Source organism: Atractosteus spatula, chromosome 5 (assembly GCF_055471065.1).
Source record: "Atractosteus spatula isolate fAtrSpa1 chromosome 5, fAtrSpa1.hap1, whole genome shotgun sequence".
Lineage (NCBI taxonomy): Eukaryota > Metazoa > Chordata > Actinopteri > Semionotiformes > Lepisosteidae > Atractosteus > Atractosteus spatula.
Genome location: NC_142710.1, coordinates 124,137 through 245,000, shown reverse-complemented (window position 1 = coordinate 245,000; position 120,864 = coordinate 124,137). Strand labels below are relative to the sequence as shown.

General features: G+C 51.7%; 5 protein-coding genes across 8 annotated transcripts in view; all 5 read right to left on the bottom strand.

Annotated features, from left to right (window-relative positions):
• The window catches only part of prmt5 (protein arginine methyltransferase 5), a 15,822-nt gene extending 14,719 nt beyond the window's left edge, over positions 1–1,103 (bottom strand). The window contains exon 1 of one of the 2 annotated variants that reach the window (XM_088916075.1): positions 910–1,103. In XM_088916075.1, coding sequence (XP_088772201.1) covers positions 910–1,007 — 98 coding nt within the window. In that variant the 5' untranslated portion in view covers positions 1,008–1,103. The remainder of the gene's footprint in view (positions 1–909) is intronic. The other variant, XM_088916074.1, reaches the window with a different exon arrangement.
• A 9,133-nt stretch (positions 1,104–10,236) lies between these two features.
• LOC148833216 (cadherin-24-like) lies at positions 10,237–54,319 on the bottom strand. The gene is made up of 15 exons (XM_088916064.1): positions 53,533–54,319; positions 52,978–53,232; positions 52,568–52,863; positions 46,875–47,169; positions 41,007–41,126; positions 39,089–39,256; positions 30,547–30,728; positions 25,002–25,258; positions 22,708–22,844; positions 22,189–22,310; positions 20,076–20,193; positions 18,031–18,312; positions 15,952–16,081; positions 13,948–14,191; positions 10,237–12,373 (listed from the first exon to the last, which is right to left on the bottom strand). The coding sequence occupies exons 1-15, from the start codon at positions 54,305–54,307 to the stop codon at positions 11,549–11,551; spliced, it is 4,206 nt and encodes a 1,401-aa protein (XP_088772190.1). The 5' UTR covers positions 54,308–54,319; the 3' UTR covers positions 10,237–11,548.
• Positions 54,320–85,327: 31,008 nt separating this feature from the next.
• psmb5 (proteasome 20S subunit beta 5) lies at positions 85,328–93,620 on the bottom strand. 3 transcript variants are annotated; one of them, XR_016091054.1, is made up of 4 exons: positions 93,313–93,620; positions 90,686–90,992; positions 86,498–86,930; positions 85,328–86,438 (listed from the first exon to the last, which is right to left on the bottom strand). XR_016091054.1 is itself a non-coding variant. In XM_088916061.1 (4 exons), exons 1-3 carry the CDS (start codon positions 93,535–93,537, stop codon positions 86,644–86,646), a joined length of 819 nt encoding a protein of 272 aa, XP_088772187.1. In that variant the 5' UTR covers positions 93,538–93,620; the 3' UTR covers positions 85,328–85,391; positions 86,628–86,643. The 3 variants fall into 3 exon arrangements, 2 of the variants coding, with proteins under 2 accessions (XP_088772187.1, XP_088772186.1); XM_088916061.1 differs by having other exon boundaries at positions 85,328–85,391; positions 86,628–86,930; XM_088916060.1 differs by having other exon boundaries at positions 85,328–86,930.
• Positions 93,621–100,226: 6,606 nt separating this feature from the next.
• Positions 100,227–101,798, bottom strand: LOC148833214 (proteasome subunit beta type-11-like). The gene is made up of 2 exons (XM_088917832.1): positions 101,237–101,798; positions 100,227–100,639 (listed from the first exon to the last, which is right to left on the bottom strand). Exons 1-2 carry the CDS (start codon positions 101,796–101,798, stop codon positions 100,227–100,229), a joined length of 975 nt encoding a protein of 324 aa, XP_088773958.1.
• A 3,937-nt stretch (positions 101,799–105,735) lies between these two features.
• Positions 105,736–113,379, bottom strand: LOC148833213 (magnesium-dependent phosphatase 1-like). The gene is made up of 6 exons (XM_088916869.1): positions 113,200–113,379; positions 111,976–112,036; positions 111,630–111,737; positions 110,920–111,027; positions 110,290–110,375; positions 105,736–106,293 (listed from the first exon to the last, which is right to left on the bottom strand). The coding sequence occupies exons 1-6, from the start codon at positions 113,231–113,233 to the stop codon at positions 106,205–106,207; spliced, it is 486 nt and encodes a 161-aa protein (XP_088772995.1). The 5' UTR covers positions 113,234–113,379; the 3' UTR covers positions 105,736–106,204.
• Between the last annotated feature and the right edge of the window lie 7,485 nt (positions 113,380–120,864).

Genomic DNA, 120,864 nt, shown 5'->3' with positions numbered 1-120,864 from the left:
CTCCAGTACATTAACACTGCACTGAGAGAGAGGGGTTCATACAGACACACTGACTGGACACTCCAGTACATTAACACTGCACTGAGAGAGAGGGGTTCATACAGACACACTGACTGACTGGACACTCCAGTACATTAACACTGCACTGAGAGAGTACCGATGGCCTGTTTCACCTGCTCTGTCAAATGAACCCAACTTGATGTGAGAGTAGGGGTGTAACCCCGGTGTCCTGGCCAAATTTCCCCCTGTCCTTTACCAATCATGGCCTCCTAATAACCCCCCTCTCTGAACTGGCCTCATCACTCTGCTCTCCTCCCCACTGGTGTGTGTGAGCGGACTGGAGCATCATCCAGGTGGGGCTGCACACTGGTGGTGGTGGAGGGGATCCCCATTACCTCTAAAGAGCTTTGAGTGGAGTGTCCAGAAAAGCGCTATAGAAGTGTGAGCAAGTATTATAATTATTATTATGATGAACTTCGCGCGGCGGGTGACGTCACCGTCCTCTGACGTCACACCGACAGCGGTTGGAAAACTCTCACGAAGCAACTGCGTCTTCTCTGCTCTATGTCCACAGTGCCGGCCGGGCCGGGCTCATGCCGTCTCCCCTGTGAAACGTCTCCGGCAGCACTGACGGCACTTAGAAGAAAAGAAACGACGAACGTGCTTCCCCGCGTCACACCGGCAGCCGGTATTTACAGGCTGCGAACTAAAGTCGGTCATTTTATCGAGCTGGAAGAGCCGGGGCTCGGAGCTCGTCCGGCTGGATCGGAAGGTTCTGGACATGCGAACCCCGACACAGCGGCCCGGCTCTCACGTGCTGCTGCAGCACCCCACAACCGGCCGCCCCGCCGCCCCCCCCCATCCCCCTCCTCAAGAAAGAAACCAACAGCGACCACGGCTGCTCATTACCCGAGTCTAGCGACCGCCGCTAGCGTGTCTGCCACTTCGGGGACGGAGTTAAGATCCCGGCCGCTGGAGACCCGACTCGCCGAACTCACGGACGCCATCTTTACCCCCTGTCTGGCCGACAGACGCCGAGACCCACAAGCCCGGCGGAGCGGCGGAAGACAGGGCTCACTTCGGAAACGGGCGCCATCTTGGCTCCGGCGCCGACGTCGAATCGCCGCAGAAAAGAACCGCGCTCTGATCCAAAATGGCGGCACACCGGGATCAGTTTCTCGTCCCTCTTTCCCGGTCTCTTAGCAACCGCGTCAGGCGCGGGCACGCACGAGTGAGCGAGGGGCCAATCATTTGCAGGGCTGGCTTAGAGTGACAGTTGACTCAGCCAGTGGGAGAGAAGCTAGGGGGGGGGGCATGCGATGAAGGGTGGATCCATACAGCCAATCAGCGAACGGCAGGGGAGGGGTAATGTGGGTCGTGGGTTTCAGCGAGACGGGAATTCCGAGATTTCGTAGCGAGACTCGTCCCGCGTGCTCGGCCGAGGCAAGGCCAATTAAGCAATTACTGGAGGCAGGCGCATCGTGCAATCAAATGTAGCAGTCCTTTGGTCCCTTTGTAATTCAGTGAGAGGTTATCTGTGCTGTTAACTGTCGCTTTAGCTGGTAATTAATATTTGAGCAAAGTGCATGAGTGTGTTACACTATGGACAGGGACAGTGTTCTTATTTCAGATTCTTCACCTTCTCCCGACAGGAGCTCGCTGAATTCAGTCGCCTGATGAACTCTCGCTCAACGGGGGATTAATTGCTCAGTCCCACCACTGTCTAGCCATCGGTCACAAAAGCTGGTTTTGTTCAAATGACGCCCCCAAAATGTTAAGTGCTGTGCGGATTGGGGGATTCCCCCTAGAACCCGGGTCGCGTGAGTAGCGAGGAGCTGGTTTCGCAAGCTGCGGTGCTTCAGCGGGACCGCCAGGGGGCGGCATGACAGCCCTGGAACCGGGAGACGCCATCTCCGGAAGAACACGGCGCGACGTGGAGGAGGCTTCAGTTCCACAGCGATCTCTCTGTCCTCGGTGCTCCGTGGAAAGGCGGGCAGGAAAGAAGGACGAAGGACACAGTCCCACACACCTGAAGGACAATTAACCAGTTATTAAGCAATTACCCCAGGCAGTATGTCTTCAGACTCTGGGAGTCGTGTCTCTCTCTCCTCTCAGTTCAGTTCAAGGTGCTTTATTAGCATGACCGATGGGTACAATCAGTGTCGCCAAAGCAAATAAAATAATAAAATTAACATGGAACAAAACAAAAACTAAAAGTAATATAAAATCTACAGACATGTTACAACAAAGAAATATCATAAAATATTGACATATTCTGTAGGCGGCTGGAGCATTATTGGGAGACAGGAGCTCACACACTGTATTATTATTATTATTGGGAGACAGACTCACTGTTCCTCAGGCTGTGACAGGAGATCACATACTGGGCTGCCAGTTCCACTGAGTTCCCTCCTCCCTCTCCCAGTAGGATTGGGACCCGTTGTGATTCTGGCAGGTGTGGGAACTCTGGGACTAGATTTCTGAGTTTAGGGAAGAATGTTTCTCTAATCCCAGAGTATCTGTCACAGTGCAGTAGGAAGTGCACCTCTGTCTCTATTTCTCCCAGCTGGCAGTGGGAGCACAGCCTGTCCTCTCTGGGCAGCCAGGTCTGTCTGTGTCCAGTGTCTGTGTCCAGGCTGTGGTCACTGAGCCTGTCCTCTCTGGGCAGCCAGGTCTGCCTGTGTCCAGTCTCTGTGTCCAGGCTGTGGTCACTGAGCCTGTCCTCTCTGGGCAGCCAGGTCTGTCTGTGTCCAGTGTCTGTGTCCAGGCTGTGGTCACTGAGCCTGTCCTCTCTGGGCAGCCAGCTCTGCCTGTGTCGCCCAGTTTCTATGGCCAGGCTGTGGTCACTGAGCCTGTACTTCGTCAGGGTCTGTTTCTGTTTGCTGTTATTTATCTTGGTTCTGTAGCGTTCCAGTTTATGTTGTGTGTGTGTGTGTGTGTCTCAGTGTGTGAGGTAGTGTTGTGTGTGTGTCCCAGTGTGTGAGATATTGCTGTGTGATCTGTGCTGTGCTGTGCTTGATTCTAGCAGTGCTGTCCTGAGGCTGGCTGGTGTCGGTGTGGCTCAGGTCAGTGAGCCTCAGGACCAGCTGGCTCAGGGGGCTCTGTTTTGGGCTCAGCTCTTGGCTCAGCAGGGCTTTGTGGTGGTAGGAGTTTTGGTCGCTGTTTTTTAGGTGTAGCCAATACTTTAATATTCTTTTCTGTATGTTTATCAGTAGTGGGTACTGGCCTAATTCGGCCCTGCACCCGTTGTTAGGTGTCTTTCTCTGCACACGGAGGATGTTTCTACAGATCTCCATGTGCAGAGTTTCTGTGGGGTGTTTGTCCCATTGAGTGTACTCCTGGTCTGTGAGGGGACCCCACACTTCACTGCCGTACAGGGCAATGGGTTGGATTACACTTTGAAATATTTGGAGCCAGATTCTTGTTGGTGGGTTGATGTTGAAGAGCCTCCTTCTTATTGTGTAGAAAGCCCTGAGTGCCTTCTCCCTCAGTGCCTTCACTGCCAGGTCAACACTCCCAGAAGAGCTGATGGTGAGACCGAGATGTGTGTAGCTGGATGTGTGCTCCAATGTGTTGTTGTTCAGTGTGAATTTGTACCTGTTTCCCTGAGGTCTGGCTTTCTTCTGGAAAACCATAACTCTGGTCTGGTCCAGATGGGCTGGCGGTGCCCAGGTGTGACAGTACTGCTGCAGTAGAGCCGGGTTCTGCTGCAGCCCCTGTTCTGGGTCCAGATGGGCTGGCGGTGCCCAGGTGTGACAGTACTGCTCCAGCAGGGCCAGGTTCTGCTGCAGCCCCTGTTCTCTCTCTCTCTCTCTCTCTCTCTCTCTCTCTCTCTCTCTCTCTCTCTCTCTCTCTCTCTCTCTCTCTCTCTCTCTCTCTCTCTCTCTCTCTCTCTCTCTCTCTCTCAGTGCAGTGTTAATGTACTGGAGTGTCCAGTCAGTCAGTGTGTCTGTATGAACCCCTCTCTCTCAGTGCAGTGTTAATGTACTGGAGTGTCCAGTCAGTCAGTGTGTCTGTATGAACCCCTCTCTCTCAGTGCAGTGTTAATGTACTGGAGTGTCCAGTCAGTGTGTCTGTATGAACCCCTCTCTCTCAGTGCAGTGTTAATGTACTGGAGTGTCCAGTCAGTGTGTCTGTATGAACCCCTCTCTCTCAGTGCAGTGTTAATGTACTGGAGTGTCCAGTCAGTCAGTGTGTCTGTATGAACCCCTCTCTCTCAGTGCAGTGTTAATGTACTGGAGTGTCCAGTCAGTCAGTGTGTCTGTATTAACCCCTCTCTCTCAGTGCAGTGTTAATGTACTGGAGTGTCCAGTCAGTCAGTGTGTCTGTATGAACCCCTCTCTCTCAGTGCAGTGTTAATGTACTGGAGTGTCCAGTCAGTCAGTGTGTCTGTATGAACCCCTCTCTCTCAGTGCAGTGTTAATGTACTGGAGTGTCCAGTCAGTCAGTGTGTCTGTATTAACCCCTCTCTCTCAGTGCAGTGTTAATGTACTGGAGTGTCCAGTCAGTGTGTCTGTATGAACCCCTCTCTCTCAGTGCAGTGTTAATGTACTGGAGTGTCCAGTCAGTCAGTGTGTCTGTATGAACCCCTCTCTCTCAGTGCAGTGTTAATGTACTGGAGTGTCCAGTCAGTCAGTGTGTCTGTATGAACCCCTCTCTCTCAGTGCAGTGTTAATGTACTGGAGTGTCCAGTCAGTCAAATTGTGAGAGTTCTCAGTATAACATTTGTTAATCAAGATCAATAATTTCTCACAATAAAATCAGCCTAAGTCTTTATTTAATGAAGAAGAACTCATAGTCACACAGTTGGGGATCTGATGTATAGTACATACAGACATTTCACATATTGAATTACTCTTTAAATCATTTTATTCAATTTTACGAAAAATAAAATACAGGTTGTGAGTTTTTTTTCATTTGTGATGTTATGACTGAGGATTCATAATGCCAATGAATTTGTACCAACAATTCATATGACTTCAGACTATTGTTGTTACACAGTACAGCGACTGTAGTCCAGTCCAGTGATGTGAAACTAGTGTTGTTACACAGTACAGCGACTGTAGTCCAGTCCAGCGATGTGAAACTGGTGTTGTTACACAGTACAGCGACTGTAGTCCAGTCCAGCGATGTGAAACTGGTGTTGTTACACAGTACAGCGACTGTAGTCCGGTCCAGCGATGTGAAACTGGTGTTGTTACACAGTACAGCGACTGTAGTCCGGTCCAGCGATGTGAAACTGGTGTTGTTACACAGTACAGCGACTGTAGTCCGGTCCAGCGATGTGAAACTGGTGTTGTTACACAGTACAGCGACTGTAGTCCGGTCCAGCGATGTGAAACTGGTGTTGTTACACAGTACAGCGACTGTAGTCCGGTCCAGCGATGTGAACCTGGTGTTGTTACACAGTACAGTGACTGTAGTACAGTCCAGCGATGTGAACCTGGTGTTGTTACACAGTACAGTGACTGTAGTACAGTCCAGCGATGTGAAACTGGTGTTGTTACACAGTACAGCGACTGTAGTACAGTCCAGCGATGTGAAACTGGTGTTGTTACACAGTACAGCGACTGTAGTCCACTCCAGCGATGTGAAACTGGTGTTGTTACACAGTACAGCGACTGTAGTACAGTCCAGCGATGTGAAACTGGTGTTGTTACACAGTACAGCGACTGTAGTACAGTCCAGCGATGTGAAACTGGTGTTGTTACACAGTACAGCGACTGTAGTACAGTCCAGCGATGTGAAACTGGTGTTGTTACACAGTACAGTGACTGTAGTCCAGTCCAGCGATGTGAAACTGGTGTTGTTACACAGTACAGTGACTGTAGTACAGTCCAGCGATGTGAAACTGGTGTTACACAGTACAGTGACTGTAGTACAGTCCAGCGATGTGAAACTGGTGTTACACAGTACAGTGACTGTAGTACAGTCCAGCGATGTGAAACTGGTGTTACACAGTACAGTGACTGTAGTCCAGTCCAGCGATGTGAACCTGGTGTTGTTACACAGTACAGCGACTGTAGTCCAGTCCAGCGATGTGAAACTGGTGTTGTTACACAGTACAGCGACTGTAGTCCAGTCCAGCGATGTGAAACTGGTGTTGTTACACAGTACAGCGACTGTAGTCCGGTCCAGTGATGTGAAACTGGTGTTGTTACACAGTACAGCGACTGTAGTCCGGTCCAGTGATGTGAAACTGGTGTTGTTACACAGTACAGCGACTGTAGTCCGGTCCAGTGATGTGAAACTGGTGTTGTTACACAGTACAGCGACTGTAGTACAGTCCAGTGATGTGAAACTGGTGTTGTTACACAGTACAGCGACTGTAGTACAGTCCAGTGATGTGAAACTGGTGTTGTTACACAGTACAGCGACTGTAGTCCGGTCCAGTGATGTGAAACTGGTGTTGTTACACAGTACAGCGACTGTAGTACAGTCCAGTGATGTGAAACTGGTGTTGTTACACAGTACAGCGACTGTAGTCCGGTCCAGTGATGTGAAACTGGTGTTGTTACACAGTACAGCGACTGTAATACAGTCCAGTGATGTGAAACTGGTGTTGTTACACACTACAGTCACTGCAGCCCTCTCCAGTGATCTTAAAATGGTGACGTTAACATGTAACAGTAACATTAATACTGAGTTAATATGTTGTTCAAATATACAGTATTCCAGTTTAGTGTTCTGTGGTGATATAAATTAGTGAAAACTGTCCTGATGTTACAGTGATTTTAATAATACTTAATAATATTCACAAAAAATTAAATCATACAATTTCTATGTAAATATCTTATTATTTCAATTACTATCAGTGAAATTTTTACAACATACCTATAACAACTTTTCTTCAAAAGGAAGGAAATTCAAAAACATAATTCCTGAAATGCAGTTACTACAAACTATGATTTTTGAATTTTACCTAACTGAGCAGGTCTTGTTCAATACTGACACTGTGAGTATACAGCTGTAATCTAGTCTCACACTGACACTGTGAGTATACAGCTGTAATCTAGAGTCTCACACTGACACTGTGAGTATACAGCTGTAGTCTAGTGTCTCACACTGACACTGTGTGTATACAGCTGTAATCTAGTGTCTCACACTGACACTGTGAGTATACAGCTGTAATCTAGAGTCTTACACTGACACTGTGTGTATACAGCTGTAATCTAGAGTCTCACACTGACACTGTGAGTATACAGCTGTAGTCTAGTGTCTCACACTGACACTGTGAGTATACAGCTGTAATCTAGTGTCTCACACTGACACTGTGAGTATACAGCTGTAGTCTAGTGTCTCACACTGACACTGTGAGTATACAGCTGTAATCTAGTGTCTCACACTGACACTGTGAGTATACAGCTGTAGTCTAGTGTCTCACACTGACACTGTGAGTATACAGCTGTAATCTAGAGTCTCACATTGACACTGTGTGTATACAGCTGTAGTCTAGTGTCTCACACTGACACTGTGTGTATACAGCTGTAATCTAGAGTCTCACACTGACACTGTGAGTATACAGCTGTAATCTAGTGTCTCACACTGACACTGTGAGTATACAGCTGTAGTCTAGTGTCTCACACTGACACTGTGAGTATACAGCTGTAATCTAGTCTCACACTGACACTGTGAGTATACAGCTGTAATCTAGAGTCTCACACTGACACTGTGAGTATACAGCTGTAGTCTAGTGTCTCACACTGACACTGTGAGTATACAGCTGTAATCTAGTCTCACACTGACACTGTGAGTATACAGCTGTAATCTAGAGTCTCACACTGACACTGTGTGTATACAGCTGTAATCTAGTGTCTCACACTGACACTGTGTGTATACAGCTGTAATCTAGAGTCTCACACTGACACTGTGTGTATACAGCTGTAGTCTAGTGTCTCACACTGACACTGTGAGTATACAGCTGTAGTCTAGTGTCTCACACTGACACTGTGAGTATACAGCTGTAATTTAGTGTCTCACACTGACACTGTGTGTATACAGCTGTAATCTTGAGTCTCACACTGACACTGTGAGTATACAGCTGTAGTCTAGTGTCTCACACTGACACTGTGTGTATACAGCTGTAATCTTGAGTCTCACACTGACACTGTGAGAATACAGCTGTAGTCTAGTGTCTCACACTGACACTGTGAGTATACAGCTGTAATCTAGAGTCTCACACTGACACTGTGTGTATACAGCTGTAATCTAGTGTCTCACACTGACACTGTGTGTATACAGCTGTAATCTAATGTCTCACACTGACACTGTGAGTATACAGCTGTAATCTAGTGTCTCACACTGACACTGTGTGTATACAGCTGTAGTCTAGTGTCTCACACTGACACTGTGAGTATACAGCTGTAATCCAGTGTCTCACACTGACACTGTGAGTATACAGCTGTAATCTAGTGTCTCACACTGACACTGTGTGTATACAGCTGTAGTCTAGTGTCTCACACTGACACTGTGTGTATACAGCTGTAGTCTAGTGTCTCACACTGACACTGTGTGTATACAGCTGTAATCTAGTGTCTCACACTGACACTGTGTGTATACAGCTGTAATCTAGTCTCACATTGACACTGTGTGTATACAGCTGTAGTCTAGTGTCTCACACTGACACTGTGTGTATACAGCTGTAATCTAGTGTCTCACACTGACACTGTGTGTATACAGCTGTAATCTAGTGTCTCACACTGACACTGTGAGTATACAGCTGTAATCTAGAGTCTCACACTGACACTGTGTGTATACAGCTGTAATCTAGTGTCTCGCACTGACACTGTGTGTATACAGCTGTAATCTAGTGTCTCACACTGACACTGTGTGTATACAGCTGTAATCTAGTGTCTCACACTGACACTGTGAGTATACAGCTGTAATCTAGTGTCTCACACTGACACGGTGAGTATACAGCTGTAATCTAGTGTCTCACACTGACACTGTGTGTATACAGCTGTAATCTAGTGTCTCACACTGACACTGTGAGTATACAGCTGTAGTCTAGTGTCTCACACTGACACTGTGTGTATACAGCTGTAATCTAGTGTCTCACACTGACACTGTGAGTATACAGCTGTAATCTAGTGTCTCACACTGACACTGTGAGTATACAGCTGTAATCTAGTGTCTCACACTGACACTGTGTGTATACAGCTGTAATCTAGTGTCTCACACTGACACTGTGAGTATACAGCTGTAATCTAGAGTCTCACACTGACACTGTGTGTATACAGCTGTAATTTAGTGTCTCACACTGACACTGTGTGTATACAGCTGTAATCTAGTGTCTCACACTGACACTGTGTGTATACAGCTGTAATCTAGTGTCTCACACTGACACTGTGAGTATACAGCTGTAATCTAGTGTCTCACACTGACACTGTGAGTATACAGCTGTAATCTAGAGTCTCACACCGACACTGTGAGTATACAGCTGTAATCTAGTGTCTCACACTGACACTGTGTGTATACAGCTGTAATCTAGTGTCTCACACTGACACTGTGAGTATACAGCTGTAATCTAGTGTCTCACACTGACACTGTGAGTATACAGCTGTAATCTAGTGTCTCACACTGACACTGTGTGTATACAGCTGTAATCTAGTGTCTCACACTGACACTGTGTGTATACAGCTGTAATCTAGTGTCTCACACTGACACTGTGTGTATACAGCTGTAGTCTAGTGTCTCACACTGACACTGTGTGTATACAGCTGTAATCTAGAGTCTCACACTGACACTGTGAGTATACAGCTGTAGTCTAATGTCTCACACTGACACTGTGTGTATACAGCTGTAGTCTAGAGTCTCACACTGACACTGTGAGTATACAGCTGTAGTCTAATGTCTCACACTGACACTGTGAGTATACAGCTGTAATCTAGTGTCTCACACTGACACTGTGAGTATACAGCTGTAATCTAGAGTCTCACACTGACACTTTAGACAGCTTTAATCTAGTGTCTGTATCTATGAAAATAGCTTGATTATTATCAAATCAATAATTTATTTTTCTTCTGAACATCTGTGCAATCTAAGTTCGTTTTCAGGAATTCGTTTTTGTAACTTTCACTTAGCTTGATTATTATCAAATCAATAATTTATTTTTCTTCTGAACATCTGTGCAATCTAAGTTCGTTTTCAGGAATTCGTTTTTGTAACTTTCACTTAGATTGAAATACATTGTTAAAACTTCTGTTACAACTCAAAGCACTACTGTTACTCTATGCGTCTCCTGTCCTGTTGTGTGTGTGTATTACTGAGGGCTTCTCAGTGATCTCCTCTCTCTCACTGTGTCTCCTGTCCTGTTGTGTGTGTTTATTACTGAGGGCTTCTCTGTGATCTCCTCTCTCTCTCACTGTGTCTCCTGTCCTGTTGTGTGTGTGTATTACTGAGGGCTTCTCTGTGATCTCCTCTCTCTCTCACTGCGTCTCCTGTCCTGTTGTGTGTGTGTATTACTGAGTGCTTCTCTGTGATCTCCTCTCTCTCACTGGGTCTCCTGTCCTGTTGTGTGTGTGTATTACTGAGGGCTTCTCTGTGATCTCCTCTCTCTCACTGTGTCTCCTGTCCTGTTGTGTGTGCTTATCACTCTGGGATTCTCTGTGATCTCCTCTCATTCACTGTGTCTCCTGTCCTGTTGTGTGTGTTTATTACTGAGGGATTCTCTGTGATCTCCTCTCTCTCACTGTGTCTCCTGTCCTGTTGTGTGTGCTTATCACTCAGGGATTCTCTGTGATCTCCTCTCATTCACTGTGTCTCCTGTCCTGTTGTGTGTGTTTATTACTGAGGGCTTCTCTGTGATCTCCTCTCTCTCACTGTGTCTCCTGTCCTGTTGTGTGTTTATTACTGAGGGCTTCTCTGTGATCTCCTCTCTCTCGCTGTGTCTCCTGTCCTGTTGTGTGTGTTTATTACTGAGGGATTCTCTGTGATCTCCTCTCTCTCTCACTGTGTCTCCTGTCCTGTTGTGTGTGTATTACTGAGGGCTTCTCTGTGATCTCCTCTCTCTCACTGTGTCTCCTGTCCTGGTTGAACGGCGGTGTGTCAGGGTGTCACAGTGGTGCTGTGAGTCTCACAGTGTGATGTGTGAGCACAGTTATTCAAGCTCTGTATCTGTCAGGAGTCTGAACAGGCTCCATGTCGCCTCTGTGATCAGAACAGCTTCGCTCCACTTATTGCTTTAGGTGAAATCTCTCCTTCTCACCCATCGTCTCTGCCTCCTTTCTCTGCTGCCTCCTTTCTCTTGCTCTCCACCTCCTCTTTTCCTTGGTGTCTCCTCTGTTTCTTCTCCTGTCTATCCCCCCTCCTCTCCTCTGTGGTGTGTCCTATCCTTCTCCTTGGTGTCTCCTTTATTTCTATCTCTCTCTTTCCCTCCTTTCCTCTTTGGTGTCTCTTCTCCCTCTCCTCCTCTTTCTCCCCCTCCTCTCCTCCATGGTGTCTCCTCTCCCTCTCTTCCTCTGTGTCTCCTTTCCCTGTCCTCCTCTGTGTCTTCTCTCCCTCCTCCTCTTCGCCACTTTGTCTCCTCTCCCACTCCTTGGTCTCCCGTTTATATCTGCCTCTCTCTCTCTTCCTCCTCTCCTCTTTGGTGTCTCCTCTCCCTGTCCTCCTCACTCTCCCCCTCCTCAACTCCTCGGTGTCTCCTTTCCCTCTCCTCCTCTCTCTCCCCGTCCTCCTCTCCTGCTCGTTGTCCCCTCCCCCCCTCCTCCTCTTCTCCTCTGTGTTTCCTCTCTCTCTCCTCCTCTCCCTCCCCCTCCTTTCTTCCTCGGTGTCTCCTCTCCCTCTCCTCCTCTCTCCCCCCCTCCTCTCCTCCTTGGTGTCTCCTCTCCTCCTCTCCTTGTTGTCTCCTCTCCCTCTCCCTGTCCTCCTCTCCTGCTTGGTGTCTCCTCTCCCTCTCCGCCTCTTCTGATTGGTGTCTCCTCTCCCTCTCCTCCTCTCCTGATTGGTGTCTCCTCTCCCTCTCCCTCTCCTCCTCTCCTGCTCGGTGTCTCCTCTCCCTCCCCCTGTCCTCCTCTCCTGCTCGGTGTCTCCTCTCCCTCTCCTCCTCTCTCCTGGCTTCCTGGCCGGCCAGTAGCAGCTCGGACAGCCCCAGCAGCTGCCCCCACTCCGGCCCCCCCCCCTCCCTCTCGGCCTCGCTGCCCAGCGAGCTCAGGGACCCTGCGCGCGAGCCCCGCCCCTCGAACCCGTAGATCTGCACCGAGTCGTAGGGCGGCAGCGAGGGGTCGTGGCTCAGCTGGTCCAGGCGGAGCCGCAGGAACTCGCCCACCCGCAGCGACAGGCCGGGGGTCCCGGCCAGCGCAGCCCACCGCGGCGCCCCCCCGAGCTCCGGCCGGCGGGGGCTGGGTCCAGAGCCGGGCTGGGAGTGAGTCCGGGGCTGAGGAGAGAGAGAGAGGAATTGTGGATCATCCCTCTCTCTCATACACACACACACACACAGGGGCTGGGTCCAGAGCCGGGCTGGGAGTGAGTCCGGGGCTGAGGAGAGAGAGAGGGGAAGTGTGGATCATCCCTCTCTCACACACACACACACACAGGGGCTGGGTCCAGAGCCGGGCTGGGAGTGAGTCCGGGGCTGAGGAGAGAGAGAGAGGAAGTGTGGATCATCCCTCTCACACACACACACACACACAGGGGCTGGGTCCAGAGCCGGGCTGGGAGTGAGTCCGGGGCTGAGGAGAGAGAGAGAGGAAGTGTGGATCATCCCTCTCTCACACACACACACACAGGGGCTGGGTCCAGAGCCGGGCTGGGAGTGAGTCCGGGGCTGAGGAGAGAGAGAGAGGAAGTGTGGATCATCCCTCTCACACACACACACACAGGGGCTGGGTCCAGAGCCGGGCTGGGAGTGAGCCCGGGGCTGAGGAGAGAGAGAGAGGAAGTGTGGATCATCCCTCTCTCACACACACACACAGGGGCTGGGTCCAGAGCCGGGCTGGGAGTGAGTCCGGGGCTGAGGAGAGAGAGAGGAAGTGTGGATCATCCCTCTCTCACACACACACACACATCACACTCTCACACACACAACAGCCCATCACATTCTCATGCATACAGACTCTCTCACACACACACACATACACACACATACACTCACACACACACACAGACACACCCATCACACTCTCACACACACACGGTCTCACACCAAACCATCACAATCTCACACACTCTCACACACACACTAAACCATCACAATCTCAAATACACTCACACGCACCACACACACTCTAACACTCTCTCTCACACACACACACACACACACACACCACACCATCACAATCTCACACACACACCAAACCATCACAATCTCACACACTCTCACACACACACTAAACCATCACAATCTCAAATACACTCACACACACCACACACACTCTAACACTCTCACACACACACACACACACACACACCACACCATCACAATCTCACACACACACTAACACTCTCACACACACACACCAAACCATCACAATCTCACACACACTCACACTCTCACACATATACACACACAGACACACCCATCAGAATCTCACACACTCACACATATACACACACAGACACACCCATCACAATCTCACACACACACACTCTCACACATATACACACACAGACACACCCATCACAATTTCACACACACACACACACACACACACACACTCTAAGACTCTCACACACACACCAGCCCATCACACTCTTACACTTTCACACAAACACACTCTCACTCTCACTCACTCACTCATCACACACACACACACACACACACACACACACACACACAGGGAGAACATGCAGACTCCACACAGACAGCACTCCAGGAACAGAACCCTGGGCTCCACCCCGTTAGCAGTAATTAGCAATTAGCAGCCAGTCGGGCCAGCTGTGCTGAAGAGCCGCCTCTCGTCTGTGACCCGTCTTGTGTCTCACCAGGTCTGAGGAGTCCGTCTCCCTTACCCAGTCCTGGTTCTGACCCGGCTGGCAGACCCGGCTGTCTCTGCTGGTGCGGGCGCTGCAGGCCAGCTCGGTGCAGCCCGGCCCCAGCTGGAACGGGCCACGGGCCTGTCGGGCCGGTCGGGCCTGTCGGGCCGCAGGGAGGGTGTGGCTGCTGTAGGGCAGGCGGCCTGGCTCTGGGTTCTGGGCTTCTCCGGACCGGGACCACGGCCGGCCCGCCAGGTAGCGGCTGTCCAGCGTGCGGAACCTGGAGGACAGGACAAGACAGGGGACCAGGTGACCACACACCCCCGACTGGACAAGGACAGTGACCACACACACACACACCCGACTGGACAAGGACAGTGACCACACACACACCCCCCTGACTGGACAAGGACAGTGACCACACACACACACCCCCGACTGGACAAGGACAGTGACCACACACACACCCCTGACTGGACAAGGACAGTGACCACACACACACACACACCCCCGACTGGACAAGGACAGTGACCACACACACACCCCCGACTGGACAAGGACAGTGACCACACACACACCCCTGACTGGACAAGGACAGTGACCCCACACACACACCCCTGACTGGACAAGGACAGTGACCACACACACACCCCTGACTGGACAAGGACAGTGACCACACACACACACCCCTGACTGGACAAGGACAGTGACCACACACACACACACCCCCGACTGGACAAGGACAGTGACCACACACACACACACCCCTGACTGGACAAGGACAGTGACCACACACACACCCCTGACTGGACAAGGACAGTGACCACACACACACACACCCCCGACTGGACAAGGACAGTGACCACACACACACACACCCCTGACTGGACAAGGACAGTGACCACACACACACCCCTGACTGGACAAGGACAGTGACCACACACACACACACCCCCGACTGGACAAGGACAGTGACCACACACACACCCCTGACTGGACAAGGACAGTGACCACACACATACACCCGACTGGACAAGGACAGTGACCACACACACACCCTGACTGGACAAGGACAGTGACCACACACACACACACACCCCCGACTGGACAAGGACAGTGACCACACACACACACCCCTGACTGGACAAGGACAGTGACCACACACACACCCCCCTGACTGGACCAGGACAGTGACCACACACACACACACACCCCCGACTGGACAAGGACAGTGACCACACACACACACCCCTGACTGGACAAGGACAGTGACCCCACACACACACCCCTGACTGGACAAGGACAGTGACCACACACACACACCCCTGACTGGACCAGGACAGTGACCACACACACACACACCCCTGACTGGACAAGAACAGTGACCACACACACACACCCTGACTGGACCAGGACAGTGACCACACACACACACACACCCCCGACTGGACAAGGACAGTGACCACACACACACACCCCTGACTGGACAAGGACAGTGACCACACACACACACCCTGACTGGACCAGGACAGTGACCACACACACACACACACCCCCGACTGGACAAGGACAGTGACCACACACACACACACACCCCTGACTGGACAAGGACAGTGACCACACACACACACACCCCTGACTGGACAAGGACAGTGACCACACACACACACACTCCTGACTGGACAAGGCCCTGGCCACCCCAGTGACCCCAATGACTGTGGAGACTGCAGTGACCCCGTGACCCCAGTGACCCCAGTGACTCCAGTGACCACAGAGCCTCCAATGACCCTGGAGACCCCAGTGACTCCAGTGATCCTGGTGACCCTGGCCATCCCAGTGACCCTGGAGACCCCAGTAACCCCAGTACACCCAGTGACCCCAGTGACTCCAGAGACCCTGGAGACCCCAGTGATTCCATTAACCCCGGTGACCCCAGTGACCCCAGTGACCCTGGAGACCCCAGTGACCCCAGTGACCCCTTTGACCCCTGTGACCCCAGCGACCCGTCCCTCTGGCTGATGCCGCGGCTGGGGTCCTCACCAGCCCAGCGCGGGCGCGGGGGCGGGGCGCGGCGCGTGCTGGATGATGTTCTCTCTCACATCCTCCTCGTCCAGTGGGGACAGAGAGTCCCTCTTCTGTCTGCGCAGAGAGACAGAGAGGGCAGAGACCGCTGGGGGAGAGAGAGGGGAGAGAGGGGAGAGAGAGGGGGGAGAGGAGAGAGAGAGGGGGGAGAGAGGAGAGAGGGGAGAGAGGAGAGAGAGAGAGGGGGGAGAGGAGAGAGAGGAGAGAGAGAGGGGGGAGAGAGGAGAGAGGGGAGAGAGGAGAGAGAGAGGGGGGATAGGGGAGAGAGAGAGGGGGGAGAGAGGAGAGAGGGGAGAGAGGAGAGAGAGAGAGGGGGGAGAGAGAGAGAGGGGAGAGAGAGGGGGGATAGGGGAGAGAGAGGGGGGAGAGAGGAGAGAGAGAGGGGGGAGAGGAGAGAGGAGAGAGAGAGGGGGGAGAGAGGAGAGAGAGAGGGGGGAGAGAGGAGAGAGAGAGAGGAGAGAGGAGAGAGAGAGGGGGGAGAGGAGAGAGGGGAGAGAGAAGGGAGAGAGGAGAGAGAGAGGAGAGATAGGGGAGAGAGAGGAGAGAGCGGAGAGAGAGTGAGGGGAGAGAGAGAGGGGAGAGGGGAGAGAGAGAGGAGAGAGAGGGGAGAGAGAGAGGGAAGAGAGAGAGGGGAGAGGGGAGAGAGAGAGGAGAGAGAGAGAGGGGAGAGAGAGAGGGGAGAGGGGAGAGAGAGAGGGGAGAGAGGGGAGAGAGAGGAGAGAGAGAGGGGAGAGAGAGGGGAGAGAGGAGATGAAAGGGAGAGAGGAGAGAGAGAGAGGAGAGAGAGAGGGGAGAGAGAGAGGAGAGATAGGGGAGAGAGAGAGGGGAGAGAGAAGGTAGAGAGGAGAGAGAGGAGAGAGAGAGGAGAGCGGAGAGAGAGTGAGGGGAGAGAGAGAGGAGAGAGAGTGAGGGGAGAGAGAGGGGGGAGAGGGGAGAGAGACAGGAGAGAGAGAGAGGGGAGAAGGGGGAGAGGAGAAAGGGGAGAGAGGAGAGAGGGAGGAGATAAAAGGGAGAGAGGAGAGAGAGAAAGTGAACTGATTAAGATCGAGACCTGGATCTTGTCTTTGTACTGTATCTGTGAATCAGCATCTGTCTGCCAGAAGCAGCTGGATCTGACGAGTCCTGATCAGGTGGAACCTGTGCCTTCTGCAGTGCTTGATGGCAGCTAATCAATATTCGTACGCATAACTTACTGCAAGCACTCCTACCTCCCACCCTAACCTGGGGGGCTGTTCTTTCTACTGCAGATCAGTATCTGTGTCAGTCTGCGGCTTGAGATCAGTATCTACAACGTTCTGCTCTACTTGGGATCTTCATTCCCACAGCTCAGTTAGGAAGCTGGACAGATTTCACCACAGCGTTCCTGTCAGACCAGCAGGAGGAACAGTGGACAGCACTGGGGCACTGGGGTGCTGCCTGTGTGTGGTTTCCTCCCATAGTCCAAACACATACTGGGAGGATAATTGGTTCATGGGGAAAATTGGCCCTGGTGTGAGTGTGTGTCTGATAGACTGGTGTCCTGTCCAGGCTGAACCCTGTCTCTGTCTCTGTCTCTGTCTCTGGTGTGTGTGTGTGTGTGTGTGTGCGTGTGTGGTAGTGTGGCAATAGTGCAGTAGTAGTGCAGTAGCAGCAGTGCGGTAGCAGTGCAGTAGTAGCAGTGCAGTAGTAGTGTGGCAGTAGTAGCAGTGCGGCAGTAGTGCAGTAGTAGCAGTACGGTAGTAGTGTGGCAATAGTGCAGTAGTAGTGTGGCAGTAGTAGCAGTGCGGCAGTAGTGCAGTAGTAGCAGTGCAGTAGTAGTGTGGCAGTAGTAGCAGTGCGGCAGTAGTAGCAGTGCAGTAGTAGTGTGGCAATAGTGCAGTAGTAGTGTGGCAGTAGTAGCAGTGCGGCAGTAGTGCAGTAGTAGCAGTGCAGTAGTAGTGTGGCAATAGTGCAGTAGTAGTGTGGCAGTAGTAGCAGTGCGGCAGTAGTGCAGTAGTAGCAGTGCAGTAGCAGTGCAGGAGCACACGGCTCCTGTCTGCGGCAGCCCTCCTTGCTCACCCAGGAGCGTGGCAATGCAGGCCAGGATGGCCAGCAGGGCGGCGGTGCTGAGCCCCGTGGCGGGCGCGGAGGAGGGCAGGGGCAGGCAGGCCCTGTGTCCCCCCGGCTGCAAGGCCGCGCCGGCACCCCCCCGCAGGCAGGGGCACACGGACACGGTCACCGTCCCCGTGCTGGACAGCCCCGGGTACAGGCCGTCCCGCAGGACCACGGGCACCCGCAGGGACAGCCGGGCAGAGGTGGCGCGAGGTAGAGAGGAGCGCAGCACCAGGCTGGCTGTGGACCCTGAGAGAGAGGAGAGAGAGAGGGGAGAGAGAGAGGCGAGAGAGAGGGGACAGAGAGGGGAGAGAGAGAGGAGAGGGGAGAGGGGAGAGAGAGGGGAGAGAGAGGGGAGAGAGAGGGGAGAGAGGGGAGAGAGGAGAGAGAGGAGAGAGAGAGGGAGAGAGAGAGGGAGAGAGAGAGGGAGAGAGGGGAGAGAGAGGAGAGAGAGGAGAGAGAGGAGAGAGAGGGGAGAGAGGGGAGAGAGAGAGGGGAGAGAGGAGAGAGGGGAGAGAGGGGAGAGAGAGGGGAGAGGGGAGAGAGAGAGGGGAGAGAGGGGAGAGAGGGGAGAGAGGAGAGAGAGGAGAGAGGGGAGAGAGAAGGGGAGAGGAGAGAGGGGAGAGAGGGGGGAGAGAGGGGGGAGAGAGGGGAGAAAGAGGAGAGAGAGAGGAGAGAGAGAGGGGGGAGAGAGGGGGGAGAGAGGGGAGAGATAGGGGAGAGAGAGAGGGGAGAGAGGGGGGAGAGAGAGGAGAGAGAGAGGAGAGAGAGGAGAGAGAGAGAGGAGAGAGAGAGAGGAGAGAGAGGGGGGAGAGAGGGGGGAGAGAGGGGAGGGAGAGAGGGGAGAGAGAGGAGAGAGAGAGGGGAGAGAGGGGAGGGAGAGAGGGGAGAGAGAGGAGAGAGAGAGGAGAGAGAGAGGAGAGAGAGAGGGGGAGAGAGAGGGGAGAGAGAAGGGGAGAGGAGAGAGGGGAGAGGGGAGAGAGAAGGGGAGAGGAGAGAGGGGAGAGAGAGGAGAGGAGAGAGAGAGGGGAGAGAGAGGAGAGAGGGGAGAGGAGAGAGAGAGGGGAGAGATAGGGGAGAGAGAGGAGAGAGAGAGGGGAGAGAGAAGGGGAGAGGAGAGAGAGGGGGGAGAGAGGAGAGAAGACAATAGCATTAATGCACTGGAGCAGCGGCTCTTACCCTGGGGTGTGAGACAAGGCTGATTTTATAGAAGCTAAATCTTCAGAAACACTCATCAAGCTGAGACATGTCAGCTTGACTATTCTGTTCATCAACACTTGGTATTTCAAGGTAAACATAGAAAACTGTGTGTGTTTCCATGTATTATCAATTGCACCACGAAATGAACTTCCCTCTCACCTGTAGTCAGGACAGGTCTCAGGTCTGAACAGCTGACCCACCGCGCTGGTCAGGGGTGCGAGGGCAGGTTTGGGGTTTGGGGTTTGGGGGACTGGAGGGGTGCTGTCTGAGTCAGGGGTAACACTGTGCTGGTCAGGGGTGCGAGGGCAGGTTTGGGGTTTGGGGTTTGGGGGACTGGAGGGGTGCTGTCTGAGTCAGGGGTAACACTGTGCTGGTCAGGGGTGCGAGGGCAGGTTTGGGGTTTGGGGTTTGGGGGACTGGAGGGGTGCTGTCTGAGTCAGGGGTAACACTGTGCTGGTCAGGGGTGCGAGGGCAGGTTTGGGGTTTGGGGTTTGGGGGACTGGAGGGGTGCTGTCTGAGTCAGGGGTAACACTGTGCTGGTCAGGGGTGCGAGGGCAGGTTTGGGGTTTAGGGGATCGGAGGGGTGCTGTCTGAGTCAGGGGTAACACTGTGCTGTGCTAGAGCGATGCTGACTGGCAGTCCTGCCTCAGGGACAGTACAGCAGTGACACAGCCCCAAGCACTAACACTGCAGGTGGCTGAATCACACTTCACACTTCTGCGCAGTGGGTAAGAACAGCAGATACAGGAGCAGCGACGGCGGTACCACTAGTGCAACCAGTACGGACAACAGTGAGAAACACGGGCACAAACCTCGGATGTCTTTCACAGTGAAGTTGAGCGCTGTGCTGGCCTCCGGAGCAATGCTGAAGTGAACCTGTGTCTCATTCCCTCCGCTGTCTCGGTCAATGGCTCTCAGCACCTGGACCACCTGAGACACAGCGAGATTAATACAGATATTCATGATATTCTTAATATAGAACCTGGAGAAACCCCTCACACAGAGGGATTAATACAGACACTAATATAGACCCTAGAGACACCCCTCACACAGAGAGATTAATATCGACCCTAGAGACACTCTGCACACAGCGAGATTAATACAGACACTAATATAGACCCTAGAGACACCCCTCACACAGAGAGATTAATACAGACCCTAATATAGACCCTAGAGACACCCCTCACACAGAGATTAATACAGACCCTAATATAGACCCTAGAGACACTCTGCACACAGAGAGATTAATACAGTCACTAATATAGACCCTAGAGATACTCCTCACAAAGAGACATTAATACGGTCACTTATATAGACCCTAGAGACACTCCTCACACAGAGAGATTAATACAGACCCTAATATAGACTCTAGAGACATTCCTCACTCAGAGAGATTAATATAGACCCTAGAGACACTCTGCACACAGAGAGATTAATACAGACACTAATATAGACCCTAGAGACACCCCTCACACAGAGAGATTAATACAGACCCTAATATAGACCCTAGAGACACTCTGCACACAGAGAGATTAATACAGTCACTAATATAGACCCTAGAGACACTCCTCACAAAGAGACATTAATACGGTCACTAATATAGACCCTAGAGACACTCCTCACACAGAGAGATTAATACAGACCCTAATATAGACTCTAGAGACATTCCTCACACAGAGAGATTAATACAGACACTAATACAGACCCTAGAGACACTCCTCACACAGAGAGATTAATACAGATCCTAATATAGACAGACCCTAGAGACACTACTCACACAGAGAGGTTAATACAGATGCTGATATAGACCCTAGAGACACTCCTCACACAGAGAGATTAATACAGACACTAATACAGACCCTAGAGACACTCCTCACACAGAGAGATTAATACAGATCCTAATATAGACAGACCCTAGAGACACTACTCACACAGAGAGGTTAATACAGATGCTGATATAGACCCTAGAGACACTCCTCACACAGAGAGATTAATACAGACACTAATACAGACCCTAGAGACACTCCTCACACAGAGAGATTAATACAGATCCTAATATAGACAGACCCTAGAGACTCCTCACACAGAGGGATTAATACAGACACTAATATAGACCCTAGAGACACTCTTCACACAGAGAGATTAACACAGACCCTAATATAGACTCTAGAGACACTCCTCACACAGAGACATTAATACAGATCCTAATATAGACCCTAGAGACACCCCTCACACAGAGAGATTAATACAGATCCTAATATAGACAGACCCTAGAGACACTCCTCACACAGAGGGATTAATACAGATCCTAATATAGACCCTAGAGACACTCCTCACACAGAGAGATTAGTACAGACACTAATATAGACCCTAGAGACACTCTTCACACAGAGATTAACACAGACCCTAATATAGACTCTAGAGACACCCCTCACACAGAGGGATTAATACAGACCCTAATATAGACCCTAGAGACACTCCTCACACAGAGATTAATACAGATCCTAATATAGACTCTAGAGACATTCCTCACACACAGAGATTAATGCAGACACTAATATAGACCCTAGAGACACTCCTAAATCAGAGAGATTAATACAGATCCTAATATAGACCCTAGAGACACTCCTCACACAGAGAGATTAATACAGACGCTGATATAGACCCTAGAGACACTCCTTACACAGAGATTAATACAGACACTTTTATAGACCATAGAGACACACCTCACACAGAGAGATTAATACAGACACTAATATAGACTCTAGAGACACTCCTCACACAGAGAGATTAATACAGACACTAATATAGACCCTAGAGACACTCCGCACACAGAGAGATTAATACAGATGCTGATTTAGAGCCTAGAGACACTCCTCACACAGAAAGAGACAATGACAGAGAGACAGGAATATGTGCTCTCACCTCCCCAGGCTGTGCAGAGTCACACAGTGCAGTGCTGTACTCTCTCTCCAGCTCGGGGGCATTGTCATTGAGGTCCAGTGTTTCTATAGCAACCAGAACCCTGGACCACTGGGAGGGGCTGTCTGTCATCACAGAGGCAGAAGAAGAAAAGACAGAGAAATAGCACTCTAGACGAACCCAGGGAGAACATGCTAACTCCACACAGACAGCACCCCAGGTCTGGGATTCACCCAGGACCCTCAGCGCTGTACAGCATCTCACTCAGTTGCTACCACAGTGTCTGTCTCAGTTACACAGACCTTGGTATCCCAGGGTTACCAAGTCAGTGCTCTCCATGGTTACTAGGAATGCTCCTCTCCTGGCAGCTATATCAAAGTGCCTTGATGCTGTGATGGCGGTGGTACCTCTGGTTGTCATGACAACGCCTCTCTCAGTAACTGCAACAGCATCTCTCTCGGTTGCCATGGCAATGTCCCATGCAGCTTTAATGACAGGGCACTGGCATTTCTGTGGCGGTACCTCTCTCGGTTGCTATGACGGTGATGTTGTGCCACTGCTCGCTCTCCCGGTCCAGCTCGGTTGCCGTGGTGATGAGCCCGCTGTCAGGATCGATGCGGAACAGGGCCTCTGGGTCAGAGTGCGGCTCTATGGAGTACCTGGGAGGGACAGGGGGCACTGGTGAGGTACTGGTGAGGCTCTGGAAAGCGGAACAACGAAACTTCAGCCCTCAACACTACTGCCCCACTACTCCACACCCCTGCCCCAATAATCTGCACTGATATCCCACTGCTGCCCCACTACTCCACACCCCTGCCCCAATAATCTGCACTAATATCCCACTGCTGCCCCACTACTCCACACCCCTGCCCCAATAATCTGCACTAATATCCCACTGCTGCCCCACTACTCCACACCCCTGCCCCAATAATCTGCACTAATATCCCACTGCTGCCCCACTACTCCACACCCCTGCCCCAATAATCTGCACTAATATCCCACTGCTGCCCCACTACTCCACACCCCTGCCCCAATAATCTGCACTAATATCCCACTGCTGCCCCACTACTCCACACCCCTGCCCCAATAATCTGCACTAATATCCCACTGCTGCCCCACTACTCCACACCCCTGCCCCAATAATCTGCACTAATATCCCACTGCTGCCCCACTATTCCACACCCCTGCCCCAATAATCTGCACTAATATCCCACTGCTGCCCCACTACTCCACACCCCTGCCCCAATAATCTGCACTAATATCCCACTGCTGCCCCACTACTCCACACCCCTGCCCCAATAATCTGCACTAATATCCCACTGCTGCCCCACTACTCCACACTACTGTCCCACTACTCCACACCCCTGCCCCAATAATCTGCACTAATATCCCACTCCTGCCCCACTACTCCACACCCCTGCCCCAATAATCTGCACTAATATCCCACTGCTGCCCCACTACTCCACACTACTGTCCCACTACTGTCCCACTACTCCATACCCCTGCCCCACTACTCCACACTACTGTCCCACTACTGTCCCACTACTCCACATCCCTGCCCCACTACTATCCCACTACTCCACACCCCTGCCCAACTACTCCACCACTACTCCACACCCCTGCCCCACTACTCCACACTACTATCCCACTACTGTCCCACTACTCCACACCCCTGCCCCACTACTCCACACTACTGTCCCACTACTCCACCACTACTCCACACCCCTGCCCCACTACTCCACACTACTGTCCCACTACTGTCCCACTACTCCATACCCCTGCCCCACTACTCCACACTACTGTCCCACTCCTGTCCCACTACTCCACACCCCTGCCCCACTACTCCACACTACTATCCCACTACTCCACACCCCTGCCCAACTACTCCACCACTACTCCACACCCCTGCCCCACTACTCCACACCCCTGCCCCAATAATCTGCACTAATATCCCACTGCTGCCCCACTACTCCACACCCCTGCCCCAATAATCTGCACTAATATCCCACTGCTGCCCCACTACTCCACACTACTGTCCCACTACTGTCCCACTACTCCACACCCCTGCCCCACTACTCCACACTACTGTCCCACTACTGTCCCACTACTCCATACCCCTGCCCCACTACTCCACACTACTGTCCCACTACTGTCCCACTACTCCACACCCCTGCCCCAATAATCTGCACTAATATCCCACTGCTGCCCCACTACTCCACACCCCTGCCCCACTACTCCACCACTACTCCACACCCCTGCCCCACTACTCCACACTACTGTCCCACTGCTGCCCCACTACTCCACACCCCTGCCCCACTACTCCACACTACTGTCCCACTGCTGCCCTACTACTCCACACCCCTGCCCCACTACTCCACACTACTGTCCCACTGCTGCCCTACTACTCCACACTACTGTCCCACTACTGTCCCACTACTCCACACCCCTGCCCCACTACCCCACACTACCATCCCACTACTCCACACCCCTGCCCCAATACATCACACTGATATCCCTAATATACTAATACACAAATATCACTAATATCCTGTCACACTAATATACTGCCCCACTACTCTACACTATTGTCTACTCTATACTCCGTACTATTGTCCCTCTACTTCACAGTAATATCCCACTACCACCCCACTAATCCACACTAATATCACACTACTGCCCCTACTTCACACTAATTACCCATTACTAGCCCCACTAATCCTCACTACCACCTCACGACTGCCCGAGTACTCCACCCTACTGCCCCGGTCCTACTCTACCCCACTCTCCCCCTGCTCCCGCCTGCCTCCAGCTGCTACCTGATCCTGCTGCTGCTGCTGGTGTCCGGATCGGTGGCGCTGAGCCGCCCCACCGTGGACTGCGGAGGGGCGTTCTCAATCACGCCCAGGTGGTACTGGGCCCGGCTGAACCGCGGGGGCTCATCGGCATCCATGACAGCCACCCGCACGCTGGCCCGATCCTTAAATGGGCCACGGCGCAGGTAGAGAGGGTCAACCCGCGAGTTCACCACCTCCACCGAGAACGAGTAAGAGCTCCGGGCTTCATAGTCCACTGCCTGAGAGAGAGAGAGGGGTACATGCACACACCCTGACTGGACACGCCAGTACATTAACACTGCACTGAGAGAGAGGGGTTCATACAGACACACTGACTGACTGGACACTCCAGTACATTAACACTGCACTGAGAGAGAGGGGTTCATACAGACACACTGACTGGACACTCCAGTACATTAACACTGCACTGAGAGAGAGGGGTTCATACAGACACACTGACTGGACACTCCAGTACATTAACACTGCACTGAGAGAGAGGGGTTCATACAGACACACTGACTGACTGGACACTCCAGTACATTAACACTGCACTGAGAGAGAGGGGTTCATACAGACACACTGACTGACTGGACACTCCAGTACATTAACACTGCACTGAGAGAGAGGGGTTCATACAGACACACTGACTGACTGGACACTCCAGTACATTAACACTGCACTGAGAGAGAGGGGTTCATACAGACACACTGACTGGACACTCCAGTACATTAACACTGCACTGAGAGAGAGGGGTTCATACAGACACACTGACTGACTGGACACTCCAGTACATTAACACTGTGCTGAGGGAGAGGGGTTCATACAGACACACTGACTGACTGGACACTCCAGTACATTAACACTGCACTGAGAGAGAGGGGTTCATACAGACACACTGACTGACTGGACACTCCAGTACATTAACACTGCACTGAGAGAGAGGGGTTAATACAGACACACTGACTGACTGGACACTCCAGTACATTAACACTGCACTGAGAGAGAGGGGTTCATACAGACACCCTGACTGGACACTCCAGTACATTAACACTGCACTGAGAGAGAGGGGTTCATACAGACACACACCCTGACTGGACACTCCAGTACATTAACATTAACATTAACAGTTTCTCTCTCCCCCTGATCTGTGCAGGTTGGGGTACACTCTGGGGCACAGTTTCTCTCTGCTCCCCTGATCTGTGCAGGTTGGGGTACAGTCTGGGGTACAGTTTCTCTCTGCTCCCCCTGATCTGTGCAGGTTTGGGTACAGTCTGGGGTACAGTTTCTCTCTGCTCCCCTGATCTGCTGTGCAGGTTGGGGTACAGTCTGGGGTACAGTCTCTCTCTCCCAATGATCTGCTGTGCAGGTTTGGGTACAGTCTGGGGTACAGTTTCTCTCTGCTCCCCCTGATCTGCTGTGCAGGTTGGGGTACAGTCTGGGGTACAGTTTCTCTCTGCTCCCCTGATCTGCTGTGCAGGCTGGGGTACAGTCTGGGGTACAGTCTCTCTCTCCCCCTGATCTGCTGTGCAGGTTGGGGTACAGTCTGGGGTACAGTTTCTCTCTCTTCCTGATCTGTGCAGGTTGGGGTACACTCTGGGGTACAGTTTCTCTCTCCCCCTGATCTGTGCAGGTTGGGGTACAGTCTGGGGTACAGTTTCTCTCTCCTCCCCCTGATCTGTGCAGGTTCGGGTACAGTCTGGGGTACAGTTTCTCTCTGCTCCCCTGATCTGCTGTGCAGGTTGGGGTACAGTCTGTGGTACAATCTCTCTCTCCCCCTGATCTGCTGTGCAGGTTGGGGTACAGTCTGGGGTACAGTTTCTCTCTCCCCCTGATCTGTGCAGGTTGGGGTACACTCTGGGGTACAGTTTGTCTCTCCCCCTGATCTGTGCAGGTTGGGGTACAGTCTGGGGTACAGTTTCTCTCTGCTCCCCTGGTGTGCAGGTTGGGGTACACTCTGGGGTACAGTTTGTCTCTCCCCCTGATCTGTGCAGGTTGGGGTACAGTCTGGGGTACAGTTTCTCTCTCCCCCTGATCTGTGCAGGTTGGGGTACAGTCTGGGGTACAGTTTCTCTCTCCCCCTGATCTGTGCAGGTTGGGGTACACTCTGGGGTACAGTTTGTCTCTCCCCCTGATCTGTGCAGGTTGGGGTACAGTCTGGGGTACAGTTTCTCTCTGCTCCCCTGGTGTGCAGGTTGGGGTACACTCTGGGGTACAGTTTGTCTCTCCCCCTGATCTGTGCAGGTTGGGGTACAGTCTGGGGTACAGTTTCTCTCTCCCCCTGATCTGTGCAGGTTGGGGTACAGTCTGGGGTACAGTTTCTCTCTCCCCCTGATCTGTGCAGGTTGGGGTACACTCTGGGGTACAGTTTGTCTCTCCCCCTGATCTGTGCAGGTTGGGGTACAGTCTGGGGTACAGTTTCTCTCTGCTCCCCTGGTGTGCAGGTTGGGGTACACTCTGGGGTACAGTTTGTCTCTCCCCCTGATCTGTGCAGGTTGGGGTACAGTCTGGGGTACAGTTTCTCTCTCCCCCTGATCTGTGCAGGTTGGGGTACAGTCTGGGGTACAGTTTCTCTCTCCCCCTGATCTGTGCAGGTTGGGGTACACTCTGGGGTACAGTTTGTCTCTCCCCCTGATCTGTGCAGGTTGGGGTACAGTCTGGGGTACAGTTTCTCTCTGCTCCCCTGGTGTGCAGGTTGGGGTACACTCTGGGGTACAGTTTGTCTCTCCCCCTGATCTGTGCAGGTTGGGGTACAGTCTGGGGTACAGTTTCTCACTCCCCCTGATCTGTGCAGGTTGGGGTACAGTCTGGGGTACAGTTTGTCTCTCCCCCTGATCTGTGCAGGTTGGGGTACACTCTGGGGTACAGTTTGTCTCTCCCCCTGATCTGTGCAGGTTGGGGTACAGTCTGGGGTACAGTTTGTCTCTCCCCCTGATCTGTGCAGGTTGGGGTACAGTCTGGGGTACAGTTTCTCACTCCCCCTGATCTGTGCAGGTTGGGGTACAGTCTGGGGTACAGTTTCTCACTCCCCCTGATCTGTGCAGGTTGGGGTACAGTCTGGGGTACAGTTTGTCTCTCCCCCTGATCTGTGCAGGTTGGGGTACACTCTGGGGTACAGTTTGTCTCTCCCCCTGATCTGTGCAGGTTGGGGTACAGTCTGGGGTACAGTTTGTCTCTCCCCCTGATCTGTGCAGGTTGGGGTACAGTCTGGGGTACAGTTTCTCACTCCCCCTGATCTGTGCAGGTTGGGGTACAGTCTGGGGTACAGTTTCTCACTCCCCCTGATCTGTGCAGGTTGGGGTACAGTCTGGGGTACAGTTTGTCTCTCCCCCTGATCTGTGCAGGTTGGGGTACACTCTGGGGTACAGTTTGTCTCTCCCCCTGATCTGTGCAGGTTGGGGTACAGTCTGGGGTACAGTTTGTCTCTCCCCCTGATCTGTGCAGGTTGGGGTACACTCTGGGGTACAGTTTGTCTCTCCCCCTGATCTGTGCAGGTTGGGGTACAGTCTGGGGTACAGTTTGTCTCTCCCCCTGATCTGTGCAGGTTGGGGTACAGTCTGGGGTACAGTTTCTCACTCCCCCTGATCTGTGCAGGTTGGGGTACAGTCTGGGGTACAGTTTGTCTCTCCCCCTGATCTGTGCAGGTTGGGGTACACTCTGGGGTACAGTTTGTCTCTCCCCCTGATCTGTGCAGGTTGGGGTACAGTCTGGGGTACAGTTTGTCTCTCCCCCTGATCTGTGCAGGTTGGGGTACAGTCTGGGGTACAGTTTCTCACTCCCCCTGATCTGTGCAGGTTGGGGTACAGTCTGGGGTACAGTTTGTCTCTCCCCCTGATCTGTGCAGGTTGGGGTACAGTCTGGGGTACAGTTTCTCACTCCCCCTGATCTGTGCAGGTTGGGGTACAGTCGGGGGTACAGTCTCTCTCTCCCCCTGATCTGTGCAGGTTGGGGTACAGTCTGGGGTACAGTTTGTCTCTCCCCCTGATCTGTGCAGGTTGGGGTACAGTCTGGGGTACAGTTTGTCTCTCCCCCTGATCTGTGCAGGTTGGGGTACAGTCTGGGGTACAGTTTGTCTCTCCCCCTGATCTGTGCAGGTTGGGGTACAGTCTGGGGTACAGTTTGTCTCTCCCCCTGATCTGTGCAGGTTGGGGTACAGTCTGGGGTACAGTTTCTCTCTCCCCCTGATCTGTGCAGGTTGGGGTACAGTCTGGGGTACAGTTTGTCTCTCCCCCTGATCTGTGCAGGTTGGGGTACAGTCTGGGGTACAGTTTCTCACTCCCCCTGATCTGTGCAGGTTGGGGTACAGTCGGGGGTACAGTCTCTCTCTCCCCCTGATCTGTGCAGGTTGGGGTACAGTCGGGGGTACAGTCTCTCTCTCCCCCTGATCTGTGCAGGTTGGGGTACAGTCTGGGGTACAGTTTGTCTCTCCCCCTGATCTGTGCAGGTTGGGGTACAGTCTGGGGTACAGTTTGTCTCTCCCCCTGATCTGTGCAGGTTGGGGTACAGTCTGGGGTACAGTTTCTCACTCCCCCTGATCTGTGCAGGTTGGGGTACAGTCGGGGGTACAGTCTCTCTCTCCCCCTGATCTGTGCAGGTTGGGGTACAGTCGGGGGTACAGTCTCTCTCTCCCCCTGATCTGTGCAGGTTGGGGTACACTCTGGGGTACAGTTTGTCTCTCCCCCTGATCTGTGCAGGTTGGGGTACAGTCGGGGGTACAGTCTCTCTCTCCTCCTGATCTGTGCAGGTTTGGGTACAGTCTGGGGTACAGTTTCTCTCTCTCCCCCTGATCTGTGCAGGTTGGGGTACAGTCGGGGGTACAGTCTCTCTCTCCTCCTGATCTGTGCAGGTTTGGGTACAGTCTGGGGTACAGTTTCTCTCTCTCCCCCTGATCTGTGCAGGTTGGGGTACAGTCTGGGGTACAGTTTCTCACTCCCCCTGATCTGTGCAGGTTGGGGTACAGTCTGGGGTACAGTTTCTCACTCCCCCTGATCTGTGCAGGTTGGGGTACAGTCTGGGGTACAGTTTCTCTCTGCTCCCCTGATCTGCTGTGCAGGTTGGGGTACAGTCTGGGGTACAGTCTCTCTCTGCTCCCCCTGATCTGTGCAGGTTGGGGTACAGTCGGGGGTACAGTCTCTCTCTCCCCCTGATCTGCTGTGCAGGTTGGGGTACAGTCGGGGGTACAGTCTCTCTCTCCCCCTGATCTGTGCAGGTTGGGGTACAGTCGGGGGTACAGTTTGTCTCTCCCCCTGATCTGTGCAGGTTGGGGTACAGTCGGGGGTACAGTCTCTCTCTCCCCCTGATCTGTGCAGGTTGGGGTACAGTCGGGGGTACAGTCTCTCTCTCCTCCCCTTGATGTACTGCCTCTGCCCCAGAAGGGGGCAGCGCTGCAGTGAGGGAGGAGGTGGACCTTGTCCAGTCTGTGAAGCAGTCGGGTCTGGGATGAAAGGCGCTATATGGATGCAGGACAGTAATGTCCAGACCTGGGCAGGCGGCTGAGTGAATCTGCTCGAACCCCTGTTCCCCCCTGCACCTTGTTCAGGGTGATGACAGCCTCCAGCTCCCGGCCCGAGATGTTGAAGATGTCTGAGCCCTCCCCCTCCAGGACGGAGAACTCCAGCTCCGCATTCTCACCCACGTCCGCGTCCATCGCTGAGAGTCGCCCAACCTCCGCACCTGGCTGGGCCAGTTCAGACACTGAGAAGGACCACATACCTGAGAGAGAGGGGTTAATACACTCACTGACTGAACACTCCAGTACATTAACACTGCACTGAGAGAGAGGGGTTCATACAGACACACTGACTGACTGGACACTCCAGTACATTAACACTGCACTGAGAGAGAGGGGTTCATACAGACACACTGACTGGACACTCCAGTACATTAACACTGCACTGAGAGAGAGGGGTTCATACAGACACACTGACTGACTGGACACTCCAGTACATTAACACTGCACTGAGAGAGAGGGGTTCATACAGACACACTGACTGGACACTCCAGTACATTAACACTGCACTGAGAGAGAGGGGTTCATACAGACACACTGACTGGACACTCCAGTACATTAACACTGCACTGAGAGAGAGGGGTTCATACAGACACACTGACTGGACACTCCAGTACATTAACACTGCACTGAGAGAGAGGGGTTCATACAGACACACTGACTGACTGGACACTCCAGTACATTAACACTGCACTGAGAGAGAGGGGTTAATACACTCACTGACTGAACACTCCAGTACATTAACACTGCACTGAGAGAGAGAGGTTCATACAGACACACTGACTGGACACTCCAGTACATTAACACTGCACTGAGAGAGAGGGGTTCATACAGACACACTGACTGGACACTCCAGTACATTAACACTGCACTGAGAGAGAGGGGTTCATACAGACACACTGACTGGACACTCCAGTACATTAACACTGCACTGAGAGAGAGGGGTTAATACACTCACTGACTGAACACTCCAGTACATTAACACTGCACTGAGAGAGAGAGGTTCATACAGACACACTGACTGGACACTCCAGTACATTAACACTGCACTGAGAGAGAGGGGTTCATACAGACACACTGACTGACTGGACACTCCAGTACATTAACACTGCACTGAGAGAGAGGGGTTAATACAGACACACTGACTGACTGGACACTCCAGTACATTAACACTGCACTGAGAGAGAGGGGTTCATACAGACACACTGACTGACTGGACACTCCAGTACATTAACACTGCACTGAGAGAGAGGGGTTCATACAGACACACTGACTGGACACTCCAGTACATTAACACTGCACTGAGAGAGAGGGGTTCATACAGACACACTGACTGGACACTCCAGTACATTAACACTGCACTGAGAGAGAGGGGTTCATACAGACACACTGACTGGACACTCCAGTACATTAACACTGCACTGAGAGAGAGGGGTTCATACAGACACACTGACTGACTGGACACTCCAGTACATTAACACTGCACTGAGAGAGAGGGGTTCATACACACACACTGACTGGACACTCCAGTACATTAACACTGCACTGAGAGAGAGGGGTTCATACAGACACACTGACTGACTGGACACTCCAGTACATTAACACTGCACTGAGAGAGAGGGGTTCATACAGACACACTGACTGACTGGACACTCCAGTACATTAACACTGCACTGAGAGAGAGGGGTTCATACAGACACACTGACTGGACACTCCAGTACATTAACACTGCACTGAGAGAGAGGGGTTCATACAGACACACTGACTGACTGGACACTCCAGTACATTAACACTGCACTGAGAGAGAGGGGTTCATACAGACACACTGACTGACTGGACACTCCAGTACATTAACACTGCACTGAGAGAGAGGGGTTCATACAGACACACTGACTGACTGGACACTCCAGTACATTAACACTGCACTGAGAGAGAGGGGTTCATACAGACACACTGACTGGACACTCCAGTACATTAACACTGCACTGAGAGAGAGGGGTTCATACAGACACACTGACTGACTGGACACTCCAGTACATTAACACTGCACTGAGAGAGAGGGGTTCATACAGACACACTGACTGACTGGACACTCCAGTACATTAACACTGCACTGAGAGAGAGGGGTTCATACAGACACACTGACTGACTGGACACTCCAGTACATTAACACTGCACTGAGACAGAGGGGTTCATACAGACACACTGACTGACTGGACACTCCAGTACATTAACACTGCACTGAGAGAGAGGGGTTAATACAGACACACTGACTGGACACTCCAGTACATTAACACTGCACTGAGAGAGAGGGGTTCATACAGACACACTGACTGACTGGACACTCCAGTACATTAACACTGCACTGAGAGAGAGGGGTTCATACAGACACACTGACTGGACACTCCAGTACATTAACACTGCACTGAGAGAGAGGGGTTCATACAGACACACTGACTGACTGGACACTCCAGTACATTAACACTGCACTGAGAGAGAGGGGTTCATACAGACACACTGACTGACTGGACACTCCAGTACATTAACACTGCACTGAGAGAGAGGGGTTCATACAGACACACTGACTGGACACTCCAGTACATTAACACTGCACTGAGAGAGAGGGGTTCATACAGACACACTGACTGACTGGACACTCCAGTACATTAACACTGCACTGAGAGAGAGGGGTTCATACAGACACACTGACTGGACACTCCAGTACATTAACACTGCACTGAGAGAGAGGGGTTAATACAGACACACTGACTGACTGGACACTCCAGTACATTAACACTGCACTGAGAGAGAGGGGTTCATACAGACACACTGACTGACTGGACACTCCAGTACATTAACACTGCACTGAGAGAGAGGGGTTCATACAGACACACTGACTGGACACTCCAGTACATTAACACTGCACTGAGAGAGAGGGGTTCATACAGACACACTGACTGGACACTCCAGTACATTAACACTGCACTGAGAGAGAGGGGTTCATACAGACACACTGACTGAACACTCCAGTACATTAACACTGCACTGAGAGAGAGGGGTTCATACAGACACACTGACTGACTGGACACTCCAGTACATTAACACTGCACTGAGAGAGAGGGGTTCATACAGACACACTGACTGGACACTCCAGTACATTAACACTGCACTGAGAGAGAGGGGTTAATACAGACACACTGACTGACTGGACACTCCAGTACATTAACACTGCACTGAGAGAGAGGGGTTCATACAGACACACTGACTGACTGGACACTCCAGTACATTAACACTGCACTGAGAGAGAGGGGTTCATACAGACACACTGACTGGACACTCCAGTACATTAACACTGCACTGAGAGAGAGGGGTTCATACAGACACACTGACTGGACACTCCAGTACATTAACACTGCACTGAGAGAGAGGGGTTCATACAGACACACTGACTGAACACTCCAGTACATTAACACTGCACTGAGAGAGAGGGGTTCATACAGACACACTGACTGACTGGACACTCCAGTACATTAACACTGCACTGAGAGAGAGGGGTTCATACAGACACACTGACTGACTGGACACTCCAGTACATTAACACTGCACTGAGAGAGAGGGGTTCATACAGACACACTGACTGGACACTCCAGTACATTAACACTGCACTGAGAGAGAGGGGTTCATACAGACACACTGACTGACTGGACACTCCAGTACATTAACACTGCACTGAGAGAGAGGGGTTCATACAGACACACTGACTGACTGGACACTCCAGTACATTAACACTGCACTGAGAGAGAGGGGTTCATACAGACACACTGACTGACTGGACACTCCAGTACATTAACACTGCACTGAGAGAGAGGGGTTCATACAGACACACTGACTGACTGGACACTCCAGTACATTAACACTGCACTGAGAGAGAGGGGTTAATACAGACACACTGACTGGACACTCCAGTACATTAACACTGCACTGAGAGAGAGGGGTTCATACAGACACACTGACTGACTGGACACTCCAGTACATTAACACTGCACTGAGAGAGAGGGGTTCATACAGACACACTGACTGGACACTCCAGTACATTAACACTGCACTGAGAGAGAGGGGTTCATACAGACACACTGACTGACTGGACACTCCAGTACATTAACACTGCACTGAGAGAGAGGGGTTCATACAGACACACTGACTGACTGGACACTCCAGTACATTAACACTGCACTGAGAGAGAGGGGTTCATACAGACACACTGACTGGACACTCCAGTACATTAACACTGCACTGAGAGAGAGGGGTTCATACAGACACACTGACTGACTGGACACTCCAGTACATTAACACTGCACTGAGAGAGAGGGGTTCATACAGACACACTGACTGGACACTCCAGTACATTAACACTGCACTGAGAGAGAGGGGTTCATACAGACACACTGACTGACTAGACACTCCAGTACATTAACACTGCACTGAGAGAGAGGGGTTCATACACACACTGACTGGACACTCCAGTACATTAACACTGCACTGAGAGAGAGGGGTTCATACAGACACACTGACTGACTGGACACTCCAGTACATTAACACTGCACTGAGAGAGAGGGGTTAATACAGACACACTGACTGACTGGACACTCCAGTACATTAACACTGCACTGAGAGAGAGGGGTTCATACAGACACACTGACTGGACACTCCAGTACATTAACACTGCACTGAGAGAGAGGGGTTCATACAGACACACTGACTGACTGGACACTCCAGTACATTAACACTGCACTGAGAGAGAGGGGTTCATACAGACACACTGACTGACTGGACACTCCAGTACATTAACACTGCACTGAGAGAGAGGGGTTCATACAGACACACTGACTGACTGGACACTCCAGTACATTAACACTGCACTGAGAGAGAGGGGTTCATACACACACTGACTGGACACTCCAGTACATTAACACTGCACTGAGAGAGAGGAGGCAGACAGAGTGAAGTCGAGGGAGAGAGGAGAGAGGAGAGAGAGATGTCTTGTCTGTGCTGTGAGAGTGAGTGTGTAGTGATTTTACTGTCTACTGAAGCAGAACATTGTGAACTGCAGATGAAATATTAATAGACGGAGGAGAGGGAGAGAGACAGGGGAGGCGGGAAGCTGTCCTGGAGAATCAGAATTGAAATAATTGGAATTAGGATCATTAGCTGCGGTTCGTCTGATCGTCCTGCCGGCTTCAGCCAACAACGAAGTCCCTGTCGCACAACAACCTGAGTGAGGGAGGGAGAGGGGACCCCCCGGGCCTGTGCACAGCCTGCAGGCACCACCTGCACTCCTTCAGCCACAGCATCTCCTCCTGTCCCTCTGTCTCTCTCCTCTCACTCCTCACCCCTCTCTTGTCCCCTCTCTCTCCTTCTCCTCTGTGCCTTCTCTCCTCTCTCTCCCCTCTCTCTATCTCCTCTCTCCCCTCTCCCTCCTTCTCCTCTGTCTCTTCTCTCCTCTCCTCTCCCTCTCTCCTCTCTCCCCCTCTCCTCTCAGGACAGATTTAACGCCTGTATTATTCCACTTCTCTCTCTCCTCTCTCTCAGGACAGATTTAATGCCTATATTATTCCTCTTCCCTCTCTCCTCTCTCCTATCTCCTCCCTCTCTCTCCTCTCTCTCTCCTATCTCCTCCCTCTCTCTCCTCTCTCTCCTCTCTCTCAGGACAGATCTAACAGCCTGCTTTATTCCTCTTCTCTCTCTCCTCTCTCCTATCTCCTCCCTCTCTCTCCTCTCTCTCTCCTATCTCCTCCCTCTCTCTCCTCTCTCTCTCCTATCTCCTCCCTCTCTCTCCTCTCTCTCAGGACAGATCTAACAGCCTGCTTTATTCCTCTCCTCTCAATTCAATTCAATTCAATTCAAGGTGCTTTATTAGCATGACCGATGGGTACAATCAGTGTTGCCAAAGCAAATGAAAGTAATGATATTTACATGAAACAAAACAAAAATAGAAGTAAAATAAAATCTACAGACATATTACAGACATTTACAACAAAGACATATTATACAATATTGACATATTCTGTAGGCGGCTGGAGCATTATTGGGAGACAGACTCACTGTTCCTCAGGCTGTGACAGGAGATCACATACTGGGCTGCCAGTTCAACTGAGTTCCCTCCTCCCTCTCCCAGTAGGATTGGGACCCGTTGTGATTCTGGCAGGTGTGGGAACTCTGGGATTAGATTTCTGAATTTAGGGAAGAATGTTTCTCTAATCCCAGAGTATCTGTCACAGTGCAGTAGGAAGTGCACCTCTGTCTCTCTCTCCTATCTCCTCCCTCTCTCTCCTCTCTCTCTCCTATCTCCTCCCTCTCTCTCCTCTCTCTCAGGACAGATCTAACAGCCTGCTTTATTCCTCTCCTCTCTCTCCTCTCTCTCCTATCTCCTCCCTCTCTCTCCTCTCTCTCTCCTATCTCCTCCCTCTCTCTCCTCTCTCTCAGGACAGATCTAACAGCCTGCTTTATTCCTCTCCTCTCTCTCCTCTCTCCTATCTCCTCCCTCTCTCTCCTCTCTCTCTCCTATCTCCTCCCTCTCTTTCCTATCTCCTCCCTCTCTCTCCTCTCTCTCCTCTCTCTCAGGACAGATCTAACAGCCTGCTTTATTCCTCTCCTCTCTCTCTCCTCTCTCCTCCCTCTCTCTCCTCTCTCTCTCCTCTCTCTCAGGACAGATCTAACAGCCTGTATTATTCCTCTCCTCTCTCTCCTCTCTCCTATCTCCTCCCTCTCTCTCCTCTCTCTCAGGACAGATCTAACAGCCTGTATTATTCCTCTTCTCTGCTCATTGCCTCTCGTTCTCTCAGAGGACAAATTACAAAACATCTTTAATTTCATCTCTCGCTCTCTCACAGGACAAATTCGATCACAGACGACAGGGCTGCTGTGCTCTCTAGAGAACAGGAGCAGTATTTATCTTCTCTCTAGCTCTATTAGGAACTCTGGTGAGATTTTTAAATATTGACCCCCAGCATTGACTCTTGCATAGACACAACAGGGTACTGACACACACAGTGTACAACACAGCCTGTTACAGACTACTACACAACTAGTTACTGACACACAGTGTAACACACAGCCTGTTACACACTGCTACACAACTGTTTACTGGCACACAGTGTAACACACAGCCTGTTACACACTGCTACACAACTGTTTACTGACACGCAGTGTAACACACAGCCTGTTACACACTGCTACACAACAGGGTACTGACACACAGTGTAACACACAGACTGTTACACACTGCTACACAACTGTTTACTGACACACAGTGTAACACACAGCCTGTTACACGCTGCTACACAACTGTTTACTGACACACAGTGTAACACACAGTCTGTTACACGCTGCTACACAACTGTTTACTGACACACAGTGTAACACACAGCCTGTTACACACTGCTACACAACAGGGTACTGACACACAGTGTAACACACAGCCTGTTACACACTGCTACACAACTGTTTACTGACACACAGTGTAACACACAGCCTATTACACACTGCTACACAACAGGGTACTGCCACACACAGTCAAGCACAGAAAGAAGTACACAGGAACACAGATAAACAAGAACACAGGAAAAGGAACACAGTTACACAGGAAGACAGGAAGACAGGAACACTGGACTACAGGAACACAGGAACACAGTCACACAGGAAGACAAGCACTAGACAACAGGCACACAGAAAGACAGGAACACAGGCACACAGGAAGACAAGCACTAGACAACAGGCACACAGGAAGACAGGAACACAGTCACACAGGAAGACAAGCACTAGACAACAGGCACACAGAAAGACAGGAACACAGGCACACAGGAAGACAAGCACTAGACAACAGGCACACAGGAAGACAGGAACACAGTCACACAGGAAGACAAGCACTAGACAACAGGCACACAGGAAGACAGGAACACAGTCACACAGGAAGACAAGGACTAGACAACAGGCACACAGGAAGACAGGAACACAGTCACACAGGAAGACAAGCACTAGACAACAGGCACACAGGAAGACAGGAACACAGTCACACAGGAAGACAAGCACTAGACAACAGGCACACAGGAAGACAGGAACACAGTCACACAGGAAGACAAGGACTAGACAACAGGCACACAGGAAGACAGGAACACAGTCACACAGGAAGACGAGCACTAGACAACAGGCACACAGGAAGACAGGAACACAGTCACACAGGAAGACCAGCACTAGACAACAGGCACACAGGAAGACAGGAACACAGTCACACAGGAAGACAAGCACTAGACAACAGGCACACAGGAAGACAGAAACACAGTTACACAGGAAGACAAGCACTAGACAACAGGCACACAGGAAGACAGGAACACAGTCACACAGGAAGACAAGCACTAGACAACAGGCACACAGGAACACAGGAACACAGTCACAGAGGAAGACAAGCACTAGACAACAGGCACACAGGAAGACAGGAAGACAAGAAGACAGGCACAAAGGAAGACAGAAGTGAACTCTCCTGCCAGACTGAGGCTCTGCCACTCACTCTGGGTAAATCGAGGGGGATTGTCATTCACGTCACTCAGGGACACAGTCACTGTGGTCGTCCCTGACAGACCCCCCAGGTGGCCCCCCATGTCCTTGGCTTGCAGGACAACAAGATACTGATCCTGGGTTTCTCTGTCCATGTTGGGGATGGCAGTCCTCAGCACACCTAACACAAAGAGAGAGCAGTTAATACAGACACAGCATCCTCTCGTTTGTGATTTCTTATGTTCTTATATTTTTATGAGCAGCATGTCTTCTTCAATCTGACAGAATGAGCCCTGATTGGAGGAGCAGGGTGTCTCACTGACAGAGTGAGCCCTGATTGGAGGAGCAGTGTGTCTCACTGACAGAGTGAGCCCTGATTGGAGGAGCAGTCTGTCTCACTGACAGAGTGAGCCCTGATTGGAGGAGCAGGGTGTCTGTCACTGACAGAGTGAGCCCTGATTGGAGGAGCAGTGTGTCACACTGACAGAGTGAGCCCTGATTGGAGGAGCAGTGTCTCTCACTGACAGAGTGAGCCCTGATTGGAGGAGCAGTGTGTCTCACTGACAGAGTGAGCCCTGATTGGAGGAGCAGGGTGTCTCACTGACAGAGTGAGCCCTGATTGGAGGAGCAGTGTGTCTCACTGACAGAGTGAGCCCTGATTGGAGGAGCAGGGTGTCTCTCACTGACAGAGTGAGCCCTGATTGGAGAAGCAGTGTCTCTCACTGACAGAGTGAGCCCTGATTGGAGGAGCAGTGTGTCTCTCACTGACAGAGTGAGCCCTGATTGGAGGAGCAGTGTGTCTCTCACTGACAGAGTGAGCCCTGATTGGAGGAACAGTGTGTCTCACTGACAGAGTGAGCCCTGATTGGAGGAGCAGTGTCTCTCACTGACAGAGTGAGCCCTGATTGGAGGAGCAGTGTGTCTCACTGACAGAGTGAGCCCTGATTGGAGGAGCAGTGTGTCTCACTGACAGAGTGAGCCCTGATTGGAGGAGCAGTGTGTCTCTCACTGACAGAGTGAGCCCTGATTGGAGGAGCAGGGTGCCGCTCACTGACAGAGTGAGCCCTGATTGGAGGAGCAGTGTGTCTCACTGACAGAGTGAGCCCTGATTGGAGGAGCAGTGTGTCTCACTGACAGAGTGAGCCCTGATTGGAGGAGCAGTGTCTCTCACTGACAGAGTGAGCCCTGATTGGAGGAGCAGTGTGTCTCACTGACAGAGTGAGCCCTGATTGGAGGAGCAGTGTGTCTCACTGACAGAGTGAGCCCTGATTGGAGGAGCAGTGTGTCTCTCACTGACAGAGTGAGCCCTGATTGGAGGAGCAGGGTGCCGCTCACTGACAGAGTGAGCCCTGATTGGAGGAGCAGTGTGTCTCTCACTGACAGAGTGAGTCCTGATTGGAGGAGTAGGGTGTCTCACTGACAGAGTGAGCTCTGATTGGAGGAACAGTGTGTCTCACTGAGAGAGTGAGCCCTGATTGGAGGAGCAGTGTGTCTCACTGACAGAGTGAGCCCTGATTGGAGGAGCAGGGTGTCTCTCACTGACAGAGTGAGCCCTGATTGGAGCAGCAGTATGTTTCTCTTGCCAGAGTGAAGCCTCTTGAGAGGAAAGAGAACCCAGTTTCTGCAGGTTACCTCATCTAAATTCTGAGGAACAGTGCCCCCTGATGGAGGGCTTGAGCACTGCACTGCCATATCTGCTTGTGTCCTCTGACTTGTGCTTAACGGGTCCATGCCCACTGAGGACCGTGAGCGTGTGGACTGGGAATCAGTGCCTCTCGCTAACGGATCAGAACCTCTGTACAGTCGTCTCTGTTCAAGACTAACGACACAGAGCTCCTAAATATGGGAAGTCTCCAGGTCCCATGCAGCCTGGGAACAGGACTGTCCAATTAGAGACCCTCCACATGTTCCACAAGGGGGCGCACACTCACCCGTCTGGGGGTCCACTGAGAAATAGGGCTGCCCTTGCAGGAGGGTGTAGACCAGCCTGGCACTGTTCCCATAGGTGGGGTCATCAGCATCTGTCGCTGTCACCTGAATTATAGAGGTACCTGAGAGATAGAGACAGGTGAATACAGACACACTGACTGGACACTCCAGTACATTAACACTGCACTGAGAGAGAGGGGTTCATACAGACACACTGACTGACTGGACACTCCAGTACATTAACACTGCACTGAGAGAGAGGGGTTCATACAGACACACTGACTGACTGGACACTCCAGTACATTAACACTGCACTGAGAGAGAGGGGTTCATACAGACACACTGACTGACTGGACACTCCAGTACATTAACACTGCACTGAGAGAGAGGGGTTCATACAGACACACTGACTGACTGGACACTCCAGTACATTAACACTGCACTGAGAGAGAGGGGTTCATACAGACACACTGACTGGACACTCCAGTACATTAACACTGCACTGAGAGAGAGGGGTTCATACAGACACACTGACTGGACACTCCAGTACATTAACACTGCACTGAGAGAGAGGGGTTCATACAGACACACTGACTGGACACTCCAGTACATTAACACTGCACTGAGAGAGAGGGGTTCATACAGACACACTGACTGACTGGACACTCCAGTACATTAACACTGCACTGAGAGAGAGGGGTTCATACAGACACACTGACTGGACACTCCAGTACATTAACACTGCACTGAGAGAGAGGGGTTCATACAGACACACTGACTGACTGGACACTCCAGTACATTAACACTGCACTGAGAGAGAGGGGTTAATACAGACACACTGACTGGACACTCCAGTACATTAAAACACTGCACTGAGAGAGAGGGGTTAATACAGACACACTGACTGACTGGACACTCCAGTACATTAACACTGCACTGAGAGAGAGGGGTTAATACAGACACACTGACTGGACACTCCAGTACATTAACACTGCACTGAGAGAGAGGGGTTCATACAGACACACTGACTGGACACTCCAGTACATTAACACTGCACTGAGAGAGAGGGGTTCATACAGACACACTGACTGACTGGACACTCCAGTACATTAACACTGCACTGAGAGAGAGGGGTTAATACAGACACACTGACTGGACACTCCAGTACATTAACACTGCACTGAGAGAGAGGGGTTCATACAGACACACTGACTGACTGGACACTCCAGTACATTAACACTGCACTGAGAGAGAGGGGTTCATACAGACACACTGACTGGACACTCCAGTACATTAACACTGCACTGAGAGAGAGGGGTTCATACAGACACACTGACTGACTGGACACTCCAGTACATTAACACTGCACTGAGAGAGAGGGGTTCATACAGACACACTGACTGACTGGACACTCCAGTACATTAACACTGCACTGAGAGAGAGGGGTTCATACAGACACACTGACTGACTGGACACTCCAGTACATTAACACTGCACTGAGAGAGAGGGGTTCATACAGACACACTGACTGGACACTCCAGTACATTAACACTGCACTGAGAGAGAGGGGTTAATACAGACACACTGACTGGACAATCCAGTACATTAACACTGCACTGAGAGAGAGGGGTTCATACAGACACACTGACTGGACACTCCAGTACATTAACACTGCACTGAGAGAGAGGGGTTCATACAGACACACTGACTGACTGGACACTCCAGTACATTAACACTGCACTGAGAGAGAGGGGTTCATACAGACACACTGACTGACTGGACACTCCAGTACATTAACACTGCACTGAGAGAGAGGGGTTCATACAGACACACTGACTGGACACTCCAGTACATTAACACTGCACTGAGAGAGAGGGGTTCATACAGACACACTGACTGGACACTCCAGTACATTAACACTGCACTGAGAGAGAGGGGTTCATACAGACACACTGACTGGACAATCCAGTACATTAACACTGCACTGAGAGAGAGGGGTTCATACAGACACACTGACTGGACACTCCAGTACATTAACACTGCACTGAGAGAGAGGGGTTCATACAGACACACTGACTGACTGGACACTCCAGTACATTAACACTGCAGGAATGACTTGAACCTCAGACTCAAGCGCTCAGCCAGTCGGCCAATCACCCTGCGACTCTTACCTGTCAGCCCACTGAAGCTCAGCAGGTGTGACACACTGGCCAGTACCTGGATGGGAGACTTCTGGGGAAAACTAAGGCTGCTGCTGGAAGAGGTGTTAGTGGGGCCAGCAGGGGGCGCTCACCCCAGAATCTGTGTGGGTCCTAATGTCCCAGTATAGAGACGGGGACACTAGACTGTAAATGTCTCATCCTTACAGGATGTAAACAGGATGAGATGTAAAACCGAGGTCCTGCCTCTTTGTGGTCATTAAAAACCCCAGGGTGTTTCTCGAAAAGAGTAGGGGTGTAACCCCAGTGTCCTGGCCAAATTTCCCATTGGCCCTTACCAATCATGGCCTCCTAATAATCCCCCTCTCTGAACTGGCCTCATCACTCTGCTCTCCTCCCCACTGAGAGCTGGTGTGTGGGGAGCGTTCTGGTGCACTATGGCTGCGTCGCATCATCCAGGTGGGGCTGCACACTGGGGGGGGTGGAGGGGATCCCCATTACCTGTAAAGCGCTTTGAGTGGAGTGTTCAGAAAAGCGCTATATAAGTGTAAGCAATCATTATTAATTATTACCTCTAACACACACTGAGAGCTCTTCATCTGCCTTCACTGTCCTGGATAATTCTAGCTCACAGAGATATTTTGGTGATTTTTCCAATAAATAAATAAACAAACTCTTGAATCAGTGAAAAAGAGAAGGAAGTGGACAGGGGAGATTAAGAAATACATCTCCCATGAGGCTTTGCACGACAGGGGGATTGTGGGAGCAGCTGTTGCTGTTTCTTCACTTCAAAGTGGGGACAGTGTTGGGGGGGGGGTGGAGGTGTGTGGAGACTGTGAGACGCAGAGACACAGAGAGAGGAGACAAGGGCTGAGCCCAGAGAGGAGCCCCCTGAGCCAGCTGGTCCTGAGGCTCACTGACCTGAGCCACACCGACACTAACCAGCCTCGGGACAGCACTGCTAGAATCAAGCACAGCACAGATCACACAGCAATATCTCACACACTGGGACACACACACAACACTACCTCACCCACTGAGACACACACACACACACAAACACAACACTACCTCACCCAGTGGGACACACACACACAACACAACCTTACCCACCGGGATACACACAACACACACACACACACACACACACACACACACACACACACACACACACACACTACCTTACCCACTGGGACACACATACACACAACACTACCTCACCCACTGGGGGACACAAACACAACACTACCTTACCCACTGGGATACATACATACAACACAACCTCACCCACTGGGATACAGACACACACAACACACACACACAAACACTACCTCACCCACTGGGACACACACACAAACACAACACACACAGGAATGCTGCAGAACCCCAAACAGCCAATACACACTAGCTGAGTATCTGACCAGGATAAGAGATAGTACAGAGAAACAGACCCTGACGAAGTACAGGCTCAGTGACCACAGCCTGGACACAGACACTGGACACAGGCAGACCTGACTGTCCTGAGAGGACAGGTTTAGTGACCACAGCCTGGCCACAGAGACTGGACACAGACAGACCTGACTGTCCAGAGAGGACAGGCTCAGTGACCACAGCCTGGCACAGAAACTGGAGACAGACAGACCTGACTGTCCAGAGAGGACAGGCTCAGTGACCACAGCCTGGCACAGAAACTGGACACAGACAGACCTGACTGTCCAGAGAGGACAGGCTCAGTGACCACAGCCTGGACACAGAGATTGGACACAGACAATCCTACTCAGTCTCCTCTGGGCCCCTGAGCGAGGCCCTTAACCCCAGCTGCTCCAGGGGTGCTGTATAAATGGCTGACCCTGCGCTCTGACCCCCAGCTTCTCTCCCTGTCTGTGTGTCTCCTGGAGAGCAAGCTGGGGTCTGAGAAAAGACACAGTCCTCATGCAAGTGATTGTATAGGGACAGTAAAGTGATCTTATGTAGTTCTAAACACAATACCTACATTGACCACATCAGAGAAGAGGGCGCTGTCAAACCCATTTTCAACAAGTGAAGAGGTCTCGGCACAAAGACACACAGAACACCAGACAGGTCACAGACAAAAAAAGTACTTGGCCCTTCTTGTCCGTTTGGTAATTAGTAGCTAATTGAGACAGTCCTTGAAAGAAGCCAGGGTCTCAGCTTCAACTAAAGGCTGGGTAGCTTGTTCCACTCTCCCACCATCCTCTGTGTAGAGACGTGCCCCTTGTTCTCTGTTTTAAATACACTACTTGCGTCCACGAAAAGCTGTGCTTTAATGCCTGACTTTCAGGCCTGACCTGTGAGGATTGTAGATTCTTGGATCATACAGACACAGAGAGAGACTAACAGATGCAGAGAGATGCATACAGATACACAGAGAATCACTCACAGAGACACAGAGACACAGAAACACAGACACTGTCAGACACTCAGAGACACCCAGAGACACTCATAGACAATTTACAGAGACAGTGACTCAGACGCAGAGACACACAGTCACTCACAGACAGAGACAGTCACTCACAGACAGAAACACAAACACAAAGAGACACACAGTCACTCACAGGCAGAGAGACACACAGTCACTCACAGGCAGAGAGACACACAGCCACTCACAGACGGAGAGAGACACACAGTCACTCACAGGCAGAGAGACACACAGTCACTCACAGACAGAGAGACACACAGTCACTCACAGGCAGAGAGACACACAGTCACTCACAGACAGAGAGACACACAGCCACTCACAGACGGAGAGAGACACACAGTCACTCACAGACAGAGACACACCAGTCATGGCCTCCTAATAACCCCCCTCTCTGAACTGCTATCCTCCCCACTGAGAGCTGGAGCATCATCACACTGGGGGGGTGGAGGGGGTCCCCAGTACTGGAAACTCAAACACAGAGAGACACACAGTCACTCACAGACAGAGACACACAGCCACTCACAGACAGAGACACACAGTCACTCACAGACAGAGAGACACAGTCACTCACAGACAGAGACACACAGTCACTCACAGAGAGAGACACAGTCACTCACAGACAGAGAGACACACAGTCACTCACAGACAGAGACACTCAGTCACTCACAGACAGAGAGAGACACTCAGTCACTCACAGAGAGAGACACAGTCACTCAGAGACAGAAACACACAGTCACTCACAGACAGAGACACACAGTCACTCACAGACAGAGAGAGACACTCAGTCACTCACAGAGAGACACACAGTCACTCACAGACAGAGAGACACACAGCCACTCACAGACAGAGACACTCAGTCACTCACAGACAGAGAGAGACACTCAGTCACTCACAGACAGAGACACTCAGTCACTCACAGACAGAGAGAGACACTCAGTCACTCACAGAGAGAGACACAGTCACTCAGAGACAGAAACACACAGTCACTCACAGACAGAGACACTCAGTCACTCACAGACAGAGAGAGACACTCAGTCACTCACAGAGAGACACACAGTCACTCACAGACAGAGAGACACACAGCCACTCACAGACAGAGAGACACAGTCACTCACAGACAGAGAGAGACACTCAGTCACTCACAGACAGAGACAAAGAAACTCTTAAACATGGAGAGACTCAAACACTCATACGCAGACATGCTGCGCTCCAGCTGGTGTTACTACCACACTGGTTACTACACACTGGCGCGCCACACACAGCTGCAGTACCGATGTTGGCCATCTCGGGCACGGTGGCGCTGTAGGGCCCGTCCTGGAAGACGGGCGGGTTGTCGTTGATGTCCTGCACGCGGATGACGAACTGGGACGAGGGCTCCAGGGGGCGCTCCGTCAGCCGGTCCATCGCTGTGGCGACCAGCCGGTACTCGTCCTTCTCCTCGCGGTCCAGGGGCTTGGTGACGTGGATGTTCCCCGAGCGCTCGTCGATCACGAAGACCGAGCCCGCCCCCTCTCCGCGCAGCACATACCGCGTCCGCCCGTCGCCCCGGTCCATGTCGGTGTGCAGCTGAGGGCGACAGAGGCAGAGCGGGCTGAGCGGTTTCTTCCTGTCAGACAGAGTGAGCCCTGATTGGAGGGGCAGTGTCTCTCACTGACAGAGTGAGCCCTGATTGGAGGTGCAGTGTGTCACACTGACAGAGTGAGCCCTGATTGGAGGAGCAGTGTGTCACACTGACAGAGTGAGCCCTGATTGGAGGAGCAGGGTGTCTCACTGACAGAGTGAGCCCTGATTGGAGGAGCAGTGTGTCTCTCACTGACAGAGTGAGCCCTGATTGGAGGAGCAGTGTGTCTCACTGACAGAGTGAGCCCTGATTGGAGGAGCAGTGTGTCTCACTGACAGAGTGAGCCCTGATTGGAGGAGCAGGGTGTCTGTCACTGACAGAGTGAGCCCTGATTGGAGGAGCAGTGTGTCTCACTGACAGAGTGAGCCCTGATTGGAGGAGCACTGTGTCTCTCACTGACAGAGTGAGCACTGATTGGAGGAGCAGGGTGTCTCTCACTGACAGAGTGAGCCCTGATTGGAGGGGCAGTGTGTCTCACTGACAGAGTGAGCCCTGATTGGAGGAGCAGGGTGTCTCTCACTGACAGAGTGAGCCCTGATTGGAGGAACAGTGTGTCTCACTGACAGAGTGAGCCCTGATTGGAGGAGCAGGGTGTCTCTCACTGACAGAGTGAGCCCTGATTGGAGGAGCAGGGTGTCTCTCACTGACAGAGTGAGCCCTGATTGGAGGAACTGTGTGTCTCACTGACAGAGTGAGCCCTGATTGGAGGAGCAGTGTGTCTCACTGACAGAGTGACCTCTGATTGGAGGAGCAGTGTGTCTCTCACTGACAGAGTGAGCCCTGATTGGAGGAGCAGTGTGTCTCACTGACAGAGTGAGCCCTGATTGGAGGAGCAGTGTGTCTCACTGACAGAATGAGCCCTGATTGGAGGAGCAGGGTGTCTCTCACTGACAGAGTGAGCCCTGATTGGAGGAGCAGTGTGTCTCTCACTGACAGAGTGAGCCCTGATTGGAGCAGCAGTGTATCTCACTGACAGAGTGAGCCCTGATTGGAGGAGCAGGGATATAGGAGATGAGAGACTGAGGAGTAAGGGATGGAAGTGGGGGAGAGTGACAGATGCAAGATTGTGTGGGGGAGGAGAGAGTGAGGAGAGAGATGAAGGAGTGAAAGAGTGAGGAGAGAGAGGGAGGAGACAGTGAGAGGGAGGAGAGAGAGGGAGTAGTGAGGAGGGAAAGAGGGGGGAGTGAGACAGAGAAGGAGAGAGATGGGGAGTGAGAGAGGGAGGAGGGAGAGGGAGGAGAGAGAGATGGGGAGGGAGAGAGGGAGGAGAGAGAGGGAGGAGAGGGAGAGAGGGAGGAGAGGGAGAGAGAGGAGTGAGAGAGGGGGAGAGAGAGATGGGGAGTGAGAGATTGAGGAGAGAGAGATGGGGGGGAGGAGAGAGAGAGAGTGAGGAGGGAGAACAGCAGAGGAAGACGCAGGGCTCAGAGCGATCAGGCGGATCACTCTGTTCCCAGTCAGTCAGTGTGTGATTCTCCTCTCCACAGGGGGCTGGGAATGAACTGGTACTTAATCACTGACTCTCCTCTTCTCTTCATGCACACGAGTCTGCAGGGATCAACAGCCCATCAGCTCCTCCACTACCCTCCCAGCATCAGTCTCCTCCCTCTCTCCCCTCTCTCTCCTCTCTCCCCTCTCTCCCCTCTCTCCCCTCTCTCCTCCTCTATCCCCTCTCTCCTCCCTCTCTCCTCTCTCTCTTGCTGTCCCTCTCTCTCTCCTCCCTCTCTCTCTCCCTCTCTCTGGTATTTAATTGCTCACTCGAACTCCCTGCAGAGCAAACACCTGCAGGCTTAAACGATGTGAGATGAGAAAAAAAGAAACAAAATCCATAAAAAAGAACATTCACATCAAATGTGTTTGAGGTTATTACACCTGAGACTGCCAAGATATTAACAACCCCTCTCTCAGTCAGTGTGTCTGTATGAACCCCTCTCTCTCAGTGCAGTGTTAATGTACTGGAGTGTCCAGTCAGTCAGTGTGTCTGTATGAACCCCTCTCTCTCAGTGCAGTGTTAATGTACTGGAGTGTCCAGTCAGTCAGTGTGTCTGTATGAACCCCTCTCTCTCAGTGCAGTGTTAATGTACTGGAGTGTCCAGTCCGTGTGTCTGTATTAACCCCTCTCTCTCAGTGCAGTGTTAATGTACTGGAGTGTCCAGTCAGTGTGTCTGTATGAACCCCTCTCTCTCAGTGCAGTGTTAATGTACTGGAGTGTCCAGTCAGTCAGTGTGTCTGTATGAACCCCTCTCTCTCAGTGCAGTGTTAATGTACTGGAGTGTCCAGTCAGTCAGTGTGTCTGTATGAACCCCTCTCTCTCAGTGCAGTGTTAATGTACTGGAGTGTCCAGTCAGTGTGTCTGTATGAACCCCTCTCTCTCAGTGCAGTGTTAATGTACTGGAGTGTCCAGTCAGTCAGTGTGTCTGTATTAACCCCTCTCTCTCAGTGCAGTGTTAATGTACTGGAGTGTCCAGTCAGTGTGTCTGTATGAACCCCTCTCTCTCAGTGCAGTGTTAATGTACTGGAGTGTCCAGTCAGTCAGTGTGTCTGTATGAACCCCTCTCTCTCAGTGCAGTGTTAATGTACTGGAGTGTCCAGTCAGTGTGTCTGTATTAACCCCTCTCTCTCAGTGCAGTGTTAATGTACTGGAGTGTCCAGTCCGTGTGTCTGTATTAACCCCTCTCTCTCAGTGCAGTGTTAATGTACTGGAGTGTCCAGTCAGTGTGTCTGTATGAACCCCTCTCTCTCAGTGCAGTGTTAATGTACTGGAGTGTCCAGTCAGTGTGTCTGTATGAACCCCTCTCTCTCAGTGCAGTGTTAATGTACTGGAGTGTCCAGTCAGTCAGTGTGTCTGTATGAACCCCTCTCTCTCAGTGCAGTGTTAATGTACTGGAGTGTCCAGTCAGTGTGTCTGTATGAACCCCTCTCTCTCAGTGCAGTGCTAATGTACTGGAGTGTCCAGTCAGTCAGTGTGTCTGTATGAACCCCTCTCTCTCAGTGCAGTGTTAATGTACTGGAGTGTCCAGTCAGTCAGTGTGTCTGTATGAACCCCTCTCTCTCAGTGCAGTGTTAATGTACTGGAGTGTCCAGTCAGTCAGTGTGTCTGTATGAACCCCTCTCTCTCAGTGCAGTGTTAATGTACTGGAGTGTCCAGTCAGTGTGTCTGTATGAACCCCTCTCTCTCAGTGCAGTGTTAATGTACTGGAGTGTCCAGTCAGTCAGTGTGTCTGTATTAACCCCTCTCTCTCAGTGCAGTGTTAATGTACTGGAGTGTCCAGTCAGTGTGTCTGTATGAACCCCTCTCTCTCAGTGCAGTGTTAATGTACTGGAGTGTCCAGTCAGTCAGTGTGTCTGTATGAACCCCTCTCTCTCAGTGCAGTGTTAATGTACTGGAGTGTCCAGTCAGTGTGTCTGTATTAACCCCTCTCTCTCAGTGCAGTGTTAATGTACTGGAGTGTCCAGTCCGTGTGTCTGTATTAACCCCTCTCTCTCAGTGCAGTGTTAATGTACTGGAGTGTCCAGTCAGTGTGTCTGTATGAACCCCTCTCTCTCAGTGCAGTGTTAATGTACTGGAGTGTCCAGTCAGTGTGTCTGTATGAACCCCTCTCTCTCAGTGCAGTGTTAATGTACTGGAGTGTCCAGTCAGTCAGTGTGTCTGTATGAACCCCTCTCTCTCAGTGCAGTGTTAATGTACTGGAGTGTCCAGTCAGTGTGTCTGTATTAACCCCTCTCTCTCAGTGCAGTGTTAATGTACTGGAGTGTCCAGTCAGTCAGTGTGTCTGTATTAAGGACCAGTAGGGGGCGCTCACCCTGCGGGCTGTGTGGGTCCTAACGCCCCAGTACAGTGACGGGGACACTAGACTGTAAACAAGGCGCCGTCCTTCAGATGAGATGTAAACCTGAGGTCCTGCCTCTCTGTGGTCAGTAAAGACCCCAGGGTGTCTCTCAGAAAGAGTAGGGGTGTGACCCCAGTGTCCTGGACAGACTCCCCCTGGTCTTTACCAGTCATGGCCTCCTGATCACCCCCCTCTCTGAACTGGCCTCATCACTCTGCTCTCCTCCCCACTGAGAGCTGGAGCATCATCACACTGGGGGGGGTGGAGGGGGTCCCCAGTACTGGACAGCGCCGGGAGAGGGGTGGAGGGTCCAGTAAGGCGCTAGAGAGGTGTGGAGTTATTGTCACATATTTCAGGAATGATTATGACAGAAGTGGACTCGGTCCTGGCGGTGGAACAGCGGACCAGCCCTGCTCCCTGGCGCGGCTGCTGGCGGGTGCGGGGGAGTCTGCACGTGCTCTGTGGATTTGGAGAGGGCATGTGACCGGGTCCCCCGGCATGTGACGTGGGAGGTGCCGCAGGAATACGGGGTACCGGGGGTGTCGGGGGTGTCGGGACCGCTTCTACGTGCTCTTCGGTCCCTGTGTGAGCGCAGCTAGAGCCCCCGGGTCTGAATTCGTGTGTGTTCCTCACGGACCGGACGTCAAGGCGCACCCGAGGGTGGGGGGGGGGTGGGGGGCTGTGTCCGGCTGGGGGGACGAAGGGCGGCGGGTGACGTCGTCCCTTCGGCGCCGCCGGACCGTGACCGTGGGCGCACCGCCGAGCGACTCGCTGCCGGGCGCGGAGCGGCTGGGATGGGAACCGGCACCTCCGGCCCTCTCCCTGACGAGAGTGGATGGCTCTCTCCAGGTGGGGGGGGCCCCTAGCCCAGGGGGAGCTCCGGGATCGCGGGACCTCGCTCGCGAGCGAGGGAGGAGGGGAGCGGGAGACCGCCGGGCGGGTCGGGGCCGCGCGTACCCGTCTGTGGCGGCGCAGCGGGGGGGACAAGGCCCACCCGCGGCCGTGAGCTGTGGGTCGGGACCGAAAGAAGGAGATCGCGGGCCGCCGGGCTGGCCCTCCGCGACGGGGCGAGGAGCTCGGCAGTCCGGAGCAGCGGGAGGCGGAGGAGGCCTGGGCGTCTCCCGAGGAGCTGTTCCGGGCACGCCCCCCTGGGCACAGACCCCGTGGCAGACCCAGGACACGCCGGGGGGGGGGGGATCTCTCTCCCGGCTGGCTCGGGAGCGCCTGGGGATCCCCCGGAGGAGCTGGGATCTGCCGCCGGGGGGCAGGGAGGTCCGGGCGGATCCACCCCCCCTCACCAGGGAGAGCGGAGTGAAGATGGAGGGATAATTATCGCTGTAAGGAATGTATTGTTCTTATTAATGTGTTCATTGTTATTGATTCCCTCCTGGGAATGCGAGGACTGTGTCCCGGGACCGTCGCAACGCCGCCCCCTGGTGGCCCAGTCCCGTCACGACAGTCCCGGCCCGCCCCCTGGTCCCGCCCCCTGGTCCCGCCCCCTGGTCCCGAGCCTTACCCTCCCGATCAGGACCGGCTCCGGCCCGCTGTACTCCTCGATCACGAAGAACTGGTTCCAGATCCAGCTCCTCCTGCTCCTGGGCCGGGTCTCCTCCCCTGCCCGGCCCGGACCGCCCCCCAGCTCCGCGGAGACCGCCGGCACCCCCGCCTGCTGGAACACCAGGCCGCGCCCCCCCCGCCGCCGGGGATCCAGAGCCACTCCGCTTCCAGGCCCCAGTGTGTGGACGCTCCGATCGGGACCGGGCTCCGGTTTGAGCCGCATCGTGAGTCCGAAGCCCGGTGGGAGAGCCTGACCTGCGGGATTTGGAGCTGATCCAGTCTCTATCAGCTCCGTGTGGACGCTCCGATTGGGACTGGGGTCCGATTTCAGCTGCATCATGTGGCCGAAGCCCGGTGGGAGAGTCTGACCTGCGGGATTCGGAGCTGATCCAGTCCCTGTCCCCTCCGCACGGATGCTCCGATCGGGGTCCGGCTCTGGATTCAGCTGCATCGTGTGGCTGCAGCCTGGAGGAAGGGTCTGACCTGCGGGATTCGGAGCAGTTCCAGTGCCTGTCCCCTCTGTGTGGACACTCCGATCGGGATCGGACTCCGGTTTGAGCTGCATTGTGTGGCCGAAGCCCGGTGGGAGACTCTGACCTGCGGGATTCGGAGCCGATCCAGTCCCTGTGCCCTCCGCACCGACGCTCCGATCAGGATCCGCGCTCCATCCGGTCGAGTTCCTTCTGCCTGACCCCGCATTTCTGCTGTCAGACTCCCGGCACCCTCCTGCGCCTCTCGCGTCCCCCTCGCGGGCGTCCTCTGAGCCCGGTGCGACCAGGCGACCTGCCTCTGGCCCCGCCCCGCGACCCGCGGAGTCCGGAGCGGCTCCCCTTCCCGCCCTGTCCGAGCGGAGGCCGCCTGCGTGAACCTCTCTCTCGCGCGCCCGCGGATCCGGAGTCGCTCCGGAGCCCGGCGCCCAGGGGCCTCTCTGACGGGGGTGGCGAGGAGGAGGAGGAGGGTGGGGAGGGGGAGGGCGAGGCTGCCGTCCGCCAGCCGGCCGGACTCCCTGCTCTCTGGGGTCCGGAGCGCTCACGCGGGAGGGCGGGAGAGCCGAGGAGGCGCCCCGGTCCGATTCCCCCTCCGGAGTCGCCCTGCCGTGAGTGTGTGCGCCCTGCTCCGGGTTCCTCGCTCCGGCCGGTCCTTCCTCCGCGACTCCCCCCCTGTGGGCTCCCGGCGAATCCCGAGAATCTGGGGCGACCCCTCTTTCCGCCGCCCCCGGTTCGGCCCGAGCAGCCGGGTCCGGCTGGCCCGCGGAGGACGGAGCAGAACCGGTCTGACTGCCCGAGCGAAGCGCCTCGCCGTCCCGTGAGCCCGGATTTGTGGGAGCCTCTGCGGCGATCCGGCCTGGACCCCTCGTCCCGCTCCGGCCGCCTCCGCATCCGGGAGCGGCTCGGCTTCGCTGCGGCGGCACTGCGCCGTGGGGGCCGCGCTCCGGATCGCGTGCCGTCCCCATCCCCAGCGGGGCGTCGGGCTCCGGGGTTCCGGACTCGGCCCTGTTCCCGGCCACATCTGGGCCCAGTCCGCCCTCCGGAGGCGGCGGGGTGCGGGCCGTCCATTCCAGACGCGCGGCGGGGCCGCGCGCGATGGGTGAGCCCGTTCCTAGGCCCCGCCTCCTCGGAACACCGGCCGGGAGCGAAGCCCCGCCCACTCCCCCCGCCAGCAGCAGCCCCAGCCAGCAGAGCACAGAGCTGTGGATCATGGCGGCGTGGCCGGTCACCTCCCTGCTGCTGATTCCTGCTCGTCCAGGAGGGCTGGCGGCGCGCGGGGTTCTGCTAGGGTGAAATCAGTGTCCATCTCCTCCTCCTGTCCTCCTGTCACCCTGCCTCGCTCTCTCCCCCGGTCTGTCTCTCTGCTCAGGGAATGTGGAGCAGCCTGTGAGAGCAGGGAACACAGGAGAGAGATTGACAACTTTCTCCCACAGACTGAGAGACTGAGAGAGAGACAGAGAGACAGAGACACTGAGAGAGAGAGAGACAGAGAGACAGAGACACTGAGAGAGAGAGAGACAGAGACACTGACAGAGAGAGAGACAGAGACACTGAGAGAAAGACAGAGACACTGAGAGAGAGACAGACAGGGGGACTAAGAGACAGAGACATTGAAAGAGAGACAGAGAGATTAAGAGACAGAGACACTGAGAGAGAGACAGACAGAGAGAGAGACAGACTGATGGATGAACAGACAGATGAATGGTCACAGAGGTAACAGAGACAGAGAGATAGATGAACAGACAGAGCGAGGGAGACAGATGCACAGTGTTTTTCCAGTTGGCTGAACAGCGATGCACAAATACCTGACTGAAAAAAATGAAAGTTTTCATGTTGAACACAAAGTTCGAATGATTAAGCTACAGCAGAATCTCTTATTATTTAATCAATGATGTGATTTTCCACCAGACAGAGACACAGAGAGAGAGGGGGGACATGGATGGCAGACAGCTGATCCTGCAGAGCTGGTGCCACAACAGGCCCACTCAGACAGGCGTGACCCGCTGTGTGCGTGCCCTACAGAGCCCTCTCTGCCCCCCCATTCCCCGCACAGTGCTCACCGACACGTACCTCACAGAGACCCCGCCCCGCCCCATTAACAGAGCTCTGTTGTTCTAACTGACCCCCCTCACCTGCCCCTCTGTCTTCAGCCCTCCCTCCTGTCTGGCATTTACTGCTCAACAGACACCTTCAATAACTGCACACTCTCATGCACACTGACCAGCTGCCTGTCTGTGTCCAGTGTCAATGTCCAGGCTGTGGTCACTGCTCCTGTCCTCTCTGGACAGTCAGGTCTGTCTGTGTCCACCGTCTGTGTCCAGGCTGTGGTCACTGAGCCTGTCCTCTCTGGACAGTCAGGTCTGTCTGTGTCCACTGTCTGTGTCCAGGCTGTGGTCACTGAGCCTGTCCTCCCTGGACAGTCAGGTCTGTCTGCGTCCACTGTCTGTGTCCAGGCTGTGGCCACTGCTCCTGTCCTCTCTGGACAGTCAGGTCTGTCTGTGTCCAGTGTCGATGTCCAGGCTGTGGCCACTGCTCCTGTCCTCTCTGGACAGTCAGGTCTGTCTGTGTCCAGTGTCTGTGTCCAGGCTGTGGCCACTGAGCCTGTCCACTCTGGACAGTCAGGTCTGTCTGTGTCCAGTGTCTGTGTCCAGGCTGTGGTCACTGAGCCTGTCCTCTCTGGACAGTCAGGTCTGCCTGTGTCCAGTGTCTGTGTCCAGGCTGTGGTCACTGAGCCTGTCCTCTCTGGACAGTCAGGTCTGCCTGTGTCCAGTGTCTGTGTCCAGGCTGTGGTCACTGAGCCTGTCCTCTCTGGACAGTCAGGTCTGCCTGTGTCCAGTTTCTGTGTCCAGGCTGTGGTCACTGAGCCTGTCCTCTCTGGACAGTCAGGTCTGTGTCCAGTGTCAATGTCCAGGCTGTGGCCACTGCTCCTGTCCTCTCTGGACAGTCAGGTCTGTCTGTGTCCAGTGTCTGTGTCCAGGCTGTGGCCACTGAGCCTGTCCACTCTGGACAGTCAGGTCTGTCTGTGTCCACTGTCTGTGTCCAGGCTGTGGTCACTGAGCCTGTCCTCTCTGGACAGTCAGGTCTGTCTGTGTCCAGTGTCTGTGTCCAGGCTGTGGTCACTGAGCCTGTCCTCTCTGGACAGTCAGGTCTGACTGTGTCCAGTGTCTGTGTCCAGGCTGTGGTCACTGAGCCTGTCCTCTCTGGACAGTCAGGTCTGTCTGTGTCCAGGCTGTGGTCACTGAGCCTGTCCTCTCTGGACAGTCAGGTCTGCCTGTGTCCAGTGTCTGTGTCCAGGCTGTGGTCACTGAGCCTGTCCTCTCTGGACAGTCAGGTCTGTCTGTGTCCAGTTTCTGTGTCCAGGCTGTGGTCACTGAGCCTGTTCTCTCTGGACAGTCAGGTCTGTCTGTGTCCAGTGTCTGTGTCCAGGCTGTGGTCACTGAGCCTGTCCTCTCTGGACAGTCAGGTCTGTCTGTGTCCAGGCTGTGGTCACTGAGCCTGTCCTCTCTGGACAGTCAGGTCTGCCTGTGTCCAGTGTCTGTGTCCAGGCTGTGGTCACTGAGCCTGTCCTCTCTGGACAGTCAGGTCTGTCTGTGTCCAGTTTCTATGGACAGTCTGTGGTCACTGAGCCTGTTCTCTCTGGACAGTCAGGTCTGTCTGTGTCCAGTCTCTGTGTCCAGGCTGTGGTCAATCTTTGAAACTCTGGTTTCTCTCCTGCGTCTCTCAGTCCCTCTTCCTCCTCTATCAGTATCTCGATGTCTCCCTCCCGACTGACAGGTGGGGAAAGTAAGTGTCACATATCTCGAGTGATCAGCTGCCTCATTAAGAGTGAAACTTTCATTTAATCAAGATCAATACATTTCTGCACGTCTGAGCTCAAGAGTCTGGTCTTCTCTTCCCTTCGAGCCCATATTTGAATACTGATCTGCCTCCACTGGCCAGTTCTGGCTCCAGTTCAAACACACACACACACAGCCCTGAGCTCTGCTGTGAGCCAGTGAAACACACACACACACAGCCCTGAGCTCTGCTGTGAGCCAGTGAAACACACACACATCCCTGAGCTCTGCTGTGAGCCAGTGAAACACACACACACACATCCCTGAGCTCTGCTGTGAGCCAGTGAAACACACACACACACAGCCCTGAGCTCTGCTGTGAGCCAGTGAAACACACACAAACACAGCCCTGAGCTCTGCTGTGAGCCAGTGAAACACACAAACACAGCCCTGAGCTCTGCTGTGAGCCAGTGAAACACACAAACACAGCCCTGAGCTCTGCTGTGAGCCAGTGAACACACACACACACACACACACACAGTCCTGAGCTCTGCTGTGAGCCAGTGAAACACACACACACACAGCCCTGAGCTCTGCTGTGAGCCAGTGAACACACACACACACACACACACACACACACACACACACACAGTCCTGAGCTCTGCTGTGAGCCAGTGAAACACACACACAGCCCTGAGCTCTGCTGTGAGCCAGTGAAACACACACAAACACAGCCCTGAGCTCTGCTGTGAGCCAGTGAAACACACAAACACAGCCCTGAGCTCTGCTGTGAGCCAGTGAACACACACACACACACACACACACACACAGTCCTGAGCTCTGCTGTGAGCCAGTGAAACACACACACACACAGCCCTGAGCTCTGCTGTGAGCCAGTGAAACACACACACACACACACACACACACACACAGTCCTGAGCTCTGCTGTGAGCCAGTGAAACACACACACACAGCCCTGAGCTCTGCTGTGAGCCAGTGAAACACACAAACACACAGTCCTGAGCTCTGCTGTGAGCCAGTGAAACACACACACACACACAGCCCTGAGCTCTGCTGTGAGCCAGTGAAACACACACACACACACACACACACACACACACACACACAGCCCTGAGCTCTGCTGTGAGCCTGTGAAACACACACACACACAGCCCTGAGCTCTGCTGTGAGCCAGTGAAACACACACACACACATCCCTGAGCTCCGCTGTGAGCCAGTGAAACACACACACACACAGCCCTGAACTCTGCTGTGAGCCAGTGAAACACACACAGACACAGCCCTGAGCTCTGCTGTGAGCCAGTGAAACACACACACACACGTCCCTGAGCTCTGCTGTGAGCCAGTGAAACACACACACAGACACAGCCCTGAGCTCTGCTGTGACCCAGCAGTGAAACACACACACACACAGCCCTGAGCTCTGCTGTGAGCCAGTGAAACACACACACATCCCTGAGCTCTGCTGTGAGCCAGTGAAACACACACACAGCCCTGGGCTCTGCTGTGACCCAGCAGTGAAACACACACACACACAGCCCTGAGCTCTGCTGTGAGCCAGTGAAACAAACACACACACAGCCCTGAGCTCTGCTGTGACCCAGCAGTGAAACACACACACACACAGCCCTGAGCTCTGCTGTGACCCAGCAGTGAAACACACACACACAGCCCTGAGCTCTGCTGTGAGCCAGTGAAACACACACACACACAGCCCTGAGCTCTGCTGTGAGCCAGTGAAACACACACACACACATCCCTGAGCTCTGCTGTGAGCCAGTGAAACACACACACACAGCCCTGAACTCTGCTGTGAGCCAGTGAAACACACACACACACAACACTGAGCTCTGCTGTGAGCCTGTGAAACACACACACAGCCCTGAGCTCTGCTGTGAGCCAGTGAAACACACACACACACATCCCTGAGCTCTGCTGTGAGCCAGTGAAACACACACACACACACACACACACAGCCCTGAGCTCTGCTGTGAGCCAGTGAAACACACACACACACAGCCCTGGGCTCTTCTGTGACCCAGCAGTGAAACACACACACACAGCCCTGAGCTCTGCTGTGAGCCAGTGAAACACACACACACACAGCCCTGAGCTCTGCTGTGAGCCAGTGAAACACACACACACACATCCCTGAGCTCTGCTGTGAGCCAGTGAAACACACACACACAGCCCTGAACTCTGCTGTGAGCCAGTGAAACACACACACACACAGCACTGAGCTCTGCTGTGAGCCTGTGAAACACACACACAGCCCTGAGCTCTGCTGTGAGCCAGTGAAACACACACACACACATCCCTGAGCTCTGCTGTGAGCCAGTGAACACACACACACACACACACACACACACACACACACACACACACACACACACACACACAGCCCTGAGCTCTGCTGTGAGCCAGTGAAACACACACACACACAGCCCTGGGCTCTTCTGTGACCCAGCAGTGAAACACACACACACACACAGCCCTGAGCTCTGCTGTGACCCAGCAGTGAAACACACACACACACAGCCCTGAGCTCTGCTGTGAGCCAGTGAAACACACACACATCCCTGAGCTCTGCTGTGAGCCAGTGAAACACACACACACAGCCCTGAGTTCTCCTGTGACCCAGCAGTGAAACACACACACACACAGCCCTGAACTCTGCTGTGAGCCAGTGCAACACACACACACATCCCTGAACTCTGCTGTGAGCCAGTGAAACACACACACACACAGCCCTGAGCTCTGCTGTGAGCCTGTGAAACACACACACACACAGCCCTGAGCTCTGCTGTGAGCCAGTGAAACACACACACACACAGCCCTGAGCTCTGCTGTGAGCCTGTGAAACACACACACACACAGCCCTGAGCTCTGCTGTGAGCCAGTGAAACACACACACACACAGCCCTGGGCTCTGCTGTGACCCAGCAGTGAAACACACACACACACAGCCCTGAGCTCTGCTGTGACCCAGCAGTGAACACACACACACACACACACACACACACACACACACACACAGCCCTGAGCTCTGCTGTGAGCCAGTGAAACACACACACATCCCTGAGCTCTGCTGTGAGCCAGTGAAACACACACACACATCCCTGAACTCTGCTGTGAGCCAGTGAAACACACACACACACAGCCCTGAGCTCTGCTGTGAGCCTGTGAAACACACACACACACAGCCCTGAGCTCTGCTGTGAGCCAGTGAAACACACACACACAGCCCTGAGCTCTGCTGTGAGCCAGTGAAACACACACACACACACAGCCCTGAGCTCTGCTGTGAGCCTGTGAAACACACACACACAGCCCTGAACTCTGCTGTGAGCCAGTGAAACACACACAGACATAGCCCTGAGCTCTGCTGTGACCCAGCAGTGAAACACACACACACACAGCCCTGAGCTCTGCTGTGAGCCAGTGAAACACACACACATCCCTGAGCTCTGCTGTGAGCCTGTGAAACACACACACACATCCCTGAACTCTGCTGTGAGCCAGTGAAACACACACACAGCCCTGAGCTCTGCTGTGAGCCTGTGAAACACACACACACACAGCCCTGAACTCTGCTGTGAGCCAGTGAAACACACACACACAGCCCTGAGCTCTGCTGTGAGCCAGTGAAACACACACACATCCCTGAGCTCTGCTGTGAGCCAGTGAAACACACACACACAGCCGTGAACTCTGCTGTGAGCCAGTGAAACACACACACATCCCTGAGCTCTGCTGTGAGCCAGTGAAACACACACACACACAGCCCTGAGCTCTGCTGTGAACCAGTGAAACACACACACAGACACAGCCCTGAGCTCTGCTGTGAGCCAGTGAAACACACACACACACATCCCTGAGCTCTGCTGTGAGCCAGTGAAACACACACACACATCCCTGAACTCTGCTGTGAGCCAGTGAAACACACACACACACAGCCCTGAGCTCTGCTGTGACCCAGCAGTGAAACACACACACACAGCCCTGAGCTCTGCTGTGAGCCAGTGAAACACACACACACAGCCCTGAGCTCTGCTGTGAGGCAGTGAAACACACACAGACACAGCCCTGAGCTCTGCTGTGACCCAGCAGTGAAACACACACACATACACAGCCCTGAGCTCTGCTGTGAGCCAGTGAAACACACACACACACACACACAGCCCTGAGCTCTGCTGTGAGCCAGTGAAACACACACACACACACACAGCCCTGAACTCTGCTGTGAGCCAGCAGTGAAACACACACACACACACAGCCCTGAACTCTGCTGTGAGCCAGTGAAACACACACACACACACAGCCCTGAGCTCTGCTGTAAGCCAGCAGTGAAACACACACACACAGCCCTGAGCTCCGCTGTGAGCCAGTGAAACACACACACACAGCCCTGAGCTCTGCTCGTCACACATCAGTGAATATTAGCTGGGAGTCATGACTGTAGGAACCCAATTAGGTGTTTCAGAGCTGATACAGTATGTCCAGCCAGACCTCTGAAGTCTCCATCAGTATCACATTTATGGAAAAGCTGAACACAATGTCCACCCCAGTCACCTGTAGTAAGAAAGTGAGAACGATCATCATCATCAAACCTGGAGAAGAACTAAAATTCTGTCCGTCTCTTCAAAACCTGCGCATTAATCACCATCTATATCACAAACTGAGATCAGACAGAAAGCATTGCTGATCAAGAGCTTCATGATAAAACCATCATCATTATCATAAAGCCATCAGCATAACAGTTAAACAGAAATTCTGCCCAGCTCAACCAATCACCTACACAGATAGTACGTCTTCATCACCTTCATTAACATAATTAACCAAAGAGGAAAACGATCAGGGCCAAGTGTTGGAGGATACACTGTCCAGTCAGTGTGTCTGTATGAACCCCTCTCTCTCAGTGCAGTGTTAATGTACTGGAGTGTCCAGTCAGTCAGTGTGTCTGTATGAACCCCTCTCTCTCAGTGCAGTGTTAATGTACTGGAGTGTCCAGTCAGTGTGTCTGTATGAACCCCTCTCTCTCAGTGCAGTGTTAATGTACTGGAGTGTCCAGTCAGTGTGTCTGTATGAACCCCTCTCTCTCAGTGCAGTGTTAATGTACTGGAGTGTCCAGTCAGTCAGTGTGTCTGTATGAACCCCTCTCTCTCAGTGCAGTGTTAATGTACTGGAGTGTCCAGTCAGTCAGTGTATCTGTATTAACCCCTCTCTCTCAGTGCAGTGTTAATGTACTGGAGTGTCCAGTCAGTCAGTGTGTCTGTATGAACCCCTCTCTCTCAGTGCAGTGTTAATGTACTGGAGTGTCCAGTCAGTCAGTGTGTCTGTATGAACCCCTCTCTCTCAGTGCAGTGTTAATGTACTGGAGTGTCCAGTCAGTGTGTCTGTATGAACCCCTCTCTCTCAGTGCAGTGTTAATGTACTGGAGTGTCCAGTCAGTGTGTCTGTATGAACCCCTCTCTCTCAGTGCAGTGTTAATGTACTGGAGTGTCCAGTCAGTCAGTGTGTCTGTATGAACCCCTCTCTCTCAGTGCAGTGTTAATGTACTGGAGTGTCCAGTCAGTCAGTGTGTCTGTATGAACCCCTCTCTCTCAGTGCAGTGTTAATGTACTGGAGTGTCCAGTCAGTCAGTGTATCTGTATTAACCCCTCTCTCTCAGTGCAGTGTTAATGTACTGGAGTGTCCAGTCAGTCAGTGTGTCTGTATGAACCCCTCTCTCTCAGTGCAGTGTTAATGTACTGGAGTGTCCAGTCAGTGTGTCTGTATGAACCCCTCTCTCTCAGTGCAGTGTTAATGTACTGGAGTGTCCAGTCAGTGTGTCTGTATGAACCCCTCTCTCTCAGTGCAGTGTTAATGTACTGGAGTGTCCAGTCAGTGTGTCTGTATGAACCCCTCTCTCTCAGTGCAGTGTTCATGTACTGGAGTGTCCAGTCAGTCAGTGTGTCTGTATGAACCCCTCTCTCTCAGTGCAGTGTTCATGTACTGGAGTGTCCAGTCAGTCAGTGTGTCTGTATGAACCCCTCTCTCTCAGTGCAGTGTTAATGTACTGGAGTGTCCAGTCAGTGTGTCTGTATGAACCCCTCTCTCTCAGTGCAGTGTTAATGTACTGGAGTGTCCAGTCAGTCAGTGTGTCTGTATGAACCCCTCTCTCTCAGTGCAGTGTTAATGTACTGGAGTGTCCAGTCAGTCAGTGTGTCTGTATGAACCCCTCTCTCTCAGTGCAGTGTTAATGTACTGGAGTGTCCAGTCAGTCAGTGTGTCTGTATGAACCCCTCTCTCTCAGTGCAGTGTTAATGTACTGGAGTGTCCAGTCAGTATGGTTGTATTAACCCTATGGTGTCCAGTCCTGTGCACTCTACTTCCTCCATGTTGTCTTGCTTAGTGCTTGTGTATGTTGTCCGAGGGCGTCAGTGAGAGGCAGGAGGAGAATGGAACAGGACTCTGTCTCCTCCCTGGGCTGAGAGATTGAGGGAGATAGACAGGCAGAGAGAGGAGCTGAGTGGCGACAGAGATCTCTTGATTTATTACAGATCAGTGGAGACATTTCAATGTGAGACCATGAGAGGGAAACACTGAACACTGAGGGACAGAGAGAGACTGAACACTGAGGGATAGAAAAAGACTGAACACAGAGTTACAGAGACAACCTTAACACTGAGGGACAGAGAGAGACTGAACATACAGGGACATAGAGAGGGAGGAGAGACAGACTGTACACAGTGGGACAAAGAGAAACTGAACACACAGGGACATAGAGATGGAGGAGAGACAGACTGAACACAGTGGGACAGAGACAGACTGAACACAGAGGGACAGAGAGAGGGTGGAGAGACAGAATGAACACAGTGGGACAGAGAGAGACTGAACACACAGGGACATAGAGAGGGAGGAGAGACAGACTGAACACAGTGGGACAGAGAGAGACTGAACACACAGGGACATACAGAGGGAGGAGAGACAGACTGAACACAGTGGGACAGAGAGAGACTGAACACAGAGGGACAGAGGGAGACAGAGACAGGTGGGAGAGACAGACTGAAGTCATGATCAGACAGGTCCAGTGTCTGTCAGTCCAATCCACAGCAGTCCTGTTCTCAGTGTCCACAGTCAGGCGTGGGAGCGCGGAGTACGGACACCCTGTGTCCACTGACTGCAGGACAGGATGTCACAGACCAGATCACTGATATCACCGATCAAGTGGAGGACAGGCAGCAGGACTCAGTACATCAACACGGAGTGACACACAGAAGAAATCTGAAAATCCAAAAGTGAGCCTTCCCCAATTAATCATAATAAGAAAGCAATTAAAAAATAAATGAGTTTCTATGTTGTCTTTTGGAAAAATTGTAGTGGTGTTAAGACCCCCGCAGGTATTAAAAAGTTTCGTTAGTGAAATATGTGAAGCGAGAGTCTGTCCTAATTAGCTCTTATTATTCGTCTGTACTTTAATTAAACATTTAAAAGTCAAACTGAAATCAAGCTGTTCAAGTTTAATTGTTCATCTGACAGATTTCACTTTGTTTTAATTATTAAGGCTTGTATGAAAGTGTGTCGGAGTTAAATATTTAATTAAGAAAAAAATTAAGAATAATGAAATCAGTACTCACAATAACAAAAAAAACATATACTGTAACAAATGTCTGACAAAGTCTGTATGAACCCCTCTCTCTCAGTGCAGTGTTAATGTACTGGAGTGTCCAGTCAGTGTGTCTGTATTAACCCCTCTCTCTCAGTGCAGTGTTAATGTACTGGAGTGTCCAGTCAGTGTGTCTGTATGAACCCCTCTCTCTCAGTGCAGTGTTAATGTACTGGAGTGTCCAGTCAGTGTGTCTGTATTAACCCCTCTCTCTCAGTGCAGTGTTAATGTACTGGAGTGTCCAGTCAGTGTGTCTGTATGAACCCCTCTCTCTCAGTGCAGTGTTAATGTACTGGAGTGTCCAGTCAGTGTGTCTGTATTAACCCCTCTCTCTCAGTGCAGTGTTAATGTACTGGAGTGTCCAGTCAGTCAGTGTGTCTGTATTAACCCCTCTCTCTCAGTGCAGTGTTAATGTACTGGAGTGTCCAGTCAGTCAGTGTGTCTGTATTAACCCCTCTCTCTCAGTGCAGTGTTAATGTACTGGAGTGTCCAGTCAGTGTGTCTGTATTAACCCCTCTCTCTCAGTGCAGTGTTAATGTACTGGAGTGTCCAGTCAGTCAGTGTGTCTGTATTAACCCCTCTCTCTCAGTGCAGTGTTAATGTACTGGAGTGTCCAGTCAGTCAGTGTGTCTGTATTAACCCCTCTCTCTCAGTGCAGTGTTAATGTACTGGAGTGTCCAGTCAGTGTGTCTGTATTAACCCCTCTCTCTCAGTGCAGTGTTAATGTACTGGAGTGTCCAGTCAGTCAGTGTGTCTGTATGAACCCCTCTCTCTCAGTGCAGTGTTAATGTACTGGAGTGTCCAGTCAGTCAGTGTGTCTGTATGAACCCTTCTCTCTCAGTGCAGTGTTAATGTACTGGAGTGTCCAGTCAGTGTGTCTGTATGAACCCCTCTCTCTCAGTGCAGTGTTAATGTACTGGAGTGTCCAGTCAGTCAGTGTGTCTGTATTAACCCCTCTCTCTCAGTGCAGTGTTAATGTACTGGAGTTTCCAGTCAGTCAGTGTGTCTGTATGAACCCCTCTCTCTCAGTGCAGTGTTAATGTGCTGGAGTGTCCAGTCAGTCAGTGTGTCTGTATGAACCCCTCTCTCTCAGTGCAGTGTTCATGTACTGCAGTGTCCAGTCAGTCAGTGTGTCTGTATGAACCCCTCTCTCTCAGTGCAGTGTTAATGTACTGGAGTGTCCAGTCAGTGTGTCTGTATTAACCCCTCTCTCTCAGTGCAGTGTTAATGTACTGGAGTGTCCAGTCAGTGTGTCTGTATGAACCCCTCTCTCTCAGTGCAGTGTTAATGTACTGGAGTGTCCAGTCAGTGTGTCTGTATTAACCCCTCTCTCTCAGTGCAGTGTTAATGTACTGGAGTGTCCAGTCAGTCAGTGTGTCTGTATTAACCCCTCTCTCTCAGTGCAGTGTTAATGTACTGGAGTGTCCAGTCAGTCAGTGTGTCTGTATTAACCCCTCTCTCTCAGTGCAGTGTTAATGTACTGGAGTGTCCAGTCAGTGTGTCTGTATTAACCCCTCTCTCTCAGTGCAGTGTTAATGTACTGGAGTGTCCAGTCAGTCAGTGTGTCTGTATTAACCCCTCTCTCTCAGTGCAGTGTTAATGTACTGGAGTGTCCAGTCAGTCAGTGTGTCTGTATTAACCCCTCTCTCTCAGTGCAGTGTTAATGTACTGGAGTGTCCAGTCAGTGTGTCTGTATTAACCCCTCTCTCTCAGTGCAGTGTTAATGTACTGGAGTGTCCAGTCAGTCAGTGTGTCTGTATGAACCCCTCTCTCTCAGTGCAGTGTTAATGTACTGGAGTGTCCAGTCAGTGTGTCTGTATTAACCCCTCTCTCTCAGTGCAGTGTTAATGTACTGGAGTGTCCAGTCAGTCAGTGTGTCTGTATTAACTCCTCTCTCTCAGTGCAGTGTTAATGTACTGGAGTGTCCAGTCAGTGTGTCTGTATGAACCCCTCTCTCTCAGTGCAGTGTTAATGTACTGGAGTGTCCAGTCAGTGTGTCTGTATGAACCCCTCTCTCTCAGTGCAGTGTTAATGTACTGGAGTGTCCAGTCAGTCAGTGTGTCTGTATGAACCCCTCTCTCTCAGTGCAGTGTTAATGTACTGGAGTGTCCAGTCAGTCAGTGTGTCTGTATGAACCCCTCTCTCTCAGTGCAGTGTTAATGTACTGGAGTGTCCAGTCAGTCAGTGTGTCTGTATGAACCCCTCTCTCTCAGTGCAGTGTTAATGTACTGGAGTGTCCAGTCAGTTACAGTTAAATGTCTCTGATCTGTTTTTCTCCATCCTTCAGTCTATCTCTCAGTCCATCTTAATGGTAGTTCTGTTTTAATGAATTATTAATTTTGCAGAGTAAGAGCATTACTATTTTATTAATGTTAATATTTGAGCTATTATTAGTGTAGTCAGCTTCAATATTAATGTCTGCTTTTCTTACTGTTGAAAGAGGAATAAAACTTTTCAGAGAATTAGATTTTGCAGAGAGATTAAAACACACTGAATTAACACTCCAGTACATTAACACTGAGAGAGAGGGGTTCATACAGACACACTGACTGACTGGACACTCCAGTACATTAACACTGCACTGAGAGAGAGGGGTTCATACAGACACACTGACTGACTGGACACTCCAGTACATTAACACTGCACTGAGAGAGAGGGGTTCATACAAACACACTGACTGGACACTCCAGTACATTAACACTGCACTGAGAGAGAGGGGTTCATACAGACACACTGACTGACTGGACACTCCAGTACATTAACACTGCACTGAGAGAGAGGGGTTCATACAGACACACTGACTGACTGGACACTCCAGTACATTAATACTGCACTGAGAGAGAGGGGTTCATACAGACACACTGACTGACTGGACACTCCAGTACATTAACACTGCACTGAGAGAGAGGGGTTAATACAGGCACACTGACTGACTGGACACTCCAGTACATTAACACTGCACTGAGAGAGAGGGGTTCATACAGACACACTGACTGAGTGGACACTCCAGTACATTAACACTGCACTGAGAGAGAGGGGTTCATACAGACACACTGACTGACTGGACACTCCAGTACATTAACACTGCACTGAGAGAGAGGGGTTCATACAGACACACTGACTGACTGGACACTCCAGTACATTAACACTGCACTGAGAGAGAGGGGTTCATACAGACACACTGACTGGACACTCCAGTACATTAACACTGCACTGAGAGAGAGGGGTTCATACAGACACACTGACTGGACACTCCAGTACATTAACACTGCACTGAGAGAGAGGGGTTCATACAGACACACTGACTGACTGGACACTCCAGTACATTAACACTGCACTGAGAGAGAGGGGTTCATACAGACACACTGACTGGACACTCCAGTACATTAACACTGCACTGAGAGAGAAGGAGAGAGACCTGGAACAGCGTTTTTCAATTTCAGTGATGTTATCGGGATGTGCAAAAGATGGTTGTGACAAAATGTGAAAATGGAAATCGTTGCTTCAATCTGCGTGCACTTTTTCCTGAACTGACTCAGAGATGAAAAGATAGTCCTAATTAATTTAAAACAGCCCTTTCTAAATTTTTATACATAGAGTGAGTCCATGATTTCTGAAAGTGTTGTAAAAGACTGTAAAAGGTTAATTCTTTATAGAAACTCTCATACCAGATTCCCTTATAAAAGCCCACAAACAGTGTTTAAAGAGAGGTTCAAAAAGACACACTGACTGGACACTCCAGTACATTAACACTGCACTAAGAGAGAGGGGTTAATACAGACACACTGACTGACTGGACACTGCAGTACATTAACACTGCACTGAGAGAGAGGGGTTCATACAGACACACTGACTGACTGGACACTCCAGTACATTAACACTGCACTGAGAGAGAGGGGTTCATACAGACACACTGACTGACTGGACACTCCAGTACATTAACACTGCACTGAGAGAGAGGGGTTCATACAGACACACTGACTGACTGGACACTCCAGTACATTAACACTGCACTGAGAGAGAGGGGTTCATACAGACACACTGACTGACTGGACACTGCAGTACATTAACACTGCACTGAGAGAGAGGGGTTCATACAGACACACTGACTGACTGGACACTGCAGTACATTAACACTGCACTGAGAGAGAGGGGTTCATACAGACACACTGACTGACTGGACACTCCAGTACATTGACACTGCACTGAGAGAGAGGGGTTCATACAGACACACTGACTAACTGGACACTCCAGTACATTAACACTGCACTGAGAGAGAGGGGTTCATACAGGCACACTGACTGGACACTCCAGTACATTAACACTGCACTGAGAGAGAGGGGTTCATACAGACACACTGACTGACTGGACACTCCAGTACATTAACACTGCACTGAGAGAGAGGGGTTCATACAGACACACTGACTGACTGGACACTCCAGTACATTAACACTGCACTGAGAGAGAGGGGTTCATACAGACACACTGACTGACTGGACACTCCAGTACATTAACACTGCACTGAGAGAGAGGGGTTAATACAGGCACACTGACTGACTGGACACTCCAGTACATTAACACTGCACTGAGAGAGAGGGGTTAATACAGACACACTGACTGGACACTCCAGTACATTAACACTGCACTGAGAGAGAGGGGTTCATACAGACACACTGACTGACTGGACACTCCAGTACATTAACACTGCACTGAGAGAGAGTGGTTCATACAGACACACTGACTGACTGGACACTGCAGTACATTAACACTGCACTGAGAGAGAGGGGTTCATACAGACACACTGACTGGACACTCCAGTACATTAACACTGCACTGAGAGAGAGGGGTTCATACAGACACACTGACTGACTGGACACTCCAGTATACAAACACACTCAGTCATAGTGTGTATAACACACACACTCAGTATCAGTGAGTATAACACACAGACTCAGTAACAGAGTGTATAACACACACTCAGTCACAGTGTGTATAACACATACACGCAGTCACAGAGTGTATAACACACACAATCAGTATCAGTGAGTATAACACGCACACACTCAGTAACATTGGCCAGCAGCCATATCACCCTGCGACTCTCACCTGGCAGCCCACTGGAGCTCAGCAGTGTGAGCCTGGCCAGTACCTGGATGGGAGACTCCTGGGGAAAACTAAGGCTGCTGCTGGAAGAGGTGTTAGTGGGGTCAGCAGGGGGCGCTCACCCTGCGGTCCATGTGGGGCCTAATGCCCCAGTATAGAGACGGGGACACTAGACTGTAAACAGGATGAGATGTAAAACCGAGGTCCTGACTCTCTGTGGTCATTAAAAATCCCAGGGTGTTTCTCGAAAAGAGAAGGGGTGTGACCCCGGCGTCCTGGCCACATTTCCCATTGGCCCTTACCAATCATGGCCTCCTAATAATCCCCCTCTCTGAACTGGCCTCATCACTCTGCTCTCCTCCCCACTGAGAGCTGGAGTGTGTGAGCAGACTGGAGCATCATCCAGGTGGGGCTGCACACTGGGGGGGTGGAGGGGATCCCCATTACCTGTAAAGCGCTTTGAGTGGAGTGTCCAGAAAAGCGCTATAGAAGTGTGAGCAATTAATTAATTGTGTATAACACACACTCACTCAGTCATAGTGTGTATACACGCACTCTAACAGAGTGTATAACACACACTCGCAGTAAGTGTGTATACACACACTCTGTAACAGAGTGAATATCACACACACTCAGTAACAGAGTGTATAACACACACACAGTTAAAGTGTGTATACACACACACAGTAACAGAGTGGATATCACACACACTCAGCAACAGTGTGTATAACACACAAACTCAGTCACAGTCTGTATCACACACACACTCCGTCACAGAGTATATCACACTCTCGATGTGTATGTCAGTGCTCAGTATCCGCGCTCACACCTGATTAAAACACTCTGCGCTCTCGCCTTCCCTACCCCACTGACAAACACGCTGCCCGGCTCACGTTGCGTAACGTCTTGTGTCTTGCCGCACAAACCACACAACTGCCACACTCACACTCACACTCCGTGTGGAGAGCCCGGGCTCTGCGGCGGCGCTGCGCGCGTCTCCCGCGGCGACCGGGTCACCGGAATGACACGGGAGAGCGGCCGGCGGAGGGCGGCGCAGACCGGGACCTACCGGGGAGCGACGCGGCTCCTGGTCCCGGCGCCGAGCCCGGAGCTCCGGCCACCTGCCCCCGGCGATGCGACGCGACGCGACGCGACGAGACGCGGCTGTCCCGCAGGCAGAGGACGTGCGGATGAATCCGGAGTTTGTGCCTCTGTCTCCGGCTCGGCAGCAGACCGGAGAAACGCTGTTATTGGGGTACTGGATTCTCCACCCCCTCCTCTCTCCAGCGCTCTCACCAATAACACGGGTCTGCTTTCAAATCTCTCATCACGTCCTCTCTCTCGCTTCTCGCCTTGCCTCTCTCTCTCCTCTCTCTCGGTTCGGCACTCCGTCTCCGTCAGCTCCAGCCCCACAGGGCAGCGACGCGAGAGATCTCCACAGTGACTCGCCAAGATGAGCTCCAGTCCTAAACTCACGCGGCGGATCTGTGTGTCTGTGTCTGTTTGAGTGTGGTCGTGTGTGTCTGTCTGTGTCCGTGTGTCTGAGTGTGTCCGTCTGTCCGTGTGTCTGTCTGTCTGTGTCCGTGTGTCTGAGTGTGTCTCTCTCTGAGTGTGTCCGTGTATCTGTCTGTGTCCGTGTGTCTGTGTGTCTGAGTGTGTCCGTCTGTCTGTGTGTCTGAGTGTGTCCGTGTGTCTGTGTGTGTCTCTCTCTGAGTGTGTCCGTGTGTCTGAGTGTGTCCGTGTGTCTGTGTGTCTGAGTGTGTCCTTGTGTCTGTGTGCGTCTCTCTCTGAGTGTGTCTGTGTATCTGTCCGAATGTGTCTCTGTCTGAGTGTCCGTGTGTCTGTGTGTCTCTGCGTGTCTGTGTGTCTCTGTGTCCGTGTCTCTGTCTGAGTGTCTGTGTCTGTCTGAGTGTGCCCGTGTGTGTCTGCGTGTCTGAGTGTGTCCATGTGTCTGTATGTCTTTGTGTCTCTGAGTCCGTGTGTCTCTGTGTCTGCCTGAGTGAGTCCGTGTGTCTCTGTGTCTGTCTGAGTGTGTCCTTGTGTCTTTGTGTCTCTGTCTGAGTGTCTCTGTGTGTCCGTGTTTCTGTCTCGTGTCTGAGTGTGTCAGTCTTTCTATGTGTCTGTCAGTCTGTCTGTGTGTCAGTCTGTCTGTTTCTGAATGTCTCTGTCTGTCATTATCTGTGTATCCATTTGTCAGTGTCTGTCAGTCTGTCTGTCTGTGTATCTAACAGTCATCCTGTCTGCCTGCTGTACCTCACCTGTCATCTATCTGTCTCTCTGACTAATAGTGAGTATTCATGTTAATTGAACTGTTCTGTTCTCTAGAGGGTATTGCATCCTGTAATTAACTTAAACTGACAGGCAACACCATACAGCTACTTATCAAACTGTGAGTGTGTGTGTAGCTCTTTCTCTGTCAAGAGTGTGTGTGTGAATGTGTGTAGCTCTCTCTGACAGAGTGTGTGTGAGTGTGTACCTGTCTCTCTGACAGAGTGTGTGTGAGTGTGTGTAGCTCTCTCTCTGACTGTGTGTGTGAGTGTGTGTAGCTCTCTCTCTGACTGTGTGTGTGAGTGTGTGTAGCTCTCTCTGACAGACTGTGAGAAAGTGTGTGAGTGTGTGTGTAGCTCTCTGACAGAGTGTGTGTGTGAGTGTGTGTAGCTCTCTCTGACAGAGTGTGAGTAAGTGTGTGAGTGTGTGTGTAGTTCTCTGAAAGAGTGTGTGTAGCTCTCTGACAGTGTGTGTGAATGTGTGTGTGTAGCTCTCTCTCTCAGAATGTGTGTGTGTGTAGCTCTCTCACAGAGTGTGTGTGTGTAGCTCTCTCACAGAGTTTGTGTGTGAGTCTGAAGTGTGTGTAAGTGTGTGTGTAGCTCTCTCTCTCACAGAATGTGTGTGTGAGTCTGGAGTGTGTGTGAGTGTGAGTAGCTCTCTCTCACAGTGTGTGTGAGTGTGTGTACCTCTCTCTGACAGAGTGTTTGTGAGTGTGAGTGTGTGTGTAGCTCTCTCTCTGACAGATTGTGTGTGTGGAGTGAGTTTGTAATTTGTACTCCTGGTCTGTGAGGGGACCCCACACTTCACTGCCGTACAGGGCAATGGGTTGGATTACACTTTGAAATATTTGGAGCCAGATTCTTGTTGGTGGGTTGATGTTGAAGAGCCTCCTTCTTATTGTGTAGAAAGCCCTGAGTGCCTTCTCCCTCAGTGCCTTCACTGCCAGGTCAACACTCCCAGAAGAGCTGATGGTGAGACCGAGATGTGTGTAGCTGGATGTGTGCTCCAATGTGTTGTTGTTCAGTGTGAATTTGTACCTGTTTCCCTGAGGTCTGGCTTTCTTCTGGAAAACCATAACTCTGGTCTGGTGACAGTACTGCTCCAGCAGGGCCAGTCTCTCCCTCCAGCTGTGATTTGCTCTGCTGCAGCCCCTGTCTCAGTGTGTTAGCAGTCTACTGGTCAGAGACGGACAGTGTGTCTGAGCCCTGGGCAAAGTCACTCCAGAAGACTGTCTGAGAGAGAGAGTCTCACTGAATCTTCAAGACAAGTCTATACCCTGGTTCTGTATATACAGTGTGTCCAGTAAGAGTCTGTACAGGTGTGTGTGTGTGTGTGTGTGTGTATACAGTGTGTCCAGTAAGAGTCTGTACAGGTGTGTGTGTGTGTATACAGTGTGTCCAGTAAGAGTCTGTACAGGTGTGTGTGTGTATACAGTGTGTCCAGTAAGAGTCTGTACAGGTGTGTGTGTGTGTGTGTGTGTATACAGTGTGTCCAGTAAGAGTCTGTACAGGTGTGTGTGTGTGTATACAGTGTGTCCAGTAAGAGTCTGTACAGGTGTGTGTGTGTGTGTGTGTGTGTGTGTGTATACAGTGTGTCCAGTAAGAGTCTGCACAGGTGTGTGTGTGTGTATACAGTGTGTCCAGTAAGAGTCTGTACAGGTGTGTGTGTGTGTATACAGTGTGTCCAGTAAGAGTCTGTACAGGTGTGTGTGTGTGTGTGTGTGTGTGTATACAGTGTGTCCAGTAAGAGTCTGCACAGGTGTGTGTGTGTGTATACAGTGTGTCCAGTAAGAGTCTGTACAGGTGTGTGTGTGTATATACAGTGTGTCCAGTAAGAGTCTGTACAGGTGTGTGTGTGTGTGTGTGTGTGTGTATACAGTGTGTCCAGTGAGAGTCTGTACAGGTGTGTGTGTGTGTATACAGTGTGTCCAGTAAGAGTCTGTACAGGTGTGTGTGTGTGTGTGTGTGTGTGTGTGTGTATACAGTGTGTCCAGTGAGAGTCTGTACAGGTGTGTGTGTGTGTGTGTGTGTGTGTGTGTGTGTGTGTGTATACAGTGTGTCCAGTAAGAGTCTGTACAGGTGTGTGTGTATATACAGTGTGTCCAGTAAGAGTCTGTACAGGTGTGTGTGTGTGTGTGTGTGTATACAGTGTGTCCAGTGAGAGTCTGTACAGGTGTGTGTGTGTGTATACAGTGTGTCCAGTAAGAGTCTGTACAGGTGTGTGTGTGTATACAGTGTGTCCAGTAAGAGTCTGTACAGGTGTGTGTGTGTGTGTGTGTGTGTGTGTATACAGTGTGTCCAGTGAGAGTCTGTACAGGTGTGTGTGTGTGTGTGTGTGTGTACATGTGGGTTTGTAATGGTCAGGAGCTGGGAGACAGGATGGGGTTATTTCTGATTCCGGTATCTGCCCTCCCCTGTGGTACAGACTGTATATTCAGGTTAAACCATGAGTCTTCTGTCCATTCACTTGAGCTGTGAGATCTTTCCCTCCCTCTCTCCCTCTCTCCCTCTTTCCCAGGACCAGATGGCTGACCCATCTGCTCCCTTTCTTCTTCTCCCCCTGTTGCTCTCTGTTTCGTGAACTAGAAAACTAAACTCCTCTTAATTAATCCAGATTTCTATCGGTGCAGTGTTAATGTACTGGAGTGTCCAGTCAGTGTGTCTGTATTAACCCCTCTCTCTCAGTGCAGTGTTAATGTACTGGAGTGTCCAGTCAGTGTGTCTGTATGAACCCCTCTCTCTCAGTGCAGTGTTAATGTACTGGAGTGTCCAGTCAGTGTGTCTGTATGAACCCCTCTCTCTCAGTGCAGTGTTAATGTACTGGAGTGTCCAGTCAGTCAGTGTGTCTGTATGAACCCCTCTCTCTCTCAGTGCAGTGTTAATGTACTGGAGTGTCCAGTCAGTCAGTGTGTCTGTATGAACCCCTCTCTCTCAGTGCAGTGTTAATGTACTGGAGTGTCCAGTCAGTGTGTCTGTATGAACCCCTCTCTCTCAGTGCAGTGTTAATGTACTGGAGTGTCCAGTCAGTCAGTGTGTCTGTATGAACCCCTCTCTCTCAGTGCAGTGTTAATGTACTGGAGTGTCCAGTCAGTCAGTGTGTCTGTATGAACCCCTCTCTCTCAGTGCAGTGTTAATGTACTGGAGTGTCCAGTCAGTCAGTGTGTCTGTATGAACCCCTCTCTCTCAGTGCAGTGTTAATGTACTGGAGTGTCCAGTCAGTCAGTGTGTCTGTATGAACCCCTCTCTCTCAGTGCAGTGTTAATGTACTGGAGTGTCCAGTCAGTCAGTGTGTCTGTATGAACCCCTCTCTCTCAGTGCAGTGTTAATGTACTGGAGTGTCCAGTCAGTGTGTCTGTATGAACCCCTCTCTCTCAGTGCAGTGTTAATGTACTGGAGTGTCCAGTCAGTCAGTGTGTCTGTATGAACCCCTCTCTCTCAGTGCAGTGTTAATGTACTGGAGTGTCCAGTCAGTCAGTGTGTCTGTATGAACCCCTCTCTCTCAGTGCAGTGTTAATGTACTGGAGTGTCCAGTCAGTCAGTGTGTCTGTATGAACCCCTCTCTCTCAGTGCAGTGTTAATGTACTGGAGTGTCCAGTCAGTGTGTCTGTATGAACCCCTCTCTCTCAGTGCAGTGTTAATGTACTGGAGTGTCCAGTCAGTCAGTGTGTCTGTATGAACCCCTCTCTCTCAGTGCAGTGTTAATGTACTGGAGTGTCCAGTCAGTCAGTGTGTCTGTATGAACCCCTCTCTCTCAGTGCAGTGTTAATGTACTGGAGTGTCCAGTCAGTGTGTCTGTATGAACCCCTCTCTCTCAGTGCAGTGTTAATGTACTGGAGTGTCCAGTCAGTCAGTGTGTCTGTATGAACCCCTCTCTCTCAGTGCAGTGTTAATGTACTGGAGTGTCCAGTCAGTCAGTGTGTCTGTATGAACCCCTCTCTCTCAGTGCAGTGTTAATGTACTGGAGTGTCCAGTCAGTGTGTCTGTATGAACCCCTCTCTCTCAGTGCAGTGTTAATGTACTGGAGTGTCCACTCAGTCAGTGTGTCTGTATGAACCCCTCTCTCTCAGTGCAGTGTTAATGTACTGGAGTGTCCAGTCAGTCAGTGTGTCTGTATGAACCCCTCTCTCTCAGTGCAGTGTTAATGTACTGGAGTGTCCAGTCAGTGTGTCTGTATGAACCCCTCTCTCTCAGTGCAGTGTTAATGTACTGGAGTGTCCAGTCAGTCAGTGTGTCTGTATGAACCCCTCTCTCTCAGTGCAGTGTTAATGTACTGGAGTGTCCAGTCAGTGTGTCTGTATGAACCCCTCTCTCTCAGTGCAGTGTTAATGTACTGGAGTGTCCAGTCAGTCAGTGTGTCTGTATGAACCCCTCTCTCTCAGTGCAGTGTTAATGTACTGGAGTGTCCAGTCAGTCAGTGTGTCTGTATGAACCCCTCTCTCTCAGTGCAGTGTTAATGTACTGGAGTGTCCAGTCAGTCAGTGTGTCTGTATGAACCCCTCTCTCTCAGTGCAGTGTTAATGTACTGGAGTGTCCAGTCAGTCAGTGTGTCTGTATGAACCCCTCTCTCTCAGTGCAGTGTTAATGTACTGGAGTGTCCAGTCAGTCAGTGTGTCTGTATGAACCCCTCTCTCTCAGTGCAGTGTTAATGTACTGGAGTGTCCAGTCAGTGTGTCTGTATGAACCCCTCTCTCTCAGTGCAGTGTTAATGTACTGGAGTGTCCACTCAGTCAGTGTGTCTGTATGAACCCCTCTCTCTCAGTGCAGTGTTAATGTACTGGAGTGTCCAGTCAGTCAGTGTGTCTGTATGAACCCCTCTCTCTCAGTGCAGTGTTAATGTACTGGAGTGTCCAGTCAGTGTGTCTGTATGAACCCCTCTCTCTCAGTGCAGTGTTAATGTACTGGAGTGTCCAGTCAGTCAGTGTGTCTGTATGAACCCCTCTCTCTCAGTGCAGTGTTAATGTACTGGAGTGTCCAGTCAGTGTGTCTGTATGAACCCCTCTCTCTCAGTGCAGTGTTAATGTACTGGAGTGTCCAGTCAGTCAGTGTGTCTGTATGAACCCCTCTCTCTCAGTGCAGTGTTAATGTACTGGAGTGTCCAGTCAGTCAGTGTGTCTGTATGAACCCCTCTCTCTCAGTGCAGTGTTAATGTACTGGAGTGTCCAGTCAGTGTGTCTGTATGAACCCCTCTCTCTCAGTGCAGTGTTAATGTACTGGAGTGTCCACTCAGTCAGTGTGTCTGTATGAACCCCTCTCTCTCAGTGCAGTGTTAATGTACTGGAGTGTCCAGTCAGTCAGTGTGTCTGTATGAACCCCTCTCTCTCAGTGCAGTGTTAATGTACTGGAGTGTCCAGTCAGTGTGTCTGTATGAACCCCTCTCTCTCAGTGCAGTGTTAATGTACTGGAGTGTCCAGTCAGTCAGTGTGTCTGTATGAACCCCTCTCTCTCAGTGCAGTGTTAATGTACTGGAGTGTCCAGTCAGTCAGTGTGTGTGTATTAACCTCTCTCTCTCAGTGCAGTGTTAATGTACTGGAGTGTCCAGTCAGTGTGTCTGTATGAACCCCTCTCTCTCAGTGCAGTGTTAATGTACTGGAGTGTCCAGTCAGTCAGTGTGTCTGTATGAACCCCTCTCTCTCAGTGCAGTGTTAATGTACTGGAGTGTCCAGTCAGTCAGTGTGTCTGTATGAACCCCTCTCTCTCAGTGCAGTGTTAATGTACTGGAGTGTCCAGTCAGTCAGTGTGTCTGTATGAACCCCTCTCTCTCAGTGCAGTGTTAATGTACTGGAGTGTCCAGTCAGTCAGTGTGTCTGTATGAACCCCTCTCTCTCAGTGCAGTGTTAATGTACTGGAGTGTCCAGTCAGTCAGTGTGTCTGTATGAACCCCTCTCTCTCAGTGCAGTGTTAATGTACTGGAGTGTCCAGTCAGTGTGTCTGTATGAACCCCTCTCTCTCAGTGCAGTGTTCATGTACTGGAGTGTCCAGTCAGTCAGTGTGTCTGTATGAACCCCTCTCTCTCAGTGCAGTGTTAATGTACTGGAGTGTCCAGTCAGTCAGTGTGTCTGTATGAACCCCTCTCTCTCAGTGCAGTGTTAATGTACTGGAGTGTCCAGTCAGTCAGTGTGTCTGTATGAACCCCTCTCTCTCAGTGCAGTGTTAATGTACTGGAGTGTCCAGTCAGTCAGTGTGTCTGTATGAACCCCTCTCTCTCAGTGCAGTGTTAATGTACTGGAGTGTCCAGTCAGTCAGTGTAAATGTATGAACCCCTCTCTCTCAGTGCAGTGTTAATATACTGGAGTGTCCAGTCAGTGTGCCTGTATGAACCCCTCTCTCTCAGTGCAGTGTTAATGTACTGGAGTGTCCAGTCAGTGTGTCTGTATGAACCCCTCTCTCTCAGTGCAGTGTTAATGTACTGGAGTGTCCAGTCAGTGTGTCTGTATGAACCCCTCTCTCTCAGTGCAGTGTTAATGTACTGGAGTGTCCAGTCAGTCAGTGTGTCTGTATGAACCCCTCTCTCTCAGTGCAGTGTTCATGTACTGGAGTGTCCAGTCAGTCAGTGTGTCTGTATGAACCCCTCTCTCTCAGTGCAGTGTTAATGTACTGGAGTGTCCAGTCAGTCAGTGTGTCTGTATGAACCCCTCTCTCTCAGTGCAGTGTTAATGTACTGGAGTGTCCAGTCAGTCAGTGTGTCTGTATGAACCCCTCTCTCTCAGTGCAGTGTTAATGTACTGGAGTGTCCAGTCAGTCAGTGTGTCTGTATGAACCCCTCTCTCTCAGTGCAGTGTTCATGTACTGGAGTGTCCAGTCAGTGTGTCTGTATGAACCCCTCTCTCTCAGTGCAGTGTTAATGTACTGGAGTGTCCAGTCAGTGTGTCTGTATGAACCCCTCTCTCTCAGTGTAGTGTTAATGTACTGGAGTGTCCAGTCAGTCAGTGTGTCTGTATGAACCCCTCTCTCTCAGTGCAGTGTTCATGTACTGGAGTGTCCAGTCAGTCAGTGTGTCTGTATGAACCCCTCTCTCTCAGTGCAGTGTTAATGTACTGCAGTGTTCAGTCAGTGTGTCTGTATTAACCCCTCTCTCTCAGTGCAGTGTTAATGTACTGGAGTGTCCAGTCAGTCAGTGTGTCTGTATGAACCCCTCTCTCTCAGTGCAGTGTTAATGTACTGGAGTGTCCAGTCAGTCAGTGTGTCTGTATGAACCCCTCTCTCTCAGTGCAGTGTTAATGTACTGGAGTGTCCAGTCAGTCAGTGTGTCTGTATGAACCCCTCTCTCTCAGTGCAGTGTTAATGTACTGGAGTGTCCAGTCAGTCAGTGTGTCTGTATGAACCCCTCTCTCTCAGTGCAGTGTTAATGTACTGGAGTGTCCAGTCAGTGTGTCTGTATGAACCCCTCTCTCTCAGTGCAGTGTTAATGTACTGGAGTGTCCAGTCAGTGTGTCTGTATTAACCCCTCTCTCTCAGTGCAGTGTTAATGTACTGGAGTGTCCAGTCAGTCAGTGTGTCTGTATGAACCCCTCTCTCTCAGTGCAGTGTTAATGTACTGGAGTGTCCAGTCAGTCAGTGTGTCTGTATGAACCCCTCTCTCTCAGTGCAGTGTTAATGTACTGGAGTGTCCAGTCAGTCAGTGTGTCTGTATGAACCCCTCTCTCTCAGTGCAGTGTTAATGTACTGGAGTGTCCAGTCAGTCAGTGTGTCTGTATGAACCCCTCTCTCTCAGTGCAGTGTTAATGTACTGGAGTGTCCAGTCAGTCAGTGTGTCTGTATGAACCCCTCTCTCTCAGTGCAGTGTTAATGTACTGGAGTGTCCAGTCAGTGTGTCTGTATGAACCCCTCTCTCTCAGTGCAGTGTTAATGTACTGGAGTGTCCAGTCAGTCAGTGTGTCTGTATGAACCCCTCTCTCTCAGTGCAGTGTTAATGTACTGGAGTGTCCAGTCAGTCAGTGTGTCTGTATGAACCCCTCTCTCTCAGTGCAGTGTTAATGTACTGGAGTGTCCAGTCAGTCAGTGTGTCTGTATGAACCCCTCTCTCTCAGTGCAGTGTTAATGTACTGGAGTGTCCAGTCAGTCAGTGTGTCTGTATGAACCCCTCTCTCTCAGTGCAGTGTTAATGTACTGGAGTGTCCAGTCAGTCAGTGTGTCTGTATGAACCCCTCTCTCTCAGTGCAGTGTTAATGTACTGGAGTGTCCAGTCAGTGTGTCTGTATGAACCCCTCTCTCTCAGTGCAGTGTTCATGTACTGGAGTGTCCAGTCAGTCAGTGTGTCTGTATGAACCCCTCTCTCTCAGTGCAGTGTTAATGTACTGGAGTGTCCAGTCAGTCAGTGTGTCTGTATGAACCCCTCTCTCTCAGTGCAGTGTTAATGTACTGGAGTGTCCAGTCAGTCAGTGTGTCTGTATGAACCCCTCTCTCTCAGTGCAGTGTTAATGTACTGGAGTGTCCAGTCAGTCAGTGTGTCTGTATGAACCCCTCTCTCTCAGTGCAGTGTTAATGTACTGGAGTGTCCAGTCAGTCAGTGTAAATGTATGAACCCCTCTCTCTCAGTGCAGTGTTAATATACTGGAGTGTCCAGTCAGTGTGCCTGTATGAACCCCTCTCTCTCAGTGCAGTGTTAATGTACTGGAGTGTCCAGTCAGTGTGTCTGTATGAACCCCTCTCTCTCAGTGCAGTGTTAATGTACTGGAGTGTCCAGTCAGTGTGTCTGTATGAACCCCTCTCTCTCAGTGCAGTGTTAATGTACTGGAGTGTCCAGTCAGTCAGTGTGTCTGTATGAACCCCTCTCTCTCAGTGCAGTGTTCATGTACTGGAGTGTCCAGTCAGTCAGTGTGTCTGTATGAACCCCTCTCTCTCAGTGCAGTGTTAATGTACTGGAGTGTCCAGTCAGTCAGTGTGTCTGTATGAACCCCTCTCTCTCAGTGCAGTGTTAATGTACTGGAGTGTCCAGTCAGTCAGTGTGTCTGTATGAACCCCTCTCTCTCAGTGCAGTGTTAATGTACTGGAGTGTCCAGTCAGTCAGTGTGTCTGTATGAACCCCTCTCTCTCAGTGCAGTGTTCATGTACTGGAGTGTCCAGTCAGTGTGTCTGTATGACCCCTCTCTCTCAGTGCAGTGTTAATGTACTGGAGTGTCCAGTCAGTGTGTCTGTATGAACCCCTCTCTCTCAGTGCAGTGTTAATGTACTGGAGTGTCCAGTCAGTGTGTCTGTATTAACCCCTCTCTCTCAGTGCAGTGTTAATGTACTGGAGTGTCCAGTCAGTCAGTGTGTCTGTATGAACCCCTCTCTCTCAGTGCAGTGTTAATGTACTGGAGTGTCCAGTCAGTCAGTGTGTCTGTATGAACCCCTCTCTCTCAGTGCAGTGTTAATGTACTGGAGTGTCCAGTCAGTCAGTGTGTCTGTATGAACCCCTCTCTCTCAGTGCAGTGTTAATGTACTGGAGTGTCCAGTCAGTCAGTGTGTCTGTATGAACCCCTCTCTCTCAGTGCAGTGTTAATGTACTGGAGTGTCCAGTCAGTGTGTCTGTATGAACCCCTCTCTCTCAGTGCAGTGTTAATGTACTGGAGTGTCCAGTCAGTCAGTGTGTCTGTATGAACCCCTCTCTCTCAGTGCAGTGTTAATGTACTGGAGTGTCCAGTCAGTGTGTCTGTATTAACCCCTCTCTCTCAGTGCAGTGTTAATGTACTGGAGTGTCCAGTCAGTCAGTGTGTCTGTATGAACCCCTCTCTCTCAGTGCAGTGTTAATGTACTGGAGTGTCCAGTCAGTGTGTCTGTATTAACCCCTCTCTCTCAGTGCAGTGTTAATGTACTGGAGTGTCCAGTCAGTCAGTGTGTCTGTATGAACCCCTCTCTCTCAGTGCAGTGTTAATGTACTGGAGTGTCCAGTCAGTCAGTGTGTCTGTATGAACCCCTCTCTCTCAGTGCAGTGTTAATGTACTGGAGTGTCCAGTCAGTCAGTATGTCTGTATGAACCCCTCTCTCTCAGTGCAGTGTTAATGTACTGGAGTGTCCAGTCAGTCAGTGTGTCTGTATGAACCCCTCTCTCTCAGTGCAGTGTTAATGTACTGGAGTGTCCAGTCAGTCAGTGTGTCTGTATGAACCCCTCTCTCTCAGTGCAGTGTTAATGTGCTGGAGTGTCCAGTCAGTCAGTGTGTCTGTATGAACCCCTCTCTCTCAGTGCAGTGTTAATGTACTGGAGTGTCCAGTCAGTGTGTCTGTATGAACCCCTCTCTCTCAGTGCAGTGTTAATGTACTGGAGTGTCCAGTCAGTGTGTCTGTATGAACCCCTCTCTCTCAGTGCAGTGTTAATGTACTGGAGTGTCCAGTCAGTCAGTGTGTCTGTATTAACCCCTCTCTCTCAGTGCAGTGTTAATGTACTGGAGTGTCCAGTCAGTCAGTCAGTGTGTCTGTATGAACCCCTCTCTCTCAGTGCAGTGTTAATGTACTGGAGTGTCCAGTCAGTCAGTGTGTCTGTATGAACCTCTCTCTCTCAGTGCAGTGTTAATGTGCTGGAGTGTCCAGTCAGTCAGTGTGTCTGTATGAACCCCTCTCTCTCAGTGCAGTGTTAATGTACTGGAGTGTCCAGTCAGTGTGTCTGTATGAACCCCTCTCTCTCAGTGCAGTGTTAATGTACTGGAGTGTCCAGTCAGTGTGTCTGTATGAACCCCTCTCTCTCAGTGCAGTGTTAATGTACTGGAGTGTCCAGTCAGTCAGTGTGTCTGTATTAACCCCTCTCTCTCAGTGCAGTGTTAATGTACTGGAGTGTCCAGTCAGTCAGTGTGTCTGTATGAACCCCTCTCTCTCAGTGCAGTGTTAATGTACTGGAGTGTCCAGTCAGTCAGTGTGTCTGTATTAACCCCTCTCTCTCAGTGCAGTGTTAATGTACTGGAGTGTCCAGTCAGTCAGTGTGTCTGTATGAACCCCTCTCTCTCAGTGCAGTGTTAATGTACTGGAGTGTCCAGTCAGTGTGTCTGTATGAACCCCTCTCTCTCAGTGCAGTGTTAATGTACTGGAGTGTCCAGTCAGTCAGTGTGTCTGTATGAACCCCTCTCTCTCAGTGCAGTGTCAATGTACTGGAGTGTCCAGTCAGTCAGTGTGTCTGTATGAACCCCTCTCTCTCAGTGCAGTGTTAATGTACTGGAGTGTCCAGTCAGTGTGTCTGTATGAACCCCTCTCTCTCAGTGCAGTGTTAATGTACTGGAGTGTCCAGTCAGTCAGTGTGTCTGTATGAACCCCTCTCTCTCAGTGCAGTGTTAATGTACTGGAGTGTCCAGTCAGTCAGTGTGTCTGTATGAACCCCTCTCTCTCAGTGCAGTGTTAATGTACTGGAGTGTCCAGTCAGTGTGTCTGTATGAACCCCTCTCTCTCAGTGCAGTGTTAATGTACTGGAGTGTCCAGTCAGTCAGTGTGTCTGTATGAACCCCTCTCTCTCAGTGCAGTGTCAATGTACTGGAGTGTCCAGTCAGTCAGTGTGTCTGTATGAACCCCTCTCTCTCAGTGCAGTGTTAATGTACTGGAGTGTCCAGTCAGTCAGTGTGTCTGTATGAACCCCTCTCTCTCAGTGCAGTGTTAATGTACTGGAGTGTCCAGTCAGTGTGTCTGTATTAACCCCTCTCTCTCAGTGCAGTGTTAATGTACTGCAGTGTCCAGTCAGAGTGTCTGTATGAACCCCTCTCTCTCAGTGCAGTGTTAATGTACTGGAGTGTCCAGTCAGTGTGTCTGTATGAACCCCTCTCTCTCAGTGCAGTGTTAATGTACTGGAGTGTCCAGTCAGTCAGTGTGTCTGTATGAACCCCTCTCTCTCAGTGCAGTGTTAATGTACTGGAGTGTCCAGTCAGTGTGTCTGTATGAACCCCTCTCTCTCAGTGCAGTGTTAATGTACTGGAGTGTCCAGTCAGTCAGTGTGTCTGTATGAACCCCTCTCTCTCAGTGCAGTGTTAATGTACTGGAGTGTCCAGTCAGTGTGTCTGTATGAACCTCTCTCTCTCAGTGCAGTGTTAATGTACTGGAGTGTCCAGTCAGTGTCTCTGTATGAACCCCTCTCTCTCAGTGCAGTGTTAATGTACTGGAGTGTCCAGTCAGTGTGTCTGTATGAACCCCTCTCTCTCAGTGCAGTGTTAATGTACTGGAGTGTCCAGTCAGTCAGTGTGTCTGTATTAACCCCTCTCTCTCAGTGCAGTGTTAATGTACTGGAGTGTCCAGTCAGTCAGTCAGTGTGTCTGTATGAACCCCTCTCTCTCAGTGCAGTGTTAATGTACTGGAGTGTCCAGTCAGTGTGTCTGTATGAACCCCTCTCTCTCAGTGCAGTGTTAATGTACTGGAGTGTCCAGTCAATGTGTCTGTATGAACCTCTCTCTCTCAGTGCAGTGTTAATGTACTGGAGTGTCCAGTCAGTGTGTGTATTAACCCCTCTCTCCTACAGCTCAGTCTTCAGTAACTGAGAGGGCTCTAACAGCCAGTGTGAGAAGCCTGGTCTTCAGAGCTATGAGCAGTTGGACAGGCAGCACAGTCACAGCTCTGGACTGCAGGTCTGGCCTGAAGCGTGTTGATTATCTAGGAAGATACCCCGGTGGGTGTGGGGTAGTAGTGATCTTGTCTGGAAGAGGTGAAGTCATGCCATCAATGTAACATCGGAGAGGCAGCGCGTGGTTCTCACCCCAAGTGTTGAGTGGGTCGGAGACTCCAGACCGAACACGAGCTTCCTTGGGCAGCGCAGGGACAAACCTCACACCAGGGCCACATGACTGAGTTCAGTGCTGACATCCCAGTCACATCAGAGCTGCTGCTGGGAGCCTAGACTCATAGCGTTGAGCTCCAGCAAGCCCCGTCTCATTTTTAGAACAGCGATAATAATGCCCTGCCTTCTCTAGTGCCTTACTGGACCCTCCACCCCTCTCCCAGCGCTGTCCAGTACTGGGGACCCCCTCCACCCCCCCAGTGTGATGATGCTCCAGCTCTCAGTGGGGAGGAGAGCAGAGTGATGAGGCCAGTTCAGAGAGGGGGGGTATCAGGAGGTCATGACTGGTAAAGACCAGGGGGAGTCTGTCCAGGACATTGGGGTCACACCCCTACTCTTTCTGAGAGACACCCTGGGGTCTTTACTGACCACAGAGAGACAGGACCTCAGGTTTACATCTCATCTGAAGGATGGCACCTTGTTTACAGTCTAGTGTCCCCGTCACTATACTGGGGCGTTAGGACCCACACAGCCCTCAGGGTGAGCGCCCCCTGTTGGCCCCACTAACACCTCTCCCAGGAGTCTGCCATCCAGGTACTGGCCAGGCTCACACCTGCTGAGAGCAGAAAGCACAGAGGTCGACCACCAGCACAGCAGTGAGGCCTGAGACAGGGAGGCCTTGAGGGTCGTGGGTTCACAGCGCCCCCACCAGCACAGCGGAGGAGCTGCAGGCCAATGACAACAAGAATCAGAAAGATAATAATAAAGTTTTATTGTATTTCTAATGCGACACACAGGGTAGTCCTGGAGCACATCCACCTTGTGAACGAGCACGAGGGAGAAAGAGAGAAAGAGAGAGATGACTTTTGATAATGCGCCTAGTATGAATAATTAACAGTCACGGCAGAGCACTGCAGCTTAGTGTATTAATATTCATGTGAACAACAGCGGCGATGAGGAGCTCCTCTGGGACAGCAGGGAGCAGCAGTGAGGAGGACAGACTGGGAAACAGCGCCACCCCTGTCTGCGCAGGTGGAGTGAGGGAGCTGCACCCCGCTCAGGGGCAGGAGAACGAGGTCAGACACTCGGCAACAGGAACCCGCAGGAGAACAAAGAGGACTGCCCCACAATCATGGGCCTGTCGCACTCTCCCCTCACCCTCCGTCACTGTCACCCGGCATCACTCCCTCACCCTGCGTCACCGTCAGCTCCCTCACCCCGCGTCACTGTCACCCGGCATCACTCCCTCACCCTGTGTCACTGTCACCTCCCTCACCCCGCGTCACTGTCACCCGGCATCACTCCCTCACCCTGTGTCACTGTCACCTCCCTCACCCTGCTTCACTGTCACCCGGCATCACTCCCTCACCCTGCGTCACTGTCACCCGGCATCACTCCCTCACCCTGTGTCACTGTCACCTCCCTCACCCTGCGTCACTGTCACCCAGCATCACTCCCTCACCCTGTGTCACTGTCACCTCCCTCACCCTGCGTCATTGTCACCCGGCATCACTCCCTCACCCTGTGTCACTGTCACCTCCCTCACCCTGCGTCACTGTCACCCGGCATCACTCCCTCACCCTGTGTCACTGTCACCTCCCTCACCCTGCGTCATTGTCACCCGGCATCACTCCCTCACCCTGTGTCACTGTCACCTCCCTCACCCTGCTTCACTGTCACCCGGCATCACTCCCTCACCCTGTGTCACTGTCACCTCCCTCACCCTGCGTCACTGTCACCCGGCATCACTCCCTCACCCTGTGTCACTGTCACCTCCCTCACCCCGCGTCACTGTCACCCGGCATCACTCCCTCACCCTGTGTCACTGTCACCTCCCTCACCCTGCGTCACTGTCACCCGGCATCACTCCCTCACCCTGTGTCACTGTCACCCGGCATCACTCCCTCACCCTGTGTCACTGTCACCTCCCTCACCCTGCGTCACTGTCACCTCCCTCACCCTGCGTCATTGTCACCTCCCTCACCCTGCTTCACTGTAACTCCCCTCAGCCTGTGTCACTCTGTCACACCCCCTCAGCCTGTGTCACTCCCTCACCTGCGCCCCTCTGCCGCTACAGCCCCTGGTCCCGGTACTGCAGGTGCAGCTCCAGCACGTCGTTCTGGCTGACGCGCTCCCAGCCGGCGCTGTGCACGCGGTACAGGTGCACTGTGCCGCCGCTGTAGGCGTCGCGGTAGGTGGCCTGGTAGATGGCGCGGCGGCCCAGCTCACACGCCTCCTCCACGCTCAGGTCCGGGCGAAGCCCGCGGTCCAGCACGCCGTACGCATACATGGAGCCCGAGCCCACGGCAAAGACGTCTCCACACACCCTGTTCCCCTCCGAGTCCACATAGTACAGCCCTGCAGCCAGGAGAGACACTGCATCACCACTACTGAGAGAGAGAGAGCTAATACACACACTGACTGGACACTCCAGTACATTAACACTGCACTGAGAGAGAGGGGTTCATACAGACACACTGACTGACTGGACACTCCAGTACATTAACACTGCACTGAGAGAGAGGGGTTAATACAGACACACTGACTGACTGGACACTCCAGTACATTAACACTGCACTGAGAGAGAGGGGTTAATACAGACACCCTGACTGACTGGACACTCCAGTACATTAACACTGCACTGAGAGAGAGGGGTTCATACAGACACACTGACTGGACACTCCAGTACATTAACACTGCACTGAGAGAGAGGGGTTCATACAGACACACTGACTGACTGGACACTCCAGTACATTAACACTGCACTGAGAGAGAGGGGTTCATACAGACACCCTGACTGACTGGACACTCCAGTACATTAACACTGCACTGAGAGAGAGGGGTTCATACAGACACACTGACTGACTGGACACTCCAGTACATTAACACTGCACTGAGAGAGAGGGGTTCATACAGACACACTGACTGACTGGACACTCCAGTACATTAACACTGCACTGAGAGAGAGGGGTACATACAGACACACTGACTGGACACTCCAGTACATTAACACTGCACTGAGAGAGAGGGGTTCATACAGACACACTGACTGACTGGACACTCCAGTACATTAACACTGCACTGAGAGAGAGGGGTTAATACAGACACACTGACTGACTGGACACTCCAGTACATTAACACTGCACTGAGAGAGAGGGGTTCATACAGACACACTGACTGACTGGACACTCCAGTACATTAACACTGCACTGAGAGAGAGGGGTTCATACAGACACACTGACTGACTGGACACTCCAGTACATTAACACTGCACTGAGAGAGGGGGGTTCATACAGACACACTGACTGACTGGACACTCCAGTACATTAACACTGCACTGAGAGAGAGGGGTTCATACAGACACACTGACTGACTGGACACTCCAGTACATTAACACTGCACTGAGAGAGGGGGGTTCATACAGACACACTGACTGACTGGACACTCCAGTACATTAACACTGCACTGAGAGAGAGGGGTTCATACAGACACACTGACTGGACACTCCAGTACATTAACACTGCACTGAGAGAGAGGGGTTCATACAGACACACTGACTGGACACTCCAGTACATTAACACTGCACTGAGAGAGAGGGGTTCATACAGACACACTGACTGACTGGACACTCCAGTACATTAACACTGCACTGAGAGAGAGGGGTTAATACAGACACACTGACTGGACACTCCAGTACATTAACACTGCACTGAGAGAGAGGGGTTCATACAGACACACTGACTGACTGGACACTCCAGTACATTAACACTGTACTGAGAGAGAGGGGTTCATACAGACACACTGACTGGACACTCCAGTACATTAACACTGCACTGAGAGAGAGGGGTTCATACAGACACACTGACTGACTGGACACTCCAGTACATTAACACTGCACTGAGAGAGAGGGGTTCATACAGACACACTGACTGACTGGACACTCCAGTACATTAACACTGCACTGAGAGAGAGGGGTTCATACAGACACACTGACTGACTGGACACTCCAGTACATTAACACTGCACTGAGAGAGAGGGGTTCATACAGACACACTGACTGGACACTCCAGTACATTAACACTGCACTGAGAGAGAGGGGTTAATACAGACACACTGACTGACTGGACACTCCAGTACATTAACACTGCACTGAGAGAGAGGGGTTCATACAGACACACTGACTGGACACTCCAGTACATTAACACTGCACTGAGAGAGAGGGGTTCATACAGACACACTGACTGACTGGACACTCCAGTACATTAACACTGCACTGAGAGAGAGGGGTTCATACAGACACACTGACTGGACACTCCAGTACATTAACACTGCACTGAGAGAGAGGGGTTCATACAGACACACTGACTGGACACTCCAGTACATTAACACTGCACTGAGAGAGAGGGGTTCATACAGACACACTGACTGGACACTCCAGTACATTAACACTGCACTGAGAGAGAGGGGTTCATACAGACACACTGACTGGACACTCCAGTACATTAACACTGCACTGAGAGAGAGGGGTTAATACAGACACACTGACTGACTGGACACTCCAGTACATTAACACTGCACTGAGAGAGGGGGGTTCATACAGACACACTGACTGACTGGACACTCCAGTACATTAACACTGCACTGAGAGAGAGGGGTTCATACAGACACACTGACTGACTGGACACTCCAGTACATTAACACTGCACTGAGAGAGAGGGGTTCATACAGACACACTGACTGGACACTCCAGTACATTAACACTGCACTGAGAGAGAGGGGTTCATACAGACACACTGACTGGACACTCCAGTACATTAACACTGCACTGAGAGAGAGGGGTTCATACAGACACACTGACTGACTGGACACTCCAGTACATTAACACTGCACTGAGAGAGAGGGGTTCATACAGACACACTGACTGGACACTCCAGTACATTAACACTGCACTGAGAGAGAGGGGTTCATACAGACACACTGACTGACTGGACACTCCAGTACATTAACACTGCACTGAGAGAGAGGGGTTCATACAGACACACTGACTGACTGGACACTCCAGTACATTAACACTGCACTGAGAGAGAGGGGTTCATACAGACACACTGACTGGACACTCCAGTACATTAACACTGCACTGAGAGAGAGGGGTTCATACAGACACACTGACTGGACACTCCAGTACATTAACACTGCACTGAGAGAGAGGGGTTAATACAGACACACTGACTGACTGGACACTCCAGTACATTAACACTGCACTGAGAGAGAGGGGTTCATACAGACACACTGACTGGACACTCCAGTACATTAACACTGCACTGAGAGAGAGGGGTTCATACAGACACACTGACTGACTGGACACTCCAGTACATTAACACTGCACTGAGAGAGAGGGGTTCATACAGACACACTGACTGACTGGACACTCCAGTACATTAACACTGCACTGAGAGAGAGGGGTTCATACAGACACACTGACTGGACACTCCAGTACATTAACACTGCACTGAGAGAGAGGGGTTCATACAGACACACTGACTGGACACTCCAGTACATTAACACTGCACTGAGAGAGAGGGGTTCATACAGACACACTGACTGACTGGACACTCCAGTACATTAACACTGCACTGAGAGAGAGGGGTTCATACAGACACACTGACTGGACACTCCAGTACATTAACACTGCACTGAGAGAGAGGGGTTCATACAGACACACTGACTGGACACTCCAGTACATTAACACTGCACTGAGAGAGAGGGGTTCATACAGACACACTGACTGGACACTCCAGTACATTAACACTGCACTGAGAGAGAGAGGTTCATACAGACACACTGACTGACTGGACACTCCAGTACATGAACACTGCACTGAGAGAGAGGGGTTCATACAGACACACTGACTGGACACTCCAGTACATTAACACTGCACTGAGAGAGAGGGGTTCATACAGACACACTGACTGACTGGACACTCCAGTACATTAACACTGCACTGAGAGAGAGGGGTTCATACAGACACACTGACTGACTGGACACTCCAGTACATTAACACTGCACTGAGAGAGAGGGGTTCACACAGACACACTGACTGGGTGCGAGTCTACCTGGCCCTCTCTTGTCCCAGCCGCACACCATGGTGCCCATGGACAGCCCCATGCCCTTGTACTGGTACACCATGTTGGCCAGCAGCTTGGAGGCGGCCGCCACGGAGATGCGCTCCTTGTTGCGGAGCTCGTAGATGCGGCACTGCCGCGCCAGCAGCCTCTCCCAGAAGCTGCAGTCGGCCGCGCCGCCCGCCATGGTGCCCAGCAGGTAGGGGTTGATCTCGATCACCTTCTTCACTGTCTGCGAGGCGATGTAGGAGCCGGCGGTGGCGCGCGAGTCCACGGCCACGATCACGCCGTGCTGGAACTGAGGGCGACAGGGACACGCAGGTCAAGTTCCTGCTCCACAGCCGGGCCCTGCCGGAGCGGCACCGTCACGGCCGGGCCCTGCTGGAGCAGTACTGTCACACCTGGGCACCGCCAGCCCATCTGGACCCAGAGCAGGGGCTGCAGCAGAACCTGGCCCTGCTGGAGCAGTACTGTCACACCTGGGCACCGCCAGCCCATCTGGACCCAGAGCAGGGGCTGCAGCAGAACCTGGCTCTACTGCAGCAGTACTGTCACACCTGGGCACCGCCAGCCCATCTGGACCCAGAGCAGGGGCTGCAGCAGAACCTGGCCCTGCTGGAGCAGTACTGTCACACCTGGGCCCCGCCAGCCCATCTGGACCCAGAGCAGGGGCTGCAGCAGAACCTGGCCCTGCTAGAGCAGTACTGTCACACCTGGGCGCTGACAGTCAATCTGGACCCAGAACAGGGGCTGCAGCAGAACCTGGCCCTGCTGGAGCAGTACTGTCACACCTGGGCACCGCCAGCCCATCTGGACCCAGAGCAGGGGCTGCAGCAGAACCTGGCCCTGCTGGAGCAGTACTGTCACACCTGGGCACCGCCAGCCCATCTGGACCCAGAGCAGGGGCTGCAGCAGAACCTGGCCCTGCGGGAGCAGTACTGTCACACCTGGGCGCTGACAGTCAATCTGGACCAGACCAGAGTTATGGTTTTCCAGAAGAAAGCCAGACCTCAGGGAAACAGGTACAAATTCACACTGAACAACAACACATTGGAGCACACATCCAGCTACACACATCTCGGTCTCACCATCAGCTCTTCTGGGAGTGTTGACCTGGCAGTGAAGGCACTGAGGGAGAAGGCACTCAGGGCTTTCTACACAATAAGAAGGAGGCTCTTCAACATCAACCCACCAACAAGGATCTGGCTCCAAATATTTCAAAGTGTAATCCAACCCATTGCCCTGTACGGCAGTGAAGTGTGGGGTCCCCTCACAGACCAGGAGTACACTCAATGGGACAAACACCCCACAGAAACTCTGCACATGGAGATCTGTAGAAACATCCTCCGTGTGCAGAGAAAAACTCCTAACAACGGGTGCAGGGCCGAATTAGGCCAGTACCCACTACTGATAAACATACAGAAAAGAGTATTAAAGTATTGGCTACACCTAAAAAACAGCGACCAAAACTCCTACCACCACAAAGCCCTGCTGAGCCAAGAGCTGAGCCCAGAGAGGAGCCCCCTGAGCCAGCTGGTCCTGAGGCTCACCGACCTGAGCCACACCAACACCAGCCAGCCTCAGGACAGCACTGCTAGAATCAAGCACAGCACAGCACAGATCACACAGCAATATCTCACACACTGGGACACACACACAACACTACCTCACACACTGGGACACACACAGAGAGAGGAGCCCCCTGAGCCAGCTGGTCCTGAGGCTCACTGACCTGAGCCACACCGACACCAGCCAGCCTCAGGACAGCACTGCTAGAATCAAGCACAGCACAGATCACACAGCAATATCTCACACACACACAACACTACCTCACACACTGAGACACACACACACACACAAACACAACATAAACTGGAATGCTACAGAACCCTAAACAGACAATACACACTAGCTGAGTATCTGACCAGGGTCCTCTCTGGACAGTCAGATCTGTCTGTGTCCAGTGTCTGTGTCCAGGCTGTGGTCACTGAGCCTGTCCTCTCTGGACAGTCAGGTCTGTCTGTGTCCAGTGTCTGTGTCCAGGCTGTGGTCACTGAGCCTGTCCTCTCTGGACAGTCAGGTCTGTCTGTGTCCAGTGTCTGTGTCCAGGCTGTGGTCACTGAGCCTGTCCTCTCTGGACAGTCAGGTCTGTCTGTGTCCAGGCTGTGGTCACTGAGCCTGTCCTCTCTGGACAGTCAGGTCTGTCTGTGTCCAGGCTGTGGTCACTGAACCTGTCCTCTCTGGACAGTCAGGTCTGTCTGTGTCCAGTGTCTGTGTCCAGGCTGTGGTCACTGAACCTGTCCTCTCTGGACAGTCAGGTCTGTCTGTGTCCAGTTTCTGTGTCCAGGCTGTGGTCACTGAGCCTGTCCTCTCTGGACAGTCAGGTCTGTCTGTGTCCAGGCTGTGGTCACTGAGCCTGTCCTCTCTGGACAGCCAGCTCTGTCTGTGTCCAGGCTGGACTCCGGGATTTCTCACACACACCAGTCCGAAATGTAAACAAATGAAATGTTTCTCCATTTCTCCAGCTCGGCCCTGTGACCGCCGAGGCCCCTGCCCCTTCCACGCGAGTTCGGCCCGGGCTGTGCTCGGCCGTGCCGGGTCAGTGACACAGCACTTACCTTGAAGGCCAGAGTGGTCGTCCCATGCAGGAACTCGATCTTTCTCTCGGGCCCGTCTTCCTCCTCGGGGCAGAGCGAGTTCTTCACCGCGAAACTGAGCCCGTCCCCCGGCGTGGACCCGAACCCCAGCCCGGTCCGCTCTGTTCCCGAACCGAAGGTGAACGGCCGGTAATCGCAGGCACTGAAATCCGCAGACTCACCGCGCAACACACTCGCCAGCGCCATTTTCTCGGTTTCTTTTTCCTGGTGCGGAAGGAAGGAAGTGCTCCCGCCGCTTCACAAAACCCTGGCAACAGCCCGGAGGACCAACCGGAAGGACGTCACTGGAGGCGCTGTGAGGCCCCCTCCGCCATGGTTAGTGAGGGCAACCAGAACGATCGGTTTGGCTTCGGCCGCAGTAAAGAGGGGAACATCCTTCGTCACGCTCGCTGGCTCAGTGCGCCTCCAGCTCCATTAGATTACCCCCTTTCGCTTTCCCTCAGCAGTGTGTTCCCTGGGCTGACGCATTTATTGCTTTGTGATTTATTAATATCAGAACGGCCTCGTTCCCTCTGATTTTGGTTAATCCCTGTTTTAGCCTACAATTATAAACGCTGCCTGGCTTTTTTTAAAGGGAAAAACAGTTTAATTATTAGCTTGGGTTTGAGCCCATTAAGCGATTCGCTGTGTAAATTAAGAGGCTGATTGCGATCGCAGGTGATTAAGGGTTTCCAGCAGTATCTGAAAGCGCCCGACAAGCCAGCCTTGTGACTCTGATGTTTGCACTTTCCTGCGCCGAGCACAACATGCAATCCGACAATTTAATGCACATACAGAGGACACTCTCTCTGTCTGTCAGTGTCTCCATCTCTCCCGTTCCTCTCCTTAACCTCTCTTTAACCCCTCTCTCCATCTCCCCCCTCCTCTCTCTCTCCCCTCTCTCTCTCCTCCCCCCTTCTCTCTCTCCTCTCTCTCTCCTCTCTCCATCTCCCCCCCTCCTCTCTCTCTCCCCTCTCTCTCCATCTCCCCCCCTCTCTCCCCTCTCTCTCCATCTCCCCCCCCTCTCCTCTCTCTCCATCTCCCCCCCTCTCTCCTCTCTCTCCCCTCGCCATCTCCCCCCCTCTCTCTCCTCCCCCCTCTCTCTCCCTCTCTCCTCTCTCTCCTCTCTCTCTCTCCATCTCCCCCCTCTCTTCTCTCTCTCTCCCCTCTCCCACCTCTCTCTCCTCTCCCCTCTCTCTCCCCTCTCTCCATCTCCCCCCTCTCTCCCCTCTCCATCTCCCCCTTCTCTCCCCCCTCTCCATCTCCCCCCCTCTCTCTCCCTCTCTTTTCTCTCTCCTTTTTCTCTCGCCCTCTCCCTCTCTCTCCTCTCAATTCAATTCAGTTCAAGGTGCTTTATTAGCATGACCGATGGGTACAATTAGTGTTGCCAAAGCAAATGAAAGTAATGATATTTACATGAAACAAAACAAAAATAGAAGTAAAATAAAATCTACAGACATATTACAGACATTTACAACAAAGACATATTATACAATATTGACATATTCTGTAGGCGGCTGGAGCATTATTGGGAGACAGACTCACTGTTCCTCAGGCTGTGACAGGAGATCACACACTGGGCTGCCAGTTCCACTGAGTTCCCTCTTCCCTCTCCCAGTAGGATTGGGACCCGTTGTGATTCTGGCAGGTGTGGGAACTCTGGGACTAGATTTCTGAGTTTAGGGAAGAATGTTTCTCTAATCCCAGAGTATCTGTCACAGTGCAGTAGGAAGTGCACCTCTGTCTCTATTTCTCCCCGCTGGCAGTGGGAGCACAGCCTGTCCTCTCTGGACAGCCAGGTCTGTCTGTGTCCAGTGTCTGTGTCCAGGCTGTGGTCACTGAGCCTGTCCTCTCTGGGCAGCCAGGTCTGCCTGTGTCGCCCAGTTTCTATGGCCAGGCTGTGGTCACTGAGCCTGTACTTCGTCAGGGTCTGTTTCTTTTTGCTGTTATTTATCTTGGTTCTGTAGCGTTCCAGTTTATGTTGTGTGTGTGTGTGTGTGTGTCTCAGTGTGAGAGGTAGTGTTGTGTGTGTGTCCCAGTGTGTGAGATATGGCTGTGTGATCTGTGCTGTGCTTGATTCTAGCAGTGCTGTCCTGAGGCTGGCTGGTGTCGGTGTGGCTCAGGTCAGTGAGCCTCAGGACCAGCTGGCTCAGGGGGCTCCTCTCTCTGTGTGTGTGTCTCAGTGTGTGAGGTAGTGTTGTGTGTGTCCCAGTGTGTGAGATATTGCTGTGTGATCTGTGCAGTGCTTGATTCTAGCAGTGCTGTCCTGAGGCTGGCTGGTGTCGGTGTGGCTCAGGTCAGTGAGCCTCAGGACCAGCTGGCTCAGGGGGCTCCTCTCTGGGCTCAGCTCTTGGCTCAGCAGGGCTTTGTGGTGGTAGGAATTTTGGTCGCTGTTTTTTAGGTGTAGCCAATACTTTAATATTCTGTTCTGTATGTTTATCAATAGTGGGTACTGGCCTAATTCGGCCCTGCACCCGTTGTTAGGTGTCTTTCTCTGCACACGGAGGATGTTTCTACAGATCTCCATGTGCAGAGTTTCTGTGGGGTGTTTGTCCCATTGAGTGTACTCCTGGTCTGTGAGGGGACCCCACACTTCACTGCCGTACAGGGCAATGGGTTGGATTACACTTTGAAATATTTGGAGCCAGATTCTTGTTGGTGGGTTGATGTTGAAGAGCCTCCTTCTTATTGTGTAGAAAGCCCTGAGTGCCTTCTCCCTCAGTGCCTTCACTGCCAGGTCAACACTCCCAGAAGAGCTGATGGTGAGACCGAGATGTGTGTAGCTGGATGTGTGCTCCAATGTGTTGTTGTTCAGTGTGAATTTGTACCTGTTTCCCTGAGGTCTGGCTTTCTTCTGGAAAACCATAACTCTGGTCTTGTCCAGATTGACTGTCAGTGCCCAGGTGTGACAGTACTGCTCCAGCAGGGCCAGGTTCTGCTGTAGCCCCTGTTCTGGGTCCAGATGGGCTGGCGGTGCCCAGGTGTGACAGTACTGCTCCAGCAGGGCCAGGTTCTGCTGCAGCCCCTGTTCTGGGTCCAGATGGGCTGGCGGTGCCCAGGTCTGACAGTATTGCTCCAGCAGTGCCAGGCTCTGCTGCAGCCCCTGTTCTGTGGGCGACAGCAGGACCAGGTCATCTGCGTAGAGCAGGAACTTGATTTCTGTGTCGTGTAGTGTGAGACCAGGAGCTGCAGACTGCTCCAACATTCCTACTCATTCGTTGATATACAGTGGTGTGAAAAAGTGTTTGCCCCCTTCCTGATTTCTTATTTTTTGTTTATGTTTGTCACACTGAAATGTTTCAGATCATCAAACAAATTGAAATATTAGACAAAGATAACACACGTAAACACAAAATGCAGTTTTTAAATGAAGGTTTTTATTATTAAGGGAAAAAAAAATCCAAACCTACATGGCCCTGTGTGAAAAAGTGATTGCCCCCTAAACCTAATAACTGGTTGGACCACCCTTAGCAGCAACAACTGCAATCAAGCGTTTGCGATAACTGGCAATGAGTCTTTTACAGCGCTGTGGAGGAATTTTGGCCCACTCATCTTTGCAGAACTGTTGTAATTCAGCCACATTGGAGGGTTTTTGAGCCTTAACCGCTTTTTTAAGGTCATGCCACAACATCTCAATCAGATTCAGGTCAGGACTTTGACTAGGCCACTCCAAAGTCTTCATTTTGTTTTTCTTAAGCCATTCAGAGGTGGACTTGCTGGTGTGTTTTGGATCGTTGTCCTGCTGCAGAACCCAAGTGCGCTTCAGCTTGAGGTCACGAACAGATGGCCGGACATTCTCCTTCAGGATTTTTTGGTAGACAGCAGAATTCATGGTTCCATTTACCACAGCAAGTCTTCCAGGTCCTGAAGCAGCAAAACAGCCCCAGACCATCACACTACCGCCACCATATTTTACTGTTGGTATGATGTTCCTTTTCTGAAATGCTGTGTTACTTTTACGCCAGATGTAATGGGACACACACCTTCCAAAAAGTTCAACTTTTGTCTCGTCAGTCCACAGAGTATTTTCCCAAAAGTCTTGGGGATCATCAAGATGTTTTCTGGCAAAACTGAGACGAGCCTTTATGCTCTTTTTGCTCAGCAGTGGTTTTCGTCTTGGAACTCTGCCATGCAGGCCATTTTTGCCCAGTCTCTTTCTTATGGTGGAGTCGTGAACACTGACCTTAACTGAGGCAAGTGAAGCCTGCAGTTCTTTGGATGTTGTTGTGGGGTTTTTTGTGACCTCTTGGATGAGTCGTCGCTGCACTCTTGGGGTAATTTTGGTTGGCCGGCCACTCCTGGGAAGGTTCACCACTGTTCCATGTTTTCGCCATTTGTGGATAATGGCTCTCACTGTGGTTCGCTGGAGTCCCAAAGCTTTAGAAATGGCTTTATAACCTTTTCCAGACTGATAAATCTCAATTACTCTGTTTCTCATTTGTTCCTGAATTTCTTTGGATCGCAGCATGATGTCTAGCTTTTGAGGATCTTTTGGTCTACACTGTACTTCACTTTGTCAGGCAGGTCCTATTTAAGTGATTTCTTGATTGAGAACAGGTGTGGCAGTAATCAGGCCTGGGTGTGGCTAGAGAAATTGAACTCGGCTTTCCAAAGATGTGATAAACCACAGTTGATTTATGTTTTAACAGGGGGGGCAATCACGTTTTATCACAGGGCCATGTAGGTTTGGATTTTTTTTTTCCCTTAATAATAAAAACCTTCATTTAAAAACTGCATTTTGTGTTTACGTGTGTTATCTTTGTCTAATATTTCAATTTGTTTGATGATCTGAAACATTTCAGTGTGACAAACATGCAAAAAAATAAGAAATCAGGAAGGGGGCAAACACTTTTTCACACCACTGTAGATATTGAACAGTGTTGGGCTCAGGCTGCAGCCCTGTCTCACCCCGCGGCCTTGGGTGAAGAATTTAGTCCTTTTGTTTCCAATTTTCACTGCACATTTGCTCTCTGAATACATTGATTTAATGATGTCGTACACTTTGCCCCCTATGCCACTTTGGAGTAGTTTGTCAAACAATCTCTCATGCCAAATCGAGTCAAATGCTTTTTTGAAATCGACAAAGCAGGCAAAAATTCTTCCTGTGTTTCTGGTGGACGTGTTTGTCTATCAGGGTGTAAATGTGATCAGATGTGCGGTGATCTGGTAAGAAGCCAATCTGACTCTTGCTCAGGACACTGTGTTCAGTAAGGAAGGCCAGTATTCGTGTGTTCAGGATACTGCAGAATACCTTCCCCAGGTTACTGTTCACACAGATGCCCCGGTAGTTGTTGGGATCGAGTTTATCTCCACTCTTATAGATGGGCGTGATCAGTCCTTGGTTCCAGGCCTCAGGGAAACATCCGGCTGTCATGATGAGATTGAGGAGTTTGAGATTGAGCAGGGCTTGTTGCAACTTTGGGCTGCTGTGTCTCAGCATCTCGTTGTTGACTCCATCATGGCCACAGGCTCTGCGTGGTCTGAGAGCCTGGAGTTTGTCCAGTAGCTCCTGCTCAGTGATCGGGGAGTCTAAGGGGTTCTGGTTGTCTTTGACAGCCAATTACAAAATTTCGAGTTTTTCATAAATGGTGTTTTGGTCTGATTGATTTGTATTTGGGAGCCTTTGATACTCTCAGTAGTACTCCTCTCTCCCCTCTCTCGCCGTAGTATTCCTCTCTCTCTCTTCTCCCTCAGTGCTACTCCCCTCTCTCCTGTCTCTCTCATCAGTACTCCTCTCTCTCTCCTCTCTCTCTCAGTAGTACTCCTCTCTCAGTAGTAATCCTCTCTCTCCTCTTTCTCATCAGTACTCCTCTCTCTCTCTCCTCTCTCTCTCAGTAGTACTCCTCTCTCTCCTGTCTCTCTCAGTAGTACTCCTCTCTCTCCTCTCTCTCAGTAGCACTCCTCTCTCTCCTCTCTCTCTCCAATGTCAAATCCAGTGGACTGTATTGGCATGGCTGATGAGGCAGTTACAATCTGCAGTCCTGTTACAGATTAACAGCCTGAGTGCCGCTCACAGAGCAGGTCCTGCTGGGGACGCCCTCAGGGCTCCGACAGTGGGGATCCCTCCCGGCTTTGCGGCCGGTGGGGGTGCCTCGTCCCCGTGCAGACTCACCAGGGCGGGGCTCCGGAAGCAGGGGCTCGTGGGAGCGGCGCAGGATGGCACCTCTGTCGGTCCAGGTGCTCTTCGTTGTCTCTGGCTCCTGAGGCAGGAGAACGGTGCGCGGCTTGACCTCCTGGGCACTGGCCGCGAGGCAGCTGTCCCTACAGCACGCCAGTCCGTCACTCCCCCGGCTGCTCTGCTTTGGCTCTGGCTGGGTAGCAGTAGTTCCACTGTGTTCGAGGTTCCATCTCTATCCCACTACGGACACCAATCCCACAATCGCTCCCGGTTCCATCTCTGTACCGAGACGGGGCATCCCACTACTAACGTCAAAACAACAATCGCTTCCAGTTCAATCTCTATCCAGAGGTGGAGCATCCCACTACTGACACCAAAACAACAATCGCTTCCAGTTCCACCTCTATCCTGAGATGGGGCATCCCACTACTAACACCAATCCAACAAACGCTCCCGGTTCAATCTCTATCCAGAGGTGGAGCATCCCACTACTGACACCAAAACAACAATCGCTCCTGGTCCCATCTATATCCTGAGGGAGGGCATCCCAATACTGACACCAATACAACAAACGCTCCCGGTTCAATCTCTATCTCTCTTCTCTGCTCTCTCACTTGTACTCCTCTCTCAATCTCCTTTCTCTCTGTATTACTCCTCTCTTTCTCTCCTCTCTCTCTCCCTGTCCTCTCATCCCTCTCTCTCTCTCCTCTCTCTCTGTGTATTACTCCTCTCTCAATCTCCTCTCTCCTCTCTCAATCTCCTCTCTCAATCTCCTCACTCAATCTTCTCTCTCAATCTTCTCTCTCTGTCTCCTCTCTCCTCTCTCTCTCTCCTCTCTCTCTCTCCTCTCTCTCTCTCTGTAGTACTCCTCCTTCAGGTCCTCTCGGTCCCTCCTGCTCCAGCCGCTGGCGGTGATGTGGTACAGGTCCACGCAGTTGCCGGAGTAGGCGTCGCGGTGCATGGCGTGGTACACTGCCTTCCTGGCCAGCGCGCAGGCCTCTGCCACGCCCATCCCCCAGCGGTACCCCCCGTCCAACACCGACAGGGCGTATGGCGAGCCCGAGCCCACGGAGAACAGCGTCCCCCGCAGGCGGGACCCGTCACTGTACACGTACCACAGGTCCGGGCCCGAGCCGGGACAGTGCCCACTGGACCCTCCCTCCTGGACCCCTGGCACTGCGCTCCCTCCCACTGCCCCACTGGACCCTCCCTCCTGGACCCCTGGCACTGCCCTCCCTCCCACTGCCCCTCTGGACCCTCCCTCCTGCCCCCCTGGCACTGCGCTCCCTCCCACTGCCCCTCTGGAGCCTCCCTCCTGCCCCCCTGGCACTGCGCTCCCTCCCACTGCCCCTCTGGAGCCTCCCTCCTGGACCCCTGGCACTGCCCTCCCTCCCACTGCCCCACTGGACCCTCCCTCCTGGACCCCTGGCACTGCCCTCCCTCTCACTGCCCCTCTGGAGCCTCCCTCCTGGACCCCTGTCACTGGCACTGTTGCCCTGTCACTCCTGCCCTCCTGCCCCCCTGTCACTGACATCGCCGCCCCTCTGGACCCTCCCTCCTGCCCCCCTGTCACTGCCCCTGCTGCCCCGGCGCCCCCGCCCTCCTGCCCCCCTGCCCCTGCAGCCCCGGTGCCCCCGCCCTCCTGCCCCCCTGTCACTGCTGCCCCGGCGCCCCCGCCCTCCTGCCCCCCTGCCCCTGCAGCCCCGGCGCCCCCGCCCTCATGCCCCCCTGTCACTGCTGCCCCGGCACCCCCGCCCTCCTGCCCCCCTGTCACTGCTGCCCCGGCACCCCCGCCCTCCTGCCCCCCTGCCCCTGCCGCCCCGCCCCCGTCCCAGCCGCACAGCGTGGCCGCCACGCACACCTCGGTGCCCTTGAAGGGGTGCAGCATGAGGGCCAGCAGCTTGGCGGTGCCGGCCACGGTCAGGCGCCGGCGGTGCCGCAGCTGGTACAGGCGGCACTCGCGGGCCAGCGCGCGCTTCCAGAGCATGCAGTCGGCGCCGGTGCCCGAGGTGGTGCCCACCAGGTGCGAGTGCACGGGGATGATCTTGTGCGAGCCCGGGCAGGCCACCAGCCCGCCGCAGCTGGAGCGCGTGTCCGCCGCCGCCACCACCCCGCCCCGGAACACGAAGCCCAGCGTGGTGGTGCCGTGCGCCAGCGGGAAGGGGGCGGGCCGGGGCGGGGCCGGCTGGGCGGGGGCGGGCACGGAGAGCCGCAGGGGACACGCCCCCGCCCCGCCCCCGCCCCCGGGGCCCAGACCGGACTCCTCCACGGCCAGGCAGAGGGAGGCGGGGGCGTTCCACCGCGGGTAGGCGGGGGTGTCCTGGAACCCGAGCACGTCCTGCAGGGCCATGACCTGAGAGGAAACACGGGTCACTCCCATCAGCTCTCTGCCCTCTCTCTCCTCTCTCTTCCTCTCTCCTCTCCCTCTCCCTCTCCTCTCTCCTTCTTCTCTCCTCTCTCCTCTCTCCTCTCTCCTCTCTCCTCTCTCCTCTCTCCTCCTTGTCTCTCTCCTCTCTCCCCTATCTCTCCCTCTCTCTCCTCTCTCTGTACCCCTCTCTCTCTGTACCTCTGTGTTTCAGGAAGTGACCAGTCTCTGAGCAGTGGACACACTGACCTCCAGCTCACCTGTGTCTCTGTCCCTCTGTGTTTCAGGAGGTGACCGGTCTCAGCTGTGCCTCTGCCCCTCAGTGTCCCTCTGTGTTTCAGGAGGTGACCGGTCTCAGCTGTGTCTCTGTCCCTCTGTGTTTCAGGAGGTGACCGGTCTCAGCTGTGTCTCTGTCCCTCAGTGTCCCTCTGTGTTTCAGGAGGTGACCGGTCTCAGCTGTGTCTCTGTCCCTCTGTGTTTCAGGAGGTGACTGGTCTCAGCTGTGTCTCTGTCCCTCAGTGTCCCTCTGTGTTTCAGGAGGTGACCGGTCTCAGCTGTGTCTCTGTCCCTCTGTGTCCCTCTGTGTTTCAGGAGGTGATCGGTCTCAGCTGTGTCTCTGTCCCTCAGTGTCCCTCTGTGTTTCAGGAGGTGACCGGTCTCAGCTGTGTCTCTGCCCCTCAGTGTCCCTCTGTGTTTCAGGAGGTGACCGGTCTCAGCTGTGTCTCTGTCCCTCTGTGTTTCAGGAGGTGACCAGTCTCAGCTGTGTCTCTGTCCTTCAGTGTCCCTCTGTGTTTCAGGAGGTGACCGGTCTCAGCTGTGTCTCTGTCCCTCAGTGTCCCTCAGTGTTTCAGGAGGTGACCGGTCTCAGCTGTGTCTCTGTCCCTCAGTGTTTCGGGAGGTGACAGGTCTCAGCTGTGTCTCTGTCCCTCTGTGTTTCAGGAGGTGACTGGTCTCAGCTGTGTCTCTGTCCTTCAGTGTCCCTCAGTGTTTCGGGAGGTGACCGGTCTCAGCTGTGTCTCTGTCCTTCAGTGTCCCTCTGTGTTTCAGGAGGTGACCGGTCTCAGCTGTGTCTCTGTCCCTCAGTGTTTCGGGAGGTGACCGGTCTCAGCTGTGTCTCTGTCCCTCTGTGTTTCAGGAGGTGACTGGTCTCAGCTGTGTCTCTGTCCTTCAGTGTCCCTCAGTGTTTCGGGAGGTGACCGGTCTCAGCTGTGTCTCTGGGTCTCTCAGACAGACAGCGGGCGAAGGCTCAGACAGTCCCTCTTATACGAGCGCTCTGACTCTGCGCGTGTGGACGCAGGTGTGAGCGTGGCGTGGCGGGCCAAGCCGTGTCCAGACGCCAAGCTCTGCTGACTCCTGCACATCCGATCCCTGAGCACCGACTGCACAAAGAGCAACTTAACCCCGTGAGGGAGAGGAGGAGCTCACAGGGTGAACACGGGTGTGATGAGGCTGCTACACCTCAAGACAAACGGCCCTGCGAGGACAAGCTCCTGGACTGGACAGGAAGACGTGTCCACATGTCAGCTCGCTCCTGCAGAGACAGGATCAGCGGAGGAGAGTCATGGGCATCTGTCAGAGCTCTCTCAGTGCAGTGTTAATGTACTGGAGTGTCCAGTCAGTCAGTGTGTCTGTATGAACCCCTCTCTCTCAGTGCAGTGTTAATGTACTGGAGTGTCCAGCCAGTGTGTCTGTATGAACCCCTCTCTCTCAGTGCAGTGTTAATGTACTGGAGTGTCCAGTCAGTGTGCCTGTATGAACCCCTCTCTCTCAGTGCAGTGTTAATGTACTGGAGTGTCCAGTCAGTGTGTCTGTATGAACCCCTCTCTCTCAGTGCAGTGTTAATGTACTGGAGTGTCCAGTCAGTCAGTGTGTCTGTATGAACCCCTCTCTCTCAGTGCAGTGTTAATGTACTGGAGTGTCCAGTCAGTCAGTGTGTCTGTATAAACCCCTCTCTCTCAGTGCAGTGTTAATGTACTGGAGTGTCCAGTCAGTGTGTCTGTATGAACCCCTCTCTCTCAGTGCAGTGTTAATGTACTGGAGTGTCCAGTCAGTGTGTCTGTATGAACCCCTCTCTCTCAGTGCAGTGTTAATGTACTGGAGTGTCCAGTCAGTGTGTCTGTATGAACCCCTCTCTCTCAGTGCAGTGTTAATGTACTGGAGTGTCCAGTCAGTGTGTCTGTATGAACCCCTCTCTCTCAGTGCAGTGTTAATGTACTGGAGTGTCCAGTCAGTCAGTGTGTCTGTATTAACCCCTCTCTCTCAGTGCAGTGTTAATGTACTGGAGTGTCCAGTCAGTCAGTGTGTCTGTATGAACCCCTCTCTCTCAGTGCAGTGTTAATGTACTGGAGTGTCCAGTCAGTCAGTGTGTCTGTATGAACCCCTCTCTCTCAGTGCAGTGTTAATGTACTGGAGTGTCCAGTCAGTGTGTCTGTATGAACCCCTCTCTCTCAGTGCAGTGTTAATGTACTGGAGTGTCCAGTCAGTCAGTGTGTCTGTATGAACCCCTCTCTCTCAGTGCAGTGTTAATGTACTGGAGTGTCCAGTCAGTCAGTGTGTCTGTATTAACCCCTCTCTCTCAGTGCAGTGTTAATGTACTGGAGTGTCCAGTCAGTGTGTCTGTATGAACCCCTCTCTCTCAGTGCAGTGTTAATGTACTGTAGTGAGAAGAACAGTATCTTTGCCTTTGCTTCTTCATGTCTTGCTGTAAGCAGTGAAACACAACAATCTAATTTAAAGTGGTTAATTAGAGTTACAGTCACTTCATCTCCCAAGGGAGATCAGATCTCTTCTGATAATGATGCTCATCAATATGCCTGCTTATATGATGTGAATATTAACGAGAACATGCATTAGATTTCAGATGCTTTCGGAAAACAACGGGACTGGAACAGACAGTACTTAAAAAAATAACCCTATACATAAAGGACTGAAATAGTGGCTTGTGTGCTTATCGAATTCCATTTTCCACAGTATTCCTGTATGAACCCCTCTCTCTCAGTGCAGTGTTAATGTACTGGAGTGTCCAGTCAGTGTGTCTGTATGAACCCCTCTCTCTCAGTGCAGTGTTAATGTACTGGAGTGTCCAGTCAGTGTGTCTGTATGAACCCCTCTCTCTCAGTGCAGTGTTAATGTACTGGAGTGTCCAGTCAGTCAGTGTGTCTGTATTAACCCCTCTCTCTCAGTGCAGTGTTAATGTACTGGAGTGTCCAGTCAGTCAGTGTGTCTGTATTAACCCCTCTCTCTCAGTGCAGTGTTAATGTACTGGAGTGTCCAGTCAATGTGTCTGTATGAACCCCTCTCTCTCAGTGCAGTGTTAATGTACTGGAGTGTCCAGTCAGTCAGTGTGTCTGTATGAACCCCTCTCTCTCAGTGCAGTGTTAATGTACTGGAGTGTCCAGTCAGTCAGTGTGTCTGTATGAACCCCTCTCTCTCAGTGCAGTGTTAATGTACTGGAGTGTCCAGTCAGTGTGTCTGTATGAACCCCTCTCTCTCAGTGCAGTGTTAATGTACTGGAGTGTCCAGTCAGTGTGTCTGTATGAACCCCTCTCTCTCAGTGCAGTGTTAATGTACTGGAGTGTCCAGTCAGTCAGTGTGTCTGTATGAACCCCTCTCTCTCAGTGCAGTGTTAATGTACTGGAGTGTCCAGTCAGTGTGTCTGTATGAACCCCTCTCTCTCAGTGCAGTGTTAATGTACTGGAGTGTCCAGTCAGTCAGTGTGTCTGTATGAACCCCTCTCTCTCAGTGCAGTGTTAATGTACTGGAGTGTCCAGTCAGTCAGTGTGTCTGTATGAACCCCTCTCTCTCAGTGCAGTGTTAATGTACTGGAGTGTGCAGTGTGTTTGCCTTCACATCCTTCATATAAGGAGTGGCCCAGAATATACAGACATCCTTATTATACACGGAACATTTTTAATGATGGAATCACATCCCCCTCTGGTGGCAGGTTTGAGAATTGCAATTAAAATGTATTCAGGGCTGTCGCGGTTTTTCTTCTCAGTTTTTGCACTGTACCTCAAGTTACACATTACCGAGCTTCTCCGAGTCCAGACACCACTGGATGCAGTCTCGGGAGCGAATGTCCCAGGGTCAGACAGCGTCCATCAGGTCATTCTCGGTCCTGCTCTCCAGCGCCCCCCCGTGGACAGACAGAGTCTTGAAAGAGCAAAACGCTACACGTTGATGAAGAATAATTTACAGTGACAAGTGCCAGTACAGTGCAGTCTGCTGTCGCCGAGCGCCTCCACACCCTGCGGAGATGAAACCAGGTCCCAGACCGCTCCTTAAAACCACTCTCAGTCCTAAAATGTTAGCACCATCGTCATCATCTTCATCGTCCAGCCAGGATCCCCAGACGGGACTGACATGGATCGCAGGGCGGCGGGTCCCCTGAGTCACACTTGCTGACGCTGGGAGAACTTAACGAGCTCCTCGTTAATCAACTTCTTCGTTATTCCGTTGTCCACGAGAACACAGTGCACCCCTGCGAGAGAGGGAGAGAGAGAGAGGGAGAGAGGGAGAGAGAGGGAGAGAGGGAGAGAGGGAGAGAGCGAGAGAGAGGGAGGGAGAGAGGGAGAGAGCGAGAGAGAGGGAGGGAGAGAGGGAGAGAGAGGGAGAGACAGCCTGAGGAACAGTGAGTCTGTCTCCCAATAATGCTCCTTCTGTCTACAGTATATGTCAATATTTTATAATATGTCTTTGTTGTAAATGTCTGTAGATTTTATTTTACTTCTATTTTTTGTTTTGTTCCATGTTAATTTTATTATTTTCATTTGCTTTGGCGACACTGATTGTACCCATCGGTCATGCTAATAAAGCACCTTGAACTGAACTGAATTGAGAGGAGAGAGAGAGAAGAGAGAGGGAGAGAGAGGAGAGAGGGAGAGAGGGAGAGAGGGAGATCTATGTCTGTAGATTTTATTTTACTTCTATTTTTTGTTTTGTTCCATGTTAATTTTATTATTTTTATGTGCTTTGGCGACACTGATTGTACCCATCGGTCATGCGAATAAAGCACCTTGAACTGAACTGAGCTGAATTGAGAGTCTGGTGAAAACAAGCTTGCTCCCTGTTCTTGGCGTGTGAACGGACACCCGGTCTGCCCCTCCGCACTGCGCTGCCCATTCCTCAGCTCCCAGGCACTAACACCTTGCCGTCGCGCCATGTGTGGCCACTAGGGGCGCCAAGAGGCCACGGAAAGCAAGCAGCCGCTCAGACACGGCGCGTGTGGGATCTCGCGTGTCTTCAGCAGCTGGAGTTTAAGACAAGAAGGTATTTCTCGCGCAGTATAGGAAGACGCGCGGGGATGTAGAACAGCTCCTTCCAGCCCACTGAGCTTTTAAACGCAGCCCTCCTGTAGCTCGAGCAGGGAGCTGCGTCAGCAGGCGTAGGCTGAAGAGGAACAAGTCACGGTTTATTCCTGCTGAATGTTTCGGGTGAAGAAGGCCAAAACATTGTGTGTCTTCTCTTTTCAGCATGGAGTAAGCCTGTACTTGTCCCTTTGTTACCCTGATGTATGTTCAAAGCCAGAAGAGGAGATATGTAACTCATGGTAGCTCCTGTCAGAGACAGGGATCAGCGCGATACAGGGGTGTGAGGCCAGACCACAGAGTCAAGTCAGAGACAGCAATGTGTCCTGACTGTCACTCACAGGTGTGCTGTACCCTGACTGTCACTCACAGGTGTGCTGTACCCTGACTGTCACTCACAGGTGTGCTGTAACCTGACTGTATCCTGACTGTCACTCACAGGTGTGCTGTAACCTGACTGTCACTCACAGGTGTGCTGTATCCTGACTGTACCCTGACTGTCACTCACAGGTGTGCTGTAACCTGACTGTATCCTGACTGTCACTCACAGGTGTGCTGTAACCTGACTGTATCCTGACAGTCACTCACAGGTGTGCTGTAACCTGACTGTAACTCACAGGTGTGCTATACCCTGACTGTCACTCACAGGTGTGCTGCATCCTGACTGTCACTCACAGGTGTGCTGTATCCTGACTGTAACCTGACTGTAACTCACAGGTGTGCTGTACCCTGACTGTCACTCACAGGTGTGCTGTATCCTGACTGTAACCTGACTGTAACTCACAGGTGTGCTGTACCCTGACTGTCACTCACAGGTGTGCTGTAACCTGACTGTCACTCACAGGTGTGCTGTAACCTGACTGTATCCTGACTGTCACTCACAGGTGTGCTGTAACCTGACTGTCACTCACAGGTGTGCTGTATCCTGACTGTAACCTGACTGTAACTCACAGGTGTGCTGTAACCTGACTGTCACTCACAGGTGTGCTGTAACCTGACTGTATCCTGACTGTCACTCACAGGTGTGCTGTAACCTGACTGTCACTCACAGGTGTGCTGTAACCTGACTGTATCCTGACTGTCACTCACAGGTGTGCTGTAACCTGACTGTCACTCACAGGTGTGCTGTATCCTGACTGTCACTCACATGTGTGCTGTATCCTGACTGTACCCTGACTGTCACTCACAGGTGTGCTGTAACCTGACTGTATCCTGACTGTCACTCACAGGTGTGCTGTAACCTGACTGTCACTCACAGGTGTGCTGTAACCTGACTGTATCCTGACTGTCACTCACAGGTGTGCTGTAACCTGACTGTCACTCACAGGTGTGCTGTATCCTGACTGTCACTCACATGTGTGCTGTATCCTGACTGTAACCTGACTGTCACTCACAGGTGTGCTGTACCCTGACTGTCACTCACAGGTGTGCTGTAACCTGACTGTCACTCACAGGTGTGCTGTATCCTGACTGTCACTCACAAGTGTGCTGTATCCTGACTGTAACCTGACTGTCACTCACAGGTGTGCTGTATCCTGACTGTAACCTGACTGTAACTCACAGGTGTGCTGTAACCTTACTGTAACTCACAGGTGTGCTATACCCTGACTGTCACTCACAGGTGTGCTGTATCCTGACTGTCACTCACAGGTGTGCTGTAACCTGACTGTCACTCACAGGTGTGCTGTAACCTGACTGTATCCTGACTGTCACTCACAGGTGTGCTGTAACCTCACTGTCACTCACAGGTGTGCTGTATCCTGACTGTAACCTGACTGTAACTCACAGGTGTGCTGTATCCTGACTGTAACCTGACTGTAACTCACAGGTGTGCTGTAACCTGACTGTCACTCACAGGTGTGCTGTAACCTCACTGTCACTCACAGGTGTGCTGTATCCTGACTGTAACCTGACTGTAACTCACAGGTGTGCTGTATCCTGACTGTCACTCACAGGTGTGCTGTACCCTGACTGTCACTCACAGGTGGGCTGTATCCTGACTGTCACTCACAGGTGTGCTGTATCCTGACTGTAACTCACAGGTGTGCTGTACCCTGACTGTACCCTGTCACTCACAGGTGTGCTGTAACCTGACTGTATCCTGACTGTAACTCACAGGTGTGCTTTATCCTGACTGTAACCTGACTGTCACTCACAGGTGTGCTGTAACCTGACAGTACCCTGACTGTCACTCACAGGTGTGCTGTAACCTGACTGTATCCTGACTGTAACTCACAGGTGTGCTGTATCCTGACTGTAACCTGACTGTAACTCACAGGTGTGCTGTAACCTGACTGTCACTCACAGGTGTGCTGTAACCTGACTGTCACTCACAGGTGGGCTGTAACCTGACTGTAACTCACAGGTGTGCTGTAACCTGACTTTAACTCACAGGTGTGCTGTAACCTGACTGTCACTCACAGGTGTGCTGTAACCTGACTGTATCCTGACTGTCACTCACAGGTGTGCTGTAACCTCACTGTCACTCACAGGTGTGCTGTAACCTGACTGTCACTCACAGGTGTGCTGTATCCTGACTGTAACCTGACTGTAACTCACAGGTGTGCTGTACCCTGACTGTCACTCACAGGTGTGCTATACCCTGACTGTCACTCACAGGTGTGCTGTATCCTGACTGTCACTCACAGGTGTGCTGTATCCTGACTGTAACCTGACTGTAACTCACAGGTGTGCTGTACCCTGACTGTCACTCACAGGTGTGCTGTAACCTGACTGTAACCTGACTGTCACTCACAGGTGTGCTGTAACCTGACTGTAACCTGACTGTCACTCACAGGTGTGCTGTACCCTGACTGTCACTCACAGGTGTGCTGTAACCTGACTGAAACCTGACTGTCACTCACAGGTGTGCTGTACCCTGACTGTCACTCACAGGTGTGCTGTATCCTGACTGTAACCTGACTGTTACTCACAGGTGTGCTGTATCCTGACTGTCACTCACAGGTGTGCTGTATCCTGACTGTCACTCACAGGTGTGCTGTATCCTAACTGTATCCTGACTGTAACTCACAGGTGTGCTGTACCCTGACTGTCACTCACAGGTGTGCTGTGTGTTGGAAGAGGCTGCAGAAACAGACTGCCAGTCAGACAGGCACAGATAAAGGAGGTTAGGCCCTCAGTCAGTCTGTTTACAGAGCTATACTAGTTACCAAGCTTGCTGACATCACTGATGTTTCTTCTCTCGTCATCGAAGAACATCATCTCTGAGAGCTGACAGCCAGAGAGCTGCTGCAGCCTGGAGGCAGAAAACATCATAATCAATATCGATAACACCATCATCATCATCAGTAGCATCACCATCATCACCAATATCACCAACATCACACCACCATCATGCTCCCCATCATTATAATTAACACTATCACCATAATCGGCATCAATATCACCATCATCACACCATCATCATCCTCCCCATCATTATAATCAACACTATCACCATAATCGGCATTAATATCACCATCATCACCAATACAACATCGTTATCAATATCACCAACATCACGCCATCATCATCCTCACCATCGTAATAATCAACACTATCACCATCATCACTATCACCATCACCATCAAGATCACCATCATCAATACAACAACATCATTATCAATATCACCAACACCATTCAGATACATTCCATTTCAGTCACACACCCTGGACCAGACACCAGACACCAGTCCACCACAGGGCACACAGAGACGAGCACACAACAGTATCATCTGTATCCCAATGTTCACCACCGGCATCGTGTCATCCTGACCTACCACACCCACCAAACACGTCACCTCTGAAAGTGCGTGACCTTCGACCCCGGGTAGATCTCCTTGAAGGACAGGTACTGGTCAAGGCCAAAGAGAGAGAGAAGCTGGTTGGCCCCCTTCACTTCCCCAGTCCTGAGAGACAGAGAGAAGAGAGTCTGAGAGAGAGGAGAGAGGGGAGAGGGGAGAGGGGAGAGGGGAGAGGGGAGAGGGGAGAGGGGAGAGGGGAGGGGGGAGGGGGGAGAGGAGAGGGGAGAGAGTCTGAGAGAGAGGGAAAAGGAGAGGAGAGAAGGGAGAGAGAGGGAAAAGGAGAGGAGAGAGGGGAGAGAGAGGGAAAAGGAGAGGAGAGAGAGAGGAGAGAGAGGAGAGAGGGGAGAGAGTCTGAGAGAGAGGGAAAAGGAGAGGAGAGAGGGAAAAGGAGAGGAGAGAGAGGAGAGCGGAGAGCGGAGAGAGAGGAGAGGAGGGGGGAGAGGGGAGAGGGGAGAGAGTCTGAGAGAGAGGGGAGAGAGTCTGAGAGAGAGGGAAAAGGAGAGGAGAGAGGGGAGAGAGAGGGAAAAGGAGAGGAGAGAGAGAGGAGAGAGAGGGAAAAGGAGAGGAGAGAGAGAGGAGAGAGAGGAGAGAGAGGAGAGGGGACAGGGAAGGGGGAAGGGGGAGAGAGGGGAGAGGGGAGAGGGGAGAGGAGCAGCGCTCGGAATACGGCCCCTACTGCAGGCACACGGGGACGGGGGTCTCCTCACCGAGAGGCAGCGGCCAGCGTGAAGCCCAGAGAGCGCAGGGACCTCAGGGCCTCGGCAGACTCGGGGTACAGGCCAACGCGGTGACCCCGAGAGTCCAGCACCTCCTCCCTGACAGGAAAGGGGGAGACATTCTGACTGTCCACACTGAAGGGGTGATACCTGGACTCAGACATTCAGCCTGAAAGCACTTCTAAAACCTGGAGCGGATCAGGCTGCTACGCGACTGGACTCCAGTTTACTCATCACTTTGACAATAAGAGCAAGTGAAACAGGTCAGTTAAAGAGAAAACAGCTGTGTTACTGTCTGGAGAACCTGAGTGCATGAAGCCTTTAATTCGTGACTTACTTCTCCTTGCAAAAGGGAGGATCAAAATGTGTGTCAACCCAGAACGGCCACAGGGTATAATCTAAGAGAGAGAGACAGGTTAATCCAGACTGACTAAACACCACAGTACATTAACACTGCACTGAGAGAGAGGGGTTCATACAGACACACTGACTGACTGGACACTCCAGTACATTAACACTGCACTGAGAGAGAGGGGTTCATACAGACACACTGACTGACTGGACACTCCAGTACATTAACACTGCACTGAGAGAGAGGGGTTCATACAGACACACTGACTGGACACTCCAGTACATTAACACTGCACTGAGAGAGAGGGGTTAATACAGACACACTGACTGACTGGACACTCCAGTACATTAACACTGCACTGAGAGAGAGGGGTTCATACAGACACACTGACTGGACACTCCAGTACATTAACACTGCGCTGAGAGAGAGGGGTTCATACAGACACACTGACTGGACACTCCAGTACATTAACACTGCACTGAGAGAGAGGGGTTCATACAGACACACTGACTGGACACTCCAGTACATTAACACTGCACTGAGAGAGAGGGGTTCATACAGACACACTGACTGACTGGACACTCCAGTACATTAACACTGCACTGAGAGAGAGGGGTTCATACAGACACACTGACTGACTGGACACTCCAATACATTAACACTGCACTGAGAGAGAGGGGTTCATACAGACACTGACTGACTGGACACTCCAGTACATTAACACTGCACTGAGAGAGAGGGGTTAATACAGACACACTGACTGACTGGACACTCCAGTACATTAACACTGCACTGAGAGAGAGGGGTTCATACAGACACACTGACTGACTGGACACTCCAGTACATTAACACTGCACTGAGAGAGAGGGGTTCATACAGACACACTGACTGGACACTCCAGTACATTAACACTGCACTGAGAGAGAGGGGTTCATACAGACACACTGACTGGACACTCCAGTACATTAACACTGCACTGAGAGAGAGGGGTTCATACAGACACACTGACTGACTGGACACTCCAGTACATTAACACTGCACTGAGAGAGAGGGGTTCATACAGACACACTGACTGACTGGACACTCCAGTACATTAACACTGCACTGAGAGAGGGGTTCATACAGGCAAGTAGATTTCTTTGCACGAAATACTACTCCGATCATCTCGGGTTTGACAGAGGCGGAGAGGAGGAGTCGGAGAGATCTTACCTAAATCAAACACGATCAGCTTGGGTTTGGCCATATTTAGAACGGGACAGCCCGGTTCTGGTCCGATGCGACCCCCCGCCGAAGTGAATCGGCGATGTGTTATAAGATTCTCTTTTTATTTTCCTTTTTAACTGCGGTGGCCGGCTTTCTCTGAATTAGCCCTGCTCGAAAGTGCGGAAACGAAACGTGACGGACGCGGCGCTGACGTAACGCGCTGCGGACCTCTGCCACCCCACAATCCCTAGCGAGCCCTTTTTTCTTTTTTCGTTACCAGGGCAACGAGAAGTGAAATCCTGCGTCTGTTTTGATTCGTGTGTCCGATTCAGATCCCACTCCTTTGCTGTTTGTGCATCTTACCGGTCTTTCGCTTTTTGTTTCTTCCCTGCCTGCTCTCTTTTTTTCGACAGAGTTGTTTCTCCCTGTCTGTGCTCTGTGCGATTGGAAGGGGAGAATTGCAGTCCAGTAATGTTGTGTTAAACTGTACAGCGCTCTTGCTGGACCTCATGTGTAGAGAATACTGTGTCGATTTGTTCCCGAAGAAGATTAATAAAGGTTCCCTTGCGAGAGATCCAGTAGGAAGTTCAATTGGTATATACTGTACAGGTGAACCTGCAGCTTCAGGCAGGGTACCAGTGAACGAGGCCACACTGACTTGTCTGGTCGTTACTAAATAATGGATCTCAAGATCTCATCCAGCTATGTCTGGAGAGGAGCCAGGGTATCGGCTTCAACAACATGGCTGGGCAGCTTGTTCCCCACCCCCACCCCCCTCTGTGTAAAGAAGAGCCTCCTGTCCTGACTGGAGGGTCTCACCCAGCTGTGTCTGGAGAGAAGCCAGGGTATCGGCTTCAACAACATGGCTGGGCAGCTTGTTCCCCACCCCAACCACCCTCTGTGTGAAGAAGAGCCTCCTGTCTTGACTGGAGGGTCTCACCCAGCTGTGTCTGGAGAGGAGCCAGGGCATCGGCTTCAACAACAGGGCTGGGCAGCTTGTTCCGTTCTGGGAGAGAGGAAAGAGAAGAGGAGAGAGGGGGCAAGAGGGAGGAAGATAGAGGAGAAGAGAGGAATGAGTACACTTTCTGTGTCCACGCTGTGGTCACTGAGCCTGTCCTCTCTGGACAGTCAGGTCTGTCTGTGTCCAGTTTCTGTGTCCACGCTGTGGTCACTGAGCCTGTCCTCCCTGGACAGTCAGGTCTGTCTGTGTCCAGTTTCTATGGCCAGTCTGTGGTCACTGAGCCTGTCCTCTCTGGACAGTCAGGTCTGCCTGTGTCCAGTCTCTGTGTCCAGGCTGTGGTCACTGAGCCTGTCCTCTCTGGACAGTCAGGTCTGTCTGTGTCCAGTTTCTGTGTCCAGGCTGTGGTCACTGAGCCTGTCCTCTCTGGACAGTCAGGTCTGTCTGTGTCCAGATTCTGTGTCCAGGCTGTGGTCACTGAGCCTGTCCTCTCTGGACAGTCAGGTCTGCCTGTGTCCAGTTTCTGTGTCCAGGCTGTGGTCACTGAGCCTGTCCTCTCTGGACAGTCAGGTCTGCCTGTGTCCAGTGTCTGTGTCCAGGCTGTGGTCACTGAACTTGTCCTCTCTGGACAGTCAGGTCTGCCTGTGTCCAGGCTGTGGTCACTGAGCTTGTCCTCTCTGGACAGTCAGGTCTGTCTGTGTCCAGTCTCTCTCCCCTCTCTCTCCCCTCTCCCCTCTCTCTCCCTATCTTTCCTCTCTCTGTTCTCTCTCTCCTCTCTACCTCTCCTCCAGGAAGTTCGTCTTCCTCCTCTGTGTCTCAGTATTGCTCATATCCATGGCAACAGACACACTTCCTACACAAATCTGCCAGACACTTACTTCAGCTTGTGTGTGTGTGGCAGTGTGTTTCTGTGTGAGAGGCAGAGGTAAGTGCCACACTGTGAGAGACATAACAGTTGTCAACTGAGAGTGAAGTGATTTTCAGAAACATATTTCTCTCAAACCTGTGAAAATGTGTTCTCTCACAGCAGACTGGAAATATGTCGTAGAATGTAGAAAGTGTCTGTATTAACCCCTCTCTCTCAGTGCAGTGTTCATGTACTGGAGTGTCCAGTCAGTCAGTGTGTCTGTATGAACCCCTCTCTCTCAGTGCAGTGTTAATGTACTGGAGTGTCCAGTCAGTGTGTCTGTATTAACCCCTCTCTCTCAGTGCAGTGTTAATGTACTGGAGTGTCCAGTCAGTGTGTCTGTATTAACCCCTCTCTCTCAGTGCAGTGTTAATGTACTGGAGTGTCCAGTCAGTGTGTCTGTATGAACCCCTCTCTCTCAGTGCAGTGTTAATGTACTGGAGTGTCCAGTCAGTGTGCCTGTATGAACCCCTCTCTCTCAGTGCAGTGTTAATGTACTGGAGTGTCCAGTCAGTGTGTCTGTATTAACCCCTCTCTCTCTCAGTGCAGTGTTAATGTACTGGAGTGTCCAGTCAGTCAGTGTGTCTGTATGAACCCCTCTCTCTCAGTGCAGTGTTAATGTACTGGAGTGTCCAGTCAGTGTGTCTGTATTAACCCCTCTCTCTCAGTGCAGTGTTAATGTACTGGAGTGTCTAGTCAGTATGTTTGTATTAACCCCTCTCTCTCAGTGCAGTGTGAATGTACTGTAGTGTTCAGTCAGTGTGTCTGTATTAACCCCTCTCTCTCAGTGCAGTGTTAATGTACTGGAGTGTCCAGTCAGTGTGTCTGTATTAACCCCTCTCTCTCAGTGCAGTGTTAATGTACTGGAGTGTCCAGTCAGTCAGTGTGTCTGTATTAACCCCTCTCTCTCAGTGCAGTGTTAATGTACTGGAGTGTCCAGTCAGTGTGTCTGTATTAACCCCTCTCTCTCAGTGCAGTGTTAATGTACTGGAGTGTCCAGTCAGTGTGTCTGTATTAACCCCTCTCTCTCAGTGCAGTGTTAATGTACTGGAGTGTCCAGTCAGTGTGTTTGTATTAACCCCTCTCTCTCAGTGCAGTGTTAATGTACTGTAGTGTTCAGTCAGCGTGTCTGTATTTACCCCTCTCTCTCAGTGCAGTGTTAATGTACTGTAGTGTCCAGTCAGTGTGTCTGAATTAACCCCTCTCTCTCAGTGCAGTGTTAATGTACTGGAGTGTCCAGTCAGTCAGTGTGTCTGTATGAACCCCTCTCTCTCAGTGCAGTGTTAATGTACTGGAGTGTCTAGTCAGTATGTTTGTATTAACCCCTCTCTCTCAGTGCAGTGTGAATGTACTGTAGTGTTCAGTCAGTGTGTCTGTATTAACCCCTCTCTCTCAGTGCAGTGTTAATGTACAGTACTGTAGTGTCCAGTCAGTGTGTTTGTATTAACCCCTCTCTCTCAGTGCAGTGTTAATGTACTGGAGTGTCCAGTCAGTCAGTGTGTCTGTATTAACCCCTCTCTCTCAGTGCAGTGTTAATGTACTGGAGTGTCCAGTCAGTCAGTGTGTCTGTATTAACCCCTCTCTCTCAGTGCAGTGTTAATGTACTGGAGTGTCCAGTCAGTGTGTCTGTATTAACCCCTCTCTCTCAGTGCAGTGTTAATGTACTGGAGTGTCCAGTCAGTGTGTCTGTATTAACCCCTCTCTCTCAGTGCAGTGTTAATGTACTGGAGTGTCCAGTCAGTGTGTTTGTATTAACCCCTCTCTCTCAGTGCAGTGTTAATGTACTGTAGTGTTCAGTCAGCGTGTCTGTATTTACCCCTCTCTCTCAGTGCAGTGTTAATGTACTGTAGTGTCCAGTCAGTGTGTCTGAATTAACCCCTCTCTCTCAGTGCAGTGTTAATGTACTGGAGTGTCTAGTCAGTATGTTTGTATTAACCCCTCTCTCTCAGTGCAGTGTGAATGTACTGTAGTGTTCAGTCAGTGTGTCTGTATTAACCCCTCTCTCTCAGTGCAGTGTTAATGTACAGTACTGTAGTGTCCAGTCAGTGTGTTTGTATTAACCCCTCTCTCTCAGTGCAGTGTTAATGTACTGGAGTGTCCAGTCAGTCAGTGTGTCTGTATTAACCCCTCTCTCTCAGTGCAGTGTTAATGTACTGGAGTGTCCAGTCAGTGTGTCTGTATGAACCCCTCTCTCTCAGTGCAGTGTTAATGTACTGGAGTGTCCAGTCAGTGTGTTTGTATTAACCCCTCTCTCTCAGTGCAGTGTTAATGTACTGGAGTGTCCAGTCAGTCAGTGTGTCTGTATGAACCCCTCTCTCTCAGTGCTGTGTTAATGTACTGGAGTGTCCAGTCAGTGTGTCTGTATTAACCCCTCTCTCTCAGTGCAGTGTTAATGTACTGGAGTGTCCAGTCAGTCAGTGTGTCTGTATTAACCCCTCTCTCTCAGTGCAGTGTTAATGTACTGTAGATTCTCTATCTCCGCCACCCACCCCCCCTCAGGAATTTTGCCAGGAGAGTGAGTCATTCTGAGAGATTTGAGAGTCACGAGTCACGTTAATACAGAAGGAACACACTTCAGCAGAGAAATTATATTTCTTAAAGGAGCTTCAGATGAGTGCAAATAGATATGCAGAAAATGATTATTTTTTATCTCCTCTCTCTCACTGTGTCTCCTGTCCTGTTGTGTGTGTTTATTACTGAGGGATTCTCTGTGATCTCCTCTCTCTCTCACTGTGTCTCCTGTCCTGTTGTGTGTGTTTATTACTGAGGGCTTCTCTGTGATCTCCTCTCTCTCTCACTGTGTCTCCTGTCCTGTTGTGTGTGTTTATTATGGAGGGCTTCTCTGTGATCTCCTCTCTCTCACTGTGTCTCCTGTCCTGTTGTGTGTGTTTATTACCAAGGGCTTCTCTGTGATCTCCTCTCTCTCTCACTGTCTCCTGTCCTGTTGTGTGTGTTTATTACCAAGGGCTTCTCTGTGATCTCCTCTCTCTCACTGTGTCTCCTGTCCTGTTGTGTGTGTGTGTATTACTGAGGGCTTCTCTTTGATCTCCTCTCTCTCACTGTGTCTCCTGTCCTGTTGTGTGTGTTTATTACTGAGGGCTTCTCTGTTATCTCCTCTCTCACTGTGTCTCCTGTCCTGTTGTGTGTGTTTATTACTGAGGGCTTCTCTGTTATCTCCTCTCTCACTGTGTCTCCTGTCCTGTTGTGTGTGTGTATTACTGAGGGCTTCTCTGTGATCTCCTCTCTCTCACTGTGTCTCCTGTCCTGTTGTGTGTGTTTATTACTGAGGGATTCTCTGTGATCTCTTCTCTCTCACTGTGTCTCCTTTCCTGTTGTGTGTGTGTATTACTGAGGGCTTCTCTGTGATCTCTTCTCTCTCACTGTGTCTCCTGTCCTGTTGTGTGTTTATTACCAAGGGCTTCTCTGTGATCTCCTCTCTCTCACTGTGTCTCCTGTCCTGTTGTGTGTGTGTATTACTGAGGGCCTCTCTGTGATCTCCTCTCTCTCTCACTGTGTCTCCTGTCCTGTTGTGTGTGTATTACTGAGGGCTTCTCTGTGATCTCTCTCTCACTGTGTCTCCTGTCCTGTTGTGTGTGTTTATTACTGAGGGATTCTCTGTGATCTCTTCTCTCTCACTGTGTCTCCTTTCCTGTTGTGTGCGTGTATTACTGAGGGCTTCTCTGTGATCTCTTCTCTCTCACTGTGTCTCCTGTCCTGTTGTGTGTTAATTACCAAGGGCTTCTCTGTGATCTCCTCTCTCTCACTGTGTCTCCTGTCCTGCTGTGTGTTTATTACTGAGGGATTCCCTGTGATCTCCTCTCTCTCACTGTGTCTCCTGTCCTGTTGTGTGTGTTTATTACTGAGGGCTTCTCTGTTATCTCCTCTCTCACTGTGTCTCCTGTCCTGTTGTGTGTGTTTATTACTGAGGGCTTCTCAGTGATCTCTTCTCTCTCACTGTGTCTCCTGTCCTGTTGTGTGTGTGTATTACTGAGGGCTTCTCTGTGATCTCTTCTCTCTCACTCTGTCTCCTGTCCTGTTGTGTGTGTTTATTACTGAGGGCTTCTCTGTGATCTCTTCTCTCTCACTCTGTCTCCTGTCCTGTTGTGTGTGTGTTTATTATTGTGTTAGAAACTCAAGTTGACTTATGAAGGTATTGTTTGACTTTCTCAGTAACTGAAGCACTAAATTAGTCATGGAGGTAGTGACTCACACACTCAATATTTCATGCTGTTCTCCTGGCTCTGTATTACTTGATCTGCTCCCAGTTATCAGATGACTTTTCTTTCTCTTCTTCCTCCAGTTCTCCTCTCCCTCCCTCGCAGAAGCTGGGTGAGAGGATTCCTCTGTCATAAGAATCCAGACTCTGGTTTCCTTGACAACAGTCACCAGGCAACTGTCACCTTGTCCGCCTCGGCACTCCACCTTTCTCTCTGCCTCTCTTAGCGCCTGGGGTTGTTCTGTAGTGTGTCTCCGAGTAAGAACCCGACTGACACACTCACAGGCTGACTGACTGACACACTCACAGGCTGACTGACTGACACAGTTCCTGACTGACACACTGACACAGTGCCTGACTGACACACTCACAGGCTGACTGACTGACACACTCACAGGCTGACTGACACACTGACACAGTGCCTGACTGACACACTCACAGGCTGACTGAGACACTCACAGGCTGACTGACTGACACACTCACAGGCTGACTGACACACTGACACAGTGCCTGGCTGACACACTGACACAGTGCCTGACTGACACACTCACAGGCTGACTGACTGACACACTCACAGGCTGACTGACACACTGACACAGTGCCTGACTGACACACTCACAGGCTGACTGACTGACACACTCACTGGCTGACTGACACACTGACACAGTGCCTGACTGACACACTGACACAGTGCCTGACTGACACTGACAATGTTACTGTCTGACACCCACAGACAGACACAGTGACTGAGTGATGTACTCAGGGTGTCTGACAGTAACTGACATACTTACACACTGACAGACACAGTGACTGAGTGATGTACTCAGGGTGTCTGACAGTAACTGACATACTTACACACTGACACACACAGTGACTGAGTGATGTACTCAGGGTGTCTGACAGTAACTGACATACTTACACACTGACAGACACAGTGACTGAGTGATGTACTCAGGGTGTCTGACAGTAACTGACATACTTACACACTGACACACACAGTGACTGAGTGATATACTCAGGGTGTCTGACAGTAACTGACATACTTACACACTGACAGACACAGTGACTGAGTGATGTACTCAGGGTGTCTGACAGTAACTGACATACTTACACACTGACAGACACAGTGACTGAGTGATGTACTCAGGGTGTCTGACAGTAACTGACATACTTACACACTGACAGACACAGTGACTGAGTGATGTACTCAGGGTGTCTGACAGTAACTGACATACTTACACACTGACACACACAGTGACTGAGTGATGTACTCAGGGTGTCTGACAGTAACTGACATACTTACACACTGACAGACACAGTGACTGAGTGATGTACTCAGGGTGTCTGACAGTAACTGACATACTTACACACTGACACACACAGTGACTGAGTGATGTACTCAGGGTGTCTGACAGTAACTGACATGCTTACACACTGACAGACACAGTGACTGAGTGATGTACTCAGGGTGTCTGACAGTAACTGACATACTTACACACTGACAGACACAGTGACTGAGTGATGTACTCAGGGTGTCTGACAGTAACTGACATACTTACACACTGACAGACAGTGACTGAGTGATGTACT

Coding starts and splice junctions, on each gene's coding strand:
- LOC148833216 (XM_088916064.1), bottom strand. CDS start 54,307: ATGATCCACAGCTCTGTGCTCTGCTGGCTGGGGCTGCTGCTGGCGGGG. Junction 52,864..52,977: donor ATCAGCTCCGAATCCCGCAG/GTCAGACTCTCC, acceptor CAAATCCCGCAG/GTCAGGCTCTCCCACCGGGC. Junction 41,127..46,874: donor GCCCGAGATGGCCAACATCG/GTACTGCAGCTG, acceptor TCTATCTCTCAG/GTACCTCTATAATTCAGGTG.
- psmb5 (XM_088916060.1), bottom strand. CDS start 93,537: ATGGCGCTGGCGAGTGTGTTGCGCGGTGAGTCTGCGGATTTCAGTGCC. Junction 90,993..93,312: donor CGACCACTCTGGCCTTCAAG/GTAAGTGCTGTG, acceptor TGTCGCCCTCAG/TTCCAGCACGGCGTGATCGT. Junction 86,931..90,685: donor CTGGGACAAGAGAGGGCCAG/GTAGACTCGCAC, acceptor TCCTGGCTGCAG/GGCTGTACTATGTGGACTCG.
- LOC148833214 (XM_088917832.1), bottom strand. CDS start 101,798: ATGGCCCTGCAGGACGTGCTCGGGTTCCAGGACACCCCCGCCTACCCG. Junction 100,640..101,236: donor AGGGGGGCAGGAGGGCGGGG/GTGCCGGGGCAG, acceptor CCAGTGGGGCAG/TGGGAGGGAGCGCAGTGCCA.
- LOC148833213 (XM_088916869.1), bottom strand. CDS start 113,233: ATGGCCAAACCCAAGCTGATCGTGTTTGATTTAG. Junction 111,738..111,975: donor CCTCCCTTTTGCAAGGAGAA/GTAAGTCACGAA, acceptor CTTTCCTGTCAG/GGAGGAGGTGCTGGACTCTC. Junction 111,028..111,629: donor ACGCTGGCCGCTGCCTCTCG/GTGAGGAGACCC, acceptor TCTGTCTCTCAG/GACTGGGGAAGTGAAGGGGG.